At 41.3% G+C, this 144,179-nt stretch overlaps 2 protein-coding genes and 1 long non-coding RNA gene across 4 annotated transcripts in view; 1 reads left to right on the top strand and 2 right to left on the bottom strand.

Moving 5' to 3' along the window:
• Positions 1-45,396: 45,396 nt before the first annotated feature.
• On the bottom strand, positions 45,397-63,605 carry LOC131915251 (uncharacterized). Of its 2 annotated transcripts, none has more exons than XR_009380304.1 (5): positions 63,502-63,605; positions 52,553-52,686; positions 51,139-51,272; positions 46,730-46,851; positions 45,397-45,525 (listed from the first exon to the last, which is right to left on the bottom strand). It is a non-coding gene; the product is annotated as an uncharacterized LOC131915251 (long non-coding RNA). The 2 variants fall into 2 exon arrangements; XR_009380305.1 differs by lacking the exon at positions 63,502-63,605 and adding an exon at positions 54,730-54,826.
• Positions 63,606-63,611: 6 nt separating this feature from the next.
• Positions 63,612-134,389, top strand: Cep162 (centrosomal protein 162). The gene is made up of 27 exons (XM_059268329.1): positions 63,612-63,700; positions 64,888-65,004; positions 69,391-69,502; positions 72,246-72,392; positions 72,685-72,868; positions 74,684-74,751; positions 80,241-80,359; positions 81,989-82,019; positions 82,442-82,558; positions 86,738-86,929; positions 87,476-87,557; positions 93,738-94,020; positions 95,666-95,927; positions 102,372-102,502; positions 102,791-103,018; positions 103,672-103,812; positions 106,754-106,866; positions 108,811-108,916; positions 112,269-112,395; positions 113,505-113,668; positions 114,429-114,533; positions 117,890-118,102; positions 124,458-125,110; positions 126,625-126,766; positions 128,361-128,459; positions 132,600-132,734; positions 134,021-134,389. The coding sequence occupies exons 2-27, from the start codon at positions 64,948-64,950 to the stop codon at positions 134,228-134,230; spliced, it is 4,221 nt and encodes a 1,406-aa protein (XP_059124312.1). The 5' UTR covers positions 63,612-63,700; positions 64,888-64,947; the 3' UTR covers positions 134,231-134,389.
• An 8,677-nt stretch (positions 134,390-143,066) lies between these two features.
• The window catches only part of Mrap2 (melanocortin 2 receptor accessory protein 2), a 14,678-nt gene continuing 13,565 nt past the window's right edge, over positions 143,067-144,179 (bottom strand). The window contains exon 3 of the mRNA XM_059267048.1: positions 143,067-143,485. Within this exon, the coding sequence (XP_059123031.1) occupies positions 143,095-143,485 (391 nt within the window). The 3' untranslated portion in view covers positions 143,067-143,094. The remainder of the gene's footprint in view (positions 143,486-144,179) is intronic.

The following is a 144,179-nucleotide window of genomic DNA, read 5'->3' as shown; positions in this document are numbered from 1 at the left end:
GTATGTATGTTTCTACTCTTGTTTGGGGTATTATGTTTATATAGCTCATTAAGAATAATTAGAAAATATAGATTAATAGACATTTATAAAATCAAACTTCTTATAACAGTCAAACTTAGAGAATCATATTAGGTATGTTTCCAAGGTCATACACAGATATATTTAGATAGAAAGATGGTCTTCAAACACTTCAAAGACCTACAGAATATGGCATTTAATATGTTTAATAACCTAAGGCTTTTTATGACAGTGAGACATGTCTGCTCCTGACAGCACCAATTTACTTCAAAAGATGATGATGGGCATCAAAGAAACTCCATATGGCATTTGTTTTCTTTATGGCAGAAGCTAGCCATTTGGGCAAAGAAATGCCCTTGCCTCAATTGCTAACAGCATACTATCCAAACTGGACTAGCAGGATGAAAAAAAAGTGACTGCCAAACTTTGCCAAGACAAGGTAGGACAGTCCTCCAAAATTTCCTGCTTCTCAAAAATGTCTGTCAGATATACTAGGCCTATAGGCCAAATACAGATGCCCCAACATTACAGAAGAACTTTGGGTGACTGTCCAGGCAGCCAGATGTTCCTGTCGTTAGATAACATTTCACCCTTCTGGGGTCTTTGATGGAGTTAAAGACTAAATAATGAGAGTTAAAGTTTTCCTTAGTTATAATAAAAAGGTAAATTAGGTATAAAACTTTAGACTGATAAATACAAGATCGATAATATTTTCTCTAAATTTACCAAATAAAAATAGACTAGATGTTATAACTGTAATTCTTACTTCATAACTGCTTTTGTTGTATATAATTTTACTATGTTAAAGTTAAAACCTTCCTTTTTAATTAAACAAAAAGGGGGAAATGTGGAATATTCCTTTACACTGGGTGAATATGTCATTCTGATTGGTTCAATAAAGAAGCTGACTGGCCAATAGCTGGACAGATAGAGGTTAGGCAGGACTTGCAGACAAAAAAAGAGCATGAAAGAGAAGAAGAGAGCAGTCTCAGAATTGCGAGGAGATGCAGAGAGAAGGATATGAACTTGCCATACTGAGAAAAGGTACCAGGCCACGTGGCTGAATGCAAATGAGAGATATGGATTAATTTAAGTTATAAGAGCTAGTAAAACAAAAGTCTAAGCTATCAGCCAAGCATTTATAATTAATGATAAGTCTCAGTGTGGTTATTTGGGAACTAGGCGGTAGGACAGAAAAGTCTGCCTATAGGTTACATCATATATTCCCTACTACATGTGTTGATACTAACTCTATTAGAAAAAAATTGCTTTCTGTTATTGCTGTTCCCACTGGGTTCTGCCCAGTAAAATTCCGTGTGAATTTTGATACTGTGGTTTTCAGATTCTGGATGCTTTTAAAAATTAACTTTGAGTCTCTGTAGGCAGAGGCAGGTGCATCTCTGTGAGTTCAAGGCCAGCCTGGCCTAGAGAGTGAATTCCAGGACAGCCAGGACTACATGGAGAACCCTGTCTCAGGTGTGTGGGGGGGGGGGGGCGGGGGGGAGGATTAGCTTGACTCAAAACATCAGTGTATCATACCATGATTACTTTTTATGCTTTCTCCCTCACTGCATCCCTTGCTTCCTCGATCTCTCTCTCCTCCCCCTTGTTCCCTCCCTCCCTCCATCCCTTCTGTCTTTCCTTGTTCCCTCCCTCCCTTCCTTCTTCCCCTTTATCTATTGAACAGAAAACTATTTTGTTACCATACCACCAAGAAAACTCTTCCCTTAGGAGATGGGAATGGGGGGCGGGCTGGGGGGAAGGTGAGGGGGCGGGAGGGGGGAGAACAAGGGAATCCGTGGCTGACATGTAGAACTGAATTGTATTGCAAAATAAAAATTAAAAAAAAATATATGATATACAAAGATCCACCAGCCTGCACCAAAAAAAAAAAAAAAAAAAAAAAAAAAAAAAAAAACTGGTGGTGGTTAGTGTTCTATCACTTAAATCAGTCACTTGCTAGATTCTTCCATAGAATAATGACATTTTTACTCTTAATTTGGTTTAAAATTTGAGCATTAGTGGCTTCTATTCTAATTTGTGATTATGGCATCTATCTAATTCAAAATCAAATATTAAAATTAGCAAAAATATATTTCCATAAGATCATGAAACTTGTGAGTTTAAACTTTTCTCAAATATAATACAGAAATGAAGACAGGAAGAGAAAACCCTTAACACAATAACTATTAAAGTTATATTTTAAAAAAAAAAGAAAAGAAAAGAAAACTCTTCCCTCATGCTGCTGGACCATGAGGGAGCCATAAACAAGTCCCCAGTAAACGGCACACAGTGGGATATTTGCTAAGGAGACCCAAGTGCAGATGGCTCTGGAACATAAGCAGGAAAGGCGAGACCGGAGGGACGCTGTGAGGGACATCAGCACCACGGGCACTTGAAGCCATTGTTCCACAGCCAGTAAGTGGGGTGAATCATTTCCCATAGCATTTGTCTGCAACCAGACCAGTTTCTTTCCACAGCCGGCAGCTTACTGCTCTCCTGAGCTCATCTCCCTTATTTAAAGCACCTCTTTAAAAACGTTGCCCCTGAAGGATTGAGATCAGGGAACTGACAGCTCACAAAACAGCCTGCGGGCACACGGGCCCGAAGGAGCAGCCCCTAAGAGCAGAGGTTCTACTCTTAGCCCAAATACAACTTGCTGTAAACCGCGGCCTTCTGTGTGTTTGTACTACAGCCTTCTTCCATTACAAGACACTTTGAAGATCTCACCTTCTCCCATTACTTTGTCTTCTACATAAAATGCCCGCAGATGTGAGACTGTTAGAACGTGTGAGAACTGCAGCTGATAATTTATAAACCAATAGGGCTCAAACTGTTAGGATTCCATGTTGGTAAGCGGGCCTGTTGCTGCAGGAGCACCCCCTACTGGCTTTAAGGAGAAATGCTATGAACTGGGCACAAAAACTGACAAGTTTGGAAATACCAGTCGACCTTTACTGTCTAGTTAACAAGCCATTATTGGCCGATGTTCTGCCATAAAAGAGCAACGAGTTTGTGTATTCAAATGATCAAACTAAGTATCTTGATTTTGTCACTTTTCAAACTAACGCATTTAATAATTTGACACCTTCTAGAATGATTATGACCAAAGGATCTGAGATTGACTAAATTCTAAGGTCTTGGGGATTTTTCACTTTGATTTTTTTTTTGTTTTTTTTTTCTTCAGTTCTTCTTAAAACATGTCAAAGTTGACTGTGTAACAACTGAGTAAAAAGGAATGATGCAAAGAAAGATTTAGACATACCCTCTCCGTACATGGGAGGATTCAAAGGTGCAAAGACATCTAGAAGTACAAATATGACATAATCAGAAACAAATTGGGTTCCTTTATGAGCATCAGTGGATGCTAAGCTCTTACCTAAAGAAGGCAAGACTTGTCTTGCTTGATATGTCAAATATCAAACACAATGTAAAAGTATTGTAACTGAAACATCACAACACTAGCAAAGTGAAGTTGCCAGAAACAGACCAGGTGTTCCAAGGGAGACAGAATTGGGAAAGGCATCATGGAAGTTAATTGAAAGATGATTAAATGAGATGTTGAGAAAATCCAAGCAATGCCTTACTTAAGATCTATACAACAAAAGGTTATAGCTTGGGTAACAATCTAAGCAAAGGAAATCATAAAAGCAACGGGGGAAAGTGTGGGATGGGATTTTGGTCATTCTAGGGAAGGGAAGTGTTCCCAAACCAGACATAAAATAAGCCACATAGTTGGAAGAGGAAGGGGATTGGTGGGAGAGGCAGGGGGAACAGAGGAGGATGGGGAGGACCATATGGTGAAAATATATTAGAGACATGTATAAAAATGGTGTGACTAAACCCGTTATTACAGATAATTAACATATACCAATAGAAAATGTTTTAAAGATTTCTTTAAATGAGCCATAGCTTCAGGCAGCAAAAGGAATACATTATCTTACAATTCCATTTAACACGTCTGTGTTCCTCCCATTTATTTCTGACTTTTCAACTACCCTTAACACATACTTTGCCACTGTTACTCACTAGGCACCCTTTCCATTTTATAATTTTCTCTATTTTAAGGCAGGGAAATTGAGGCCCGTGGTGTTGGAGTTACTTGGCTCCTATCTGGAGAGAGAGTAGGTGAGGGGTAAAGGGTGTCTCAGCAGGAGAATGTGTTTCAAACTGATGGGGACAGGCACATTAACAACCAGGATGGTCTGTGAAGAAGACAGTTTCCACACCCTGTCAAAACTGGAGAGGAATCTGCTGAAGAAGCTGCTGCTTGCAATTTAATCCTCCAGTAATTGTTCCATAAAAAGACCCATGAGCCTTCACTGTGTGAAGGAAATGGTCTAGACACCAGCGGTCCAAGAATGTGCCCTTATGTGGACAGCCAACTTAGTTTACACACTCCTCCTGAGTCACAAAGGGGATCCAGAGTGCCAGTGGGCCAGGGCCAGGATGTGGGTGGTGAAACAAGGGCTCTTGGAGGGACTTTTCTGGCAGCCACCCCATCACACCAGCTGATGAGCAAATGCAGAATTTCTGAATGAAATTAGACAAGAAGATAAGTGGGCCATGTTCTTTCCAATAAGTGAAGGATGGGCATCCACCAAACTTCCACATTTCTCCAGACCGTCAAATTTCCAGGCAATCCTGAGTAACTACCAATGTTTCTCTGTGAGCTTCACATGGGGAAGACCTGTCTATACCAATTATACCTTGGGATTTTTGACTACACATGCACTACTGTGCTTTCCAAACTGCCTTTGTGATTAGACTGCACTTTCGAAGCTGCCGCTACATTCCACTTACGGTCAGATGGGAGCAGGGAAATGGAAAGAGGAAACAATCTACATGTTTCTCCTGGATTTGCAGGGTGTATTTTTCCCCTTAATGTATTACAAAGAAGCCTTAAATCCCACCTCTTTCACAAAGAACTTCATTGCTTAATGAAAACCAGTTGTCAAGTTTTCCACACCCAAAGCTGTTCAAACTCATTTCCCCTGATTATCTATTTGCCTAACACATGTACGTAAAGGAATGTGTTCTTTGCCTGTGAGTAACGTGTTTTTATATTAAGGCGTTCATATTACATAATATCCATTATTATTTTCATACTGCAACATAGATTTTGCAAATGAAAATATTTATATAAAAATCTCCCCACAATTTACTTTTCTGTAGCAATCATGCTGCCCATCATAGGCTTGGTAATATAAAGTTTGCCTCATCAGGACAAAGAATTGGATCAAAGGTGTTAACTTGGCAGCTTGCCTTTGGCTGGGACTGAAAGAGGAGAACCAGGCAGAGCTCTCTTTTGGACCCACTTCTTTCATCTTGCAGCCAATGCCCTCCATGTCCATCTTCTCCACATATTTCTCTCCTACCCCTTCATGGTATACATTACTAACATTCATCAGTATCAGCTTCTCCTTTATTTCCTAGAACACAAGGACTGCATCTCTCACGCATCCTACCTCCTGGAAATTAGGTGTGCCCATGTGACTTATTCTGAACAAGACAATATGAACAGAAGGAATGCAGAGCCAAGGAAGAGATAGCCCTACAGCTAAAGTGATTCTGAGCATAGATCTTATGCTGACCTCATTCTGCCTTCCAACAGTCAGAACATTGCCAATGGACTTCCCTTCCACCTAGAGTGAAAGAGAACTGTACACTGCCTCAGTTAGAGCTCAACCAGAGAGACGGGGCCACTAAGTATTACGAGAGATGATAGATAGATATATAAAAGACAGGTAGGTAGATAGATTGATAGATACATACATACATACATACATACATACATAAGTAGGTAGATAGATAGATAGATAGATAGATAGATAGATAGATAGATAGATAAGTAGGTAGATAGATGGATAGATAGATAGATAGATAGATAGATAGATAGAAGATACATACATACATACATAAGTAGGTAGATAGATAGACAGATAGATTAGATAGAAAGATGATAAATGATAGATTCATTGGTTCATATATATATGTATGTATGTAGAGAGATTCATCGATATATACAAGATATACATATGTATACATGTATTTGTTATAGTGACTCAGCCTTAAGCAACAATGGGAGATGATGAAGTTGTCTTTGAGGGACTGCTGTTTGCAATGTGATGCTGGATCTTGAAGAGCAAAGGATAGACAATCAGAAAAGGAAGACAGATAATGGTGAAAAGTAACAAGACTCACCGAACCACAAGAACAAGCTAGTCTTCCCAAACAAGACTGATGCCCAGGTCAGTTCCCGTTGCCTCTGTCCTTGATTACAAAGGTACTGTGGTAGGTAGAATCACAACCCCCAAAAATGCCCAGTCCCTGAGACCTGCGAATATGTTCCACATGTCATGAATGGGAGTTAGGACATCAGATGGAATTGGAAACAGTCAGGTTGGTTTCAAACATGAGAGTGATTTTTTATTTCCATGAAAGATAGAAACTGTCTCAACCTCATTATACATAAGAGGGAGCTCATGTGTTCAGCATGTGGGTCTGATTTAAGTAAATTTGTCCTCTTTGGATAGAAATCATATGTAGTCCCAGGCTGTGGCCTGAACCATTTGCTTGTATGAATTGGATTTTGCTGAAATCAGCTGACCATAAGATAGGAGTTTATCCCCATGTCCATAGATCCTGTGTAGACCAACTCCTTGAACATAGAAGAAGGTAGAAAAGTGAGGGTCAGAGCCACGAACGACAGGAAAGACCCTTCATCTATGGCTAACATTGGAGGCCAATGAAGGAAATCTTGAGCCAAAGAATGGGTATGCCTCTCCTGAAAGTGGCAAAGAAATGGACCCCCTTCTAAAGGTGAAGGGAAATTTGCAGACAGCTTGATTTATTTTCCCAGTGAGATACTTGTCAAACAGGGACTGCAGGGTGATGAAGCGCCTGAAGCTGCAGGATTCTCACCATGTTAGAATGGCAGAGGAAGCTGAAATAGGCACCTGCTGATGGGGCCAAGGTATCAGAGAAACTGAAGGAGGATCTGAGCTGAGGTGAAGCAGTTTCAGGCCGAACTTCTTCATCAAGACAATGGGATGGATCAGGAGAAAGACAATACACCACTGCTTCCCTGCCGGTCCCCTGTTCTAAGAACCTCCCTGTCACCCACACTGTATGAGGAAGGGGACTATGAAGCCTGCAGTTCAGCTGTACCAAGCTAACACGTTACAAAGCCATGACACAGGCTTCCAGCTCTGTGGAATTCACATCTGATCTTATTTTCTTCTTTCTTCTCAAGGAAATTAATGCCAAACTGACAGCTGTTGAAATTTCACTTAATATTAAAATGTCTGAGCGTGTTGAAAATATTTTTTCTTTAGGGTATGTGTATAAAATAATCCTCATAACTAGAGTTTTGAGAATATATATTGCTTTTACATACACATTTATTTGTGGCTTAGAAAGGGAATCTTTATTAAACTAACAATAAGCTCCTAACTGGAATACATACAGTTTCTCAAATGAGCAATTTATAAACATGTATGGTTTCCTGAAAATCGTCCCTATCATATTAAAAAAAAAAAATTTGCTCAAAGGATTGGAGTATCTATTGCAGTGTGAGAAAACGATTAACAATCTTAAGGTCAGGAAGTATGTTTCACTTACACCCTCTCCACTCTGGCGTTGGGCTTGAGAACAACATCTTATTCCTGTGCACGGCAGTTGCCTTCTCAGTGAAATGAAATGATCTTTTCAGCTACCTTCAATTCCATAGCAATCACCTGAATTATCTGTGGCTTTTGAAGCCAAAGGGAGTATATAAAAGCAATTGTTAGAAGAGGACTGTTGTTGTCAACCGGCCTCTTAAACTAACTGATAAAATTGGCTTGTACCCACAAGGAAAACAACCCTATGTATGGGTAGATCCATGGATGCCATCAAGACGGACTTTTTAACCTGCCTGAGAAGAATTCATAAGACTCAAAAAGATGTTGACACAGTCACTCTGATGGGCAGTTCTAGAGCTCTGAAAACACATGAAACAGAGCAGACCCCATCTTCCTGAAGAATACATTACCCTAGGAAGCAGAAAAGCAGTATCGAGGACCCATAAGAATGCCACAGTCCAAAGGAAAAAAAAGAAAAAAGAAGGAGCACTAACTCTGCTGTTTATCCTCAGTCAAGGGCTTTTGTCACGCACAGTCTCAGAGAACAAATTTTGGCTGTGAAATGTATTAAGAATTTAACGTATTGACCATGTGTTATCTGAAACAAAGAAGGAAAACTACTGTGGAAACATTAAAAAAAAAAAAAAGAGTTGACCACATTAAGAGTGAGACTCAAAAGACAAAAGGATAGTGACTGTCGTCCCTAACTCCCGGCCTAAACACAGTATCCCAAAAGTTCCCTTCACAAAAGTCCCAGATGGTTAACCCAGCCGAGGGAAAACAGCCAACTCGATTTCAAATGTGAGAGTGATTTTTTTTTTATTTATTTAAATGAAAGATAGAAACTGTCTCAACTTCATTATACCTAAGAGGGGAGCTCGAGTGTTCAGCATGTGGGTCTGGTTTGAGTAAACGTTTGTCTCTTTTGAATAGAAATCATATGTAACCCAGGCAGTGGCCTGGACCATTTGCTAATACTAATTGTTGTCGGTTGAAAGTGGAGTAGGGGATTGTTAAAGTCTTCCCTGGCAGAAACCCGATCTGTGGAAATGTACTTCACAGGAACAGTGATGAGGTCTGCAGCTGGCAGGAGAGTGTGACAGTGTGGCCACATGTGTCTCCATCTTCTCTTTGCCAATGGCAGAGAAACTCACATGAAACACACTGGAAGTGAGGTGCCCCAAATTCAGATTTTGACTTCCTCTGCCTCCCACCCCAACCCAGCCAGCCAGCTCACAACTTGACAACAGAAGCTGAAGTGCGTGTGTTCACAATTTCTAAGAACATGTTTTGTTTTGTTTTTTCAAAAATGATTTTTTAATAATGTGACTATTTTGAACTATGATTAATATAAGTACATTTAAGGTATAAAATTAGCAAGTTATAAAACCACCAAGTAAGGCCAGATGTATAAACTGACTTGATGTTTTAATTTAAAACACTGAGACCAAGTTGAAAGGCCCGTTATAATCCCAGCCAAATCATGGCAAATTCACATACATTGCCTACCTGTTATGCACATACCTGAATGTCATTGCCTCATATGTGATCAAAATAATTAGATTTTTTTTTTTTTAGGGAAAACTTAAGCTGGACAAGTGAACCTTTGATCTTAGGTTAATCGCGACAGTGTTTGAGAGCCCAGTTGTGTTTGGTAAGCTATAATATAAATTATCTTGTTTTTTAAATAGTTGTGGGGTGTGAAAATGGTAAGTTAGTGTGACTTTCTTTTCTGGTTTCTCATTTGCCCCCCACCATCAGCACTGTAGGAACTAGCATGTATTGTCACATCAGTCAGTTTTACTGAGCATTGCCACGGCTCATTTCAGGTTGTGAAGAAAGGTATCAGCAATATTCCTCTGTAAGAATCACCCTACAGTATCATATAATTATTCTTCCTGTGCCGTAGAAGCTAAAGACCGATGCAATACCTGCACTCTTGGTATGTTCATTAATCATTTATTTAATAAACATAAAGCCATGCATGATTCTTCCCTGTTGGCTAGAAGGAATCCTCCAAATACTTCAGTCTCACAAGCAACTGTTCACTATTACCCTTGTTCAGACACGGATGCCCAGAGCCCAGACAGCCTGAGCGAAGCTGGCCTTAACACCTGCTCTCTCTTCTTGACACCCAACCATGCAATACAGACAAAAGAAATAACAGTAGCACATCCTTGGGAAAGGTGTAAGAAAGCCTAGCCCATGAGGGAAGCATAAAATAGGTAGGAATCCAGGTGGCTTATCAGCTGTCTTTCAGATGTAAGTCACAAGTCTCCTACTGTCTTCACAACAGTAGACAGAGCCCCAGGGTTAGAAGGGTGGCTCAGCAGTTAGAGAGCATTGGCTGTTCTTACAGAGTACTCAGGTTCGATTCCGAGCACCCACATGATGGTTCACAATTACCTGTAACTCTAGTTCCAGGAATCTGACTTCCCCGGGCATCAGGCATATACACGGTGCACATATATACACGCAGGCAAACCACTCAGACACAGTAATTAAAATAAATCTCAAAATCACATTTAAATGCTATAAATTATTACCCCCAAAGACTAGTGTGTCTTTAGGTCATACCAGTATATTAAAATAGCCGAGGTTGACTTGTTACTAAGTTTGGCGTCATTGTAAACACTTTCTTGATTCAAAGACACTAAAACAGTGGTTTTCAACCTTCCTAATGCTGCAATCCTTTAATACAGTTCCTCATGTTGTGGTGACCCCCAACCATGAAATTATTACGTTGCTTTAAGTTTGTTACCATTATGAGTCATAATGTAAATATCTGTTATGCAGGATGTGTGATTTGCAACCCCCAAGGGGGTCATGACTCATAGATTGAGAAGCACGGCAGTAAAGGATCATTTGTACCAGCAATCAGCTACCTGAGAGTGTTGATGGACCTTGCTAACTGGCCATCCAAACTGTTTCCTTTTCTTCCTGCACAGCAGAAAGGCCACAGTTTTTAATCACTTGCAGTTTGGTGCAGCCACATGATGTTAAGGACTAAGTGACAGGAGCCCCTTCCAGTCCAGACCCATAAAAGCCCCCCCACCACCACTAATCCCATAGCAACACATTCCCTTTCCTGCACACACACGCACCCCAGCTTGATGACAGGATGTGACTCCCATCCAACAGGATGTGAAGGCAGACAGACAGAGCTGTAAAAAGGAGGAGTTGAGCACCCTAAACACTCCACCCCAGGGAGGCTGCCTGTAGGAATTCACGTGACTGTGAGCAAGTTTGCCTTCCCTTCTGCCGAGCAACTGAGCCCGTAGGGGACTGACTATCAGCTGTGGTACTAACACACAACCTAGCCTTGGTTCCACTCCTCTTATAAATCGAGTGGTGGGTGGGTAAGTAAGAGGACCGAAGGGAGGTTTTGAGTACTCTTCACACACTAGACCACACGCTCTTTCATATGACATATCATCTCAACCACTGCAGAGATAAGAGACAGAGATATCATTGCCCTCCTTCAGCATACAGGGAGACATCCATAAGGTTACCAGCCGCTAGACAGCAAGATTAATGTTCAAGTCTGACTGTGTCACCTGGGATGGGCCAGCTCACCAAGAACCCTCCTGTACTACCTGAACTATCCCACTTTCTGTTCCCTGGGTAGACATTTCCCTGAAGTGACAGCTTCTGGGATGGGCAATGTAGGATGCCAAGTGCTTTCACTGGAATGAGAAGTGGGCGGAGGATGTGTAACTGACCTCTGCATTTATAACTTGGAACACTTTTTTTCCCCCCAAGGAAAAATTATTATGCAGAGATGTTCCATCTTTCAAACTGTATGCAAAAGCACTTTGCAAACCATCATGACTATATAATAAGACTATAAGGAATTACTATTCTACAGTACATTAGCACTATAATTCCGACACATCGTAGATAAAATAGATAAAATAGCATTTTGTGAAGTAGTTTGAGAATTTTTTCCCTCAGTCTTTTTTTAATTTCTGTTTCTTTTTTTAATTTTATAATTAATTTAATTTTACATATCAGCCACGGATTCCCCTGTCCTCCCTCCTGCCAACCCCTTCTCCCCGCCCTCCCCCAAATCCACCCCCCATTCCCACCTCCTCCAGGACAAGGACTCCCCTGGGGATTCAGCTCAGCCAGGTATATTCAGTCCAGGCAGGTCCTGTCCCCTCCTCCCTCCTCCTAAGCTGAGCAAAGTGTCCCTGCATAGGCCCCAGGCTCCGAAAAGCCAGCTCATACACTAAGGACAGGTCCCGGTCCCACTGCCTGGGGGCCTCCCAAACAGTTCAAGCTGATCAGCTGTCTCACTTACCAGTTTGAGAATTTAACCACTGCTATGCTGTTACAAAGGAAAAAATACATTCCAGCAACCCAAACAACTGACTTGTCACAGACTTTTGGAACCCCATCCATTAATAAACCGAGAATGGCGTGGATAAAGAGGACACAGCATCACTGTCCTCATCGGTCATTATTTATTGAGGGCAGTGTATTGGGCGAGGGCTTCAGAGTTGCATGAAAAGAAGGTAAGTGTTAATGTAATTGCTGAGCGGCGATGGTTCTCACGCCCACTTGGGAAGGAGCCCGAACTGTTCCACAGCATCGCTCTCATCCTTTGCTGTCCTTCTGTCTTCGGTGCTTTCTCCTCCCACTTTCACTGATCCTTTGCTCTACGGTACGAGTCTCTTGTCGTCCCTCCTCTTGTCTATCATACACACTGACTCCGTCAGTAGTCACGGAACACACTCTCTGCGGGGGCTGACTTAACAGTCAGGGTTTGTGTCTAAGGGACCCTTCTCCCTGCTGTGGGCCACACCAGTACAAACCTTCAAGACTCTAAAATGGCCCTAGCCAATCTCATGACATTGGTCCCCCTGCCACCCAAAGAATAGACTGTAGCTGGTCAGCACTCACGCAGAAGCCACACATCATTCTCACGGCACCTTTTGCTCACAGAAAAATTCCTCGTTACATTTAGAACCCCTACAATGTCTGTGTCTAAAGCTAACCCTATCCAAAGCTCTGCTATGTACGTACCCAATTATTGAATTACGTGATCCTCTGTATACAACTCTATACACCTCCTTCCTTCTGCCTTTGTTAGCCTGCCTTCCTCAACAGTGCTCTTCAGGTAACCAGGATAAATCAACTTAGTGTATTTTTTTCAATATTTCCCTCAAAGATCATGTACTTGCAGAACATGTCTATATCACTTCAGCTATGGCTCTTTTGTGGGGATAGAAAGAAGCATGTTTTCAAAAGCCCTTTATGCATTAGGCACAGTGATGGGTACTTTTATGTAGAATCCTATTTCATTGACAATATCCCTACAAAGTGACTGACAATTTCCTAACTGTATACATATGGAAATCAAGAAGTTAAGGATGTTTTGTAGGTCAGGAAAATGCAAGGCCTGGATTTGACCTACTGTACTGAACAGCAAAAGCCATGTCTGTCTCCTGCACTATTTCTCTTACAGCAAGACTTGGAATGTGGTGTCCACACTTGTCAATGTGTCTATGATTCTGTCTATAGATACTTTCAGGTCAGAAGATGAATCTCAACCATCTTTGCATCATGGAGGATCTACTGTTATGCCTGGAATAGCAGGTGCTTAGTGTATTACTGATTTGGGCATGATCCTGAATGAGGGTGGTTATGTCAAAAATTCTCTATATTGTTGCCATACGCAAGTCACTCATCCATAAGCAGCCATGGATATGTCTGCAGATACATTCACAGAAAGAACCAGGCATGGGAATCTCTCCAGTCAATGCTCCATAGTGATTTGAATAAGAACAGCCCCCATAGGCCCATCTATTTGAATGCTTAATCACTGGGGATTGGTACAATTTGAGATAGATTAGGATTAAGACGTGTGGCCTTGTTGGAGGAAGTGTGTCACTGTGGGAGGGGGATGGCTTGAGGTTTCAAAAGCCCACACTAGGTTCCGTGTTACTCTCTCTGTCTGAAGATCAGGCTGTAGTTCTCAGCTACTGTTCCAGTGCCATGAGTGTCACCATAATGCTGGGTGACAAAACATTTCCTTAGGAGACATAACACACACGTCTAATCACCCCAAATAGGGATCCTACAACAGGCCAAAGTACAGATGCTACCCAAGTCCAACTTGGTAAACCAGTGGGTTTTATTGGATTACTTCCAGGTTTATGTGTGACGTGTTACTTACAGAAATGGCTCAAAGACAGCTGTATCACCAAAGCCCACCCCAGCATGGGTGACAGATCCCAAAAGCTGGAACCCTGGAGCACACTACACAGCCTTCAGGCAGCTCAACAGGGTGGTGAGTGTCCTTTTCTGGTGACCCAGTTGTTCTAAACCTCTTCCAGGCAGCTTGGCTGTTTTCTGCTTCTCCCAGGCAGATTGTCTGGTCTCAGAGTCTTCTTTGTAGTTCAGTTTTTCTGAGTCCCACCATGCACCACCATGATGATAATGAACTAATCCTCTGAAACTGTAAATAACCCCACAATTAAATTCTTTTTAAGAGTTACCTTCATCATGGTATCTCTTCACAGCAGTAGAACAGTGAATAAGATATTCTCTAAGGAAATGTTGAACTGAACAGAAAATTGAGTGATTGGCTCTTGGTATTTGCACCTGGCAAAGTCTGATAAGAATGCAATGGGGTGTCAGCAAGCCCTGAAATACTTTGTTTGTTTAGGTATTCAATGAATTATCTGCCATTTTTGTAGATTCAAGCATAAGACTGAGACACATACACAAGTGTTTCTTCTCAGCCAATAATAGTTTTTAATTCCATCTGGAACCCTATTCCAGTTAGAGAAAAAATATGCCTGTTTTTTTCTTTTCTTCTAAGACCTCAAAGCTTGTAAATCTGGGGTCTGTTGGGTAGTAATAAGAGAGATCCAAAAATTAAGGCCCTCAATAAAACTCAAGTCCTCTATTGGCCAAGACTTCAGATCGTAGAGACCATGTTGACCCTGATCTGTGGCCCAGGCACAAAATGCAGTTGCTATAAGTTCTGAACAAGCCTTGTTGTGATACAATTTAAGGATCAATAAGGTCCTGTAAATTACTATGACATTTTTAGTGATGCCATGTCAATGGACCTTCTACATTCTAACAGAAGCATGTTGTTGAAATGCTTAAAATGCCTTGGCACACTTTAAAAGTGCTTTCTATAAAGGAGACACAAAGTTAATAGTGCGTTTCAGTCAACACATCCTACATGATGCTTTCTTCCCCCTTCCTCAAAGCCACAGAATTAAACAAAGAAGGCCTACAGGAGCCCTCTAGACATTTCTCTGATGGTAAGAACATGTGGGTAGTGAGGAATGAAGTCAGTGTTACAATCTCTCCTCACACTCCCATGTGCACGTGGCCAGCATTGAGCTAGCCTTTATCGTCCAATTTCTTACTTAGAGAAGTTTTAGATATGAGCACTTCTCATGTCATTTCTGTGGTGTGCTAGCAGGGCGTGGTTTACTTCTCATTTCTGTACCCTAGTCTTTGTCTTGGTCTTTCCCCAGCCTGCTTCTTTCCCCACCGCCTTTCTTCATGCTCCGTTCAGAAACATTCACACCCACTGTGACTGCCCTCACTCCACCCACAGCACATTTTCAAGGCTGTTTTTCTGCCACACAGCAGTCTTCAGCCATCCAGCTTCTAATCGTAGGTGTACACTAGCTTGGAAATGCACACCCCACCCTTGGTTATCTTATCCATAACATGTATAAATATTACCTCATTCATACTTGCCCTGGCTCCAGAGATTAACTCTGAAGTGTCATGATAAATGTACAATTTAAAAAAAAAAATAATCATTTCCTCAAACTTGGTCGGTCTCATTTCAAACTTCATCCCTGTTGTGATGGGGCTACAAGAACTTGTCATCTTTTATACTGCTCCATTTCCAAAGACTGGAGCCAAATATGATGTCATATGTTCTGGTAGCTCGGCACTTATCTAAAGGAAAAAGCTTACCCAGGGCTCTTAATAATGTTTTTATTTGTTATAATAACACAGAGAGCATACGTTGGAAAACATATTTTTAAGGGAAGCCAGTGAGACAGACTTTAACCTTTAGCCATGAAAAGGGTTTTTTATAATATTTCAAAAATGAGACAAATTGTACTTGTCAGACAGAGTAAGCATTGATTGGCAGAGATTTTAGTCACTAGCTTTTAATGCTGGAAAAATGTGCTGGCCAGCGTAGCACTGTGCAGGGGTTACAGCAGGCATCAAGAAGTGAAATGTTGATTCCTACCCAACATACCTGAATAGTTAGTTTTTTAAAGGAAAATAAAAACATTAAGATTCTGCCATGTTCTAATTAGCACCCATTGTATAGTTAAGTCGCATGAGAAGGAGGTGATGTCATGGGAAACAGCAGATTTGCAGCGAGAGAACAGGACGTGGCCTTGGAGGGGAATGATCCTGAGAAAATATCTTCCTTGAAGATAATCGGTTCCACCTCCAACTCAAGGATCCACAAGTCACAAGTTGTGTGGAAGTACTTGTGGTAATATTTTATTTGTGCTGAAATGTGGTGATATTTTATTTGTATGTTAATAAATAAAGCATGCCTGGAGATCAAGAGGAAAAAGGCCAGCCATTTTTAAGTAAATATAGAAGTCAGGCAGTGGTAGCACACGCCCTTAATCCAATCACTTGGCAGTCAGGGTCTCTGTGTGTTCAAGGTCACACTGGGAACAGAACCAAGCGTGGTGACACACGCCTTTAATCCCAGTACCAACCATAGAGACCTGGAGGTCTGTACAGACAGGCAGTAACAAGGAAGTGAGGTAGCTGGGCTAAGAGTCAATGAGAGGGCAGAATGGCAAGGCAATAAAGGCACGGGTAGACAGGAAGTAACTCACCTTTTGGTAGCTGCAGAGCTGGAAAGGTAAGGTTGGTGGCGGCTATCACTATTTCCCTGATCTCTAAGGCTTTCACCCCTATATTTGGCTCCATGTTTTTCGTTTAATAAAACCATTTAGAAATTCATTTACAAGTAGTTAGAAAGCCTGAAAAACAATGCAAATATGTAGTATAGTTTGGCCAGTTGTACGCACACTATTCTTTCCCTTCGTATTGAAAATAGATTTTTTTTTTCCTAATACACTATATCCTGATTATAGTTTCCCTTCCCTCTACTCCCCCCACTTTCTCCCCATCTCCCCTCCCATCTGGATCCATTTCCTTTCTGTCTCTCATTAGAAAAAAAAAAAGACAGTCTTCTAAAAGATAACAACAAAACATAACAAAATAAAATGCAGTAAGGTAAAATAAAGACCATCACATCAAAGTTGGACAAGGCAAGCAAACAGAAGGAGAAGAAACCCCCTCATTCATACACTCAGGAGTCCCATGGAAACACTAAACTGAAAGCTATAGCATACACACAGAGGACCTGGTGCAGACCCCTGCCAGCCCTGTGCATGCTGCTTCAGTCGCTGTGAGTTCATATAAGCCTTGCTTAGTTGATTCAGAGAGCCTTGTTCTCCTGGTGTCCTCCATCCCCTCTGACTCTCACATTCTTTCTGCTTCCTCGTCTGTAAGCTCTGAGCTCTGAGGGGAAAGACTTGATGAAAACATCCATTTAAAACTGTCATGCTGCTTACTGTTTGCACATCCCATCCTCTCCTCCCTGACCAGCCTGTGCTGGAATTGTATCTACAAAATCACCCCTCCCACTCGTCTGCAAGTTTCTGAAACTCAATTCATTATTCCATCTCCGGTGTTTAGGACAGTCCTGGGCAGCAGGCCTGTGAATGATTTACTTGTTCAATGAGTATTTTGTTGGTCTCCAAGTTTTCCGTAATTCATGTCTGATTTCCTTTCTTCCCTGAAAGCCCAGGCTTATTGTCTTTGCCTTATTACTATCCTGTCTACACAACATAATGTTAATTTTTGACCTATGTCCCAGAGTTTCCTTCACTGTTATTTTTCCATGAAGTGTCCACCTTAGGCAAGACATAAGAATAAATACTATAAATAAAAAAGTTACCCACAGCAGAAACTTTCTCTTCATTCTTTGGAGTTAAACTTTAAATACCATGTACATTTTGATAGAAATCTACACTATAGCCAAATTTAACTTAATCAAAACAATATTCTCTAAAATACTTAATTAAATAACTGCTCCAGAAAAGGGCCAGATTCATCTTGCATAATCAAAGACCCAATATTATAATAACGTGCTCCAAGACCCAGCAATAACTTATATTGAGTTTTATTTTAATATATTAAAATTAAGGGGGAATCTGAACTCACAATTTAACTGCACCTTGTAAACCTCCCATGACCAACAAATTACTGCATTAAAAAGTCCAGAGGCCATCCTCATTGTGCCTGGACTTGATATTTGTCGGAGTAATCTGAATTTCATTTTTGCATTGCCTAGGGAAGTGTCTGTTTCGTACAGGAGCCAACAAATCCATTGTTGAGCATCATAACAATAATTTATGAGCTCCCAAGATGCTTCCTACTGTTCTGACAAAGTTGAGAATTTCTGAAGTATTTTCAATTAAGACATACCAAAGGCAGGATAGCTGGAGACCTTAGGAATAAGGAACAAACAGCATCTTCTGGAAGTTAATCCAAAAGCAGAGTCCAAAGCCAGGCCTAACTTTGGTATCAGAACAAATGTCTTGCTTCAAAATGAAAATCAGCTAAGGAGCATTCTGCTTTTGGAAGTAACCCAGTCTCAAAAAATAAGGAAAACACCTGACATTGACCTCTGGCATTCATATGCACAATCACACCCATGCACACACACATTAACATGCACACAAAGAGTCACATCGTGTCCAGAATAAGTATTGTAATCCTGAGAAAGGAATCAGAAAGATGAATATGACATGATGACATGTTGTTCAGAGGAAAACTCCTCTGTCCTTCAGTGTCTTGTGGAAAGAGCATCACCATTGGGCAAGATGGTGTAAAGCATGCTGGTATTAGATTCAAAATGACCTCTGGCTAGATCCTGACTGGATCATGTGTCAGCTGTGTGATCCTACAGAAGTCATTGAGCCTCTCTGATCTTCATAGACTCACCTGCAAAATAATTTAATATATTCACATAAATCCATCTAAGTAAGTACAATGCCTGCTCTGGAATAAAAGCTTGATGTTGGTGGCTATTATCATTATTATTAGACATTAGACTATTCACCACAGTCATTAAAATTATTTAATTCATACTCCTTCCTTTTTGCATTTACCAATTACTTAGAAATCACCTCTTATAAAAAAATATGTCTATTGAGAAAGAATATACAGATTAGTGATCAGAAGTATATGCTCTACCCCAAAGTTCTTATGCTTATCATAGTAAGGATCACCAAAATGCCAGAATCACTATTCATATATACAAATCTTCTGTTAATGGCATTAGTCAATTCCCTAAAACAAACCAACTGTGCTTATTTAACTACAAATGCCTCCTTAATGTTGGGTTCTTCCTTACAACCTTCCAGGGCTACCGCAGCAATCAGGAGGTAGAGTCAGAGAGATCAGGAGTTCAGGATCATCCTCAGCTATATAGTGAGTTCCAGGCCATCCTGGGTTAGATGAGACCCTGTCTCAAAACAAAAGAAAAGGGGGAGGGAAGAAGGAGAGGTAGAGAAAGAGAGAAAGAATGATTTCCCCTTCCAAGAGACTTCCTGCAATGCTGTTTGGCCTGTGCCAGGCAATGACTCTTCTCTTCCTAATTTTCTACTTCTCCTAGACTGTAACATAAGGGCTTCATTGGTGTTCCTTTTAAAAGAACTGTGTGACTATATTTTTCACTGATAAAGACAATAAAGAAGGTTTCAGGGTGGCTTATATGAAAATATTTTGTAACCTGAGAAGTGGTGTTGGGTGTGACTGAGAGCCTGCTGCAGGTCAAGCATTGTCCTCAGCATCCAGCAGTACAGGAAACAGAACCCTTAGCATCACTCTGATGGAGGAGGTAAATAACAACAATAATAAGACATTATTGTAATGTAATCTAAGAACTGCGAAGAACAATGAAGTTAGTTGAAGAGGATTTAGTGACGATGACATAGAAAGACCAATCAGCGTGATCCAATCATTTCAGCAGACATCTGAAGTAAGAGAATAAAAGAACTGAGCATACACACACACACACACACACACACACACACACACACACACACACATATGCAAGAACAAAGCAAAGTATCAGTGCCAAAGACCTAGGGTTGAAAGGCAGTGAGTCGGTGAGCCTAAACGTTAACTTAGGGAAAGCAGGAACAACATCCACCAATATCCTTGGGGAACAAGAACAACAACAAAACACTGTGTCTTGCATTTCATGACAGTGTGTGCTTATAGAAGATATCAGGAAAACAATAAAGACAGAGCTAAGAGCAAGGATGTAACTGAAGTTTGAGAGACCACCGTGGTTGGAAAAAAGACAACACACAAGGCAATGACATCTTTGATATTCCTCTTCGTCACATAAATGTTATCCCTACACCATAGACCAATGGATATTTCTCCTAAGGAGGTAAAACTTGGAATATCAGGCACACCATGCAAGTGGTCACAAGCATCCAAAATGGGGGCAAGAAAGACACTGAGGGAGGCAAAGGCTGATTGCCATAAAGAGAAAGGCAAGTTGTTGGTTGAGGTGCAGCACTATGACTGCTCCTGACTGTATGGTCATTTGTATGTGCACACATTACAAATGATAAATTATGGCATGTGATAGGGCTTGGGGTTTGTTGCATTCTTTTCCAAGGGAGTGCAGTTCTTGAGATCAGTCTTTAATGCTGTCCTGGTTGTGTGTTTCTCTATGTTCATCTGAGAAGGAATGGTGTTTCTTTCTCCCAAGTGGTGAACCACATAAACAATTTGAGTTAATTTTGAGAACTTCAAAAGCAATTATCCATTTTCCTTTTCTGTAACATACTATTTGAGTCTGAATGGCTTATAGAAAAGAGAGTGAGAAGCCCAAGCAGCCTGGAGTGGCACTGGCTATGGTGGGGGCCTCATGACAAATGGCTATGGTGGGACTGCATAGAAGATGTCATATGGCAATAAAGGAAGCCAAAGTCTGGGGCAGCTCAGTCTTGCTCTCTTTTACCAACTCTTTCCTCAGAGCTGGCCAGAGTCCCAGAAGAGCAGATTTAATCCCTTCAGTGACCTAATGACCTCTCATAAGCCCTACCTCCTTTTTTCTCTATTTATTCTCTATATTATTGTGTTCAGCAGTCATTTGCTAAACGTAGCTGAAAGTTTTCCTGTATCCTGCCTGATCTGCAGCCACTCGGACCCAAATAAACACACACAGGCTTATATTATTTTAAAACTATGGCCATTGCAGGCTTCTTGCTAGCTAGCTCTTATATCTTAAATTAACCCATTTCTACAAATCTATACTTTGCCATGTGACTTGTGGCTTACCAGTATCTTTACATCTTGCTTCTCGTAGCAGTGGCTGGCAGTGTCTCCTCTGCCTCTCCTTTCTCTTCCTGTCTATCTGTTTGGATTTCCTGCCTGCCTCGAAGCTGCCTTGCCATAGGCCAAATGGCCATATTTATCAACCAATTAGAGCATATATATTCACAACATACAGAAAGATATTCCCCCATCAGCTAAACTCATAGACGGAGATATATATATATATATATATATATGAAAAATACTCATTTACCTCTTAATAATTTCTTCTCTTTCCAAAGACCTATCTAGTGCCAAGTGTGAGTCCTTTGGTTCTGGAGCAGTAATACTATGTACAAAGCAAGAATGTAAAGACCACGTAAAGTTATCATAGATATTACTTACATGGTTGTATAAGGTATCTTCAGAGTTGTGCTAAGGTGTCTTTTTTTAAAAAAAAAAATATTCTTTGAGAATTTCACACAATGTATTTGATCACATCTACCCTTTACCCCCTTCCCTAAATCTTCCCAAGTCTACTGCCTACTCCCCAAAAAATTTATGTCCTTTTTTTTCCTTTGTGATAACCCACCAATTCCCGTTTGTGCTCCCATTTACTCCTGGGTATGTGGCCATCCACTGAAGCATGATCTACCTAACAGGGGCCACACCCTTCTGACTGTCTTTTCTCCAGAAACCATCAATTGTCAATGGTTCCTCAGGCATGGGGGACTTATGAGCTCCACACCTATCCATGTTAGAATATTAACTGGATTGATCTTCTGTAAGTCTTGTGTAAGCAAATACAGCTCTTGTGCATTTCTAATCACAGCAGCCCTGACATGTCCAGAAGACACTTTTCACTCTGGTCCTCCTCTACCTCTGGCTCTTAGAACAGTTTTGCCTCTTCTTCCACAGCGGCCCCTGAACCTTGTGTGGGGAGGTTCATGTTATAGTGTAGCTAAGCATTCCTCTGACACATTTTTTATACTTTGGTTGTACATTACCTACCATCCACAGCAAAAGAAACTTCTCTGATGAGAGCTGCACTAATCTGTGAGTGTAGAGACATGCATGTAGATGGCAGTTTGTTACTATGTCCAGTTAGCAAAATAAGAATAATAGGTTCATCCTTGGTAGGCCCACCTCTTAAAGATTCTACCCCATCATAATATCACCATATGGAGAAACAAGCTTCCCTGATGTGAACCCATGAAGGATGAACCACATCCAAATCATAGCAGAATCTATTTATGGATGATATGTGAATTATTTGAATTTTTCTCTAGAAATAGCTTTGAGTGTGTAGCATTATTGGTTAAGAAATAGCTGAAGGAGTCTACCATCCTAGGCACTTATTTTAAGTATACCCAGAATTCTATCTTGTTAATCTTTGGACATCAAAAGGAAATGACCACTTCCATAGTGATGTACAGCACCCTCTGCAGGCAAAAAGAATACAATTATCCATAAGAGAAACATCTTTAAAGGGAATTGGTGCATGAATTTCTTTATTGTTGTATTGTTTGCTGTCCTTTGACAGAAAACAATCATTTTTGATGAGAGAAAAACAGTGGCATGAAAGGAGCATTGTGCATCTCTTGATCATCTCTATTTTGGAGTCACAGACCCTACGAATTGTTCCTTTCCTCCACAATTAGCAGACACAAAAGTTTGAGGTCAGTTTCTGGGGTTTGTGGACCTTCGAGTCTCTGGATGCGCAGTCAAGCCAAGGTCAAGCATTTCTGCCCTAAAGGACTTCAGGCCTGACCAAGGCAAATTCATGGTCCTCTCTGACAGTGGCCAACATTTAACAGTCTTATACTTTTTTGGGACTCAACATGTAGTTAAAGGTACATAATGTTGCAAAGGAGAGAGTCAATTAATGATATGATTTCTCCTAAGAAAGACAACTGCAGGCAGAAACCACATAGTGTCCATGAATTTGAAAAAAAAATGAAATCTTATGAGAACCATTTGGCAACAGATACATTTGTATTTACAAAACAATATGAATAGACCTAATATACTGTATTTAATAAACATTTGCTCATTATAACTCCCACACTGATAGGAAATTCCATATCATAGGAATATTGTTATCTAAAGACAACTAGTGAAATTTTGTTACACAAGAACCAGGTGATGCTTTCAGCAATGGTCCTTGCTTATAGTTTAATCATATTCACCCAAGATCTGAAGAGATATAGTTAGGACTAGAGAAAAGAAAATTCTAAGAGTGTGGGGTATAACTTCCTGTGAAGCATTCTATTCTCATACACCCTGTGACCTTATAGAAATGGGAACCATGAAAATATTTTCTAGCTTGGGGGTTAATCTATAGTTCACTTTCTCCAATGTGTTCCACCAAAGACCAGATGGGATTCTAAAATGAACTAGGCTCTCACTACAAAGCACCCTTGTAGCCTGAGGCATGAAGAGGTATTACAAATATGTGTGCTATGTGGAAGTCCCAGCAGGATTTCCACAGAGAGCCTGTCTAAAGATGCATGTCCACTCTGGGAAGCACACCACTTTGAACTTCTCAGTTCACTCTGAGCACTGACCTTGCAGCATGGGCAAAAAGGCCAATTCAAACCATGTGTACAGAATAAGGTCAGGGCATACCCAGTACTCCCACCCCACTGCCTGGTCATGGTCCCTGCTTCAGACACTTCACAGTTCCTTGCTTGCGGGACATGCTCTCTAAATGCACTAACAGCATCATAGCAAAAGCACACATCTCACAACGAGGAAGCATGAGTAGTATGGGCATCATTTGTCCCTGGATTGAGTTGTGGCACTACCAGAACTCTACCAGAACATCTCCACTGCATGACTTTAGACAAATTACTGAGACTGGGCCTTCAGGGCCCTCACACATATAAAGGGATGCTTACACCTAACTTGTAGGATACTACAAATACTAAGTAAGATAGCAAAACATACAGGGAAGCAGTCTAGTGCCAACATCAAGCTCTGTCAGCCTCAGTTTCTTTGCCTGTTAAACGTCAACAATATTTTCCTAGTGAGATCTTCATGAGCATCCAGCGAAGGGCAGCAGGAAATATTGAGCAGAACATTGCAGTAAAGTGGAGGCTCAAAAACAGCAGCACAATTTCCCTTCTATTTTTTTCTACACACAGCGCACAGGAAAAACTATCTTTTTTCCTACTGTCTCGTGATCAAATTAAGAATGTTGAGTGTTCTTGGGCCAGTGAGTTGAATCAGTGAGTAAGGGCACATGCCACCAAAGTCCGACTACCTGAGCTCAGTCCCCAGAATCCACGTGGTTAAAGGGAGAGAACTGACTCCGGGAAGATGTTTTCTGACCTCTGCAGGCATGCTGTAGCATGGGGGAGCAGACGCACAAGCACAAAACGAGCAATCAAACAAACAAATAAATAAATGGAAAAGGAAACGTACAACAGAAATTTAGTGTTCTCAAAACTATCTTTTTACATGCCCTGAACATTTTTTTGCACAATATCTAAATTCTCTAAAAAGTGTTAGAATATGTTGAATACACACATTTTCTAGGACTACAAAGAAGAGGCAGAGTTATACAGATTCTGTGAAACCTAAAGAAAACACACAAGGAGAGTATCAGTTTGGGATTAATTATGTGTCATAGAAAAATTTCACAATCTTAGCCAATACATATCTGGGTACTTCTTCAAAATCTCATCTCAACTGGCGTTAAAAAAAAAAGTTTGGCCATCAAATGAAAGATTTATGTAATATTTTCATAATAGCCATTTTCATCCTGTAGCCAGGTTACCTTAAAGGAGGAGAAAACCCATTTGTGCAGCCTACCATGAAAATAATTCCAGGAGCAACTAGACCTCGGTATTTGGAGAACTCCACTCTCAATTCATTTCCTCTAATTCACTTGATTTCCCCAGCTCTCAATTGCCAGTGCATGTGTCTCAAAAAAGACTATTGTGCCACCAAACTTCCAAATTAGGTGCTGGACATGTGCCTTCCAGATGCCCGAGAGAAAAGTGGTTAGGATCGCAAGAAGATTTATGTTCACTTGACATGGGTTAATGTTTTGTCTGCATGGATGTATGCACACCACATGAGTGCGTAGTGTCCTCAGAAGCCAGAAGAGGGCACTGGATACCCTGGAACTGTAGTTACAGATGGTTGTAAGTGACCATGTGTCTGCTGGGAACTGAGTTGGATCCACTGCAGGACTAGTAATAAGTGCTCTTAACAGCTGAGCCATTTCTCCAGCCCCACTTGGTTTTTTGGGGTTTTTTTTGTTTTTTTTTTGTTTTTTTTTTTTTTGGTTTTTCGAGACAGGGTTTCTCTGTGTAGCTTTGCGCCTTTTCCTGGAACTCACTGGGTAGCCCAGGCTGGCCTTGAACTCACAGAGATCCACCTGGCTCTGCCTCCCGAGTGCTGGGATTAAAGGCGTGCGCCACCACCGCCCAGCCCCCACTTGGTTTTTAATAACCATCTATCCTTGTGCTAGTTTCATGGAGAAAACAGTAGGGTTTTTAGTGCTAACTAACTTCCGTCTACATGAGACTGCACATGTGCACACAGCCACTGAAAAGCAGAGTCGTCAATCTCTGTTGTTACATTCACTCTTGGGTTTGAGCACAGGGGAAGCATTGACAACGGCAGCTGCTGTGTCAGGTATCACATAAGGAACACGGGTGACAACTGATGACTTAAAGTCCATTGCAACCTGTTCTTGGTAGAAACAACGACATGGGGATATTACCAAGGGGCTCAATGCTGTCATGGTATCCATGTCAGGAGCAAACCAAGATGAATTTGTCCCAGTGAACACCAGGAAAATAAGGTAAGTTTCAGTGAACAAACCTTCAGACTCAGTTGCTAAAAGTCAGTATTTTTGAAGGGAGTAAAGGCTTTTCTCTAAGTCCTGTGTATACATGAGCCTACTAGTACTTCTTTACATGGAAAAAACTATTTCTTGCAAACAACTAAATAAACAAAAAGAACTGTGCAAACAGAATAGCCTTCATTACAATGTTTAAAATTACATTTACAGAAAGCAAACTACAGGAATGTAGCTTGAGTTTTCCTGTCTGGCCCATAGTCAGGACAAATCTCTCTCACCTGCCAGTCCCACAGCCACTCAGACCCGACCAAGTAAACACAGAGACTTATATTGCTTACAAACTGTATGGCCATGGCAGGCTTCTTGCTAACTGTTCTTACAGCTTAAATTAATCCATTTCTATACATCTATACCTTGCCACATGGCTCATGGCTTACCGGCATCTTCACATGCTGTTTGTCATCGTGGCGGCTGGCAGTGTCTCTCTGACTCAGCCTTCCACTTCCCAGCTTTATTCTCCTCCTTGTCCCGCCTATACTTCCTGCCTAGCCAATGGCCAATCAGTGTTTTATTTATTGACAAATCAGCAACACATTTGCCATACAGAACATCCCACAGCACAGGAACACATAGTCAGATTGATAGTATTATTATGTTGCTTTAAGAGAACTGGGTAAGAGTCCATCAAACTGGGAAGGTAATGCCTCAATATTTCATACAAAAAACAATGATCAAGGTTTCCCCTTTTAATATTAAATAGTAATTTATGCCTTCCTCTCTTACAATGGCAACATCTATTTATTCTGCACCATTAGGTGCCACTGAAAAGACCATTCAAAGCCCCTTTGTTACTTCTTGGTGACATTTTGGGGCCTTTGGAAACACAAGCAGCAGTCACTTCTCATTGTGCAATCGGTGATGATAATTTACTTTTTAGGATAGAGCATCCATCTTAGCAACTTTTCACACAACGTGCATGTGATGTTCACGTCAACATCAGGCAGAGCAAACACGGCTTATGAGCAGGGGCTAAGTAACAGATAAATCACGTCCTGCATTGCGGATGTAAAATGCTCCCTTTTTCATGTGCATTATTGGCTTTGTGCTGTCTCGCCACTGCCACGGCTTAGGCGTTTTTTTCTTTCCCTTTCTTTTTTAGTATGACTGCCAGCATTTTGATGTCATATGTTTTGCCTTACTGAGCCATTTGGACCACAGGTGTGCCACTGTGTTTTTGACGGAGTGTTGCTATTCCAGAGTGCTCCATCCAAAACACAGCCCTACATATGTAATCCAAGCCCAAAGATGAGTCAATCATTGCATTTGCTGTGGTACTCACGAGAACTTTGTACCAGCTTTACAACCCTACTAACATGTATCCTAGTAAAAGGACAAGCCTGAAATTTTAAAGACTTACTCTCATATGAATTTTTAAGGGAGAATTTCTTTGTGTGCATCCACTCTACTGGAGTTAAATTGTTGTCAGATTGCAAAAGCCTTTTTTTTTTTTTTTAACAAATAATCCCCCTTTCACATGCCTTTTAACACCCTTTAAATAGGAACATTCCAAAATGCCATTTAGTCTTCCAAGTCAGAACCAGGAACTTTAAAAGAATTCCCTAACAATGAAAATGCTGGTTAAGATTCTAGCAATCCTGACAAACACACAACAAATTTTAGGAATTGCATGCCAACGGCTTTAGTTTCTTACTGCATGAAGAAAATGCCCGCTTTGAAAAAGCTCACAACAAAGAGAATGGCCCGGTTTGGGAGGTTTAATCTGGGTATTATTTTCAAGGCACACTTTGGAGAGGGTCTTTGAGCTCCGCGAGCACTCCATCAGAATTGTAGACTTGCCTTCGCCGGTGTTTATTTCTTGAACTGATTGCGGTTACGAGATGATTAGTGGCAAAGATGCTTAAAGGGAGGAAGGGACCAGAAGGACAGGTGTCACAGTCTCTGCACGCTTGTTTAGCGCTTGCGCGGCCAGCTCCACAGTGGCACATTTGGCACGATGTGGGTGGCGGCCTGACTTCAAATACTCAGCTGCTCTGGCTCCCAGGGCACTGACAGACTGTCTCCTCCACTTCAGAATCCTCCGGTGATGAGTCTCCGACCCTTTAAACAGAAAAGCCTGACAACCATATGGTGATTTAAAGAGTGCTATCTAGCGACACGAGGGCTTTATGAAGCACATCCGTACGTCACTCCACTTCATGCGGTCAGGATTGTCTGCTGTTCTTGTGAGAAGCCACCTCCCAGTCTGTATCCTTTAACAAAAGCATAGGCCTTGACTAAATGGAAGGGGGAGGGGAGGATGTGGCTTGTAAAGCATCTATCCCAAACTTCTCAGAGGGGCAAAAAGATCATGTGTGTAAACGATTCATAATCTTAAAGCTTCTTCCCCCTAAAGCAATTACTTTTTATCTCAAAGATGTGGATGGCCTACCACTGCAAAGCCGTGACTTTTCTATTGTACCTTCAGTTGGTAGACAGCCATGTCATCAATTTTAACGTTTTGTTGAGAAGTTTTAATTACAAAGTTCTTACAATGTTTGGAGTGAGTCCATGAGTTCCATGCCTTCTGTTTTGGATTAGGGGTTCAAAAACTCAGTGCAAATAGATGACCTGGCCAGCAATACATGATGGTACTTCAAACAAAATCGTTGTCAGCCAGATAATGCCTCTGTATATGCAGGTGTTCATACAGCCAATATCAAACATCTCCCAGGACAGAATCATACATTTAACCAAGTCGTTTTCCTTTGGGGAAAATAATGAGAGTTTGGTGTAAAATCCTGGGTAATGTTTTCATACTAGAAGTTTCCCAATGTCATGAGGAGTTGTTACATTCCAAGAAGCAGAAAGGCAGAAGTAACTGCGCATTAGGCCCCTCCTCTTCGAGGCTGGCTTCAAGGCTCCCAAAATTGACTGTGTTACTAAGCAAGTACCAGGTTCCCCTCCCATGTGACATCACACAGGGAGGCTCCAGAGAACTGTCTGAAACAGGCTTGCTTCGGTCAAGGTATCTCTGACAAGCTTCTCTGACAGGGAAGCCAGGAAGTGTGTCTGCCTCTACCACTAGGCCCTGGCAGTGGCGCTCACAGGTTTGTTGGAGTTGAGGGAAAGGAGGTGCTCATTAATTCTGATGTTCACAGCACCCTCTGCTGCCACAGAACTGGGACTGTGCAGCAAAACCAGCGGTGCCCCGGGAACAGCCCAAAGAGGCCTAGATACGCACAAGTGGATCTGAGAGCATCACAGATGTGCTGAGATGTTGCCTGAGTCCATCTCTCCATCACTCCTGTATCCCCAGCATGCCTGCAGCCCTCTGCAGACTGCGGGGTTGCCTGGCCCAAGCACAACCCAGTCCCTCTCCTGGAACCTTCTCTCACACCTGCTACCATGCCTCTCAGCTTCTCCGCAGCAGATTAAAGAACTGGCATGCTGTTGGGGAAGGAGGGAAGCTAAAGGGTTCTGAAAGAAAATAGGAAAGACATTTAGCAGGGTTGACTTTACTCAGACCTAAGAAACCAATTAAAAACCTGCTTCGATTTTTACCACGTTGTAGTTTCACAACAAATGTACACATGAATGTTGTCACTGTTGGAGGAAATGGGTAAGAATTTGGAGTGATTTCCGAGTTAGCAAATGAATGTGACATGTAAGACAATCCCCATGTCTTAAACAGTGTAGCTGGAACACAGTATATTCTAGCGACTTCCAAAGCAACAAAGATGCCAGATGTCCCCTGTCTTGTATTTCAGTACCTGGGGCCCTTTTAATTTGTTTTCTTTTACAATGTGATGATGCTGGAGATGCATCCTGTTGTATAAGATCTGTCAAAAGCCACAGACAACAAGTGTCAGTACACTGCCCACTCTCACCTCACAGTTAGACTGTGCCTAGTACTGGCCAGGCAAAAATCTGGTATGCTGTTCTCAAAAACTCAAGCAGCCAAACAGGAATGGATTTTCTTTCTTAACTGGAAGGGGGAGGTGGGTGTCAGCCCATGGGTTTATTCCCATGGTTCTCTTCCATCTTAACTAAGGGAAAAGCTTGCAAGTCCGTTACTCCAGTATTATATTGGGAATTTTTAAACAAATAACCATTTTTATAACATAAAGTGTGTCCCAATTCACCCCAAGCCCATAAGAGAAATGAAAACTGCTTAGTACAGAGGACAAATGCTACTAGAGAGAGAATCTCTCTCAGTGTGGTGCTGAGAGTAAACACACATTCACATACTGTTTATTATACTTCGGGAATTAAAAAAGTTTCGTGTGGGGAAATTTTTTCTAGCTGTATTTAGAGAGTGATCTGAGATGTGGGAAAGTTGTCTATTGCTTATGTTATTTTTTTCACCCACTTTTGAATTCTTTGAGGCTCCATTTCCCCTGAGATCAGCGGATTGCCACCCACCTTGGCTCTTCCTGCCTCTGCCCCAACAGAATTTCTTTGTTGTTTTATCTAATCAGATTCAGAGGCCCTGCTAGGGTTGGCCCACTTGGACTTTGCAAGGAGGTTATATTTCTGATTTCCCAGGCTTCAGAAGAACTAAAAATAACTGACTGAAAATCTGAAAGGCAAAGCTGTTCTATCTGCCAGTATCATCAGGAGACGGAGTTGGGCTTAACCAACAGAGAGGCTCTCTCTGCTCTGTGCAAACTTGTAGCTCATATCAACCTGCGTGGCTATAGCTTCAGTGTGTTTCATGCTCATATGCAACATATTTTCCTTATGTTCATCCATTAAAATTATCCATATTAGGGGCTGGGGAGATGGTTCAACCATTGAGAGTTCTTGCTTTTCCAGACAACCAGAGTTCAGTTCCTACCATCCATGTCTGTGTCTCACAACCACCTGTAACTCCAGGAAATCTGACAATTCTCATCTGGCTCTCGAGTACCAGCACCCATGGTGATACACTTTTACACAAACATATAAATGTGCACATAAATACAAACAGATCTTTTTCAAAGTATCCATATTAGCACCTATGCTTCAATGACAATCTTAAATATAAAATTATTCATGGGTCATGTTGACCTTTCTCCTTGTTGAGTCCTTAGACTTGGTAGACAAGGTGTTCTCCATATATGAGCTAAGCCCCCAAACCCTCCAAAAAAAACAGTCTTAAATAACACCAATGGAATGAATGTCCTCTGTCTGAAGAATCATTATTGCCATCTAGAACCACATTCTATGTTTTAGTCTCGAGTTCATTCTTTGCCTATTTAATGTGGAACCTAGCAGAGAAACTTGAACAGTGTGTGCACCTAAGACTCATTATGAAGGATTTGCTAATCAACACGAGCAAGATTCATTTCACGAGCCTCTGACGGCCGGGACTTCCACCCCTGTGTTCTCTAAAGATGGATTATGCTCATGAAACATGGTGAGGGAACATCTGTCATACATGAAAGATAAAACATATCTGGCTTTTCTTTTTCATGTTTTATTTTTTTAGAGCCATAAAAATGAAAGAGACTAAGTCAGGGAGAAAAGTTAAAAAGGGGGTGGGGGTGGGGCTTGTACTGTTAACTCCACTAGGACATTAGAAGATATAGAATTTCAGTTCTGAACAAATATGTGAAACTAGAGATTATGAAAATAAATATTTAGCCATATTCATAGTTATACTTTTGTAAATGTTATGAGTTTCACACTGGATTAAAAGGCACAAACAAACATTGTTGGACCTGCTTTCTCTGTCATGTTGACTATAGTAATCCTGTCTTACAAAGCTAAGCAATAAAAAAGATGGTAGATACTCCAAGATAATATTAAATAGCATCATTATTAATAATAATTGAAAACATTGAAATGTTACATGGAAATTTTAATAAGTCATTGTAAATATGGCATTAATAACCCCCTGTAGGGAGTGAATGGAGTCCTCAGTGAATGTATATTGTTTGACATGAGCGTAACCATGTAAAGGACTCCAATGCCTCAGATCCATAGGAGTGGCTTAGAGAGATGGCAAAATATTCCTCTCATCCTCGGGAAAATGTTGACAGTGTGTGTAGAAAATGTCCATCATGCCCAGATGTCCATTGCCTGAAGATTACCCCCCCTACAGAGTTGGCTACTACTGAGATCAAGCTAAACCTCCCTCTTTGTTCAGTTGTGTATAATCCTGCTTCCTTGTTCATCTGTATGCAATAACCACACCTCCCTGTTCAACTGTCTACAATAACCACACTGAGCTTCGACAGCTTCCCCCGCCACACACACACACTTAGGCATAAATAGCCAACTGGCCACTGTATCCCCACATCTGCGCTGTCCCAATCAGTACTTTGGAATAATAAGAGCAACCTGAGTGGGAGAAGAATGAGTGAGACCGTTGTTGCACAGGAACAGAAATGAAATCTCCCACACTGAATCACAAAAGCTTTAGTAGAGATTCCTTACTTTCTGCATGGTTTTGTAAACGTTTTTCCAGTTCTGACCATCTTTTAAGCTGCGCTGGGACAAGGATGATATCTAAAACAGTCCCAACTGTCCTCCAAGACCCACCAGCACACAGTAAGTACTTGCAGAATACTCACCAATGATGAAAGAATGAATAGGTGAATAGACACAGTAGACATGGCCTCCTTCCCATGATATTTTTGGTGAGAAACATGAGATAGACCAATGTTTTCTGTGAACGTTGGCCACACTTCACTTTCCTCCTTGCCAATACAGCTTTCCAGTGTAAAATTTTGCAAGGGTTGAAACAGAACTCCAAAGCCTTTTTCCTGCAAACTGAATCCCTCTGTTACTGTATAGCCCATTCCAGGCAGAATTTTGTTTGAAATGAAGAAAGGCTGAATAGATTAGGGAGGAGCAGGAAATCCCTTTGAAGAAGAGCCTGAGGTACAAAAAGGCCACAAGCCACAAGCATTGACACTTGTTAAAAAACAAAAATGATCAATATCTCCAGTCTCTTTCCTGCTCCAGTAGCTTTCAAGTTTCTTTTCATTCCAAAAGCTTCTTTTGTTAAAAGAAAAAAATATTTTAAAGCATACAAATTTATCTCAAACCATGTTAGATGTTTAGGGTATCAAAAGCATGAATATTTTTGTAAACGTATTTTCATAGGTCTAGACTTGCTCACAGAATAGTGTATACATATATATATGCTAATATCAATATATTATTAATAATATATTGTTAGTTATAATAGATTTAATTTTATATAATATAAATTATATACTATTGCTAATAATACATTCATTGCTGATACATAGATAGCTAATATTTTATTTTATGTAGCTCAAGTCACTTTGAAGTAGAATCTTGCATGCATTGAATATTTTGAATACGTAATCTCCACAATAAATGGAAGAAAGATTTCCCCAGACATATTAAACAATGTCACACATTCAAAACCTCTTTCTTTTGCATGCTTGTATGCATCTCTTGTATAAAACATCTATTAACATATGCAGAAGTCTATCAGAGACAAGTGTGAACTAGGGTATCAGAGGAGGATGTTTTACTGATGAGCACATGGAAGGAATTTATGGGCTATACTGAATGGTGTTGTTAGTTGTTTTTTGCTCTTTTGGGGGACCCGTCACTCATGTCCCAAATAAATCACACATGGAGGCTTATTCTTAATTATAAATGCCTGGCCTTAGCTTGGCTTGTTTCTTGCCAGCTTTTCTTAAATTATCCCATCTACCTTTTGCCTCTGGGCTTTTCCCATTCTCTCACTTCTATAAATCTTACTTTTACTCCATGGCTAGCTATGTATCTGGATGGCTGGCCCCTGGAGACCTCCTCCTCCTCTGGCTACTTCTTTTTTTCTCCCATATTTCTCCTTCTATATATTCTCTCTGCCTGCCAGCCCCATCTATCCTTTCTCCTGCCTTGATATTGGCCATTCAGTTCTTTATTAGACTATCAGGTGTTTTAGACAGGCACAGTAACACAGCTTCACCGAGTTAAACAAATTCAACATAAACAAAAATAACACACCTTAAAATAATATTCTACAACAGAACAGAGCTATGTGGATCTGCTGGGTAGGTAGAGGATATTTTATACTTGGAATCTTAGACATTTTAGGAGGTGCTTACAGGCTAACTGGGAGCCAAGGGTGAGATCAGCAGGTATATTCTGGGTTTCTATGCCTGTTTCTCTTTAAAGTTTCTTTATTTGTATGCATTAGTTCTACATGTTGGTGGGGTACAGTTTGGGGTTTTGTGCATATATAAAGAAGTCTGCCTGTTTCAACAAAAGCACACTTATTTTCAAGTGTTTGATAATTCAGGGCTCCATGAAATGGGTCATTTGAAAACTTAATCGGCTGCTTAACAAAACTTTAGTACCTCTTCCTCCAGTTAAAATTGAGTTTCACAGGTTACACAAAATACTTTACAATGGATGACAGAAATTTCAGAGTAGTTTTGAGAGTGATTGCTAACTGACAGTGCTGAGGGGTTTCTTAAGCTAAGATGCTCAAATTCAGTTTTCCATCTACACCTACACACTGAACATCCCCAACTACTGCTCACATCCAGCAACTCAGTGGATGTAAAACTTGCTGGATTATGTGCTCAGTGGCTATACTATCCATCCATCCATCCATCCATCCATCCATCCATCCATCCATCTACCCATTTATCCAAACTATAAATCTTCACGTTTTCATCAATTTCTCTCTATACCCCAGCCTACAGGTCACCAAGACCAATATAGTTTCTTCTAGACAAGCTCATGAATTGACTTTTCCCTCTCTTTCTCAATACTCCATTCTTTTAAAACCTTGATACTTCTTGCTGGACCATCAAGGTTACCTCCAACATGGATTTCTTGTCATCATTCCCATCTTCCTAACCAAGTTCAATTCAAGTACAAGAATTCTTAAGCACAAATATATTTTAAAGGCTTCTATGTGGAAAATATTACCAAGACATATGAGGCCTTTCACATTCTACCCTTGGCCTTTTCAACTCCAATATGAACATCTATTGATCCATATAACATTTTTTTTTTTTTGGTTTTTCGAGACAGGGTTTCTCTGTGTAGCTTTGTGCCTTTCCTTGAACTCACTTGGTAGCCCAGGCTGGCCTCAAACTCACAGAGATCTGCCTGGCTCTGCCTCCCGAGTGCTAGGATTAAAGGCGTGTGCCCCCACTGCCCGGCCCATATAACTTTTTTAATTGAAAGAAATATTGTCAAAAGGATAGGAAAATAACTTGTGATGAGATATATTCTGAGTAGCTCAGAGAAATTTTGTTAAGGTTGAGAAATCAAACTGAAAAATAGGTGGTGAGGGCAAGGGGAACAGGAGGATTATCCAGGGAGAAAAAGAAAAACAGCATCAAGGAAAACCAGTCAAAAACAGAGTATGCAACCAAGCTGGGTGAAGACCCTATCGCTACCACCATAGAACAATGACCCTGAGCTACAGAGACAGCACTGCTGTGCTCTCCAGACACAGTCTGTGGCCTAGTGTCACCCACCCTGCCATTACTGTCACCAGAAAGTGCAAACCCTGTGATGCCATAAAGATTATTCCTCTTCAGTGTGTTTTTCTTCTTTTTTGCCCCATTAAACTAGCTATAGGTCCACCCCTTTCCTAGGGGTGGAGACTCGGGGTGTAGAAACAGGAGGGAGGCATTCCATCTTCATAGAGAAGCTGGTCATAGAAAGCAGACTCTGATGCTCAATGGTAATGCCATCACTGCTTCTACTACTCAAGCTATGCAACTGTCTCAAAAAAAATGCTCATTTTGCCCTCTTTAAATGGAAAGACAGGCTCTATTTGATAGTTAGGTGATGCCTACCCATCTGAGACCTAACGCCATCTCCTCTGTGGGAACACTGATTGGTACCTCTGAGCAGAGCTGGCAGCTCTTTTGGTTTTGGGCCATGGCACTCAAATGCAGCACTATTTACATCATTTGTCACATGTCATTCCATGTTCTTCCCTTATCTTCAACGATTTCCTCTTCTAGGGATTATATGTTTCATCTCTGTACCTTCTAAGATCAGCACAGTGCTTGGAGCTAAATATGCCATCCATTACATTTGGTGAGTAATTTTGGTGGCTGTCCTTAGGAAAATACCTTGGACTCTGTGGTCCAGAACCCTAAAAACACTGATCTTGATGCTCAGTAGTCAGGGCACATCTTCTTCTACCCAGTGACAGAGACTAATAGTTCATAAGGCAACTGCAAAATGGAGGTGCTCTTGGTGTGAAATTGACCCTCAGCCTCTTAAACAGCACTCCTCCACTTCATTCTCACTCCTGCATCCATTACAGTATGTTGTTGCAAAATATTTGATCACACTGTGTAAAGAATGTCACTGTGATTGGTTTAATAAAAAGCTAAATGGCCAATAGCTAGGCAAGAGGTATAGCAAGGACTTCTGGACAGAGAGAGCTCTGAGAAGAAGAAAGGCAGGGTTGCCAGCCAGACATGGAGGATGCAGAATGGGCAAAATGAAGATAGGGTAATGAGCACATGGAAGAATGTAAATTCAAAATTATGGATTAATTTAAGTTATAAGAGCTACTTAGGTCCTGAGTTTGATTCCTAGAAACCACATGGTAGCTCACAACCACCTGGTGTCCTCTTCTGGTGTGCAGGCATACATGTAGGCTGAGATTTCATAATTAATAAGTCTCTGTGATGTTTTGTGAGTTGGTGGCCCCCAAAAAATCCATTTACAAATGGCGTCCAATATGGGGGTTCAAATACCCCAAAATAGGGCCTGAGAAATCTAAGAAAAGCTCTGGACAAGGAGCTAGATGTGGATTTCTAGTCCTGCACTTGGGCCAGTGCTCAGCATACAGAGGCACCTCTACTGGCTGCTGCCTGGGGGCTGGAGCTAGCTGCCAGAGCCATGTGCTAAGCTGAGCCATGCTGGTGGATAACATAGCAGTTTAAGATTTATCTCACACAATCAGAGAAAGCTGTCGATGCTCAGTAAAGATAGATCCAGACAGGAAAAACTTCTAAACAGGTTAAAACTTTAAAAACTTTAAAACAGGTGTTTTAAAAATGTGCATAAGCTTTAAAAAAAAAAAGAAATTGGGTATTGGCAGTGATAGTAAAAGTAAATAGTTTATAAATAAGATAAAGTCTTTAAAGAAAGACTAAAATAATATAAAAAGGTTAAGCCACATGAAGATGGAAAATACACAGAGTCTGTGGTGGACTTTTCTGTTCTGCCAGCCAGTTTCCAAATAACCACACAAGGACTTAAGAATAATTATAACTGGTCAGCTGATAGCTTAGGCTTGTTTTTAGCTAGCTTTGATAACTTAAATTAATCCATTTCTATTCATCTATGTGCTGCCCCAAGGCTCATTTGCCTCATCTACATACTTCCCATCTTTCTCACTCTGCCTCTCATGGCATTCCTCCAACTCTGCCCTCCTTCTTCCCAGCATTTTCTCTCTACCCTGAAAATCTTTTATTAACAATGAGAGCAACACATCTTCACAGTATACAAAAGGATTATTCCACAGCATTTCCCCCTTTTTATCTATTAAAAAGGAAGGTTTTAACTTTAACATAGTAAAACTATATATAACAAAAACAGTTATCAAGTCAGAATTACAGTTACAATATCCAGTACATTTGGGTTTTGGGGTTTGTTTGTTTGGTTTTTTTTTTTTTGCAAAATTAGAGAAAATACTCTATTATCTATCTTATCTTTGTTAGTCTAAAGTTTTATACCTAATTTATCTTTTATCAAAACTAAGAAAAACTATAAGTTTAACTATTTAGTCTTTAACTCCATCAAAGACCCCACAAGGGTATAATGTTATCTAATGACAGGGTCATCCAGCTGCCTGGTCAGTCACCCAAAGTTCTTCTGTAATGTTGGGGGATCCATCTTCAGCCTAGAGGCCTAGAATATCTGACGGACTTTTCTGTGAAGCAGGAATTTTGAAGGACTTGTCTTGGCAAAGTTCAACAGTCACTTTCTTTTGTGTCCTGCTGGTCCAATTTGAACAGTATACTGAAAGCAATTGAGGCAAGGGCAATTTCTTTGCTGAAATGGCTAGAATTTTGCCACAAAGAAAGCAAACTCCATATAGAGATTTGTTGATGTCCACCATCTTCTTTTGAAGTGAATTGGTGCTATCAGGAGCAGACGTGTCTCATTGTCATGAAAAGCCTTAGGTTATATATTAAATGCCATATTGTGTAGGTCTTTGAAGTGTTTGAAGACCATATATCTATCAAAATGTATCTGTTTAACCTTGAAAACATACCTAATAAGACTACAAGTTTGATTATTATAGATGATTAACTACTAGCCTGTATTTTTAATTATATATTACATTTTTAAATGAGTTACATAAGCACAAAACCCCAAACAAGAGTAGAAACATATAGTGTAGAAAAAAATAACTATAAATTTGTATCAATAAACCAAAATCCATACCAATGTAAAATATTTTGAGATTCATAGTTGTTTTTTGGATTAAAGTAGATTCAATAATTGACCCCTTTTCCCATCATTTCTATATCATATCCCCCTTTTCCTTTAGAAATTTCCTTTAAATTTAACTCTTTTGTTTAGCTTTTTTTCTGACTATGACCCATAACAACTTGTAACCAACCCCCCAAAACAATGATAAACATCCATAATATATTGAATAACCAAAATCCATCTATACCCTATCCCTTGGGAATATAGGTGTCATTTTCTAGACTACTTCCTGTTGTCTATGGGTGCTGGTATATTTGGGGAAAACTTCAGAAAATCAGGATAATGGTTAAGTCTTGGCTGGAGTAGTTTGTGAGGCTAGACCATCTCAGCCAGCCCCTTTGAAGCTGTTCTGGATGCAACATTCTGAGGATACTGGAACAGAGCCATTTTGAGATGCTGGATCACCTGGGCCACCCATTTTCATTGCTGTCTGGTCCCCCGTTCTGAAAATACATAAACTTTAAAAGGTAACATACATGTCTGCATTATATAGACTGTGTCTTGTACACAAGTTAACCAAAGATGATTTTTTGTTCAATGTTTGAACAGGTAAAATATACATTATGGGTTTTATAGTTTTTCTAGGTTTATTTTTTTTTTATGTCTTTAGCCAGGGTTTTTTAATATTTTATTTTATAATTAATTTAATTTTACATATTAGCCACAGATTCCCCTGTCCTCCCTCCTCCCACCCCCCAGCCTTCCCCCCCAATCCACCCCTCATTCCCACCTCCTCCAGGGCAAGGTCTCCCCTGGGGAGTCGGCCCAGCCCAGTAAATTCAGTTGAGGCAGGTCCAGTCCCCTCCTCCCTATACCAAGGCTGAGCAAAGTGTCTCAGCATAAGCCCTAGGTTCCAAAATGCCAGCTCATGCACCAAGGACAGGTCCTGGTTCCACTGCATGGGGGCCTCCTAAACAGTTTGAGGAGGGATTATATTGAGACCATGATTGGAAAAAGCACAGGGACAAATAGCCAAACTAGTGGAAATACATGAATTGTGAACCAATAGCTGAGGAGCCCCCATGGAACTAGACCAGGCCCTCTGGATAAGTGAGACAGTTGATTAGCTTGAACTGTGTAGCCAGGGTTTTTAAGGGGTTTTCCCTGATCAAACCTGATCATCATCTTTAACCTTGAACAAATCCATAACATTTTGTTCTCTGTGGGAACAAAAGCATAACCTCTTCCCCAAGGCAGCATATGTTTTGACTTCCCTTTACAAGTCAAGACATTATATATATATATATATATATATATATATATATATATATATATATATATGTGTGTGTGTGTGTGTGTGTGTGTGTGTGTGTGTGTGTTGATTTAATTTAGCAGCCTTCATAATCCATTGTGTCTTAACAGCTGTTGCTCGTTCATCAGCAATCAAAAAATTCAAAGATAACACATACAGAATCCAGTCTCTGTGTATTTCTCATCTTTATGTGGCTTACTATGTTTTTTATTATTTTAGTCTTTTTTAAGGACTTTATTATTTTTAAACTATTTTTTTCTATGGCTGTCTATACTCTTTCTCTTTTCTCTCCGAAGCCATTGTATATTTTTAAATACACTGTAACCTGTTTAGAGACTGTTCCCATCTGGATCTGTCTTTACTGCATATCTGTAATCTTTTCTGTCTGCTTGAGCAAAACCTAGACCCCCCATGTGGATTAGTTCATGGCATACTGGTGGGGCTCATGCTGGTGGCTCAAGCCTACAGGCAGCAGCTGGGAGATGTATCTCTGTACTTCTGCCCACATGAGAGACTGTGGGACTAGGAAACTGTGTTTGGCTCTGTTTTTGTGTATCTCAAACCTTTTCTTAGGCTTTTTTAGGTTTTATGTGGATATACATGGCCTCATGCCACATTGGAATGTCATTTGTAAGCAGACTTTTTGGTCTCACCAGCCAATTCCCAAATAATCACACAGAGACTTAATGTTAATTATAAATGCTCAGCTGATAGCTTAGGCTTGTTTTTTAGCTAGCTCTCATAACTTAAATTAACCCATTTCTATTCATCTATGTGCTGCCCCAAGACTCGTTTACCTCATCTACATACTTCCCATCATGCTCACTCTGCATCTCATGGCATTCCTTCAACTCTGCCCTCCTTCTTCCCAGAATTCTCTCTGCCCTGAAAATCATGCCTAGCTATTGGGTAGTGAAACAATCTTGTGAAATGTTTTTCATCATTTCACAGATGGCACTTAAAGCAATTTCCAAACTACTCAAATCCTGTTAGTTACTATTCATGCATAGTAACATTTATATTGTTCTTCTGCCTGCTGTCTTTACCCATAATCACAGGAAATTAGGTGAAAATTTAAACTCTTTAAAACAACATTTCATATACCAGTACAACAACATGAGCATGTAATTATTTTCAGGATGTATATGGTTTTCAAGATTCTGAAGATAATATTCTATATGGTAAACACTGAAATTTTTATCAATAATAGAGACCCAATTCCCCAGTCTCATCCCTATCTCTGTAACAGAATACCACTGCAGCCTTCTCTCACCCCTCCCTTCACTTCCTGTGGATCCCACAGACCATCCTCTTCTACCTCCCTCCCAGGCCCCAACTCCAGCAGGCACCCCTGACTAACCCAAGGGCAGTTCTTCCTAGGGCAACAAGCAGACTGAAGACAGACCCATACCTCTCCTACTACTCCTGAAATCCAAATCTCCAAGCCTAATTGCCAGCTCTGTAGCTGGAAACCTGTTGTGTTCTCCATTTCCTCTTTGATCCCATCCCTAATGCACTTCAAAGATATTCTCCAACCTTCCCTCCCCAAACTCATCCCAGTCCCCAGCTTCCAACACCAGGAGGCATTCCCTATGAACACACCACCTGAACAGGCCAGAAAAACAGACAATACACAGCCATCACACTCTCCAAAAATCCAGAGAGGAAACAGAAACCCAGCATCAAAACACCCACCCAACAAAGACAAATCCAGAAATCAGCTCATAGAACTTTAATCATCCAAATCCAGATGCCAAGATGCCAGCATAAGAACACAATCAACATCCGCCAGGGCAATATGTCTCCACTAGAATCCAACTATCCTATCTCAGCAAGCACTTAGCCATCAGGACAATGCAAATCAAAACTACTTTGGGATTCCATCTGAAACCTGTCAGAATGGCTAAGGTCAATAACACAAATGACAGCTCATGCTGGAGGAGCTATTGAGCAATGGGAACATTCCTCCACTGTTGGTAGAAGTGCAAACTTGTACAGCTACTATGAAAATCAATATGGCAGTTCCCAGAAATTTGGGAATCAATTTACCCAAGACCTAGCTGTACCACTCTTGGGAATATACCCAAAGGATGCTCCATCCTACTACAAGGACACTTGCTCAACTGTGTTCATTGGGGCTTTATTCGTAATAGCTAGAAACTGGAAACAACCTAGATGCCTCGCAATAGAAGAATGGATTTAAAAATGTACATTTACACAGTGGAGCACTCCTCAGCTGTTAAAAAAAAATGGCATGATGAAATTTGCAGGCAAATGGATGGAACATGAAAAAAAAATCATCCTGAGTGAGGAAAGCCAGACCCAGAAAGATAAATATGGTGTGTGTTCACTTATAAGGGGATACTACTTGCTAAGTAAATGGTAACCAAGCTACAATGCATAGACCCAATGAGTTTAGGCAAAGAGGAAGTGTCTAGGGAGGATGCAGGGATCTCCCTGAGAGAGGGAAATAAAATAGATTTTATGGGCAGACTGGGGGTGGGGTCAGGACATGGGGGGAATCAGGTGAAAAGGGGAGATGAGGTGAAGGGAGAGAGTGCAGGGAAAGACAACTGGAATGGGGGCCATATGGGGATAGTGTGGAAACCTAGTGCTGTGGAAGCTTCCTGGAATCTATAAAGGTGAGTCCAATGAGGACTCTCAGTAGTGCGGGATACAGTCTCAACTGGACATCTCTTGTACCCAGGCAAGGCTTCTTGTGGTGAGACTAAGATGCATTCAATTGAGTTGTTGGCCAAGGAGGGTGGGATCCTGTGGAAATCCTAAAACAACACAGGCTGTTGCTGAGACAAAAGGTTTCCTCTTTGCAAACTGACAGTAGGGGCCCCATTGCCGAGGACGATGCCCACACAACTCATTGAACATGGAAAAGTTGGTGCTTACTTGGAGCACTTACTTACCTCACCCCTACATTCTAGTCTCTTCAGTGCAGGAAGGTACTCTGCAGGATACTGAAAGAGAAACGTAGACATCAAGCCAGCTACAATCTTTGATCTACAATCTGTCCTGCCTACAAAATTATGCTGGGCAATGATGGCACAGAATGTGTGAGAATAGCCAATGTGATTTGCTCTAAGGCCCACTCTGAGAAGGAACCCACACCTAATACTGCTTGAGTAACCAAGAAGTAAAGACTAGACAGCCCAGAGACCTAGGATAAAACCAAACACTACTGGTTTAAAAAAAAAAAAAAAAAAAAAAAAGTTCCCAGGAAGGAGGTGGTGGCACATGCCTTTAATCCCAGTACTCGGGAGGTAGAGCCAGGCGGATCTCTGTGAGTTTGAGGCCAGACTGGGCTACGGAGTGAGTTTCAGGAAAAAGCTCCAACGCTACACAGAGAAACTCGGTCTCAAAAAAACAAAAAACAAAAAAAAAAGTTAATAAAATGATTCCTAATGATATTCTGCTATACTCATAGGTCAGTGCCTTATCCAATCGTCATCAGAGAGGCTTCCCCTGGCAGCAAATGGGAATAATTACAAAGACCCACAGCCAGACATTATAGAGAGGTAGAGTCTAAAATCAGAGGTCTCCATCAAATCCCTCCCCTCAGAGCTCAGAGAATCCTGTTGAAGAGGAAGTGTAAAGATTATAAGAGTCAGAGAGGATGGAGGAAAACAGGAGAACAAGGCCCTCTGAATAAACTAAGCAAGGTGCATATGAGCTCACAGACTGAAGCAGGAGGCACAGGGCCTACATGGGTCTGCACCAGGTCCTCTGTGTATATATTACAGCTGTTATAGCTATTAGATTAGTATTTTTATGGGATTCCTGACTGTGAGAATGAGTGAGTCTCTGATTCTTTTGCCTTCTCTTGGGACTCTTTTCCTCCTGTTGGGTTGCTGTGTCCAACTTTGATATGATAGTTTTTGCTTCATCTTATTATAATTTACTTTATCATGTTTGGTTGTGATCTCTTAGAAGTCTGTTCTTTTCTAATGAGAGACAGAAAGGGAGTGGATCTAGAGGGAAGAGGAGATGGGGAGGGGGACTAGGAGGAGTAGAGGAAGAGAAACTATAATCCGGATATATTGTATGAGGAAAAAAATCTATTATTAATAAAAGGAAAAAAGAAATTTTACAATAACAGATGAAATGCTAAATATATTTTATGTTACTAATATCAACCAAGAGATACTAAACCAATATGCTCATTGGCCTTAGAGGCTAATTTTTTTGCCTTTAGAGTGTTTGGGTTTTGTATTTTGGAGACATAGTATTTCTGCATATCCCAGGCTGGCTTGGAACTTGCTGTGTGTTGTGGAATATTTTGATCACACTCTGACACTCCCAAGACTGACAATAAAGTTTACCTTGAATCAAGGGTAAAGCTAGCTACTAGTTAACCAGAATTAGCCAAGAGGTTTTGGAAGACTGAGGACATATAGAGAGACACAGAAAGTAATGGGGCTTATAAAGATTCAAGAGCCCTTTTTGGGTTGAGGAAAGAGAGAGAGGAGGTCACTGGTTGCTTCTCCACAGCTTCTCTAACCAATCATGGGACTGGACCTGCCTGATATCTGACCCCTGAGTTTTATTTAATAATAGAACAATATAAGTAATCGCTTAAGCTGTGTGGCTCAGAGTGGTCTCAAACCCATGATCCCAAGTGCTGGCAGATATGTTCCACTGTGCTCAGATCCATTTATTGTTCTTGGCACTAAAACTTCAGCAGTATGATTCTTCAACTAACAGGATTGTGAAGGTCGGTATCTCTTAGAAAGTTCTAGGCATCTAATAAATGGTGAACATGGCACTTACTCTCCCTATAGATTCCAAACTTGCTAAAATAAAATTGGACTGAAACAGCTGACATTGAGACAGAAATGATGCAACAGTTGAAAATGGAAAACTATGTGAACAATAATTATGCCTAAATTCAGGGGAATGTGATTGTTCTACTGTGCAGCCCATGTTATCTCTCTTTTACACACACACACACACACACACACACACACACACACACACACACACTTAACTATTTTCTTGTACAAATTACAGCTTTCATCAGTGTCCCCGGAAAGCACTGGCAGCAAGGTCTAGAAATTTATTACAGTGTTTTTGAAGGAGGTGTTCTGAGCACCTTTATATTGCATACGTTCTGAATAAGTTCTGTCCAAATGTGTCCTGCTAATGGAAGTACAGATAGTATTTCTATGAAACTATTAAAGTATATTGTTTACTTTAGTGCATGGGCCCCCTGACTTAGACCCAACACACTAAAATTAAAATACTCAAGTTTCCACTTTATGACCTAGATAAAGAAACACTGGGAAGAATTTTGTTACAGTCCTCAACTGATATCTTTACCATTCCCATCTTTGTATTTATTTCATTATAGTCTGTTATTACTTTAGATTCTTTCCACAACATGAAATCTTTATTACTAACATAACTTACTCTATCTTCATGTATCCTAAAATAGCTTTATAAATTACTTATAATTCCTTATTCTGAAGTTTCAAAATATAAAACTCTCACATTTATGATATATCCAAGGAGTAGGCATAAACCTGGGCAGCCCTATTGGTAACATCTCGGAAATGTTGTCATTCTCTTTATGAGAGAAGTTACATGGCTGGATGAATGGCTCAGCAGTTAAAACCGTGTACTGCTCCCACAGAGGACCTGAGTCCTGTTCCTAGAATCCATCATCAAGTACCTCCAGAGGATCCAATATCCTCTTCTGCACTGTGTGGGCACCTGCACACATCAACACACAATCACACACATGTACACACAATTTTAAAAATGAAACAAATATGTTTTAAATAAGTGTATTTAAGAGGAAATAAAATTAGAAAGTTTAATTTTTATTCATTTTTTCTCTAATGATTTATGCTTCCAAAAATAAATCTCAAGTAAGAATAATATATTGTTAACTAAGGGTTATCTATACACTGGTGATTTGTAGTCTAGTCTAAGTATCTTCATTGTTCAAGCTTCATAAAAGGTTCCTTGTTCAATAGAGATAGCTAAAAAGAAAAATGATAAAATACAAATAAATTAAATAAGGTTCCCCAGCTCAGAGAATCTTGATATACATCCCATGCATTTTTCCATGATATTCTACACACATACTTAACAAAATTTGAATTATAATTCTAAATTTAATATTTGAAATTCTGCCTCATTCTAAGATTTCATTTCATAAAGCCTGGGGAACTTTTTGAAAGAGAAAAATAGCCTTTCTTCTCTTGAAAAGTTGCCATCACTAAATAATGTAAGATGAACTCCGAGTACTATATGTCGGTGGTATTATCCAGGCTTTAAAAGGCTGTTGAGTTGAGCCAACACTATACAGTCCTCTAAAGTTCAAGAAGCTACTGTTCCTGGTAGCCTGCTCCTAATTGGCTTGCGTTCCGTTTCCTGAGAATTCCTGCCAACTTGCCCCCTCCCCGCATCATCTACCAGGCTGTGGCCTCTGCGGCAGGCAGTGCTGGGAGCTCTCAGACCCTCCGACGTAATCCTCCGTGACAGCCCACATCAACTGGTGGCTTGTCTGTCACTCCTGGTACCAAAACAAACCCACTAGATGTTTAGGTTCAAACAAAGCAGATTCATGATGGTGACACGTCCAAGCTCTATAAAATGAGGTCTGTGCCTTATAGTTAAACCACAGGAGAACACGCGGCTTTCCCTCTGATTCCACCATAGAGTTACACAAAGAAGTGAGTTTCAAACCAGGGTTCAAGTTGGTAATGTTAATTAATGATTGTGTTTCTTTTTTCTCTTTGTGCGGTAGTTTTGTTACAGATTTTTTAAATAGAAATTCTGTTTAAGGATAATAAAATAAAAAGGTCAAGATTCTGAAACGACTTCTAAATATCAAAATCTCAGTGTTTTTATTCTATTTTTTTTTTAAAGAAAAAAAGTCAAGTATTGACATCTCTCTTGCTTGAGGGGGAAAAAAGAGTGGAGCATAAATCTTGCATCTTTACCTAAAGTTTCCATAACTCAGATTCACAGCATACTGGTGGTATTATTCAGGACTTTAAAGGATGCTAATCTGAGCCAGAATTACACATTTTTCTGACATCCGGATACTATGTTCCTGGTAGACTGGCCCTCATTTGTTTCTGTTCCATTTCCTATGAGCTCTTGCCAACTTGCCCCTTACTCTGCCAAGCTGTCGCCCACCCTGCCAACCTTCCCTCACCCTGCCACCCCGCCCCTGACCTGTGAAATCCACCAGGTTGAAGGTCTACAGCAGACAGGAATGGGGGCTCTCGGGCCTTCCCACTTAATCCTCCATGTGCAAAACAGCTTTTCAGAACAGGTGCTTTGCCAAATTGTGCTTCCTGTAATGAGAGCGAAGAAATGAAGCTGATGAAGGAATTTGCCTTCCTTTGAGCTACATTCACTTATAAGAAAACCATGACACAAAGAACAGTCTTCAAAGACACAAGGACCGTAGCTTGAAGGCCATCAGCAACAGTTATCCTTACTTGACTCCAAGAAACTCTCTACAAGAGTAGTAGAAAATTAGTAAGTTTTTTTTTTAACTTATTACACATTCGTCAGAATTGAGGCCCAAAATTAAAGAATGTTGCCATCACTATAGTATTGCTCAGAGTAAAAGAATCGACTTTATTCCTATACTAATTTGATCCTGGAAATCGAGACCTTGTGGATTCAGAGAGCTGAGCAACTGCTGAGCAGGTAAAATAGATTCTATGATCCCTTCATCTCTCATTGTTCTACCTTAGAGACAGTCATCAGTGCTAACATTGGAATCAGGGAGAGTGATACTAGATCAAAGTGTCATGGGACCTACCTAGCAATAATGCAGCTCAGACTCTCAAAGATCAAGGTCTCCATCTACACACAATGATGGTTGGCAAGTAGTAGAGGACAGAGGGAGGAAGGGAAGGATTCATCCGTAATAAGACATTTGGTCAAGATGTAAGAATATTTTTAAAGTATCCATTTAAAGCTTAATCTGTCAAATAATAAAAATTAGACCAACGGACAATAAAGTCAACAGTTCAATAAAAATTCTTATACAAAACACTGGTGAGATAAGAAAATTAATAATGCCACCCTGAAAGAGTCTATGATCTGATAAGAAAAAGAAATGGAGAAGAACAGAAGTTAAATAGATATGTAAATAAAATAGGGGAGGGGAGAAATAATTTTTCTACCTGAGGTAGAAGCAATAAAGTGTTGTCTCCAACTTCAAGTGTCAGAAGGTTACTGGAGAGTGGTGTGAGTACAGAATGACTCCAAACTGAATGGTTCTCCTCACTGTTTAATCTGTGTAGATGTTCACGTGTGTATGAGTAAACTGTGGGTGCCATTCCTTGTGACCCGAGGCTCACCAGTTTAGCTAGACTGACTGGCCATTGAGCCCTGGAGATCCTTTTGTCTCCACCTCCCCAGGACTGGGATTATAAGCACATGCTACCGCACCTGGGTTTTTACATGAGTGCCGGGGGTTTGAACTCAGGTCCTTGTGCCTACACAGCAAGTACCTTAGGGACTGGGCTATCTCCATGGGCCTCTGAGCTACTCTCCAGCCCCCTCGGAGACTTTCCCAGTGTCTGGATTCCTCTAACAGTCAGTGGTGTTGCATGGCCATTGCTGCTCTCATCGTTCATGACTGTTGGATATGGAATATCGTGAGTGATGGATTATTCATTCATGACTGTTGGATATAGAATATTGTGAGTTTCCTTCCTTTGACTGTCACCCTGAGAACCATTCTGTTGCTCATTAAAACCTCCTGCTGTGCGCAAGGGAAGGATAGAGATGAAATTCATTTTGGAACTTGTTAGAAGCACTGATGAAAGGTTTGCTGGGATTGTGGAAACAAGTCTCTTTATATTTCCTTATTCTTTTAAATAAACCTTGTTTTCATCAGTGAGATTTATATGGTGGCTAGAGAACATATGTGTGCTTTGCCTTTCTGCTTAAAGCAGTTCCCCAAAAACTTCATGGAAAAAAATTCACATTTTCTCCCAATCCATACGAAATACTTATTTATACTTTTTCTGTTAAAATTGACTGCATAACTACAAACAAATACCTGAGCAAAATGGTTTCAACCCACTGAATATATCAATATTTGTGTGGGTAGAATCTGCTCTCATGTCTAAATAGCATGCTTTTAATGTCTATGCACACTAAAAATATCAAGCAAGTATGAGCCACACAGGTCTAAAACTATTTTATAAATACCCAAAGAATTAAGAACAGTTGTTACTATCAAGAAAAGGCCATGAATTAAAATGATGAGGTCTCCAGCCAGGATTTTTTTATTCTAGATCTTGCCAGGAGTTTACTGTACCCATCTGAGGCAAAGAGAGTGACTCCAGATATGAGCAGGCTGTCCCTAGGAGCAGGATGAAGGCTTCCCAGACCTGAGAATTGTGATCTTGGATAGCAAGCCCAGCAAGATAGAGCTGGCTGGAGGAAGAGGATGGAACTCGGGGCCGGGAGATAACCACATGGATGTTTGTGATGGCTAAGTTTTAATTGTTTAAGTAAATAGTCCATAAAAAAGAATTTCATCTCTTTAGTCAACAAACTTGTCCCTGAGTTGTTATTAAGGCTTTCTGAAACATAAAATTTCCTGGGATTCCAAGACACAAACATTAAAAAGTCTTTTATAGCCCTTGTTAGAAGAAAATAGTAATAGTGGTAGTTATCAAATCATTGATTCTACATACACTAAGGGGTGTGATTTTAAAAGAGTAACTTTATGTACAACATGTTATTAGGTACATGGTTTTGTTTAAAATTTCTATGTGTTTTAGGGCATTTAGAGCTTACAACAGTGTAGTGTAGATAGTATTCTTCCTGTTGAATCCATGAGGAGTTTGGAATAGCCTCAAATTTCAGTCTAAATATCTTATCTGGATCAAACATAATTTCTTTCAAACAGACCTCAGCCTTTCAGGGGCTCCTATGTCCACTGGTGGCTCCTTAAGATGGGCAGGGCCTAGCTAAGCAGAACCAGTGTTGCTGAGAAATACAAGCAGATCACTGGTAGTAAAAACAATCTTACAACTCCAGACAAAGGATCTGGTTGCCCAATATCCACTCATACTCCAAGCCACTCATTAGAGTTTGTTTTTTGTTGTTATTGTTGTTGTTGTTTTTAGATTTATTTATTATTTTATGTATACGAGTGTTTTGCCTGAATGTATGTAGATGTACTATGTGTGTCTATGGTACCCGAGGAGGCCAGAAGAGGGCATTAGTTCCATAGAACTAGAGCTATAGATAGGTAGTTGTAAACCACCATATGGGTGCTAGGAACTGGACCAGATCTCTGGAAGAACAAGTGTTCCTAATCACTGAGCCATCTCTCCAGGTCCTGTTCAGCAGGTTGTTTGTCTTTTAATGAATTAAATAGATATCAGCTAGTGTTTGCCATATTGATTATTTTTAAGTTTACAGTTGAATAGCAAGTACATTCACATAGCTATGCAACTGGTGTTCAGAAATCATTTGATGTTGCAAAGCTGAGAGTCTACATTCTTTAACAACTCTATACTCTTCCCATTCCAGTTCCCAGCAATCACCACTCTGTTCTGTGTCTACTACATGTACTTCATGAAAGTGGAATCACACAGTGGGCTGTATGTGACCTGCTCCATGTACCACAGTATCTTTGAACACAGTATCTTTTGAGGCACAACAGACTATACCAATAATTATCTCATAAGGTTTTAAATTATTGTATAACAAAGAGTAGCACCAATGGATGACCTTATGATTTAAAAAAACATAAGTGCAAATTATTTTAACTTGCATGGGCTTTCACAGTTCTAGTAACTTATCTAAAGCAAAAGAAAAAAGCCTCAAATCAATATATGTTGCCCACAACTCAACCAAAATACTTATCAATAAAGGATCTTTGGGGCTGGAGAGATGGCTCAGTGTTTAAGAGCACTGACTGCTCCTACAGAGGACCTGGGTTCAATTCCCAGCACCCACATGGCAGCTCACAACTGTCTGTAACTCCAGTTCTAGGGGATCCGACACCCTCACACAAACAAAACATCAATCCACATAAAATAAAATAAATAAAAATAAATTATTTTTAAAAAAGGGTCTTTAAATTATAATTTATTGTAAATAAGATAATACATTTTACAACATCAGTTTTTCCAGTGAAAAGTCTGAGACACATTTTACCACTTCTCATGAAGTACACTAAGAAATGTATTCAAAGATATTCCAGAGCATAACTTTACTTGCTTGTTTGCTTCTTATTTTCAAGAATATTTTTTGCCCGTTACAGAATTACGATACTAACTGAAATTATAAATTTATGTTTCCAATCCATTTCTTGAAAATGAAAGTAAGTACACTTGTCAAAAAAAAAAAACCCAGCTGATGTTCTTATAACCCACCAGATAACCCCATTTCCCTTAAAAAGTTGTCCTTATTTACAAATGGCATTGTGTTGTGATGTTTTCTTTTCAAGTGTTATAAAAAAAAATTACAGTTTTAGCTTTAGTTATTTCCCACAAAACTCCAGCTTTCAACTCTGCATTGTTCTTTCATGACCTCTGATGGTAAAAATGGAAAGTGACATTATAAACACTACCAACAAAAATACCTCAAATCCCACTCACCTCAGTAGAGTAAAACTGTATACCCCTTTTCATGTGCACATATCTTGACAAGGCGATATCCCTACTGATGTGAAAGTAACACTGGACAATTTCAAACTACTTTAAAGTATGGAAGAAGTCCTCCTAATTGAATCCTGTAAGTAACAGAAAGGACATTTTAGTAATACAGCAGCTTATAACCCACTATGGCTACAAGCTATAAAGTATAAATTAAAATATAGATATGTAGGATAAATAATCAGTGCCTATATCTATGTGTGCATAAATAACAATAATGAAGCATGATTATATATTAAGAATTGAATTATTTGTGCCTATACACTTCAACTTAGTAAGATTACTGTCAAAGCCTTGGTTTCTCTCCCCCCAAAAGCCTCCCCTTAATCAATTTACCTGGGTCTATAATCCCAGAGAATATAATCCCAGGAATAATGAAAAAACAGGAGTTAAATCAGAAAGGAAGAAAATACTGAGATAAGAATGCATTGTCAAATGATAACTTCTGTGGCCAAACTATGCCATTATTGATGTCTTCTGCAAAGGCTTAATGAAATGCCTGGGGCTGGGGAGAGTATCATTTCTTCTTCATGGACTGCCACCCACCATGGGTGAAAGTGGCCCTGGGACTTTGACTAATGCATAATTGTTTGTCAGTTGCATGTATGTAGTAGTTCAATGGACATTTTATGCTGAATTTGAAAAATTCCAGGGAAAGAAGCCTCCACTCTGGCCAGAGGTAAAGCATGTTCCAATTACACTGAAGGGCAGCTGGCCAAAGTTTGTGAGAACCAATTGTGAAAGTGATTGTTGTGTGTACCTGAGGGGACTTGTGATGGACAGAGTGACATTGGGGTAATAGGCCCTTTACACTTCTCTCATCCACCTTCTCTGCTCATTAAGTCTGATCTATCAGAGAGACTCCTGTAAGGGGTTCGTCAAACACAATCTCTGCAAGAGGTTTTGTGACATTAGCTAGCAGCCCTGCTGCTCTTGATGGTTCTAAGGCATTGCTGACACCATCATCTCTTTCTTCCATTAACTATTAGAATGTCTCTCACCTTTGGCCAGCACTCTGCTGATCTTCCATTGTCTGATAGAGAGACCCAAACAATCCTTGTCAGGTTATGGTTGCTGCAACTGCAACAGAGTCATCACCTGCCACAAAACCACTTCCCTTGCATGATGACGGGGCATTTGGGGGACCTACATTCTTCTTTTCCCAAGACAATGGCTGTACAGATATAGGATCCAAAGAGCTGTTCCAGTGAAAAAGTACATTTGTAAATTGTATACATCCCAATTATTGACTTAAGGCCACAGGGTGAACCAAAGACCCATTGTGACCTTCATGAGACATATTTGAACTTGGGCTTGAACTTGAATCTTACATAATCTCCATATGGTTCTCACTCACATCAAAAGCCATGGTGACTTTTCTTGTCCTCGTCATCAGTGTCAGCTCAGACTCCTTATCAGAGACCCCTTAAAAGATCTAACTTCCTTTCCTTGGTGTGATATCATCTTGGTAAATGGCAGTAGTGTGGCCTCCTTGTGGAAAGAAAGAGAGATCTTCTGATATTAGTCCTCACTCATAACTACTCATCTTTCCTTTAACTGATGTGGTCTGGGTCTGTAGAATCCAACAGATCTATAAACTAGGCACCAGCCTGGATTTTTCATTGTGATAATGTTAATCTCAAAATCTCAATCTCTCTCTCTCTCTCTCTCTCTCTCTCTCTCTCTCTCTCTCTCTCTCTCTCTCATGTAAAATTTTAAATGTAGAGAGTTAAAGGAAATACAGTACTGCCAAAATAATTTTCTGGTTTACTTTTAACCACAAAATGAATTTATATCAAAGAAGGAACTATATATTAGACATTTGAAAATAATTTTATCTTTAGTCTTCTATTGCTATATCAAACTACAAAAATTGGTAAATCCTTACACATAATAATCAAAGGATAGTTTTGGTTGCATTGAAGAGACCCATCTTTGCATGTGTGTGCTGGTTAGTTCTTGTCAACTTGACACGAACCTAGACACACCTGGGAAGAGAGAATCTCCACGGAGGGATTATCTTCATCAGGTTGGCCTATGGCCATACCTGTGAAACATTTTCTTAATTGCAGCAACCTACTGTGGGAGGTGTCATCTCTAGGTAGGCTGGCCTGGACTATACAATAAAGGTAGCTGGGTGAGCCAGAGGAAGCAAGCCCGCAAGCAATGTTTCTCTGTGGCCTCTGCTTTGGTTTCTGCCTCCAAGTTCCTGCTTAAGCTCTTATGCTAACTAACTTTCCGTGATGGACTGTGACATGGAAATGTCAGTTATATAGAACTTAGTTTCCCCAACTTGCTTTAGCTCATGGCATTTCTCACAGTAACAGAAATCAATCTAGAAAAATGTACTAATTAGGCAATCTCATATCCTCTTTCATGGAGTGCCTGTTCCTGCTTTTACTCCATCTTTGTATTTTATTTTTACTACTGAGCCTGGAGGGTTCTCTATATATTCTAATATTCAAATATTTTCTCTGAGTCTTTAGCTTATCTTTTCATCCTCTTATAAGGGCTTTCATAAAATAACACTTTTTTTTAACTTGATGAAGCCCAATTTATCAACTTTTTAATTTTCCATTTATATAATGAATATAAAACCACATAATTATCTTATTTAGAAGTGTAGTCAAATTGTTATGGTTACTGGCACCCCCAGTGGCCATTTACAGAATTATTGGAGAATTATTTTTAAAAGTTTCATAACTGAATCATCATCCATGTCGTCACAATATAATTGTAAACTGGCAGCCCTGCATGCCCTAGGGAAAGAGCATCTGCCTGTGTTTGAAAAACATTTAAATAATTACAAAGATGGCTGTACAATTTCTTAAAATTTTATTATGGATAATTATTTTTATTTTTCTTAGGGAAAATTATAGCATCAGCAAAACTTTGAACACCAGAGTTCATATGTAAAAGAATTAAGAAAAATTTTAATTAATCAAAAGCAATCAGGATATGGACAAATGAAGAAAAGTAAACAGTAACAATAAATAAATAAAAACAGTACTATAAGGTCTTTAAACTTAATTTTCTTGTGACTAGAATAACACAAAGCTTTCAGTGTCTTTCCTATTACCTTCCTAAGTAAAGGGAACCCACATCTTAAGAAGAGGTAAAGAAACAGGACTTTGTTAAAATTTACTATTTTATAACTAAATTTGCTGCTCCTTAACTCAATCCCAAGATGCCCTTGGTCTGCATCCCTCTGATGTTTCAGGTCTCAGTTGCAGCTGTGCTGTGGATGCTGACCACATTCTCACACTGTACAATGTCATCAGAAAATGAATTGAGGGCTTTTTGTGAGGTATAGTTCTTATCCCTGAGAGACTCAAATTGGAGCGAAACAAACACATATACGTATCAAAGTTCGCAGCAGTCCAGGAATCACTCACACAAAAAGCACATAGGAAATCTGTGACAATTATGAAAAACTATAAATGTAGGAATCTTTGATCTATCCAAAATGGTACTTACTGGCATTGCCTACTCACTTTTCCATTTCATAGAAATCTTAACTAGATGTATGCTTACCATGAGAGTTGGTATTATGCAGTATTTAAATTAGGCATCTTTCAGTCAGTATGTCAGAGCTGGAATCTTGGATATGCTTCTTTTTAACTGTGTGAACTTCAGAAATTTATTATTTAAATGTTAGCTTCTATAAGGTGTAGCTAATACTACTTACTTTAAATTGTAGTCAGGAAAATTGAGTTACATGAAAATGTATGCAGCCATGCCTAGGCACAAAGCTCTCAAAATATAACTAAAAAATAATAATAAAGTCTAACAATTAAACAGAGCATCAAAAACTTAGTGAGTGGTATACCATATAATTCAGTGTGGCAAACATTTGAACCTTATAAAAGTGTTTTTGGGGTCAGATCTTGGTTCAAAACAATGGCTATTCATTCTGTAGACACTGTAATATTCATTATACATCCTCTACATCAAAGCTGTAATGATTACCCCTACAGGACCATTAGTAGACTATTAGTCTAACAAAAGGACTAAATGCCACAACTGAGCATCAAATAATAGTGTCAGCTTTAGTGGGTGTAAGGGAGATGAGGCTGTATGAACAGGTCACACCAAATGCATCATATAAGTCTATGTTCATAGAAGTTTAATGTGCCGGGCGGTGGTGGCGCACGCCTTTAATCCCAGCACTCGGGAGGCAGAGGCAGGCGGATCTCTGTGAGTTCAAGGCCAGCCTGGGCTACCAAGTGAGTTCCAGGAAAGGCGCAAAGCTACACAGAGAAACCCTGTCTTGAAAAACCAAAAAAAAAAAGAAGAAGTTTAATGTAAGCTCAATAAGAAATCATTGAAGGATTCTGAATAATGAACTAATCTTATTTATGTTGTGAAACAATGACCTCTTACATTATATAGACAATGGTCTAGAGGAGGATACGTGAAGAAGTAGGAGGCTAGGAAAGTAGTTCAGGAAATAATGGGTCAAGACATCAGCACTTAAGATTTAGAGAAGGAAATAGAAGGGAGGCATGCTTTGAAGGAATACTGACATTATCAATTATGTATAGGGAAGAGAAAACTCCAAGATTTCTGTCAATAATTACCGGCTGCACCACACCATGCAATGGGAAGTATTGACAGAAGAAATAGGCATGGAAAGAGAATAAAAGCAAGGCTTCTGGGGCCGAGGGGACAGCTCGGTGTGTAAAATGCTTGTGGTGCAAGCACAAGGACCAGAGTTCAGATCCCCAGCACCATGTCAAGGCTAGGTGGAGGTGCAACCTGCCAGTGATCCCAGCACTCAAGAAGGCAGAGACGAGGAATCCTCAGAGCAAGCTGGAGAGCTAGACTAGTCAAACCAGTAAGCTCTGGGTTCAAGTGTGTGCTGGAGAGCATTTGCTATAATGATGCAAAGATGTGTTGCATTCTTTTATGTTGCATTTGTTTAACTCTGTGAAGCTGTGATACTGTGCCTGTCTAAAACACCTGATGGTCTATCTAATAAAGAGCTGAACAGCCAAAGCGAGGCAGGAGCCAGGATAGGTGGGCTGGCAGGCAGAGAGAATAAATAGAAGGAGAAATCAGGGAGGAGAGGGGGAAAAAGCAAGAGAAGGAGTGAGAGAAGGAGGAGGACACAAGGGGCTGGCCACAGCCACACAGCCACACAGCCACACAGCCAGCCCCAGAGTAAGAGGGAAAGTAAGATATATAGAAGTAAGAAAAGGAAAAATGCCAGAGGCCAAAGATGGATGGGATAGTTTAAAGTTAAGAAAAGCTGTCAGGAAACAAGCCAAGCTAAGCCTGGGCATCTATAATTAAGAATAAGCCTCCAGCAGGGAGGCCTAACTACCACCAGCCCCCACTGGACCTGTAACCTACAAGCCCCAATTTTGAGAAAATCAACAAGATAGACAAACCCTTATCCAAACTAACTAAAAGGCAGAGAGAGAGAGCATCCAAATTAACAAAATCAGAAATGAAAAGGGAGACATAACCACTGACAACGAGGAAATCCAGAGAATCATCAGGTCACACTTCAAAAACCTCTACTCCACAAAATTGGAAAAATCTAAAAGAAATGGACAATTTTCTGGATAAGTACCATATACCCAAATTAAATCAAGACCAGATAAACAATTTAAATAGACCTATAACTCCTATGGAAATAGAAGCAGTCATTAAACGTCTGCCAATCAGCTAGGTGGCAGTGGCACATGCCTTTAATCCCAGCACTCAAGAGGCACAGCCAGGTGGATCTCTGTGAGTTCGAGGCCAGACTGATCTACAGAGCGAGATCCACAACAGGCACCAAAACTACACAGAGAAACTCTGTCTTGAAAAACAAAACAAAACAAAAGACTCACAACCAAAAAAAGCCCAGGGCCAGATGATTTCAGTGAAGAATTCTACCAGAATTTCAAAGAAGAGCTAATACTAATACTTCTCAAATTGTTCCATATAGTAGAAACAGAAGAAATATTGTCAAACTCTTTCTATGAGGCTACAGTTACCCTGGTACTCAAACCACACAAAGATGCAACAAAGAAAGAGAATTACATACAAATCTCCATGATGAACATTGATGCAAAAATTCTCAATAAAATACTGGCAAACCAAATCCAAGAACAAATCAAAAAAAAAAATCACCCATCATGATCAAGTAGGCTTCATCCCAGAGATGCAGGGATGGTTCCACATACAAAAATCTCTCAATGTAATCCATTATATAAACAAACTGAAAGGAAAAAAAAAACCACATGATCTCATCAGATGCTGAAAAAGTCTTTGACAAAGTCCAACATCCCTTCATGATAAAGGTCCTGGAAAGATCAGGAATACAAGGAATACAAGGAAGACACCTAAATATAATAAAGGCAATTTATAGCAAGCCGACAGCCAACATCAAATTAAATGGAGGGAAATTCAAAGCAATTCCATTAAAATCAGGCACAAGACAAGGTTGTCTACTCTCCCCATATCTATTCAATATAGTACTTGAAATTCTAGCTAGAGCAATAAGACAATAAAAGGAGATCAAGAGGATACAAATTGGAAGGGAAGAAGTCAAACTTTCACTATTTGCAGATGATATTGTGGTGATATTTTATCTGTGTGCCGCAATGAAGCTTATCTGAGGATCAGAGGGAAAAGCCAGCCATTATAGTAAACATAGAAGTCAGGCAATGGTAGTACACACCTTTAATCCTAGCATTCAGTAGGCAGAGATCCATCCAGATCTCTGTGAGTTCAAGGCCACACTGGGAATAGAGCCAGGCATGATGGCACCCACCTTTAATTCCAATACTAGTTAACCATAAAGGTCTGGAGGTCTGTACAGACAGACAGGAAGTGACAGAGCTGGGCAGAAAGAGGAAGTGATGTAGCTGGGCAGAGAGAGAAGTGAGATGGTAGGGACAGAAAGGCATATAGGTGTGAGTATAAAGGAAGTAGATCTCTTTGGAGGCTGGGGAGTCAGTAAGATGAGGTTGGCTGTGGCTTGTCCTGTTCCTCTGATCTCTTGGTTTTCACCCCAATATCTAGCTCTGGGTTTTTTTTTTTTTATTAATAAGACGATTTAGCAATTTATCTTACATGATATGATAGTCTACATAAGTGACCCCAAAACTCCTACAACTGATAAACACCTTCAGTAATATGGCAGAATACAAGATTAACTTAAAAAAATCAGTAGCCCTCCTATACACAAATGGGAAACGGGCAGAGAAAGAAATTAGAGAAACATCACCCTTTACAATAGCCACAAATAATATAAAATACCTTGGTGAAACTAACCAAACAAGTGAAAGACTTGTATGACAAGAACTTTAAGTCCTTGAAGAAAGAAATTGAAGAGGATATCAGAAAACGGAAGAATCTCCTATGCTCATGGATAAGTAAAACCAACATAATAAAATGGCAGTCTTACCAAAAGCAATCTACAGATTCAATGTAATCCCCATCAAAATCCCAACACAATTCTTCACAGACCTCAAAAGAAGAATACTCAACTTCATATGGAAAAACAGAAAAGCTACGATATCTAAAACAATCCTTTACAATAAAGCAACTTCTGGAGGCATCACCATCCCTTACTTCAAGCTCTACTATAGAGCTATAGTAATAAAAAAAACAGCTTGGTATTGGCATTAAAAACTGACATGTGGACCAATGGAATCGAATGGAAGATCCTAACATTAATCCACACACCTATGAATACCTGATTTTGACAAAGAAGCCAAAAGTGGAAAAAAGAAAGCATCTTCAACAAATAGTGCTGGCATAACTAAATGTCAACATGTAGAAGACTGCAAATAGATCCATATCTATCACCATGCACAAAACTCAAATCCAAGTGGATCAAAGACCTCAACATAAATCCTGATACACTGAACCTGATAGAAGAGAAAGTGGGAAGTAGCCTTAAATGCATTAGCACAGAAGACCACGTCCCAAATATAACACCAGTATCACAAACACTGAAAGTAACAATTAATAAATGAGACCTCCTCAAAATGAGAAGCTTTTGTAAGACAAATAAGACAAAATGACAGCTTCCAGAATGGGAAAAGATCTTCACCAACCCCACATCTGACAGAGGGCTGATCTCCAAAATATATAAAGAATTCAAGAAACTAGACAGCAAAATACCAAACAATCCAATTAAAAAATGGGCTACAGATCTAAACAGAGAATTCTCAATAGAAGAATCTCAAATGGCCGAAAGACATTTAAGGAATTGCTCAACATCCTTAGGTATCAGGGAAATGCAAATCAAAATGACTCTGAGATACTATCTTACATCTGTCAGAATGGCTAAGATCAAAAACACTGATGACAACTCATTTTGGAGAGGATGTGGAACAAGGGGAACACTCCTCCACTGTTGGTGGGAGTGCAAACTTGTACAGCCACTTTGGAAATCAGAATGGCACTTTCTCAGAAAATTGAGAATCAATCTACCTCAAGACCCAATGATACCATTCTTGGGCATATACCCAAGGGATGCTCAAGTATATCACAAGGATACTTGCTCAACTATGTTCATAGCAGCATTATTTGTAATAGCCAGACCTGGAAGCAACCTAGATGCCCCTCAACAGAAGAATGGATAAATAAAATGTGGTACATATACACAATGGAATACTACTCAGCAGAGAAAAACAATGACATCATGAGGTTTGCAGGCAAATGGATGGAACTAGAAAATATCATGCTGAGTGAGGTAACCCAGACTCAGAAAGATGAACATGGTATATACTCACTCATAAGTGGATTCTAGAGGTAAAGCAAAGGATAATCAGACTACAAACCACAGCTCCAGAGAAGCAAGAAAACAAGGAGGACCCTAAGAGGCATGTGCGGATCACCTTGGGAAGGGAAAACAAAGGAGATCCCAATGAGAAAACAGGGGATAGGGGGCAGCAATAGAAGGTAGGGGGCGGGGGATGAGAACATGAGGGAATGGAATGGTCAAGCTGGGGGAGGGATGAGTGGGAGAGCAATATAAGAGATATCTTGATAGAGGGAGAAACTTGGTACTAGGGAAATACCCAGGATTCCACAAGGACAACCCCAGATTAGACTACTAGCAATAGTGGTGAGGGTGCCTGAACTGGCCTACCCTGGTAATCAGATTTGTGAATAACCTAACTGTCATCATAGAGCCTTCATCCAGTAACTGATGGAAGCAGATGCAGAGATCCACAACCAAGCACCAGGCCGAGCTCCAAGAGTCCAGTCGAAGAGAGGAAAGAGCAAGGGGAGGTCAAGATCATAATGAGGAAATCTACAAAGACAACTAAACCAAGCTCAAAGAAACTCACAAACTTTAGGCTGACAACTATGGAACTTTCATGGGACCGGACTAGACCTTCTGTATTCGGGATGTAGCTGAGTCTGTTTGAGGGGCCCCTGGCAGTGTGATCAGGATCTATCCCTGATGCATGAGCTGGCTTTCTGGATCCCATTACCTACAGCTGGACAACTTGCCCACCCCTCATAAAGCGGGGGTGGAGGGGTAGAGCTTAGTCCTGCCTCAAATGAATGTACCAAGCTTAGCTGTCCCCCCATGGGAGGACTTACCCTGTTAGAGGAAAAGATGGGGGAGGGGAAGGCAGGTGCGGGAAGAGGGATGAGAGGGGAATCTGTGGTTAGTATGTAAAATGAACAAAAAAAATAAGCCTCCATGTGTGATTTATTTGGGAGCTGGGTGGCAGACCCCCAAAAGACCCAAAAGAGTAAAAAACAACCAACAACATTTTGGCATTTCAACATGAGCCCATAAAAAGCTGACCTACAAGACACTCAATAATCAACCTCTGGCCTCCAAATGCATGCATACATAGGTTCTCCCATGCACATGTGAACATGAATACACACATGCAAAAAAGGAAGGCTTCCATTACATTAGAGATGTTTGTAGAATATCATGTGAATATATATGAATTGGGTAATTGATAGAACAATAGAGCTCAAAAGGAAATTTAGAACAAGATTTTGATATCAACTAAAGTTAAGTAGTAGAAAACTTTTTTCTTCAATCTAGCAACATTCTGTGATAAAATTAGGAATACCAACCAAGAATTGTTTTAGTAACTTGGTGTGGGTGGAAGGTAAACTGGAAAATCTAACAAAAGAGGGACAAGGTAGAAATAATTCCCCAGATTAGACAACAGGTAAATACAGAACAAGGTATTTTGAAAGTGGCATTTAGAGAGAGGATCGCACAGTGTGTTTTAATTCTCACCGACAACTAGAGTGAGACATGAAAATAACTAGTAAGGCTTAAGGTCAGGAACAATGGGTGACGCTCCAAGTCATATGTCGGAAGATGGATAGTAGCGTCACTGGAACAGATAAGGCAGGTCAGGATGGTGCAGACACAGACATGGCTTACAGATTTAGTGAGAAAGGGATGAAGAAATTACAGCCTCAGGAACTCGATCCTGAGAGACAGACAAGGACATCTTCTCATAATGGTTGTGTACTATCAGAGGACAGATCGATAAAGGAAGAAAGGAATGGGGTAGGCGAGACAACTATGCGTTTGTAATGGACTAAAGTTGTTCTTGTGACTTGGGGAGTGTCTTAGTTAGGGTTTGTATTGCTGTGAAGAGACACCATGGCCACAGCGACTCTAATAAAGGAAAACATTTCATTGGGGTGGCTTGCTTACAGTTTCAGAGGTTCAGTCCATTATCATCACGGCAGGGAGCATGGTGGTGTGCAGGCAGACAGGGTCCTGGAGAAGCAGCTGAGAATCACACATCTTGCAGGCAACAGGAAACAGACTGAGACACTGGGCAGTATCCTGTGCATAAGAAACCTCAAAATCTGTCTCCAAAATGACACACTTCCTCCAAGGCCATACCCACTCCAACAAAGCCACACCTTCTAATAGTGCCACTTCCTGTGAGATTATGGGGCTAATTACATTCAAACTACCACATTGGGAGTTTCAGCGATCCAAACCTCCAGGAAAGTCTCAGCAAAATGGTGAAGGGGGCTAATTTCAGAATCCCAGCAAGGCGCAGGTAGTAGAAGATGGTTTTCATATACAGCAGAAGCAGAATCTACTAGTACAAATAGTGAAATTACTAGTTGAATGCTCAGTTGATGGTAAAATTACTGTATGTTGAGCAAAACTGAAATTAGACCACAGATGGAAAAGTCCCCAAACCTTCTCTGTTTGTCCACACAAAGTGTCACTATAATTTTTTTCACTGAGGTCCTTTGGCAGTTGTCTGGGCCACTCGTCTGTTTTACAGTACAAATGTACACAGGGCAGGGACTGTGTTCACTCAATATGTACTAAAAACAGAACCATAAACTGAATTAAATTGACTTGTAAATTGTAAGAATTTAATAATGCACAGAAAGCTTCCAGCAAGTGCTCAGTAAATGGTAGCTTAAAACATTGCTAGTATAATTCTTGCCCTTGGTTACTGTACTTATTATATTTAGACAAAAAGGTGGAAATGTATGATATTTTGTTTGTGATCTGACAAAAGAGCTTGCCTGGAGATCAGAGGGCAGAGCTTTATTTGTCAGAACACAAACAAAATATCATACGACACAGGTTTCTATTATAATTTTTATCGGAATGTTTCTGGCTTGTAAACACTCGGATGGCAATATGTATTGTTGAGCGAAAAGTTCAGAATTTTTGGAAATTTTTAGAAATAGAAAGGAGGTACAGAATTGTGTGTACCAGAAGCAAGCCCCTCTACTGTTTGAAGATTTTACTTTGATTCCTGAATGGTCCTCTGAGATGCGGAACGTGTCTGCGTGTATATGTATTGAGAGAGCGAAAGAAGGGGAATGGGGAGAGGAAATGGGAGAAAGAGAGCGCAAAAACCCAAGCAAGTCACTGTAGAGGAGAGCTTTGAAAAGTAGGATACCAGAAAAACCAGAGCCGCTGTGCAAGTGCGGCTGGCTGTCTCGCCGGGAATCTTGGTATTGTGCATTTTCAAATGCTTGTCCACTAGGTGGCGGACCTCTCTTCTTCAAAAACTAGAATTATTTCTACCAGGTTTGTGTTTCTCTCACAACACCCACACGTGACTTGTTACGTGAAGGAAATCCAACCTCATAAATCGTTTTGGAAACGTTCAACCTAGAAAACAGGGTTCAAATGCAAGGAGTGAGAAGGACTGGAAAGAGGAGCAGCCCTTTGCGGAAGGAGAAGCACCGGGGGATTAAACTACAACTCCCAGGAAGCCCTGCGCTGGCTCCAGATCGTGTGCTTGCGCCCTGTTCCCGAGTCAGGCTTGCTGCACTCGGGTTTTTAGGGATCATAGGAAAAGCTGCTGCCGCCCCCACGTCCCTTACCGGCCGCAGCGTCCTGCGGAGCCTGGTGGTTCCATTCTCCACTTGCAAAGTCACTGGGAAACTGACAGCTTGTCGGAGGTCTCCCGTGTGTCACGTGACCTCACGTGACTCCCGGAGCCTGCCCGCCGGTGGAGGTCTGTTGCCCTGACAACAGCTGGCCTGCCGGGACTTTCCGGAAAGCGCGGGCTCCCGGTAGCAGGTAGGTCAGGCGCTGTCGCTGCATGCGACCCTGTTGATATTTCCAGGTTGTATCTCAGGCCGGGTCCTCAAACTTTTATTTGCGCGCTACTCCGCTCCTCTGACGGACTCCAAGTCGGATGCGTCTTTGCTTTGGGCCAGCCCCCCAAAACCTGCGCTTTCTGCAGCCTGGACACCACCAGACTTAGGGCCCTTTCGTGGGGTCCGCCTGTGACCAAGCTATTTGTGCAATGCCTTATCCAGACTCCTTGACCTCTCGGTCAAAAATGCAAATAAAAACATTAGTTATTGTCCTGCAGGTTGGAGGGGATATTATACGCTCGAGTCCTCCCACTCCTGTCCCTTAGAAAAGGCAACCAGGGTTTGTGCTGCCCCAGGGAGTTAATCCGAAAGCTAGGACAGATCTGAAGATGGCCTCGCCCAGGGGAAAGAGTTGAGCTTTGAGCTGCAACTAGGTTAGATCACACTCAAGATGTTCAGGGCATTGTTTCTGTTAGCCTGCCTTTGCTTCAAGAGAAAGTTCATAATGATTAGCGCATCTCATTAACTTTCAAGGGTATTTTGTACTTGTTTGGGGTGTTTTAAGACAAGTGTTTAGCACCGTGTAGCTCAGGCTAACCTGGAACTCATGCTGGAGCCCAGGCTGGCCTCCGTCTAGATAGCCTTCTGTCTCCTTATTGTAGGGATTTCAGGTATGCAGTACTAAATTCTTTATTGTATTGTCTTATAAATTCACTTTGTTTATGTCTGGCGACATCCCTGCTTGTAGGAAATCTGTTTTTGCAAGACCATTAATTTGAAAATAACTGACTAAATCAAGCAGCACAAACTGTACTGTGCTTTACAAGAAAAAAGTGCTCTCTCCACTTCCTGCTTTTTTTTTTAACGTTCTCTGTGAGGACCTGGCTTCTGAGAGGTATTAGCAGAGACAAATACGTATACAGTAGAAAATACCTTGGAGCCCACCTCTTAACAACTGGATGAAATGTAATTACGGACTTGAGTAGAAGGTTAAACTTCACAAGCTACTTTCTCAAGTCAGTTTGCTCCAGTGAATTCAGACACCACCAGCATATCATAATTGTGATTTTATCCTGTCTTGATGAGATTTTTCTGACATTTAAGTTGTATTGTTTTAATGATGATTTACTCAAGAGTTTTTTTGTTTTGTTTTGTTTTGTCATTTAGTGTTTCCAGTGCCTTAAGTACTTTTAGGATGCTTTCTTTGTGAAGTGAAAATTACTAACTATGGCTCACTATTCCAAAGAAGAACTTGATGAAGAATTTGAACAATTTATGAAGGAGGTAAGTTCAAGCTTTCTAAAGCTAGATTGTAAATTTGTCTCATAAGACCTATCCTTAAGGGCTTTCATTTGAAAACATAACCACTGTGGAGGCCTCAGCTTGACCACACAGCTGCCATGACAGACTTAGGGGCCCAGACACAGCTGCTGTGACAGGCTTACTGGCAGGCAACACCTGGAGTTAGGAAAAGCCATAAGCTGACACCACCCAAGGATGAGGAAGTACTTGACATCCCAAACATTCCAACTGCTAGATAAGGTTAGGTAAGATGGCCAGATGTCCCTGAGCCTAGCACACACCTTTTTCTTTTTGCTGAGATACCCCCAGACAAATGTCAGCCAGTCAGGGTCCTGAACCCTGGAAATCCCTTCACCCCAACCTCTACTATGATAAAAACCTTACCCCACCTGGGATCAGGGCTCTCTGCCCTCACCACTGTGTGGGACAGAGAGATGAAGCTTGGGCTCTTTGCTATTACATATGGGATTCAGTCTCTGTAGTGGTCTTTTGGGGGTCCCTGAGAGATCTGGACATAATACCACTCCATCAGCAAACACATTCCTTCAACTCCCACCTACAGAAGATACCCAGCAGCCCTTGGTTCCTTCTCATTTCAAATGCTGATACCTGTTAGCTCAACGCTATCATACCTAGTCTACCCCCGCAGTTCCCAATGAATATAGCATTCCTTCCATGGTACATGTGGTATACATACACGAGCACACATACAAGCACACACAAACACACACACAGAGAGAGACAGACGAGAGAGAGAGAGAGAGAGAGAGAGAGAGAGAGAGAGAGAGAGAGAGAGAGAGAACCATCATTTTAAGAGGCATGCTAACTCCCTTGATCATTTTGATAAATTGTTGAACAAACATTTTGCTCAAAGATACGATTCAATATCTGGTTTTAGGAGAGTGGTTAAACCCAATTTTTTAAAGTTAGTTGTCTTCAGTTGGCAGTTCACAAACCATACAACTCACCCATTTAAAATGTGTATGACAACCGTTTCAGAATTACATGGCCTTCACCGTTGCAGTTGTAGAACGCATTCGTCACTCCTGAGAAGAAACCCCTTATCCTGTAATTGTTACTCTCAACTCCTTGTCCTTCCCCCGGCTCAGGCAACCACTGATTGCTTTTTGTCCCCAAGTTCGGCTGTTACAGATATTCATAGGAATGGAATCATGCGGTATGTGTGGTCTTTGGAGTCTGGTGTCCTTTACTTAATGCAGTGTTTTCAAGGTTTATCTATGTTACCGTACGTCTTGGTCTCATTTCCTTTTAGTGAGTAGCTTGCCATTCTGTGGCTATACTGCATCTTGTTTATTAAGTTTTCAGTTGACAGACGTTTGAGATCCTTCTACTTGGGCTAGTCATGAATAGTGCTGCTATGAATAATCATGCAGCTTTGAGTGTGATGTATATGTCATATGCTGTTATTCCTCCTGACAGTGTATTCATTTATGAAGGTTCCAATTTCCATTATCTTTCCTAATGTCGATCCTAATGTCGATACTATCTGTGGGCCAGCTTTTTGGTTTTGTGGGATGATAATAACCTGAGAAGCCGTGTAGATGATTTTGAAGGGCAGAACACCCACAGTGTACTGGGAGAGTTGGTACTCATCATTTGTTTTTCTGATCTGTGCCGCAGCTCTCAATGGGCATGCTTCTGTCCCTGAATGTAGACAGAGAAACTGTGGGGCCAAGGGCAAGAAATGAAATGTTTCAATGTGGTGGCAATGTTTAAAGACAAACTGGAGAGTGATAGAGATACCAGAAATTCAGATGGAAATAAAGTGAGGTTTTTATGTTACACCTTCTCTTTTTCCTACCTGGAAGACAATGAATTCTTCTTAAGCATTTTAAAAATTGAAACTCCATCAAGTTGTTGAGATACCATTTTCTGTTTGGCAGGTGAAAACATGTCATTTGGGAAGCTTAGACAGTCACCCTGGTATCATCCTACTTGGACGGCTGCATGCAGTTGTGGGAAGTAGACAGTCCTCTGTGGAGTCCTTAGTTAATTTGGATCTCACTAGAGATCACTCTTTAACAGTTGCAACCAGGGCAGTGGTTTCCCTCTGGGTTTCAGTTTCTCATCAGTAATCTCTACAAGATTGCTTAAAGATAAGTGAGATAAACCAGGTGTGGATCAAGATTGCTTAAAGATAAGTGAGATAAACCAGGTGTGGATCCTGACACTGGGAAGGCATGTGATAAACATGATTTCTTCCTGTGGAGTTGGGGGTGGGGAGGGGGTTGTGGAATGAGAATGGAGAAGGATGAAGAACATAGTCTAGGAGAAATCTTACATTGAAGGAGTGGGCTCAGGAGCCCCTAACTGTTAACTAGCTGTGTGAGGCCACAAAACTGAAGAGGAACCCAGTAGAAGGATGCTCCTCAATTCATAGGTACAGCATCCCAGGAGGTATCAGTTCCCATAATGGGGTCAGTGGATGACTGGTCATATTTTTGTTTTGGCAAGCATTTAAAAAGCCTCCTGGTCCCTGAGGGAAAACGTTTTTGGATGAAGCCACATTTTATGGGACTGAGCAGTTAATCCAAGAATTGCTATGTAAAGGAAAAGCTAGGTAGAGTACAAGAGAGGTAGAGATGAAGAGCTCATCTTGTATCCCCTACCCCAAAGTAAAGCAGACTCTGGTATTCCTCCCTTAATTCCACAGCTGTGCCAGGTACTGTTGGCTAGATACTGGAGACCCGGTGCTGAGCAGGTTGATAATCGGAGGGAAGTGGGAGGAGAGGAAGTGGAGGAGGTGAAGCTAGTGAGTTGATGTGCGTGCGTTGCTAAGGAGCAAAGAAATGGAGAGGAGAGGTGACCCTGCTGCAGGTTCTCCTGAGAGCAGAGGAAAGAATGGACTCTCTGAAGTGGGGAGAAGGGCCTCACAGAAGGAGAGCTTAGAGGCGGGACAAGGAGAAGGGTGATGTTTAGTTCTATTTTCTCAGAAGAGGGAGGCTCCCTTATTGTCTGGAAGGGAGGGGGTGTTGGAGTTAGAAAAAGGGATTCAGAATTGTACTAAAAACAGAGCTAAGGAGTGGAAAGGGACAAATACATACATGTTGCTTGATATCTGGGACAAAATGTTTATTTCTGTGGTCACTACATCTCCACCCACTGAGATTCTAGAACTCTGTTTTAGAGTCATTGTAGTAAGTTTGTTAAATTGCTGCTTGTTCTTAGACCCTAGAAAAGGTCCAGAATATAGGATTTTACCCTAAGCAAATATGTTGATCATATTTTCTTTGTTGTTGTACCTGTCCTAGTTAGGGTTTCTTTTCTTTTCTTTTCTTTTCTTTTCTTTTCTTTTTTTTTTTGGATAAGTGAGGTCATTTTATTTACTTTTTCGTTTTTTTCTTTTTTATTGAAAATAGATTTTTTTTTTTTTGGTTTTTTGAGACAGGGTTTCTTTGTAGGTTTGGAGCCTGTCCTGGAACTCACTCTGTAGACCAGGCTGGCCTTGAACTCACAGAGATCCGCCTGGCTCTGCCTCCCGAGTGCTGGGATTAAAGGTGTGAGCCACCACCACCCGGCAAAAACAGATTCTTTCTCCATACAATGTATCTTGACTACAGTTTTCCTCCCTTTGCTCCTCCCAGTCCCTTTCCCATCCAGATTCACTCCCTTCCTGTCTCTCATTAGAAAAAAAAAAACAGGTTTCTAGGGGATAACAAAACATGACAAAATAAAATATAATAAGATGAAGCAAAAACTATCATGTCGGAGTTGAACATGGCAAACAATCAGAAGAAAAAAAGCTGCAAGAGCAGGCACAAGAATCAGAAACCCACTCTTTCTCACTCTTAGGAGTCCCATACAAATTTAGTTAGGTTTTCTATTGCTGTGAAGAGACACCATGAGCATGGCAACTCTTATGAAGGAAAACATTTCATTGGGACTGGCTTGCAGTTTCAGAGTTTTAGTCCATTATCATCGTGTCAGGAAGCATGTGCCACTCAGGCAGACACGATGCTGGAGAGGTAGCTGAGAGCAGGAAGAGAGAGTGACATGGGGCCTGGCTTGAGCATTTGAGACCTCAAAGCCCACCCCCACTGACACTTCTTCCAACAAGGCCACACCTAGTAGTGCCACTCCCTATAGGCCTCTGGGGGCCATTTTCATTCAAACCACCATGGAACCTTACTTGTTTAATTCTAGATAGGAAATCAGTAGTCGAAGACATATGTTCGATTTTGAAATTTGGCCACTTATGTCTGGAGATGGAATTTATACATTATTTCTTAGACTATTGTTCATGTGATAATTCAACTGTGAAAGAACTAAAGGAAAAACATGTACTTATAGCTGGGATTTTGTAATTTGAAATGTATTTTAAAATTTAACCTTTTGTATCTAATGCAGCTTTCAGATGATTCTTTTGAAAATTCAAACAAAACACCTAGACAACCTAAAAAAGAAATGAAGAAGAAAGATACAGTGCCTTGGTGGATAACCGAAGATGATTTTGATAATGGTAAAGCCTGCTAATTTTTCTTTGTTTTAAATTATATGACCACAAGAGGTCAGTCAAGACTTTTAATTCTGCAGTTACTGCATTATTAAACTGTAAAGAAAACTGAGGTTTGAGTTGATTTTCATATTATCCTACTTTGTTACACATTATGTAATTGAGAATGTCTTTTTACATTAATTTGCATTGAGATAATTTAAATTAAGGAGATTAGTCAAGTATATTTACATATTTACTTGCCTTGTATATGATATAAATAGACGTTAGGTAGTTTAATAATCTGCCACTATATTCATGTAACCACATAAACAAATAAGTAGAATTTGGAATCACAATTTACTAATAAGTACTGAAAAGCAATAATTTACTGCCTCAACAGTAACACATGCATTTGTCTTCTCTGACATGTGTTTATACTTTTCCCAGGATGATCCTAGTCACATTGTATGCATGCAATGTGACTTTAAGTATTGCTTACCTATATAATAGTTGTGCATCATATATAGTGCTGTCTATGACTTGAAGCGAGTCACACTGTATGACATAGACTTCTGCTTATGTTGCTGCCACAGTTGAAAGAATCATGACTACCACTATGTTCTCAGTACTGGTCGGTCAGGGTTAAACGCAATTATGTTGACTAGCAGTATTTCTGTTTCTCCTGTCTAGGGGAAGATTTTACCTATGGCTTTTATTGTTGTCATTGTGGGGGGCGGGGTTTGTTGTTGTTTTTCTTTCCATTTTCCCCCTACAAGATTGAGCCTGAATTCTCTCAAATGACAGTTGAGGTTCTACATCATCTGATGGTGGCCCTCCTCTCTACGCTATGTGATCTAGCCACACTCAGTTACTCTGTCTTCTAGAAACACCTTTGGATCCCAGCCTCTGTGCCTCACTTATTGCTTCCCTGTGTCATAGGCCTTCCTCTCAACCTCCTTGTCCAGGCCTGTCACTACTCTGCACAGTCCTGCAGTAGCCCTTCCAGCTCCCTGTTAGCACAAGTGTTTCCTCCAACATCACAGGGCGCCTCCACATTGTGTGGCACTCATGGACTTGGGAGCTTTGGATGGGATGGGAAGCGCTTCTTTTCCTGTGTTAGCATGTATTTCACAGTGCTCCTTAGTTGTTGTTGGTGATGATGATGGTAATGGTGTTGTTTGTTTGTTTGTTTTTAACACTGCAGTACATTAAAAGAATTTCTCAGTGAAAACTTCAAGGTAATTTTTCATGAATTCCTCAAACCACATAACAATTAAGTATGCCTACATTCTTTACAAAGAATTTTTTTTTCTAGAATCATTTTTCCCATTAGTATTCAAAAAAGCTGTAATAGGATAAAAGTACTTTGGAATTGTTGCCAAAGACTTGGGACTTAATTAGCATTGAAGCCTTTTTTCCAGAAGGTACCAAATCAGAGTAGAAATATGCAAATATCCCAGAAGGAAAGAATGGCTCCTAGAACAAAATACTTGCCTGTAGCAACTAAAATGATCAGTTGTTTTTAAGAAAGGTGTCAGTCCAAAGTAGGTGCAGTTAATAAAAGAAACAGGCAAAGCTAGGCGAAGCACACATCTTCAGATTTTGCTAGTACAGGAGAGCTCTGCTACACTCCACCCAGAGTGTATCCTGCCCCCGTTCCCAGTCACAAGCATTTAATGAGTTCAAAGTGCATTCCGTGTACCAGGCACTATTGCACTCACTAGATGGGAGTCCTGCCTCGGATTGAAGAAGCTTCTGAGAGACCTGTATACCCATCCTAAGGAGAGGGATATATTTATTACCAGTCTTGAGTAGCTACCAGTAAACGTTAAAACTGAGCAAATTCTCATAGAATGTTGGATTTTGATTTTTTTTTTCAGTTGTCTTAAGGCTAGAGGGTTCTGCCTAGTGAGTGAAACTAGTGTTCTCTTATTGGTCAGTAACTAAATTATCTGTGAGTTTCTGTTGTTGGTCAGGGTCACAGCTGTTGAGTCCAGCCAGAGTGAGGCATTACCACAGCAGCACCCCAGCTGTGGTTGGCACTCAGTCATCTGCGGTGTCTGTGGAGAGATCACGACTTTGTACAGCTGTGTGGAAGTTACTGTGCGATCTAGTAAGATTATTATTCACATCAAGCCAGAAAATAACTTGATTCTGGAGCCCAAGGTATTTTTGTCAGATTGATAGCTGAGGCTAACTATGACACAAATCAATCATGAAATACATGTAATATCACCATTATAACTTCATTTCAGAGAAATTGTGACATTCAAGAATGTTGTTAGAGACTGTGATAGCCTCACCTCTCCAAAAAAATATTACACATACCCTGGTGTGAGACTTTCCTAGTGTTTGTGAAATGATGACTTCAGCGATGTCCTGGTGTTTTCTTGAAATGATATTTACAAGGAACTTATTTAGCCCTCATAACTGTCCTTGAACCTACTCTCCCGTCTTGAGTTTGGTATGTTGGTTCACACTCTCCACAGTCTGTTTCATGCAGAAAACTGGGTAAAGGAATCTTATGCAAACTTTTAAAATGTTCTCTTTAAAACAAAGGGTACTGTAATCAAACAGAATTAGAGTTTTTCTTTTATAAATTCTAGGTCTAGTTGTTTTATTTTCATTTAGTATGACAGATTTGTAGCCATTGCGTACAAAATCAAGAAGACAGTTTCCTTGTGTTGGCATAGTGATCAGAACAGCTCCCTGAATACAGCCACCTGAGTATACATATGAATACCAACTCATCAAGTCTCGTTCCTAGGACTGCTTGGGACAAATGTGAGCTATTTGAAAACAAAGAAGACTTCTCAGCCTGTTATGGACTCAGAAGAGGAGTCTGCTGAAAAAGCTCAATTTCTTAAGAGCAGTGGGACCTCCATCTTAAGTGTTGACAGCCTAGAAGCCAATGGTGAGAAGGAGGATGTGAGTCGGGAAGTCATTGTCACTGTACTTCAGAGACTTTTGTAGCAGGGGGCTCAGCCATCCCGAAGCTTCCATCACAGATCGTACAGACAGATTATATGATCTCCCCAGAGAATCAGAATCACAGCTTAGAGACAGAGTCCACCCTACAGCCTTTTGTAGAGCTGCTTGATGGGGGCGGGGGAGGGGGTTCCTATACAACATCAGCAGAAGCATTGCTTAATTTTATCAAAGTCGTCCGTGTTAACAAAGTATGTTTGTCATTCATTTCTATGTAGAGTTAGTCGTTTCTGACCTCCATCATAGTACCCTGGGGCTGGGGTTGGACACATTAGAAGAACAAGAAGAGAAGGAGCAGTTCTTTGCCAGACTTGAAAAAGGCTTGACATCCTCTATTGATTATTCCAAATTAAATCAAGAACTGGATTCTGATGACTCCACACAATTCAGAGCTTTACACAGGTAAATACAATAAAAACATTAACTAATGTTTGTGCTTTTCTGTATTTCTATATGTGCATGAATTCTAGTAGATAAATAAATAACAGACAGAGCCCATCCTGTTTTTTAATGTGTGGAGGCCAGGGTTTGGTGCCAGGTATCTTCCTTAATTACTCTCACGGTTTCGGAAACCGTCTTTAGTGAACCTGGAGATGGCCAGTTCAGCTGGAATGGCTGGCCAGCAAGCTTCAGGGATCGCCTGTCTCCAGCTCCCCATTGCTGGGATTACAGGCACACGCACTGGGCGTGGCTTTTTATGTAGTTTCCAGGGACATGACCTCAGGTCATCTTGCTTTATCTTTTGAACTGTGTTCTATGTTGATTATAGTCAAGTTTTTCTAATGTATGGACATAGTATGTGGATGTATAGTTGAATCTCCATTCTTCCTTTAAATACATGGAATTGCATACCTAAGATACTATGGAAACTTATAGTACACTGCCAGGTCCTTGCTAGGAAAAACACTGGCTTTCTATGGACAAAGGAAAATAAAAGTCCGTATTATTATAAACTTGGATTTAAAAAAAAAAGAAGAAGAAGAAGAAGAAGAAGCCAAGACAAATTTGGTTTGTGTCTTACCTCTGTGCATGGTGAGTGTTGGTTATCGGAAACCTCCTTTATCTAGAGATCCTAGTTGACGGAGCTGGCCACTCTCTCTAGAGCACAGTAGACCATTGCCACTCTCCAGTCTTTGTAAGGCCCTTTAGTTTCCTTAGTTTAGCGCTCCATGTAGCTGTTTTTTCTCTCATAAATGAAAATCAGGTCATGGTCTTTCTGGGTTCTTAAGAGCACAGAAGTAGAACTGAAAGAGTTGGAGGATCATGGCATGTGGACGTGCACATGGTTGGGTAACCAGAGCCAAATCTCAGCAGATGAAGCAGCACCTGGACCAGCATGAGCTGTGACAAGCTTCCAGCATTGTAGGAAGTGACAGTTAACAAGTCTTCAGTCAGAAGCAGTGGACTTCATTTCTCACAACTGTACCAGTACCTGGTTTAAGGCTCTGTCCTGGTTACTTTCTAATGCTGTGATGGAAAACCATGACCAAGGCAGCTTATAAAAGGAAGAGTTTTCATGGCCTAAATGATTTCAGAGGGCTGGAGCCCGTGATGGTGGAGCAAAGGCGTGGCGGCAGGGACACCCCAAAGCTCGCTCCTAGATCCACAAGCACCAGGCAGGGAGAGCTAACTGGGAACGATGGGTTTGGGGAACCTGAAAGACCACCCTACTGACACATCTTTTCCAACAAGGCCACACCTTTTCTCATCCACCAACTGAGGAACAAGTGTTCACATATATGAACCTGTGGGGGGTCATTATAATCCAAACCACTGCAGGCCCCCTATTCAGCTTCCATCAAGAGTTAAATTGCTTATTGGCATATAAATGCTCATCTTATTTTGTGGAGTTTTATTGTTGTTTTGGCCTTCCTGTAAACTTTGCTTAATTCTCATAGCTCATAATTCCTAATCTCTAGTGAAGAGGTACCTGGTTCATGGGGTGATGTGTGTTCATATTAATTCACACATATGTAAAATTGTGTGTGTTTATATCTAAAAAAAAATGACATTTTCTTTTGATTATTTATGCAGCTACAAATTAGTTTTAGGCTTTAAGAATCTTTTGTTTTCAAAACATTTTCCTTCTATCACCCTAATTTTTAGCTTTGATAAAGCTTCAGTAGAACAATGGTACTTTATTTGAAACAAATAATGCAACATATATTTTATGGGTATATATTAACCTGTGATATTGCATGTTAAATGTTTTTCCAGTTATCACACTAACACAGAACCAGCTGAAGATGGACATGAGAATGAATCAGAACATGAGGGACTGCCAGGTAACTTCACTGAAAAGATAATACAGTGGATAGTACAGACATTGATAAGAACGGTACTGAAAAGGTAAACCGCACTGTCTCAGGAAGTGCTGTGAGCAGCAGTGTGTAGAGTGCCTGTGCTATTATCTCAGTAACTAAGAAATTAGTAAGAGGGAACCGCTGGCTCATATGAAGTTTGTTGCGAAGACAGTGGGGATCCAAAGGCAGCACAAAGACCTCCAGTGCGGTGCCAGTAAGTGGTACTTTTCCCTCCACTGGACTTTTTTCTAAAAGATAAAGTCTTGCTTTACATTGCTGGATGGTCCTGAAGTAACTCTGTAAAGTAGGCTAACCTTAAACTCACTGCATAGACCAGGCTATCCTTGATCTCGGAGGTCCTCTTGTCTTTGCCTCCCAAGTGCTAGTATTAAAGGTGTGTGGGGGTGTCTGCTTTTACATTTAAAGTGGTTTGCTTGGCTGGGCTGTGCTTTGCTTCTGACTAATATGGCTGCCTTTGATGTGTAACTGATGAGCATCTACTCTTTATAAATGGTGTTTACTGTTTTTATTGTTTTTGTTCTGCGTTCCCCTGGTTTACTTACAGAATTCTATTCTACTCCCTCTTTTGGCTTTTTAGTTAAACCTTTTTGTTGTATTTTTATTTTAAATGCTACAAACCATACATATTTTTATCTTATTTGAGGGTATTCAAGTAACATTCTACTTTATATGCATTTTAATAACATCAAATTCCCGCCCGCTCAGGTGCCCATTTTTAGGTATTTTTTGGTTCTACTTCTCTTAAAATACCAGCATATGTTGTTACTATTGTTGAAAATCTTTTAAGGAATGTCAGGTACATCCTCATAAAGATTTGTGTTGGTCCACTGCTCACTGTGGGGTCCTGTACTCTACTCCTGTGTATGTATTGCAGTTTCTACACATACTGTTTTCCTCAGCATGAAGAACCTTCTTTAAACCATCTAGTTTAAATGTTGTTATGAACAAAGTCTCTTAGCTTTTCTTGTTTGAAAATATGCTTTACCTTCATTATTAAAGAGTATTTTATATGAGGTATGGTGGATCACATCAAGGCTTGGGAAGCTGAATCAGGAGGATTGAGAATTTAAGACCAGTTTGGACTTTGTAGTGAGACCCTGTTGAAAGACAGAAATAACAGGACACTACTTTCTTGATGTAGGGTTTGGTTTTTGTTTTTGTTTTTGTTTTTTTGATAGAGTTGGATTTTGTTTTGAATTTTCTTCTGACCACATTTCTCCTGGAGTCACTCACAACTTTTTATAGTTACTCTGCCTGTACAGCCATCCCTAGGTATCTGCAGCTATTAGCTTTAGTCCTCTGCAGGCACTAGATGCCAGGTTCCTTTTACAATTGGCTTGTATTTACATATGGCCCACGCACATCCCTGTGTACCTTGTCATTTCTGGTTTACTTACTTTACACCTGTAAGTGCAGCGTGAACAAGTGTTACTCTGCAGTGTTTACAGAATGATGACAAAGAGGGAAAGATACACGTCTAGTGCAGACAAGGTTTGTTTCCAGATATTTTTACTCTACAGTTGGTTGAACCCGTGGATGTAGAACCTGTGGTTACACAGGCACGCTGTGCAGCCTGCCTGGTTTTGTTTCCAAGGCTTTCCCTTTGCTTGTATAGTTTAACGTTCACGTCGTGGCTGCTAGGCTGCCTTTCTCATTTGCATCCTGCTGGAAATGGTTCAGCATCTTCGCTCTGTCGTTGGTGGTTGTCACCATATAGTGCTGTGGCCGTCCCGGTGCCCCTGCCCTGTGCTCCTCGTCACAGGTGCTGCAGCAGTGAGCTCCAACCCTCAGGCCACCGAGAGCCTTTTAACGACTTTTCACCCAGGGCTCCAGCTCTTGCTGCTAAGCCCTTACATTCACTGATCCTTTCTTCAGTCACTTGATGTGCATCCATTTCTTTCTTTTTCCCTAAGAGCTCCTCTGGGTTTAAGTTTCTTCATTCTCCTTGTCATGTTTATTTTGATCAGGTCTCTACAATATTAATCCTCCTACAGATTACAGGATTTGTTCTAGTCTAGGTCCCTTGGCTGCTTGCTCTGGACGTGGGATCCTATTCTTTGCTTTCTTTTGTTGGTTGTTGTGGATTCTATGATATCTGGATTTCCTTTTCTTCTTTAAAAATGTCCATCCTGTTCTGGTAGACAGTCCGTTTGTGGCCCTTCTTGTTTCACTTAGGGGTGTCTAGAGTAGCCCCTGGGGGTATCACTTGTCTGCTCTACTATGGCATTCCCTCCTGAGGTTTCTTCTAATAGTCCACAGTGATCAGTGAGGGCCTTCCACTCACATAGGTTGGGGTTGAAAATTCTCTCCCTGCCATGTGTCACCTGCAGGAACTGTCCAAACCATAGTTTCCCAGCACTTGACACAACCTTCACATTAAGGCTTTAGTTTAGTAATGACCCAGAAGGACCCTCATCCCCAGGGACCCATGCAGATTTCTTCTGGAACTCTTTCTGCCTGTATACGCCCATGGCTCATCACTGCCCCACGACTTCTGCGTGTCTTGGCCTCTCAGAACTCTATTTCCTTAGCTCATTGAGACTCCCCCACCTTCCCCCATACTCCAAAAATGCATTCACCTTCAGTGGTTATGGAGCTCATGTCTCATTTGTTTATATTTCTTCAGGATTATTCGGTCTCTAAAAACAAGTACTTCCTATATTTTGTGCCGGAGTCCAGCTGCAGCAGGTCAGAGAACCTGGAGAGATGTGAAGTCAGTGGCTCCGCAAACACACAGGAGACCGAAGAGGCCAAAGTTAATTCTCCTCTCGTCTTTATTTTTCTCTTAACTCTTTTATACTATCTAAAACAAAAATCCCTACTCACAAAGGAAATCACCTCACAAACACAAGTTACATATTTTCCAAAAACAAATTAAAATCTTTACATAGGAAGAAATCACATTATGATCACAAGTTACATGTTTTTCTTAGAAACCACATGTAATTCAACATTTTTCTTTGTATTAATTTTCCCACTGTAACGTCTTCACCCCAAAACAATGATTCTTTTATTGTCGGTTAACAAAGTTCTAAGCAGGCCGAGTGTATTTCAGCCAGTTCCTTTGTGTTGGCAGGCAGCTGTCTGCGGTTTCGGGGTAGCAGATTTCTCTCCTATTTCTGCTCTACAAAACTTGACTCAAGTGGTCTAGCTAACCATCTATTTTTTTTATTTTTTTCTTTATACACAATAGAGTCATTTAATTTCCTTTCACAACTTTGTTTTTTCAAGGTGTACACCGACACCTGTGATTAATTCAGTAAGCTTCATGACCAAGGAACTCAGCCCTAACCCTGGGTCCAGGGCCATAATTGCCTTCTTTGATCATCAGCCCGGTTTTCCACATGGGTCTATACGACATGAAACTTACTTGTTTTCATTTCCATCCTCGGCAAGTCTCACATCTCTGTGCATTACTGCTCTATAAAAACCATCTCCATTATGATTTGCATGGAAATTGCCCAGTGCAGAGTGGGAATTTTCCTATGAAACAGTCACACTGTACTAGATACAGTAGGATTCTCTCACCCAGTAATCACACCATGCCAGATACAGTAAACATAAGACAGCAGCGAGCAGGAAGTATTCTGGAGACACACACACACACACACACACACACACACACACACACACACAGGCCTTGCCTCCCGGGAGTGTGTTCATCATAGCTGTGCTAAGCGGAATGATGTGCTAAGCTGTACTCCATAAATCCCGTTGCCGACTGCAGCTTCTCTGACATGGCCACTGCCAATTTTGTCTAATTGTTCACGGTGGATTTTAAATCCAGTTCCTTCTATTCTAGCAGACAGAGGAGGTTTTTCAGATTGCACCATACGCATAGTTTACAGGTAAATTTGCCAATAAAGGATAGAAATTTCTCCAAAAAGGAGTATTTAGACTGTAATTGTCTATGGTTTGCTTCATCTGAATTTTAAGAACATAGTCTTGTTTTGAAAATTATAATTTTGAAGTTAAGCGTAGGGAATATTTTGAATGTATAATATACTGTAGTGTATATAGCTCTCAGTGTCGCTGTGGTTGGTGAGGCTGGGGACTGACCCAGATGGTTCTCAGAGAATGACCACCTGTCTGGGTTGTTCCTTCGGCTTTATGTCAGTTTAATTCACTTGGATGTTTCTGAAATCTCTGACATGTTTTCCTCTCATCCCTGTGTCCCTTCTAGTGACATTTCCTTCTTATTTCACACTAACTCTGTTCATGACAGATACCTAGGAAGGAGGCTGGTCAGACATATGTTAGATTTTCCTATAATTTGTTCAGCTACTAAGTGAAGACATTAAAGTGTAGTTGGGATAATGTACATTAGCAATTTTCCCATTTAGAAGGAGGGGCTGACTACTTGCTTGGCATGTCCAAGTTCATTTCCACACTGCAAAGAGAAAAAAGAAAAAAAGTGATGTATGGCTTCATTAGCTTTAATGTAGACTAAGCAAAACTAGCTATAATACTGCCAATCAGTACTACTGCACATCATATTTGGCCTTTAGATCGTGCATGTTATGTATGAAATACTCCTTAAATACTGCTTAGCTCTCAGATCTCAGTGTCCCTTGAGATCAGTGCTGTTGTCGTCTCAATGGATGAGAAAAGTAAGGCCAGGGGTTTTGTGATGGACCATCATTCTGAAACTGAAAGTAGTGGGATAAGGAATTGAGTCTAGGCCTTCCGGTTCCAGGTCACACTCTCAAGCACTACTTTCACATACTATCTCTATACACCCACACTGTAACTCTTTGCATTCTGAAAAAGGATTCCTTTCCTTTAGCCCACTGATCTCAATCAGTTTCTTGATTTAAAAATAATAGCCAGGCTGTGGTGGTGCACACCTTTAATCCCAGCACTTGGAAGGCAGAGGCAGGCAGAGCTCCAAGGCCAGCCTGGTCTACAGAGTGAGTTCCAGGACAGTCTCCAAAGCTACACAGTGAAACCTTGTCTCGGAAAACCAAAATAATAATAATAATAATAATAATAATAATAATAATCAACTTAAAAATTGATGAAAGAGATGTTGACCATTGACCTCCTGCCCCACCTGGCCCATGAGTAGACTGATGAGATCAGTTAACTTGGAGATGCCTTTTTCTCACACTACAAAGACTCTAAGATATAGTCAGGAGCTTTACACCAAGAATTGTCCAGGAATGAAGAACAGAGGAGTCATACAGGGCCAGGATTTATGTAAGGGACATGTCAAAGTACAGAAAATAAATTAACCTAAGATAGCCTTCATTTTAAATTGAACTCATTCATTTAAAAAAGAAGAAGAAGAAGAAGAAAGAAAGAAAGAAAAAAAGATCCTGGGAGGTACCTTATTGCTAATACCTCAGTGGATTATATTTGGAGATACCTTCTTTATAAGCCAGTAGTCCTTCCTTGAAACTTAACTTTGACAGTATGATCCTTCTGTTTCTAATAATAATTTCCTTCAGAAACATACAGTGATGATTTTGAAGATGCTGAGGATGTTGATGCACCTTTGATTACTAAAGATGAAGAGACCCATCCCGAAGAAAACTCAGAGTCAGGAAAAGCGAATGTTCCCACACAGGTATATATCAGTTGTCCTTCAACAGTTCTGTGACTGCTTTTATCTCGGCACGTGACGACTTGAGGTACAGAGTTGTTCATGGCCTTGCTCATTGTTAACTTAAAGTCTCAGGGTGTCAGTATAACTTAAACAATCATAATAGTTGATGCTTTTAGACAGGATGACCTTTGCTGTATTAAAACTTAAGGTACGTTTTAGCAATTGAACACAGTTAAATGTTGATACTGCTTTTCAGTTGGTCTGTGAACTGGCATCGTTGTACGACTTGACCTTGTGTAAGCTGTAAATAGGCCTTCTCGGGATTGGTAAGAGTGGCAGTGTTAGTGTCTGGAACTCCTGTGCTTAAGATGAGGGGCCACACTGCTCTGCTCACACCCAGTCTGCTGTTCTCTAGGTCTGTCATCCCTCAGTTCTTACCAAGGTGTGTTTAGGGCTACCATTAAATATTACCTATGTACTATAATTTAATCACTTAAGCTATATAATAGTCGTTAATGGGATCATTGTTATTTATTATTTTGGTTTGATCTGGACAGTTTTTTGGGGGGACTGTTAGGACAAGATTTTTTTTTTTTTTTTTTTTTTTTTGGTTTTTTGAGACAGGGTTTCTCTGTGTAGCTTTGCGCCTTTCCTGGAACTCACTTGGTAGCCCAGGCTGGCCTCGAACTCACAGAGATCCACCTGGCTCTGCCTCCCGAGTGCTGGGATTAAAGGCGTGCACCACCACCGCCCGGCCAGGACAAGATGTTTTAAGCTTATATAAAACCATAGATTCTCTAAATAGAAACACTTGGAGGTTATACATAAATGGCTTTGGTTTTTTAATTTATATAATACATTTCCTCAGTATCACTCAGTCTGCAGGAAGCAAGGTGATTTTTAAATTAACAGCAAAATGAATGTGACCTCATGACATCTTTAGAAATAGATGATATTTATGTTTGAAATTTGGCAATCCCAACATTTTATGAAAAGTAATCAATAAGGGTCATGATATTACCATTTATCAAGAAGGTGTACTCTGCATAATAATGTGGAGCCCTCCCAGAGAGCTGAGTAAGAATCAAAATAATAAAAAAGTAAAGTTGTTACTGTAGGAGACCCTACACTCTGCCTAGCCAAGAAGGGAATCCAGGGCAATGCTACTTAAAAACCTTAGTATTGAAGAACTGCCTCCCTACTGCCATTTGGTAGCAGCCTGTCTGAAGTGATGTCCTTCAAACTGTAGAGGAAATGGGGAACTGGATGCATGTTTGGTAATTAATTTTTGAACAGTTAATTGATTGATAGTGTTATAATTGTAGGCTCCTGTGTAACATAGCCCTGTTACTTTGATATTAAAAAAAAAAAAAAAGACAGAATTTTTGAGCACAGTAGATGAGCTGATGACCTCTAGCTACTTTAGGCAAAGCGTCTTAAGGCCTAAAATAGTTTTGGTAATTGCCCAGGTTTAGAAGAGACAGGTAGACGTTCCTACATAGCTGTGGCTCAGACAAGTGTTGGTGAAGGAACCTAGAAAACATGGTTCCTGATCTTCTTGTAGCTCCTGCTTCAAAGAACTGTGGGCATTTCTGTGGTCATTCATATAATTTTGCTTCCACAATATGTAATTTTCTTCTTTTGACTTAGGAGGAAGAGAAAACCAGCATGCTGGCTAATGGTAAATATTAATTGGCAAGTAATTAGACTGTTTAAAAACCTCATCTAAATAATTTTGAATGAAATTCTTCATTTTGAATATCTCTCTAAGGAATTAAAATTCATAACTTTCTTGGTCATTTGTCCTTTATGCCTGTCTTGACCCCATCCTATTATGTTTGAAATATTTCCTTTTCTGTTTTTCTCGGGCCTTTTACTTTCTAAATAAATGTATAGATATATAGAATCACTTGTGTTTGTTTTGATGTTAGCCTATTATCTGGTACATACTATTAAAGTCATGCATGTGGAAACACATGATTATACACTAACAACATTTATATGTAAATATTCACTTTTGAGCATTGCATGTGCCTGATTGTATTGGACCAAAAGTCACACAAAGTCTCCCACACGCCCTACGCTTTGTTTATGTTCCTGCAGTTGTGCTGCTCGATTCTTTAGACTCTGTTGAGGATGTTGACCTTCCTGATCAAAAGAAAGCAAGCCCTAATGCAAAGACCCTCCCAGAAACGACTAGTGGGGAGCTAGCGGGAACAGGTAACGTATGTGAAAGTTTGATTCTTCTCTGACTATGGAATGCTCTGTGACTAACTGTCTTCATTTCTCGAAAAATTCACGAAATAACCATCTGGACATTAAAGGCATTCAATCTCATAGATTGAATATGCTGTCAATACAAGGGGAGTGTTCTAGGTGAGGATTAACTAGTTGTTGTGCCCTTCCATGGTTTTCTGTTCAGTTCACCATGTGTAGGAGAAATGAACATGTCTCAGATGTGCTTTACATAGTTCCCTCCTTAAGAAAAGACTGGGTCGTGCCCTTAAATTCTGAACTATTTTCCTTAAAGCTTGTAACAATTTTGTGATAATGCCCTTTCAGACTGTAAAGCACTAGAATCATTATTGCCAATTGGCTCTTCCATGAAATTAGGATTGTGCCAGACAGCATATTTTGTTTTGATGTAGAATATAATATATTCTTGATTTCTCACATGAGTAGTTGCAAATGGGAACTTTTTAACTGTCTTGCTTTGGGGGTTGGTCAAGTAAACTGAGACACTTCGATAAAAACAGTAGAGATCACAAACCTACTCTAAGCATCTTGTATTTACTTATACTAATTACTTTCTTATTGTAGAAAAGCTCATGTAATCCCAGCATTCAGTAGGCTGAGACAGGAGAATGGCAAATTAAAGGTCAACCTGGGCTATATAATGAGAGCCAATCTTGGAGGTGGCAATGTGGCTCAGCCAGTAAAGGTATTTGTTGCCAAGTCTGACTACCTGACTACCTGCGTTCAACCCCCAGGACCCACATGATAGGAAGGGGGCGGGGAGGGGGACCAACAGGTTGTCCTCAGACCTCACATGCACCATGGTATGTACAAGTAATACACATAAATAATGTTTTTTAATTTAAAAAAGACCAGGTCTCAAACAAATAGAAAAAAACAAAAAGTACTTAAAATTAAAAGTTAGGCATTTCATCAGGACATAGTTTTGATACACAAAATCTACCATGATGACATGTTTGCAGAGCATGTCTCTTGGTCTTACTACTATTGCCTTATGCAAGCATGTCGCCTCCATGCTAGCACAGTCTGTCTGTCTTCTCACGGTTTTTGGTAAGCAGTCATGAGCTCTTTTAAAAGATGAGGGTAGAACTATAGCTGTCCTGCTCCGAGTGTACTCTAGGTTTGTGTGTGGGAAACAGAGGAGTGTTAAAATGTGCAGGAAACAAGTGAAGAAGGCAAGAGTTATTACATGATTTCTGCAGAGTACTACAGAATTATGGAGGTAGCACACTTGATTGTTTAAATTGGCTTCTGTCACAATTTTAATTTTCAAAGCAGGATTTTAGCCAAACATCTGGGGATTTACGATTTTTTTTTCCTCAAACACTGATGTTATAAAACAATAGGAAAACCACTGCCATGGGCTATAAAGAAAGACTCAGAAACCACAAGTGTATTACTCAAAGTAGTAATATATTTGTTGTTCCTGTTTCAATGGTTTTGAATCTGCAATGATTCTTTTAGGCAGTCACTGGGAGTGCAGTGTGACTCTGTTATACAGATTTGTGTTCATGTTCCCAGCTTTGCTGCTTATGGGCTGTGACCTTGGACAACCAATGACTTTATCCTATTTCCTCCTCTTTAAAATGAAGCCTTGTAATGGTCAGCTACTGAGGATACAGCATAGTACATTGTTAAGATCATGGCTCAGTGAGATGGCTCAGAGGTAAAAAGTCCTGCTGTGCAAGCCTGAAAACCTGAGTCCAATCCTCAGAATCCATGTAAAGGTGGAAGAAGAGAACGGAGTCTACAAAGTGTGTGTTCAGTGCTGCTCTGCCACCCACTCAGTGTTCAGGTCATTCTGTAATCTATTCAGCAGCTCATTCAGTGACCTCCTATTTTTATAGAAAAAAGAAAGCACATTATACTTTTTCATTTTTCATAAAAATTATTTCCTTAATTGTCCCCCTGTGGGTGTGACTAGTGGGGGAGTAAGTAGGTTCACTTCTACATAAAAGACAGCAGAACAGACCTTTCCCTCAGATCATCTTCAAAATACCTTGCTCTTTAACTGTTGGAAACTCTGCTGTAATAGTACCCTCTACTTTTAGACTTTTTTCTGTTTAAGATGTTTGTTATTTTGTGTATGTGTTCCAAACGGTCTTGGTGACTGTGACCTGGAGCATTGAAAGCCTCACTGTAGGGCATTACTACACATGCCTCCATGACATTCATCTCCTCCTACATTTTGAAGCCCTCATCTAATTATTCTTTTATCAATAAAAACTCAGAAGTCAGATATCAGGGTACAAACCTGATTGATCAGAGAAGCAGTGTCGAAGCAACCAGTGACCTCCTCTCTCTTTCTCCTTCCTTAATCCAATAGCCAGAGAATCTTTATGAGCCCCTCCCTACTACATCCTGTGTCTCTCTATATGTCCTGGGTCCTCCAGAACCTCTATGGCTGATTTTGGTCAGCTAGTAGCTAGCTCTGCCCTTTGATTCAAGGTAAACTCTATTGTCAGTCTTGGGTAGTGCAATGAAAGTAGCCCACAACAACATTTAATGTGGAAAAAAAAAATCCCTTACGAGCTGTGTTCTGTACAGTTTCTACTGTGTATAGAACATGAGGTTCTATAAACTGTATAATTTATTTTATTATTTAAGCATTAATCATAAATGTCAAAAGAGGAGACTGGTTGCCCTATTTATATTTTTTCCCATTCTATGGCTTATTCTTTAATTTTGAAAAGTCCACTGTCAAAATTGTCAAATATTAAGAAACTATTCATCAAAGTATTAGGTCATTATTCCCATTAGTTTTTTGTCAGCTATTGAGAGGAAGGGTACGAGGGCAGGAAGAGTAAGAGGTGACATCAAGGTTTCTGGTTTGGGTGACTGAGTAAATGATGTTGTCGTTAGCTAAAAATAGAAAATTCCGGGAGCAGAACAAGTTTCAGTGAGGAATATAATGAGTTTAGTTGGAAGTGTATTGTCTCTTTTCAAGAGTTTGGTGTTCAGAAGAGTGATGACAGATGTAGATTTGGGACTACTGAAGCAGGCATACAGATAAGGTGAAGGGCTAGCTAAAACTAGCTGGGGGCTACAGATACAGCTTGGTTTGTAAGAATGCTTGCTTGGTACTCACAAGGCCCTGGGTTCAGCCGCCAGTGCTTTCTAAGACAAGCGTGATGGTGCATGCCTTTAATTCCAACCTTTGATCAGAAGTTCAAAGTCATCTTCAGCTGTATAGCAAGCTCGAGGCCAGCCTGGGCTACATGAGACCCTTTCTCCAGAAAGAAAGGGAAGAGTCTAGAGAGATGGCTCAGTGGGCAAAGGTACTTGCTAGGCAAGCCTGGTGAGCCAGTCTCTAGAAGCAACATAGGTAGACAGAACCAACTCCAGTGTTGTCCTTTAACCTCCACTGTGTAATTTGTATTTGTATATGTATACCATATATATCCAATAATAATAATATAATAATAATAATAATAACGTTTTAAAACAAAGGGAAGATGGAGGGGAGGAGAAAGGGAAGAATGAATTGGATTTTTTAAAAAGTCTTCAGAGGGCTTTAAAAGAGGACTAGATATAGACCACTCTTGGGCCATTGATAATAAGAATGGAGACGCACTGACTGGAGTGGTAGGAATTACAGGTAGAAGCAAAGGTGTAAAAGAAACAACGGCCAGGTAAAGGATAATGTCAGATGCTCAGAAAGGACACCTGACCAGGCTTGGCCATCAGGAAACAGCTCTGAGTCAGAGCAGCTTCGACAAGATACTGGAACACTCAGGGGTTTGCAGAGTTGGAGGAGCATGCTGGTATTAGAACAATCCCAGGCTGAGATTACCACACAGCAGCTCGAGAATGGGAGTGGTGAGGCAAGGAGAGGACCCTTGAGAGGAACGTGTCCACCTAGGAAGTGTGAGAACAGTTGTACTTAGGAAGTGTGAGAACAGTTGGACCGGCACAGGGAGGCTGGTTAAGGACAGTGAGAAGGCCGTGACAATTACATCATCAGGACCGTCTTCACTTGCTGTGACTTCATAATGATAGCCTACCCAGGTTTCTGCTCGACTCTGCTTTTCTAATATTGCCATTGTCCTGCAGCCCTGAGAGACTAAGGAATGACTTCAGTGCTTCATCTCTCTCCTGTGCACATCACCTTGTGATCCCTAGGAATCGCATTTATCTCAACAGGCGTTTCTTATGGCCAGAGCAGTGGGGACACTGAAGCCCTGCACCAGGCTTACAGTCATATAGCTCATTCTCTGGGGGATACAGACGAACCAAGAATTGAGGCTAGCACTATGGGAAATGTCAAGAACTCAGGAAAAGATCATCTTCAAGAACATGAAGAGTCTTCAAAGAACATTTCTACCACAGAATCTGGTAAAGCTGACAGCTTTAGCCGAAAGATGATGGGTGGATTATGAATGGACAGAATACCTCTACTGTTTGCCCTCTTTAAACAGTGTCCATTGAAGCATATTTTACTTTACCGTTTGCTGCGGTGATGGCTACCTAGTATTGGATATAAAGGGCATGATCAGATGAAACCTCACCTGGATTAACTCCAAAGTTAGAACTAAACACAGAATATAGCTCACCTTCTAATGAATGTGCCTTAACGAAATTAAGCAACAACCTTGGCATACATATATACATGTATTAATGCTTTTTAACGGAAAATAGTATTTGGAGACTTAAAAAAAATTCCATAGCAAGTGTATATGTGAGGTCTGGGTATAGATAATGGAGATGTATTTTATAAGTGCAAAGAAAGGGTTCCTGGTGCATTTTTGTGATACAAACTTCATTTATTGTGCATGCTATTTTGTTAACTAAATGAAGTAGAGAAAATTTTAATTTTTGTGGCACTCAATGTGTAAATTAGGCAATGTTTTAGTTTCTAATTTAACTTTTCTCCCCTATTAGATCTGCCCACAGTAGAGGAGCTGATGAAACCCATCAGGATAGACTCCTATGGGGTCAGTGGCTTTGACTTGCCACCCATCAGGTATGAGGTTTGCCAATGCCCTGTGCAGGATGGTTGCTCAGCTGAGTGGTGTTCACTGTTTCCCTTCTAGTGTTGTCACGGGGACCTTCAACCATCTGTTCTGTGGAACCGTTCCTAGTGGACGGTTAATCAAAAATACAGGCTTGCACGTGTCTGCCTGTGAGCCACTGATTTCTTTATGTCTATCCTCCATCCATCAAAATTCTCCCAGTACTGCAAGAAAAAGAGCTGCCGAGAAAGTTGGTGCCATTAATCAGATCTAATGTTTTCACTGAAAATATGATTTCCTCATCTTTCAATGGCACATGGATAATTGATTCACCATCGGGAAAATTAATTGTATTTTTATATGAATCATAGGAATCAGTTAGTTCTGACGTGGTCACCGGCTGGCCGTCATCTCACAGGACTAGCTCTGAGGTCATGAGAGAAATTGGCTTTGTGGAAATCCTCCAGCTCCAGTGTTTAGTGGCAGTGTGCGCAGGGTTCCATTGTTCATCAGCGCAGGATGACAATCACAGTAACCTGTTGCAGACAACTTTGCATTCATGTAGCATTTATAGTATCCTATCCTCTCCCTCACGTCCTTATAACATGTAGGACAGGCATCTTCAGACTCCTCCCTCAAAGATGACTCTGAATTAACTGGATCTAACTAGAGCCAAATGATGCTGATGCTGATGCTGGCACCTGACGTACTTTACATGACAATAGTGGACAAGAATGGCACATTCTCTATGTGCGTTAATTCAGCCCTCCAGCAGCTCTGACTGTAGCCCACTGTTTTCCTTAGTTCACAGACAAGAAAACTGAGGTTTAAGGTTAAAGTAATTGTCCAAGGTCAGATGTCTGTAATCAGAGAACACAGTTAGCCCATGTGCTTAGCCACTTGCATGGTTCAGTCTGTGATTCCATGAACTATTTTCATGAAATCATCCTGCCCCCATCTCATTTGCGTTTTCAGATACATTTTTGAGCCCCTACCTTTACCGTGTTCTCATTGGGTAAATCTGCTTGTGGTTTCTTGGCCTTGTTCCACACTTACTGTAGTTGAAGGGGAGATGACACAGTGAAGCTCACACTAAAATCGCCCACTCGAATGCTAGGTCTGGCACTCACACTGCTTTCTCCAATGCTAGTCGGCATCTGTGACGGGGACCCTGCACTCTCATTGATGTTTGAGGGGAGGTAAATGTTGCTAAAGGATTTTCTTATATATAAAATTATTTTAGCACTATGAATTCTAAAACATACATTTTTTACATTTGTTTAAAAGCTGAGAACAAACAGCTCTTGTAGAGTAGACCTGTTTTCAGTTATTCAAGGTATATGCCCATAAAGGGAATTGCTGGCTCACACAGAAATCTGTTTTTACTCTTTGTGATGAACGGAAACTATTTTTAACAGCAGCCATACTTTCTGACATTCCCACCAATAGTGCACAAGGATTCTAGTCGTGTCGTGTCCCCCGTCCCGTGTCATCATCATGTGTGTCCGTCACCCCACCCACCCACCCCCACCCCCGTTCCCCATCCCCTGTCACCACCAGTTGTTTTCTGGTAGCTATTGTAATGGAACTTTGAGGACAGGAACCTAGAGGCAGGAGCTAATGCAGAGACCATGGAGGGATGCTGCCTACATGGCTTGCTCAGGCTGCTTTCTTATAGAACCACCAGCCCAGACATGGTCCCACCCACAGTGGGCTGGGCCCTCCCCCGTGAGTCATTAACTAAGAAAATGCCCTGTAGACTTACCTGCAGCCCCATCTTAGGGAGGCATTTTCTCAGTTGAGGCTCCCTCCTCTCAGATGACGGTAGCTTGTGTCAAGTTGACGTAAATCTAGCCAGCAGACAGCTGTTGTGCTGAGGGAAGTAAGTCAGCCATGGAAAGACAAACACCAAGTGCTCCTGCACGTTTGAAGTACATGAAATGGAAAAATCATAGGACAAAAAGAAGAAAGGCGGGCGCTGCAGCAGGAGAATGGCAGTGGTGGGGGCGGGGTGGTCTTTGATCCTTCTAGAGTTTCAACTGCACAAATTCAACAGAGTATGGGGATAGATGCGGTAAAGTTTGTTCATCATTATGAACAGATTTTACCACTGAAACACACACTTACAGTCGCTAAAATGGTAAATTTTATGTCAAATACATATAACACAAGGAAAATAAATAAGCATAGCAAAAAAAAAAACTGAAGGAACGATAATTTCAGAAATGTCAGTAATGCACCATTAGAACATTTAAAGCCTTTAGTGAGCTGTAAGGTAAGTAACTTAACTGCTATAGCACATAGTCCTTGGAGTCCTCGTAGTGTACGATCACACAGTTATTTCTCACTCACTCATGAGTCAGTGAGGCTGGGTGGGCTCTGCTCTACGTAGGCATTTAGTGCCCAGTGCCTCAGTCACCAGCTGTAGCTCTGAGGCCATCGTGTTACCCAGCCAGTAAAGACATCGCATGTCACTTTGCTTGCATTCTGTCAGTCAGCACTAACACTCTTAGGAAACCAGTTGAAGGTAGGTGGAAATGTGATTTGCTTGTGTGCCTAGAAAGAAAAGCATATTAGTTTGGTAGTGTCTAATTAGTACCTCCTAATGACCAGATGGCCGATAGCTGTCATTTTTCTTTACACAAAGTCCTACTTGGAGCTCTCGCTATCTGAAAGGCATGACACCCTAGTGAAGCACAGCCCTCTCCAGTTTGGGTGTGAGTCTTTACCAGTCGATGAGTGAAAAGGTGGGTAATGTGCTTTCTTACCCCCAGCCGGCATCTAATAATGGAACTGGCTCCATTTAGAAATGGAAAGTCGGAGGCTGGAGAGATGGCTCAGCGGTTAAGAGCAGTGATTGTTCTTCCAGAGGTCCTGAGTTCAATTCCCAATAACCACATGGTGGCTCACAGCCATCTGTAATGAGATATGCTGTCCTCTTCTGGCCTGCAGACATACATACAGACAGAGCACTGTATACATAATAAATAAATCTTTAAAAAAAAAAAAGAAAAGAAAAGAAATGGAAAGTCTGCGGGAAACAGAGCGTCAGTGTAACCACTTAGAAAAGACCAAAAAGACCTTCTAAAAATCATAAATAATGGGATTGCCGGATCAGGTTGTTGTACTTTTCCAGAATTACATTCTGAATGTATTGCTCTGGATAGCCGCTGCTCCTATTCCTTGGAGGATTTATCTCAGGTTATCAACAAATGCCAAAGTGGTTTTGTGAGGAGGACATGCCCTGTTGGGTGACATGCTTTTTCTCAGTCTCCTTCCTGCCTCAGGTAGTTTTGGAACTCCCATTTTCTGGCTCTGGGGAGTTGTTCTGCTCTGCTTTGCTCTTGACCATGATTGGTGGCCTTCAGTGGCTTCTTGTCTGTCTTGCTCCAGTCAGCTCCATGTGCCAGTAACCAGATTCAAAGTTCTTTGCTAGATGAAATTTTAAATCTACTTGAGGTGTTTGGTTCTTGACCCTCTGGGAACAGTAACCCTGTGTGAAGAACACACAGGATCTATGGCCCTGTCAGAAACATTCAGCACTCTTTCAATTGAAAAGTCTAATGAAATTCCATTTCTCATCCCATCTTTCCGGAGTGAGTCCTTTGCTGATATGTATACATGACAAGTAAAACCAATAGATCTTAAATTTCTAAGTATTCCTTGTCAGTTCTGTCAGTTCTCTGGAAGAGCCCATCTGTCCTGAGTTCATCTGGTTTCTCATAAGATCTTACTGAAAGCAGCCAGTAATAGCCAGCACATAGTACCATTATTCCTCTTCAGCCATTTATTCCTCTTACTGCTCCGGGTGTGGCATGTGGTCCCCTCATAGGAAGTTAGAAGTGGTAGATGAGCAAGTGCCTTGCATTAAAATGCCTCTCTCTAGCCTCTGCCATCAGTTTCCTGGCACCTAAAGCCCATCCATTCTAGTGCCCACATCCTAATGGCAAGAATTAATAAATGTCTGAGAAATGCAGCTGAATTGGTACCCAGCAAGAACAGGAAACAGTTTGCATTGGCATCTAGACAAGGAAGGAGCTGATGTATTGCCCACTGACTCCAAGTACTTTAGAAGTTTCCAGCATTTACTGAGTAGCTTGTCTACATAGTATAAAAATGGTAGCCTCTTAAAATGTTCTTCAATCACAAATCATAATATATTCACATTTTTAGAGCCCTGTGGCTTACTGGTGGTTAACTAAATATAAGATATTCTCTGGAAATATAGTTCCCAAATTTAAAAAAAAAAAAAAGATGTAGCCAGATGTGGTGGCACACATCTTTAATCCCAGCACTAGGAGGCAGGGGCAGGCAGATCTCTGTGAGTTTGAGGCCAGCCTGGTCTACATAGCAAGTTCCAGGAGGACTGTACATAGAGAAATTCTGTCTTGGAAAAAAAACAACAACAACAAAAAAAAACGATCTATATCAGTGTTGGAGTGCATTATTTCAGGGCACCACGTGCATCCCTGATACCCATAAAATGCCAGAAGAGGGCACTGAATCCTCTGGAACTGGAGCTACAGGCAGATCTGAGTCACTCTGAGTGCTGGGAACTGAACCCAGGGTCTCTGCAAGAGCAGCAGTGCTCTTAACCACTGGGCCACCTCTCCAGCCCCCGTTTCTGACATTTGTAATACTTGTCTAATTTGTTTCAGTTCATCCAATGGTAAATGGTCTAACTTTAAAATCCTGGTGACTTTTATGCTTTTATTGTGAAATTTTCCTACGCTGTGGTTATTTCTATACTTTTTGGCACACTCTATGATTCCTTGCCATAAATTATAGTCCTTTAGAGTCTTACAGAGATATATAAAAAATTCCCCTACTTCAGATACATGTTGATATAAGCCAGGCAGTGGTGGCACAGCACTCTGGAGGCAGAGGCAGGTGTTATCTCTCTGAGTTCAGAGCCAGCCTGGTCTAGAGAGGGAGTTCCAGGACAGCCAGAGCTGTTGTATGGTATTCTGTTTGTGTTCTGACAAATAAAGCTTGCCTAGAGATTAGAGGGCAGAGCTAGCCACTAGTTAACCATAGAGGCCAGGCAGTGGTGGCACACACCTTTAATCCCAGCACTTGGAAGGAGGAAGCAGGAAGATCAGGAGTACAAGGCCACCCTGGGCTACAGGAGATTGAGCCAGTATAAAACAAAAACAGAGCCAGGTGGTGGTGGTGGTGCATATCTTTAATCCCAGCACTAGGGAGGTGTGGGAGCCCGTTCTCGGGTTCCTCGTGGCTTTACCCAGCAGGTCCTCATAGAGGATAATTAGACCACGGGCCTGAGTGCAGGTGTCTGAGATGGTCTGCACTTGCCTGTGCTGGGGGAGGAGGTCTTTTGCTCCACCCCTTGGCATCTCTATAAAAACCCTGGGGCAGAGACAGTCAGGGCCGTTGGAATAGGTTCCAGGCCCTCTCGAGGCTATCCTTTATTTTCTATCTGTTTATCTCCGCGATATTCTCCGCAATAAATCCTTCTATCTAATATTTCCTGCTGCTCACACTCAAGAAAACTCGGGGGAACTGTGGGGGTGGTTGGGTAAATGCCCCACAGGGAGGGTGGAAACAGGAATATAAGGTAGATGGAGACGGGATCTCAGGCCCTTTTGGTCTGAGGATTCAGAGAGGTATGAAGTGATTGTGGCTGCTCCTTTGCTTCTGTGATCTTTCAGCTTTATCCCGATATCTGACTCCTGGTTTTTATTAATAAGACTAATTAGGATCATGCTTCACAGGGCTGTTACACAGAGAAACCCTGTCTTGAAAAACAAAACAAACAAACAAAAAACCAAATACATGTTGATTTAATAAGAAGTTGTGGTAAAAGTTATTGTGCTGCATTAAAATTATCTGAAATGAGTCGGGCATAATGGCACATGCTTATAATCTCAGCACTCAGAGGTGGAGGCAGGAGAATCAGGAGTTACACATCCCCTTCTAAAATGTGAGTTAGAAGCCAGCCTGGGCTTCATGAGACCCTGACTGAAAAGAACAGAAAAAAGCATAAACAGTTACAGGATAACCTGCGAGAGTCCCAGACTAACTGGTATTGCGTTGTATTGTATGACGTGTCTAACACTGTAACTTCATTTGAAGTTACAGCTCCTATGTCTGTACAAATGTGGGTGGATAGCCATGGAACTTGAGGAATTATGCTGCATGCAGTTTATACTGTGCCCTCCCTTCGTCTGTAGCCTTAAGAAAGCAGCTGAGAGTAAAGAAGGGGACTCTGTGAGCTCTGTACCCCTTAAGAGGAACGCGAACACTGTGACTGAAGACCTCACTCACGTGAGCCCGTTTCCCCACGAACCCGGCGAGAGTGCGGCTTTACGCAGGACAGTGGGTGCCAGCGTGGGCAGTGGCTGCCCGGCAGCAACTGGTATGGAAGAGCGTTTGGACAAAATGTACCTTGAGATTGTGAGGAAAAAAACAACGGTTAACCCTTCACTATTACCTCAGCATGACAAAACGAACCAGGTAAGAAGTATATGCTTGAGTTCGTGGGGCTGATGACACCATCTGTGGGTGGCACTTATTACCAGAACAGCCAGTCTCCAAGTTCAAAGGGCCACCATAACATTCACTTGATTCTTCTCTTTTATTCTTCTCTCATACATTAAATCCCAACCACAGGTTTCCCTCCCTCCATTCTCCCAACACTCCCTCTACATTCTCTCTCTCCCCAGATTCACTTTTCTTTCATTACTCTTCAAAAAAAGAGCAGGCCTCCCAGGGATATAACAGACACAGCATAACAAGTTACAGTAAAACTAGGCACAAACCCTCATATCAAGGCTGGACAAGGTAACCCAGTAGGAGGAAAAGGGTCCCATAAGCAGACAAACGAGTCAGAGACACCCCCAAATCTCACTGTTAGGAGTCCTACAAAAACACCCAGCTACACAACTCTACTTATATGCAGAGGACCTAGTTCAGACCCATACAGGGTCCATGATTGTCTCTTCAGTCTCTGAGCCCCTATGAGCCCTGCTTAGTTGATTCTGTGGGCCGTGTCCTTGTGGTGTCCTTGACCCCTCTGGCCCCTGCACCCTCCCCTCCCTGTGCCCTCCGCAGGGTTCCCCTGGCTCAGCCTAGTGTTCAGCTCTGGGGTCTCTATCTGCTCCGTAGGTTGCTAGATGGCCCCCTGTCATAACAGTTGGACTAGGCACTGATCTCTGAGTACAGCAATATCCGTTTCTTTCTCTTTCCTTTGAGTAACTAGTTTAAGACTTGGATAGTTTCAGAAACTAGTCTCTGTGTCAGTGTGTTGCTCATGGCTCATCTTCCTCATAGTCTACACCACAGGAGAGTTGGCGTTTTATAGGATTGTGATTAGCAACTGTGACGAAAGGCACATTTCATTGTCCTTCTTTCTCTGTTTTTATCTTTCTGCTTTATAGTTCCCATGGTTCCAGTGTTCTATTTTTACCTTCTAATTTATATTTGCTATAAAGCATCTAGACAGTGTGCTGTATTTCTTTTTGTTACTGTGATAGAATACTCTAGAAAAAAAGTGACTTGGGGAAGAAAGGGTTTGTTGCCTCACAGTTGACGGTATAGCCCGCCGTGATGGGAAGGTCAAGGCAGCAGACATGGGAGATGAGAGCAATGAATCCCAGATGTAGCACAGTTCCTTTCCCCTTCTGTATAGTCCAGGGTCCCAGTTGGGGAAAGGAGAGCCTTCTCACCAGTCAGGAGAACCTCTCACCACAGGCTCCCAGGCCATTTCCCAACCAGACTCTGTCAGGCTGATGGTTCACTAGCCATCAGAGTATTGATATTTTCAATGTCCCTTAAATCCAAACAAAATTGAAATGACAATTTTGGTTGTCATTTCAAAATCGCTTCCTCCTTGATGTATTCATTATTCTAGTAACTACACACACCTTACTTTCCAGCAAGCTTATTTTGCTTTGCAGTACTTTGTCCTACTGCTAACTTTGAAGCTGGGCTTCACCCCACCGAAATTCTAATAAATTAGAGAACCTTGCTGTAGTGGTTTGCCCTTCACAATCCGCGATTATTTGCCAATCACAGTCTTGCCATGTGTTAAATTCTCACTAACAACAACAGTCGTTGAAGTTCATTCCCATACTAAAGAGTTTTTTCTTGTTGTATACAGACTTCCAGGACTCGGATCAGCGCTGGGGAAGAGGGACCTGTACGTGGCAAACAGGTTCTGTACAAGAAGGTCAGAAGTGCACCTCCTCTGCTTAAGAGAAAGCCACAGAGTGGACTGTATGTTTCCACTCGGAGCTCAGGCTACGGCAGACCCAGTTCACCGCTCCAGTTACTTTCTGCTCTTGAAAAGAAAACTTCGAAGGACAATACAAAAAGTAAAAACGTGAGGTCCGTTCCCACCTCAAGTCAGTTTAGGAGAAAAGGTGAGAATGCATTCTTTTCAAGATAAGAGTTTGATGCATATAGCATATTATTTCATTTTCTTTGTTTTGGTGGAGGAGAATATTAAAGAACTGGGTATTCCTTTTAGGGTAAGTGTAGTTTAGAGCCTTTGACCTAGGGGCGATGAAGACAGTGAAAAGTGGTTGATGAAAAGAGGTGTAAAGGTAGAACTGATCATATAAAAATCTGGTTGGGTCGCCGCAGTTTTAGGTCCAAGCAGCCGAAGGAATGGAGCTGCCCCTCCCTGGGGTGAGGAAAATTGAGGTAAATTTTTGGGCTGAAAGGAAGGAGAGATTCTGACTTGAAGATGACTGTTTTGATTTACACGTAGTGATAAGAAGGCAGTTAGATTGAAAGTCTGGCATTCAAGAGGAAGTATAGACTCAAGATACCATTTGAGAACTTACTAAGACCAGAAGAGGCATTTTTTTTGTTTTAAGCAGTGACACTTTCTGAGCATGAGGATGTTCTTGTTAGCTCTTTCTGTTGTTATGATACAAAACCATGACCAAAAGCAACTTGGGGAGGGAAGAATTTGTTCTAACTTACAGGCTACAGTCCCTCATTGTGGGAAGCCAAGGCAGAGGCTTGAAGCAAAAACCACTGAGGAACACACTGACTTGGTTGCCCTGGATTTCTCAGCTACCTTTCTTATACATCCCAGGTCTCCCGGCCTAGGGGTTGCACCACCCACAGTGGACCGACCTTTCTACTTCAATTAGCAGTCAAGAAAATGCCCCACAGACATGCCATCCACAGACCAATCTGCTAGAGGCAGTTCCTTAATTGAGGTTCCTTCTTTCCATATGACCCTTAAGTCTGTGTCTTTCGACACCTGAAGCTATGACAGGGTAACTGGAGGGTAAACACAAACAGCTCACCAACTAGCAGATCCAACAGGACAAAGGGGATCTGCAAAGCTGGTGGAGTGGGGCAGGGAACCCTGACAGAACCTTCCATCTAGGGACATTATATCTCCAGGGGGGTCTCTTCTGCCACTTGCTGCCCACAGGGGAAGAAACTGGACTCTTGAGAACTGCTCTTCAGTTATAGCCAGCTGGTGGTCCTCAGCAGTGTACGTCAGTTCCCTTGCAGCGCTGACTGAAAGGCAGATTGAATGGGAGTGTAAGGGAGGATGTGGATGGAATTAATGCTTCAAGTAATAGAACATTCTGGAGGGAAGTTCCTGTGAAAGATGGAAGATGGTGTAGCTGACTTGGGAAGAGGAGTTAAGAGATGCTTTGGGGGCCACCACAATAGCACTGTGGGTAAAGATGTTTGCCACTCGAGCCTAGCAACCTGAATTAATCCTAGAACCCACATGAAAGTGAAAGATAGAACCAACTCCTAAGGGTTGTCCTCTGGCCTCTACACCTCCACACACTTATACACATATTATACACACAATAACAATATTTTTAAATTAAAAATAGAAGAGGCTGGAGAGATGGTTCAGCCGTTAAGAGCACTGGCTGCTCTTCCAGAGGTCCTGAGTTCAGTTCTCATCACTGACATGGTAGCTCACAGCTTCTATAATGGAATCCAACGCTCCCTTCTAGTGTGCAGATATACATGTAGACAAAACACATACATAAAATACATAAATGAATAAGTCTTTTTTTAAAAATTTAAAAAAGAAAATTGTGGCTTTACTCTTAGTAACTATAGTGACTATATGTGTGCCGTTAAGAAAGATTGAATGGCAAGAAAAAGAACGGATGGTGTAGTAGATAGAAGGAAGCCAGGGCAGTGCCCTTGGCTTAGAAGAACTATAATGGTGCACAATAGGACTGCATTATCTAGGAACGTGGACAGTTCTGAGTTCTAGAAAAAGTGGGGGCACAGGAAGAGAGCACAGGCTTGCAGTTGGCTAGATGTGGAAGGGAGGAAATCTGGATGTTCCTTCTGTTGCTTCAGTCTTCTCAGAAATCAAACACCATGCCATTAGATAGCAGTGAAGAGGAAAGAAGGGAGGATGGGAAGTAGGCGTCCAAGAGATTACTAAGTTGGAGGTTAGAAGGTCATTGCATGATTGATGATGAGAACCGAGATCATGCCAGTATGAGTGAGCAGCTAAGAGGGAAGGAACATTAAGGAACCAAAGCCAAGGGGTTGCCAGGACCTGAGTATGTTGAAATCATTGCAAATGAAGACAGATCAACATAAATGATAAAAAATATATTTTTTTATGAGTAAAGTTAACTAATATTCTAAACTTGTTTTTCCATATTTCAAAACCTTACAGTATTTGTGACTATCAGAATCTAAACACATTATTCATTTTTATAATAAAACATGCAGTGATAGACCGTACCAGGCTTTTTCTTTTGAACCACCAACCAGTTCCCAAATCATGGCACAGAGATTTCTTATACTTATGAATGCTCGGCCCTAGCTTAGGCTCATTTCATGGTAGCTCTTAAAACTTAACTTTTTCTCTTCATCTACATTTTGCCTCAGGGCTTTTTACCTTTCTTTCTGTATGTCCTACTCTGTGTCTCCTGGCTGGCAGCTGCCTGGCTGGCCCCGGGCATCTCCCTCTCTTTCTCTCTTGTTCTCTTCTCCTGCTTCGCCCCCAAGCCTAGATTTCTCCTTCTATTTATTCTCTCCGCCTGCCAGCCCCACCTATCCCTCTCCTGCCTAGCTATTGGCCATTCATCTTTTTTTTTTTTTTTGGATCAATCACATCTTTACATAATTAAATAAATGCAGCAGAAACAAATGTAACACACCTTCACATAGTTAAAGTAATATTCCACAGTATAAACAAATGTAACACATCTTTGCCTGGTTAAAACACTATTCCACAACAATGGACCTTGTCTAGCTGTTCTTTCACTGAACTACTTTAATCTCTCTTTAGACTGTTAAGTATGGTTTTTGTATCTGTCTCTTTATTGATGCTATGCCCAGAGTGGCTTTAGTTTTACTCAGAGCTGTAATTCTTATGGAGTGATTGTAATGGGTTGGGTTCCTTGGGAAGCAAACTAGAGTAGAGAATGCAATTCAGATCAACATTGATTAGAATTAAAAAAAAAAATAAGCCCAGTTGCTTAACCAAATGAAAGTCTTTTCTCTTTGATGTCACAGTGAGTTCAGAGATAGGGAGTTGAGAGAGACAGCTGGAAAGGAACCAGATCCCTTCTTCCTTATTGCAAAATCCGTACAGTGTGGCTACTGTCTTTTTTGTAAGATTTATTTTTGAGAGAGAGTGTGTCTGTGTGGGGTTATGTGCATGTGAGTACAGGTACCCACCGAAGTCAGAGGTGTCAGATGCCCTGGAGTTGGAGTTACAGGTGATTGTGAGCCCCTTGGTGTGGGTTTAGGGAAGCAAACTTAGGTTCTCTGCAGGAAAAATGCATGCTCTTAACCACTGAAGCACTTCTGCAGTTCCCTCTGTCTCCATTCTTACAAAATGATGTCTGTCTCCATGTTCTGTCTGTGAACAACAGTAGAGCAGCCAAATCGTTAGCGTTTTCTTAGAATCTCTTCCCTGGAACACTTACCGAGGAGACTTTTGCTTCCAGCGTGTGACTAAAACGTGTAGCCGCCCCAGTTTGCATACAGTTTGGTGGGGACAGTTAAGTTGAGCTAAGCACATTGCTGCTTGTGACAGAATTAGGTGTCTGTTGGTGGGAAGTGGGGGTTAGTGGCTGGCAGACTTGCTATGTGGGGCTGCCTTTTTATTCCAGTTACCTTTTATTTAGCATTTCATGTTTATATTTTCATTTGTAAAGTAATACTGTTATGAAAAGAAAACTTGCTGATGAGTTAAAATTCTAAAGTAGGGGAAAATAAGAAAAAGGAAAGGTAACAAGGAATACTGTGCAGTGCTGAGTGCTTAAATGAGGGGAGAAGGTGAGTGAGTGGGTGGGTGGGTGGGTGGGTGGATGGGTGGGTAGGCGAGTTGGATGGATGGATGGATGGATGGATGGGTGGGTGGGTGGGTGGGTAGAGAGTAGAAGTAGATAAATGGACTAAATGTTTTCTAAGAGTAATACCAGAAAATGCCAGATGAAACGCATTAGTTTATATACTGACCTAAAAATCAGTTTGTAAGAAATGATGAGATCACACTTTGTAAGTTCTTTTTATTTTTTTAACTTATTTTATGTGTATGGGTATTTTTGCCTGTGTGTGTGTGTGTGTGTGTGTGTGTGTGTGTGTGTGTGTGTGTGTGTGTGTGTACCATTTGCATGCCTGGCACATGAGAGGCCCAGAAGGGGGCGTTGGACCTCCCAGAACTGGAGTTATAGACGTCTGTGTACCACCAGATGGGCACTAAGTATCAAACCCGGGTCGTCTGGAAGAACCTTCTCCCCAGCCCCTGGAAGTTCTTTTTAAATATATTAGATGTAGGTTACTTAAATCTCCAAGGAGATACACTTCATCCTTAAAAAATTACATGTTCTAAGAGATCCCCTTAAAAAAATAGATTTTGATAACCTCTGAGAGATTGCTAAAGCTATATTGTTGTTTCCTGGCTTTATTTTCAATTTTATGTATTGCCAAACACTTCCTTCCCTTCTAGGAAATATGAAGTAATATATTGTCCTTCCCCATGCCAGTCAACCAGTGGTTTTACTTTTTCAAGGTATATTTTCTCTCACAACCATGTCTCTCTCAGTTTGGAGATTTAGTTCTTGCTTCTGGTTATTAAGGGAACTTTGAATGTCTGTTACTTATTGTGGCTCCGCTGTGGAATTATTTTGGTTCATTTCTTTTTGATTGAATGTTGTTAATGCATTGTTTCTTCAAAGAGGGCTTCAGGGTTATAATTCTGCAGTGTTTTTCTGTTTGAATTTCATATTAAGAATTTTTCTTTCTTAGGTAAGGGGTTGGGGGAAATACCGGGTAGATGTCTTGCAGAAGACCTGGTTCTGTTGCCAGCACCCCACATGGTGGCTCCCAACTGTCTGGACCTTCTATACCAGAGGATTCAGTGCCCCCTTCTTGCCTCTGTTGGTACCAGACACAAGCATAGTGCAAAACAATGTACATTGCATACTCAGATATATGGACAAAAGATTCAGGAATAGAAATTCTGTTGTAAAAGGACTGGTAGGCTACACTTACACACAAAACCACCTGTTTTGGGCTGTGTGGTCCTAACAGTCATGTGCTGGCAGGACACACCTAGCCCTTGGTCATGGTATAACCTGCCAATGATTGGAAGGGATCATATGTTTATCTGCAATGATTAGATCTTTTTATGAATGCTTTAAGAAACTTCTTTAGAAAATACATGAAACACACTAAGTATGATGATGACTATAAGGAAAACCTTTGTATGCCTACAAAAAAGATAGAAATGAATCTTTCTATGAGGAACTCTTGAATTACTTCTTCTTTTAGCTTATCTGTGTTTTCCAAATATATGATATTTTTAATTTAAAAAATACATTTAAACCAATATTCAGGAAATCATTGTTAAAAAATAAAATAAAACTTGAAGTTACTTATTTACCTTTAAAGCATCTGGATAATGTTTATGGAATGTACAGAGCCTGTCACGTTTGAACGTGGGCTTTAAGATTTTACAGAAGCATCTCCCCTACAATGCTTATTGCTGACGGAATAGCATACTGGCCTCAGAATTTCTTCTCTCTTTAGAGAGTTTAGAAGTTACTGTAAAAGCAGAAAATTAGACCAAATATATATTAGTCACACTCTTTTCTAATGCTAGATGATGCTATTGAATTATAACAGTACTATTACCCTTTGAAGTCAGACTTAAGCTAACTGCTGTGGTATCCTCCATGATGTACATTGCTCCGTTGATGCTGTGATACCCTGTCTCACACTGAGTATCAAAAGAGTGCTCAAGACACACTGACTCAGAACTAATAGTCTTCATACTACCAGCTGCTCTTTCTGATTCATCATGTGGACATCCTTACTGTGACCCTCTTAAAGAAGAATTTGTTTAAAATTGGGAAAGTCTTGAAGTTACCCTGCTCCACAGTCCCTTCACATTTATTTATCCCCATCTGTAGATGTTGATTATGGTGGCTGCTGGGGTGCAGTAGGCGGCTGCTGGGGTGCAGTGGGCGGCTGCTGGGGTGCAGTGGGCGGCTGCTGGGGTGCAGTGGGGGGCTGCTGGAGTGCAGTGGGCGGCTGCTGGGGTGCAGCGGGGGGCTTCTGGGGTGCAGCGGGGGACCGCTGGGGCGCAGTGGGGGACCACTGAGGCACAGTGGGCGACCGCTGGGGCGCAGTGGGCGGCCGCTGGGGTGCAGTGGGGGGCCGCTGGGGTGCAGTGGGGGGCCGCTGGGGTGCAGTGTTGTGGTGTGGTGTCTCAGCCCATGTAATGATCTACATTTTACCTCCACGTTGCCGCTGACCTCATATTTATTGTCCATCATTGCTGAATGCACATTCAACCCTCCTTTTATGATGCTTTCTTCTGTTATCTATATAATATTTAGAAATATTATCTGGAACAAAACTCATCAAGCCTGCAGCTTTGAATAAATCATCCCCCCAAAGTGAAGGTAGCCTAGCTACTCCTAAGAGGCCTGAAGATGCCACAGCTGACTCCTCTATCCAGTTTCAGACTGTAGGTATTGAAGTTCATATTAATAATTTTCATATCTTAAAATCATTATAAAACTAGATTATAAATAAAGAATATACTCATTGCACACTGTAAGAAAATATGAAATTGAAGTTGATTAATGTGTACAAATAAAATAGGAGATTTCTTTCCCTTATTCACATTGCTCTTATTGGTTTCTTTGTAATAGAGCATTGTTAACCATGTTGTTCCCAGTCTCTGTGTTTCTGTTTTTGTGTTCTAGTCTTAACCATACAACTAGGGTAATGAAGTCATGCTTCTTTTTTAAAGGAACCTTCAGGATCCTCTGGTGGGAACAGAGAGAAAGAATTACTAATGTTGAAAAGAGCTCAGGATGCAGAGGAAAAATGGAGGGGTGCACAAGCCCTAATTGAGCAAATTAAAATTACATTCTCAGAAAAGGAGAAGGAGCTGGAGAACACGTTGGAAAATCTAAAGAGACAGCAGGAAGGGGAGCTCTTCAAACTGAACCAAGAAAATTACATTCTTCAGGCCAAGGTACCAAACATGTGTTCTGTGATTTTCCTTCTTTTTTTTTTTTTTTCTTTTTTTTTTTTTTTTGGTTTTTCGAGACAGAGTTTCTCCGTGTAGTTTTGGTGCCTGTCCTGGATCAGCCTCTATTCGAGGCTGGCCTCGAACTCACAGATATCCACCTGCCTGTGCCTCCCGAGTGCTGGGATTAAAGGTGTGCACCACTGCCGCCCAGCCTTATTTCTTAAGAAGACAAAAACAAAAAAAAACCAATTATGTTTCCTACTAAATTCCTTGGTATCCTGGAGCCTGGAGCTGTTCAACTTGATGTATGTGCCACATACAGTACAGACTTGGTTCTTGGTTCTCTCCAGAGTGAATTGAACCACAGAGAAGTCAAACTTGGCCCATTTTGATGATTTTCCTGGGTCAGCTGTTCTTTTAGACACAAATCGGTGAGTTCATCCTGACCTTCAGAGAAGTGAGAGTTTTAGCAAGAACTGCAGTAGAAGGTCTGGAACCAGAGTCACCGTGTTTGTGGGTTCTTCTCTCACCAGAAAGCCACCGTGCTGGCTTGACCGTGGTCACAGCACTTCCCAGACGGTCAGGGACGGAGGTTATCTGGGTCTGAGAATCTCTTTATCACTCTCACTTCTTTCTTCATCTCCATTTTCTTTAAGTTAAGTAGCTTTGAAGAAACAAGCAGAAAGCAGAGATGGCTGCAGCTTGGGGAAACCTCGGATCCCATCACCGGAGAAAAACTGAAACAAATCCAAAAAGAGATACAGGAACAAGAGACGCTTCTTCAAGGATATCAGCAGGTGGGGGGGTCCGTCAGCCTCTGACGACTTGGGTTTTGATCCTTTAACTATAGAAGTAAGGTATATTAAAATACTGCTGTGGTCATTTAACGTGCAGATATAGTGAGGTAATAATTTGACTAGTGTTCTTACCCCTCACCTTTTTTCCCCCTCTCCTCCTCCTTCCCTCCTGCCCCCTCTCCTCTACCCTGGAACTCACTGGTTAGCCCAGGTGGGCCTCAAGATTGTGACCCACTTCCCAAGTGCTGGGGAGTTGCCCAATTGGCCTGCACATTTCTTATTAGCCAGATTCAAGTAGCTAAGAACATCAGTTCTGGATTCAAATAAAAACCTCATTTTAAGTCTTAACTCTAACACCTGCTGTGGAGCCATGTGCAACCCTCTCACTCCTCTGTCTTTATGAGTAGGGATATAATAAGACAAGGGAATAGTGAAATTCAAAATAAAACAATACAAACCATCCTCCTAACCTGGCACACAGTAGCCAATCAGAAACTGTTGCATGCTATTTTAATAGCCATGTTCCAAGCTTGCATTCCCACCAGCAGTGGAGGAGAGTTCCCCTAGCTCCACATCCTCTCCAGCATAAGGTGTCTTCAGTGTTTTTGATCTTAGCCATTCTGACAGGCGTAAGGTGGTATCTCAGAGTTGTTTTGATTTGCATTTCCCTGATAATTAGGGATGTTGAGCAATTCCTTAAATGTCTTTCAGCCATTTGAGTTTCCTCTGTTGAGAATTCCCTATTTAGTTCTATAGCCCATTTCTTAATTGGACTTTTGGGAATTTTGATGTCTAATTTCTTGAGTTCCTTATATATTCTGGATATCAGTCCTCCTGTCGCTTTGCCTGGTTGACCGTATCCTTTGCTCTACAAAAGCTTCTCAGTTTCAAGAGGTCCCATTGATTGATTGTTTCTCTCAGTGTCTGTGCTACTGGTGTTATATTTAGGAAGTGATCTCCTATGCCAATGCATTCAAGACTACTTCCTACTTTCTCTTCTAGCAGGTTCAGAGTAGCTGGATTTATGTTGAGGTCCTTGATCCACTTGGACTTAAGTTTTGTGCACGGTGATAGATATGGATCTATTTGCAGCCTTCTACATGTTGATATCCAGTTGTGCCAGCACCATTTGTTGAAGATGCTTTCTTTTTTCCATTGTGCACTTTTGGCTTCTTTGTCAAAAATTATATGTTCATAGGTGTGCGGATTAATGTCAGGGTCTTCAATTCGATTCCATTGGTCCACGTGTCGGTTTTTATGCCAGTACCAAGCTGTTTTTATTACTGTAGCTCTATAGTAGGAACTCTGGGAGTCCAATTAGCGAGAAAGAGGAGGTTTATATGAGCGAGAATTGTTGAGACCAAGGTTGGATAAAGCACAGGGACAAATAGCCAAACGAATGGAAACACATGAACTATGAACCAATGGCTGAGGGGCCTCCAACTGGATCAGGCCCTCTGAATGGGTGAGACAGTTGATTGGCTTGATCTGTTTAGGAGGCATCCAGGCAGTGGGACCGGGTCCTGTGCTCATTGCATGAGTTGGCTGTTTGAAACCTGGGGCCTATGCAGGATCGCTTGGCTCGGCCTGGGAGGAGGGGACTGGACCTGCCTGGACTGAGTCTACCAGGTTGATCTCAGTCTGCAGGGAAGGCTTTGCCCTGGAGGAGGTGGGAATTGGGGGTGGGCTGGAGGGAAGATGAGGGAGGCAGGAGGCGGGAGAACAAGGGAATCCGTGGCTGATATGTAGAACTGAATTGTATTGCAAAATAAAAAAAAAAAGGGAAAAGAATAGCCATGTTCCTTAGAAATGAGCATATTTCCTTAGCTTTCTTCAAAGTTTATAACAGGTTTTGAGTAGTTTGCTGTTATTTTCAGCATATCAGTCTGCACTCACATGCTGATGCCCCAAGGATGAACATTTTTTCTTTAGTGTAAGCTCTGTTTGTTTATAGCAGCAGGGACTTCTGGTGTGTATAAGTCTGGACAGGTTTAAGATCTGGCATCCTCACACAGACACACATGCAAACAAAACACCCACGCACATAAAATAAAAATGGATAAATTATATTTTTAAAAAAGATGTAGCTTCCTTCTCTGCCTCCCTTCTTGTCAGATTCCTCCAGCTCCTTAAACTTCTCTTTGCAACTATAATCTGAGCTCGGCGCCATTCTTTACCGCCCAGAGAAGATTGGGAGACAGCATTTTCACACCGCTTGCTCGGGATAGTAGCAATAGCAATTGCTCTGGTAGGTGCTGCCCTCAGTTTAGTGAGAGCCGTTCAGATCCTTCATGCACTGTCTCATCTTGCCATACAGGGAGGGACTTTAAGATTTCACAGGCCCTAAGCATGTCAGCTGTCCCCTCAAATGACAATATACAAGTTCTGTGTGTGTTGACATGCCATCTGCCAGGCCCTAGTCCACACATGCTGAGATAATCCATAGTTTTTGTTACCACCTCAGAAGCTTTTAGTTTTCAGCAGATTCTCAATATAAAGTGAGGTCAGGAAGTCAGAGCACCTAATCACGGGTTCATTTGTTCCATATCGAATTACCCCACTGTTAGAAGCCAGGCCCCTGGAATTGTCCTCTACTCCTGATTCTTTTTCCTGCTGAGCTTTCTCTCCCTCTCCCACCACATAGGTGATAGGATGTGTGGACTCCTTCTCCACTCTGCCTTCTGCATTTACACTGACATCAGACTCTGCAGTTTGGGGGAATTTTGTAACTTTTTCAGGGACGCATTTTTAGCGATTTAGAAAGAGTTATGTCTAGGGAAGTTGACTTCTAAGATAATAAAAGATATGTGAAAAGGATTTTGTAAAATTAAAATTAAGGAAATTTTAAAGACCACCTAAGTGATTTATCTATTAGCATTCCATTTTATGTTATAAAGTACTGCTAACTTTTAACTAAAAATCATTTTTCTGTTTTTAAAAGGAAAATGAAAGATTGTATAATCAAGTAAAAGATCTCCAGGAACAAAATAAGAAAAACGAAGAGCGAATGTTTAAGGAAAATCAGAACTTATTTAGTGAGTTAGCCTCTTTAAAGTAAGTTCTCTTGAATATACTTAACTGTTTCTAAGCATATTGTTACCACATTAATGCTGTGGGTTTTTGTCTTAGAAATGGAAAATACTTTTACATGTATCTGTTTTCATTTGTATACTGATTTCCAGTCTTGTAACTGTTACAGTGCATATCCAGAGGATTTTTCTTTTTGTGATTGATAGCTAGTATATACTCCAGTATTCTCAATATATCCACATATGTGAGTTTGACATTTCAAGAAAGTGAAAATAGAACACTTGTCTTTGTCAGTAGATAACTATTCCCTAAACAATGATTTGATTAATTGATTAATAGTACAAAAATAAAATTAAAAGCCACACTGTCAGCTTGGCCTTAAGTTCTGTAGAAACAGAATAACTCTGGAAAGAGAAAATGAAATCATAGTTCTAAAAAAGAAAAAAAGAAACAAGGTGAAGAAGGAGAGGGAGAGGATACAAAGGGTATGGCCTTTGCTGGAACCTGGCTTCACACTGATGCCACCAGGGAGCTCTAGAGAATAGACCACACCACAGTTTGTGCCACTGGCTGGGATGTACCTGGGAGGGGACTCAGAATGTCTTCGGGGTCAAAGGCTGTGGTTTAGATGAAGTCACTTGTCCAGAGGGGGCGGAAAAACCCACCTATGAGTTGTTACTCTCCAGCACTCCCCACAGAGCGGTGGACACCAGAGCTTGCTTACTCAAGCCAGACCCTGGTCCATCACCCTACTGTTGGAAGAGCAGACCCCAAACCTACAAGCATGAACATACTAGAGCACTGCCTTCCACTAGGAATGACTTCAGTGCATCATTCCACATAAATGCCCAATCGTTCAGGACAGGGCCAGAAGTTTTGGTGACCATGACTGTCATCAATGCCAACCATATTTATAAACAGGCTCCCTTTTTTAGATGGCTTATAACATGAAAAGTGTAGCCATTAGCATATACTGACCTTCCATGTAAAATAGAACAGTATGCACCCTGTAGTAGACAGACGTGACAGCTACACTGATTGGTGAACAGAGGGAAGAAAGGAGAGAGAGAGAGAGAGAGAGAGAGAGAGAGAGAGAGAGAGAGAGAGAGAGAGAGTTTTAATGTCCGTTTTTCCTAGTCAGTGTGGCCCTCAAAGCCACATGCTGATCAGAGGCTTGAAAATACTTACATCTTCTTTCAAGATGCTTCTCATAAGGATTTCTGGCAAAGATCCTGTCTGAACTGGAGATGTAGCTCAGTTGATGAGGTCTGGGTTCAGTCCCCAGTACCACACACACTAGGTCTGGAGGGACGAAGAAGGCTTGGAAGTTCAAGGTCAGCCTCAGCCATATAGCAACTTAGAGACCAGTTTGGGCTCTGTGTCAGTTTTTAGCTAAATAAACATAACTTTAAAAATACTACATTTTTACTACCTGACTTCTAGAAAGAGCTACTCCAAAATCCCAAACTAAGTGAACTTCCATGATAAAATAATTAACTTAAATAATTATTTAAATAATTTATTTAGAACGTTAGGACTATATTATTTTATAGAAATTTCTTGACAAAAACATCTAAAATTTGAATCTGAGGTCTAGATATGTTTTTGGTTTTGTTGTTTATAAAGTTGGGATTTGTATTTGTCAGAAGAAAAGAGTCAGCAACAGTAAGACCAGGAGTACACAGAAAGCTCTAGAAAACTAGCTCCACTTCATTTTCTCTGAGAATTAGAAGCAAATGTTTTAAATTTCAATTAAACCAAAAGTCTTAGTATTTCTGTTCTTCTAACGTGAAAAGTATAAGCATTTCCCTCAAGTCTACTTCTTCTCTTTAACATGTCCATACTTTCATCTTTAGACTAATATTTTTTTCCTCTAGTGATACATATAGTGTGAGTTTATTAGAATATTTTGTATTAAAAGGAGTATCTTGTTTTTTAAAGTCTTTTCATTTTAATTTTCAAAATCAGAGAACAGATGCACAAGGATCGTTTCCTGTCTCAAGTAGTTGAAAATGCAGAACCCATCAAAACCCAGAGTTTTACAGACCTCCTAGCAGAATTACGGGTGGTGCAGGTAAGTTGAATAAGATTTAAACGATTGAGGTTTTTCCTCAGGCGTTTATCATAAAGGACCACAGCAGGGGCATTGCACTTGGGCCACATATAGACATTACTTCAAACAGATTCCCAGGGCTGAAAGATGGCCCAGCTGTTGGTAAAGAACATGTGACTGACTACCCTCTCAGAAAACCCAAGCTCAGTTCTCAGTACCCATTTCAGGCAGTTCACAACCACCTCTGACCACCAGTTCCAAGGGATCCAGTGTCTCTGCCATCCAAGGGCACCTTCACTCATGTACACACACACTTACATACATAGTTAAAAATAATAAAAATAAATCCTAAAAAAAATCAAATTCTTCATTGTAGTACGTACACTGTGCTAAAATAGGAAAACAGTATGGCAGTGACTGTTACCTTTAAAAGTAACTTTCCTCCTGTCTCCCAGAGTGTTCAGTGCACATCTAGACAGCAGACTGTATTACAAATATTTATATCGCAGATACCTAAGATAAAGGTGGGGACCAGTTGGTGGTCTTAGGTCCTGAACAAATGATCTTATTCATGAAGTCCTTTCCTATGCCTGTACCTTGAAGGGCACGGCCTATGTTTTCTTATAGCAGTTTCAGTGTTTCGGGTTTCATGTTGAGATCTTTGGTCCACTGAAGGTAAGTTTTTTGCAGGGTGATAGATAGCAGTCTATTCTCATTCTTCTACATGTGGACATCCAGTTTTCCCAGTACCGTTTGTTGAAGACACTTTCTTCAGTGTGTATTTTTGACATCTTTGTCAAATACAAGAAGGCTCTAGTTACTTGTTTTCATATTTGGATCTTTTCTTTTGTACCATTGGTCTACCTGTCTGTCTGACTTTGTACCGGTAACATGCTGTTTCTATCACCCTGAATCTGTATGTTATGAAATCTGCCTGTCTGACTTTGTACCAGTAACATGCTGTTTCTATCACCCTGAATCTGTATGTTCTGAAATCTGCAATGGTAATCCCTCTAGCGTGCTCTCTTTGCTCGGGATTGCTTTGGCTATCTGGGATCTTTTGTGGTTTCATATGAATTTTAGAACTTCTTTTCTATTTCTGTAAAGAATGAGATGGAGATTTTGATTGGGATTACATTACATCTGTAAATAGCTTTCGGTAAAATGGCCATTTTCACAATATTAATGCTACCAACTCATGAGCAAGGGCTGTTTTTCCGTTTTCTAGTGGCTATCTCTTTCTGTAAGGGTTAAAGTTTTCTTTGTGTACACAGTGACTCCCAAGGGAGGCAAAGTCCTATTTACCAGGTAGAACCCCCTCATACACCATACTGACACGAGGCTGTCTCTGTCTCTGTATCTGCGCAAACCTAGAGCAGATTCATTATCTATTTAAGCATTGATTGTGAGGCTGAATTCAGTAATACTTTAAATTCTGTATCGAAGTAGGCACCGCTAGACAGCATTTCTTTTTTTTATTAAATTGTTTTCATTTATTTTACATACCAACCACAGTTTCCCCCTCCCTCCTCTTTTCCTGTACCCTCTCTCCACCTCCCGTCTACCCCCTCCATCCACTCCTCCGTTCAGAAAGGGGCAGGCCTCCCATGGGAGTAAACAAAGCATAGACAGCATTTCTAAGTCAAAAATAATTAAATGACGGTATTTGCAGAAAGACACATAGATTTTGAAAACTTGAAGCTCATTTCCTTGAAAAGACATCCATGGATCACGTAGATTAAACAATGAAATGAGTCTGAGATGTCCATAAAATCCAAAATGACATGCTTTATGAACACATTTATTTTCTTTTATCAGACTTAACTTTAAATCATAATATAGTATAATACAGGATTTGTGAGAATTTGTAGTTTTTTACTGTGAGACATTCTTTGGCAATTTTAAGTCCAATGTATTTGTGTATGTGTATGTGTATTTGTGTATGTATGTATGTATGCATGTATACACAGAGAGAGAGAGTGTGTGCATACCATGTGCTTATACCATAAAGTAAGCAGAAACTATAAACCAATTTCATAGAAAGTGAGAAGAATCAGTACACAGATCAGCGCTGTATAAAAACAGAGGTTCAGGTTTGTGTGGGCATAGAAGGGATTACGAGGAATCTCTTCCCCAGCTACAGACTGAACTCTGAAGGGTAGGTATGAATTGTGCAAACCAAAGGAGTGGACATAACTGAAGTATTGACAGTTGTATGGAGTACAGGATACTTGAGGGTTCATTTAGCTTTTATTTTAATTTTTAAATCATTCTTATTTTATGTGCATGAGTGTTTTGCCTGCATGTATGTCTATGTATCACACACATGTCTGGTGCCTATGGAAGCCAGAAGAGGGCATCAGATCCCCTGGAACTGGAGTTACAGATGGTTGTGAGCCACCATTTGGGTGCTGGGAATCAAACCTGGGTCCTCTGGAAGAGCAGCAAGTGCTCTCAACCACTGAGCCATCTCTTCAGCCCCTTAACCTTTATTTTAATGTCCAAATTTTTTATGTAATTATGATACAAGAGTTATCAAAATAAGCCAGGCATAGTGGCACGAAACTTTAATCTCAGCACCCAGGAGGCAGAGGCAGGTAGATAGATCCCTGTGAGTTGGAAACCAGCCTGATCTACCTAGTGAGTTCTAGACCAGCCAGGGTTACATAGTGAGAATCCTCCTAAAAAAACAAACAAACAAACAAACAAACAAAAAGCCCTGCTTTTAGGTATCTAGGCAGTAAGTCAGGTAATGATGAGTGCTAGTGAGGGAAAGTTTGCATTTTCAGAGAAAGTGGTCAGGCAAGGTCTTCCTGGGGCTCCTTTGAGTAGTCCTGACAGGAAGGAGCAAGCTACCTACCTGGCAGAGGGATACCTGGCAGACCCTTTGGATAGGAGTACTCTGGGTGTCGGGGGTGTTCAGAGAACAGCAAAGAGGCTTCTGTGGCTAGAGTGAACAGATTTATAGTAGTGTGCTCAGGCATCGTCATGCCTGGGTTCTGTGACACTCAAAGTCACAGTAAGTACAGGATTGACCCTAAGAGACTGGAGGGGTGTGGCTAATCCCGCTAACTGCTGTGAGAACAGGCATAGAGGCGGAGAGGGAGAAGGCTTAGATGTAAGGTTATGGCAGCGGTCCAGACAAGGGGCTTCAGGAAGAACACATTAGGATGATAGAGCAGGGCTCTGCAGTGTGATGCGGAGAAGACAGGAACCAGAGCTAGAGACTGCAGGAAGTCAATGGTTTGTGGGTAGAGCACCCTCTGTCCCTTTGAGATAAAATGTGACCTGATGGAATGAGAGGAGAGACTCGCCCATGACTTGTTTATTGTGTTTGGAAGTAACCTACTTTTGTATTCCACCAAATGTCAAGAAAGAGAAAAACCATCTGATGGAAGACATCAAAAGACTGAAGCAAGACAAACAAGCTCTGGAAGTGGACTTGGAAAAAGTGAAGAAAGAGAGGGACCAGGCCAAAGACCAGATTGCTTATGCCACAGGTGAGCACAGCTGAGACGTCTCTGTTCTCGGATGGATCCAATCGTGAATTCAAGTAATAGAAACTGAATGGTATCATTAAAATACCCTGACGATAACTTGAAATCTTTGATACTAGTGATAAAATGATGTATACTTCTTATTTTTAACTATAATAATTGCAACATCAAGGGGGAATCAGGCATTAACTGAATCCATAGCTTTGTGTTGAGTTGTTTAGAGGCCTGTAGTTTTAGCCTGGCCGAGAGCTTCCTGAGGGCAGGGCTGAAGCCTGCTCTGAAGGATTTGCCACGTGAACGCATAACTCGGCATTATTTTATAGGGATGAAAAGAAACATGGCATGGCACCCACCAGGAAAAAATTGGGGAGAAAGATAAGAATGAAAGGAATTTAATATGGGGCAGGGGGTACAAACAAACACCAAGAGTTTTGGAGAATGGCACTGGAGCCAACCCAGTGAGATTCAGAAGTAAAGGGCTAGAGGGAGGCTCGGGGGCACACTCTCAGCACATCGCTGGGCAGGTGCTCGGGGCGGCAGAACACAGGCTGGGAAGGTCAGAGGAGTGCTGTTTGTCAGAGTCATCTTCTCTCTACAGTCAGCTTCAGTGTAAAAAAAGCTGTACAAAGAACCCATTCTCACTGCTTATAACAACACCATGTTCCCTTTCCTTATCTCTAAAGTAGAAGAGTGAATGTTATTTTTAAAAACTATTTTAAATGTTCAAAAATGTTTTTCATATAAATTTGTTGTATTAACTAAGCCACTTGTAAATGTATGCCATTTTTATTTAACTATAAACATTCCTTATTTTTATTATTCCTTCAATCTATTTCTTTTTCCCCTGAAAGCAACTTATTTTCATATGTCAGTGGGAAACAATCACACATTTCTAGACAGCCATAGAAGATTTGGATTATGAACACAATCTCTTGTCTCCATTACTAAAGGACTGAACTAGACACTGATGTGTAGATCATTTGTGCATGCCTCTCGCGTCTTCATAATGCTTTCATTAGATAGACATCGGTTTTTTTATTTAATATTGGAATTTTGTTATTTCCATATTTTGAAAAATTACTGTCAGGTTATTGAGTTATTTTATTGTGTAGGTGAAAAATTATATGAAATAAAAATCTTAGAAGAAACACATAAACAAGAAGTCAGTCGTCTGCAGAAGCGGTTACAGTGGTACGCTGAGAATCAGGAGCTTCTAGATAAAGATGCAGCTCGTCTCCGAGAGGCCAATGAGGAAGCTGAGAAGCTGAAACTGGAGGTACTTTTGTACATGAGCCTCTAGCTGTGGTGCCACTCCCGTGTGGCTTTGTCACTGGTCCCTTACTGTTGGTTTTGTCTCCTGAACTGGAGATGAGTCCAGGGACTTGCACCTACTCTGCCGTGGTCCTGCACGCCTCGCTCCAAACCCCGTATTCTTAAAGTCTGAACTTATAGCTAGTTTGGGTTTTGGTTTGAGTTTAGATGATTAGTCTTTTTAGATAGACTGTAGATAAACACCAGCTACTTATCACAGCCTGTAGGGACCACATGGCCTGACCAGTAGGGGCCTGACTCAGCACCTCCTCTGTGACACTCCGTGCGTTGACTCCCTCCGGCCACACCCGCAGCTCCTCCAGACTCATCCCACTTGCTGCCTTGTCCGTGATTTTTCATTCTCTCCTCCTCATCAAAGAAGTTTCTACTCTTAGAACTTCCTCCCCACCCCGACCCTGCTTTTCCTTTCACTCCATTCTGTCTTGCTGATAGCACCTGTCTCTCTGCAAAGTGATTTTCTTTACTTGTTGATTTACTTGCCTTATCAACCATCTGCCTTGACAAGTGCAAGGATCCAGATTCTCTTGTTTGCTGGCCTCTTCTGCCCCCAGTGCTGCACCTTGGAGACACTTGGAACAAAGGGATAGCTCGATCAGTGTCTGTTAGAGAGTTCATGAGTTAACATCATGTATCCCCCACCTTTGATGCTCTCCTGTTGTTGGAAATACACTTCGTGCCTCACCGCATCCTCCCTTTGTGGACAGATTGAAAAACTGAAAACTGAGTCTGGGAGCCCAACTATTCAGCAGAGGTTACGCTCGAAGGAAAGAGCTCTGGATGCCAAAAGAATTCAGGATCTGGAGCGGCAGGTAAGTGTATGAAAGAGGAATTTTTATTGAAGCACTTTTAATATATACAGACTGAATTATTGAGGAAATCCTTAAAGTGCCCACAATAAAGTGTGTAACAGATTGCATAACCCAGGCTAATGCTCACATCTGCACAACATTAGGCTAATGCTCTCAGTCAGAAGACGGAGACCTATTGATGAGAGATCCTTGCCTCTCAGCTCTAGGAAACTCTAGGAAGATGGAAGCAGACACTTAGGACATTGGGTATTGAGTTTTACTCCTTCTTGGGAGGCTGAGGCAGTAGGATCACCTGAACCCAGGAATTCAGGGCAATCTTAGAAACATAGCAAAATGCTTTCGCTTCTTTTAGATTAGCCCATATCCTGACAAAAATAGGTGGAAAGGGAGTACAGGAAGAAAGAGCCTAGAATCTGGAATATGTGCTTAACACTCGGGAAATGTTACAAAACAAACACAGTACACAAAGAACGTTCAGTTTCCCGGCCCATTGGCCATCAGCCTGAACCTTGCTCCCGACCGGGCATCACAAGTATTCATCTCAAGGTCGCTGTAGCAAGAAGACTTTATTACACTCTTCCTGTGGAACTTCTTAAGATGAAGAATCTTTTATTGAAGTAGCTTTGGAGGAATACAGACAATTTCCTTTTATTTTGAGAGCACCCTATGTAGCATTTATATTCGTAACTAAATATTAAAGTATGATGTTTCTAGCCTTTGATGAGGAAACAGGACTTGTGTAATCACCTCCTGCTACTTAAACAGACGGCTATTATTTCATCACAAATCCAAGACTGTGAGGTCATCACGGAGCTGAGTGGTTTTAGCAGGAAGGAAACTAAGTAAAAATTGAACTTCGTTACTTTCGCAGGACCTTTTCTGGTATTAAGAGGTATGTCTTAGTAATTTGGTTTGAGAGCCAAGAGAAGACCAGGACAAAAGTGTCTTGAAGAGTGAGAGATATTTTAAAGTGAGTGTAGTGTGAGATTGTGCTCGGATTGTCTTTGGGGCATAGAGTTTCCATTGCCCTGTATAGAAACAGCTGTCCAGAACTGGGAGAAGATGGAGACAAAGGAATAAGTCCATTAGATGATCTCCTAAAGAGAGACCATGTCCAACTGGATGTGTAGGAGTAAGGAAATGGATGGTTAGCATGTGTATGAGACTTCCAACGGTGGGGCTAGGGCGCCGGCTGGGTCATTAAAGTGTTTGCTGTGTGAGCATGAAGAGATGAGTTCAATCCTTAGGTCCTCCAGAGACAGCCGGGCACGGTAGCATACGGCTGTCATCCCAGCAGTGGAGGGAGCAGAAACAGAGGAGCCCTGGGGTGTACTGGGCATCGAGCCAGCAAGCCCAGTCCACAAGCCCTGACACCAGGGAAAACTCCTATAAAAACCTGTCTCCTAAGACGACTCCTGAGGAACAGCACTCCAGGCTGACAGGCTTATGTCTGCCAGTGCAGGTGCATACCCACACTGTCTCCCCACCTCTCCCATCCCTGCATGGGGCTCCATGTTGGCCAGAAACGCACTGTTTAAAAGTCACACTCTTTGATTAAACATTTGTCGATTATCCATCTTAGGGTATATCTTTGAAAATATTCTTTGATAATATTTTCATTTAGGCTACTACATGTACATATCTGATATGCTTACTTATTCTGTCTCCTTGAGCTCTTTTGTAAAGAGTTTATGCCCGAACATCTGCTTTCTAGCCAGAGTATATCACAGTATAGTTAGAATCATTTCAATCTATGTTCTGAAGTAGATCAGTTGTAAGTAAAATGTATTTTCTAAATAGAAGATAAGTAAGAATTAGGCTAATTGGATGTACTTTATAAGAAAAATTTACATTATATCTATTCATACTTTTAATGGACTATATCATAGTTTAACTGTCATGATATGACATTTTTAATATTAAAATAAATATATTAATTTAAAATACTTTAATCTAGTTCTCTTTTTAATACTTGTGGCATGTATATCTGCCCTAATTACTAATTCACTCAGATAACTAGGTCGTTAATATTAGAGGAAACAGATCTGAATGTTGTCCTGGTGAAATACATTTCTAATATGTGACTGGATAGATCTCAGTTGATACATACCATGAGTGTAGGCTGTTTAAAGAAACAGTAATGCTTACTGCTGACTTTGCAGATGGTATGTCCTAAAATTTCTACTATGAGTTGTGTTGTCTGCTAATAGGATTTTGAGCTCCAGCAATTAGGAAAGTTAGTCTTTTTTTTAGACCAATTCATACTAAAAGTCAGCATTTATCAATATTCACTATATGCTGGTACTCTGCAAAGGCTTATCAAGAGGAAAGTGAGTTGATCCTCCTTGTGTGAATCCTGAGAGTTAATATTGTTGCTGTCTTTGTTTTACCCATAAAGCAAGAAATTTGGATTGAGGGGACCAAGGTCCTCTTGTGAGGAACATAGTAATCAGACATGACCCTAACCATTGTGCTGCATTGTGTCTCAGATATGTAGTATTGCATGCTCATGGGCTAGGGAAGTGTTCAAACAGAGACTGTTGGGTTTAATGCATAGTTTACAGAATGTCATGGCCATAATACCATTTTAAAGCAGGTACAGGCACCTGTGATACCAAGCTGCTGTTTCCATGCACTGGGGCACAGCACTTACAGAAAAGTCTTAAATATGTCTTTGGTTTTTAGATTGAGTGAAGTAGTCTTTTATGAAGACTTTAAGAAGGTCATTTTAGGGGAGAGAAAGATATCTCTTTAGTTCAGAGCACTCACTGCTCTTGCACAGGACACAGGTTTGATTCCCAGCACCCATGTGGCAGCTTACCACAGTCTGTAACTCTAGTCCCAAGAGGATTCAATGCCATCTTCTGACCCCGTAGACAATGCATGTACATGATGCTCAGACAAAACACCCATACATGTATTTTTTTTTCTTTTAAAGGGTAATATTAAGTCTCCTTGGCAGGAAGGGCTGACATCCTAGACAGGCAGGTGCTTAGGAAGTTCTGTGTCTGCGGTAGTACGTCGCCTGCTCTGTGCAGATCAGTACTAGGAACACCGTCACATGAAGTGGTCAGCGGGCAGAACAAGAGCCCTGTACTCCAGACAGGCTACTACCAATAGAACGGAAAGGCTGAATGAAGGTGTGCTTTCAGTGACTGTAAGATCTCTGTAAGTGGAACAGGTTCATTAGATGTTAGAAGGTGATCTTTTGAAATGACTGCACTCCTGTGCCTTTGACTCAGCACGGAGGATGTAACATCCTCGACGTGAACGGTGTAGCATAATCTAAGCTTAGATATTAAACTGCTTCCTCATGCATATTTGTCAACTTACATATGTTTAACATGTTTTCATAGGTTAAAGAAATGGAAGGAATTCTGAAGAGAAGGTACCCCAACTCTTTACCTGCTTTGATACTGGCTGCCTCGGCCGCTGGTGATTCAGTAGACAGAAATACAGTGGAGTTTATGGAAAGAAGGATAAAAAAGTTAGAAGCTGACCTGGAGGGCAAAGACGAAGAAGCCAAGAAAAGCCTCCGCACCATGGAACAGCAGTTTCAGAAGATGAAGGTAAGTGCAGGGTAGCAGAGATGGAGCAGGGGAGCAGGTCGTTCCCAGCCCCCACTTTAACCAACAGCTCCGAACATCCTTGCCCACCAGTGTGATTCCACAGAATAGAAATCTAGGTCCATCGTGTCTTTCTGAGCTCTGTCAGCAACTCCTTTCTATTACAGACAGAATAATCAAGCATAAGATATCTTTTAATTAATTGTTTTATTTATTTTACATCCAGGCCACAGTTTTCCTTCTCCTTCTAGTCCCTCCCTGCCTCCCCCAAATCCTCCAAATCCACTCCTCGAGTTCTCTTTAGGAAGGGGCAGGTCTCCCATGAGTATCAACAAAACATGGCATATCTAGTTGCAGTAAGACTAAGCACCTTCCCTTGTATTAAGGGTGAGCAAGGTGACCCAGTCTGAGGAGTAGAGTCCCAAAAGCCAGTGAAAGAGTAGGAGACTACTCCTGTTCCCACTGTTAGGAGTCCCACAAGAGGACCAAGCTACACAACTGTAACATATATGCAGAATGCCTAGGTCAGTCCCATGCAGGCTCCCATTGGTTCAGTCTCTGTGAGCCGCTGTGAGCCCAGGTTAGTTGATTCTATGAGTTTTCTTGTGGTGTCCTTGACCCCTCTGCCTCCTACAATTCTTTCTCCCCCTCTTCTTCAGGATTCCCTGAACTCCACATAATGTTTGGCTGTGGGTCTGCATCTATTTCCATCAGTTGCTGGATGAAGCCTCTCTGATGACAATTGGGCTGGGCACCAATCTGGTCACAGGACATGGCTAGTTCAGGCTGCGTGCGTATCTGCTATTGCTTTGAGTCTTAGCTGAGGTCATCCTTGTAGATTCCTAGGAGATTCCTTTGCCTTAGGTTTTAATCTGACCCTGAAATGCCCACCACTTTCCAGTATCTTTCAGTACTCTCTCCCTCTGTCCCCTCCCCGCAACCTGATCACTCATGTTCCCATCCCCACCCTCTCTCAGTCCACTCACAAAATCTCTTCCATTTCCCATCCCCAGGGAGATTCAGGCATCACCCCATGAACCCTCCTTGTTACCTTGTTTCTCTGGGTCTATGGATTGTAGCCTGGTTATCCTTTATTTTACAGTTAATATCCACTTATGAGTGAGTACATGCCATGTTTGTTTTTCTCTGTCTGGCTTACCTCACTCAGGGTGACTTTTTTCTAGTTCCAAACAGCTGAGTAATACTCCATTGTATTAATGTACCAACATTTTCTTTATCCATTCCTTGGTTGAGAGACATCTAGGTTGTTTCCAGGTTCTGGCTATTACAAATAAAGTTGCCATGGATAGTTGAGCAAGTGTCCTTGTAATATGACTGAGCATCCTTTGGGTATATGCCCAAGAGTAATATAGCTGGTTTTTAATGGTAGATTGATTCCCAGTTTTCTGAGAAACTGCCACACTGATTTCCAAAGTGGCGGTACAAGTTTGCACTCTCACCAGCAATGGAGGAGTGTTCCCCTTGCTCCACATCCTCTCCAGCATGAGCTGTAGCTTTGATCTTAGCCATTCTGACAGGTATAAGATGGGATCTTGGAGTCATTTTGATTTGCATTTCCCTGATGGCTAAGGGTGTTGAACATCTTAAGTGTTTATCGGCCATTTGATATTCTTCTGTTGAGAATTCTCTGTTTAGATCTGTACTCCATTTTTAAATTGGATTACTTGGTTTGTTGATGTCTGGTTTCTTGAGTTCTTTATAAATTTTGGAAATCAGCCCTCTGTCAGATATGGGGTTGGTGAAGATCTTTTCCCCTCTGTAGGCTGCCATTTTGTCCTATTTACAGTATCCTTTGCCTTACAGAAACTTTTCAATTTCATGAGGTCCCATTTCTTGTCAATCTTAGTGCCTGTGCTATTAGTGTTCTGTTCAGGAAGTGGTCTCCTGTGCCACTGTGTAAAAGGCTGTTACCCACTTTCTCTTCTATTAGGTTTAGTGTATCTGGATTTATGTTGAGGTCTTTGATTCACTTGGACTTGAGTTTTGTGCAGGGTGATAGATATGGGTCTATTTGCATTCTTCTACATGCTGACATCCAGTTAGACTAGCACCATTTGTTGAAGATGCTTTTTTTTTCCATTGTATAATTTTGGCTTCTTTGTCAAAAATCAGGTGTCCATGGGTGTGTGGCTTTACATCTAGGTCTTCAATTCAATTCCATTAATCCACCTGTCTGTTTTTATGGCAATACCATGTGGTTTTTATTACTATAGCTCTGTAGTAGAGCTTGAAGTCAGGGATGGTGATACCTCCAGAAGTTCTTTTATTGTACAGGATTGTTTTAGCTATCCTGGGGTTTTTGTTTTTACATATGAAATTGAGTATTGTTCTTTCAAAGTCTGTAAAGAATTGTGTTGAGATTTTTACTGGGGATTGCATTGAATCTGTAGGTTGATTTTGGTAAGATAGCCATTTTTATTATGTTAATCCTACTGATCCATGAGCATGGGAGATCTTTCCATTTTCTGATATATTCGTCAATATCTTTCTTCAAAGACTTAAAGTTCTGCACAAGATATCCTTATGCACCCCTGTCAGTATTAGAGTCAGAGGAAAATAAGTCAGGAAAAATAGATTAAAACACCTCTGCTGTATGTTCAGAAGCAAAGGAGAGAAGACACTTCCATTGTCGAAATGTTTCCACTGAAATTCATCTAGTTTGGTGTGGGTAAAGAGATGAGGCAGAGGCACCCACCTCAGAGGTGGGATGGGTCACTGAAGAGCATCCTTCCCCGGAAATTTAATTCCTAGATTTTCCATTCTTCTGTGGCACAGAAGTAAATCAAAACCTAAGTGCCAAAACAGACCAGGAATGAAACAGGTCATGGTGTATCCGCTATGCTGTTCTTCTGCAGCCCAGCTCGGCTAAGGCAGGTTTTCTCCAAGTACTGTGTTGTGAAAGTGGTGCACCCCAGGGCTGTGGGGTCCCGTCTTTAAAGGCTTTTAGTGCTGCTTTGCAAGCCTGTTGCATCCGGCTCTAACTAGTTCCTTCTTGATTTTTGTGAGTGTTCACTCCAGCTCCCTCAGGCTCCTCTTGCCCCAGCTGCACATCTCATGCACATACCACCACCATCCCTCGTTAAGTGGTAGTTCCGGGGATAGACTCAGAGCTTTGTATGTACTAGTCGGGTGCCCTTCCCACTGAGCTACAGCCCAGCCCCATGCACATCCATGTTTGTTGATACTCCTTGAACAATTTCTGTGTGATCACATCAAATACCCAGACTAGATACTTAATAACTATTTTAATCAATTAGCCACTAATTAAAATACTAGGAGGATCAAGTGTCATCTTACCATATGTACCTAGATACATACCTACTACCACACAAACATTCAACTAAATGATTATAATTATTGTTAACAGTTCACTGAACAAATCAGGACTCTAAAGTATGAACTCTAACCTACCTACCTACCTACACGAATTTTCCTCCTCTTGCAATTCCCTACCCCGACTCCACTCCTGCCCTTCTTCCTTTCATTTCATTTCTGATTTCCAGTAGACACTGACATTCAACATACCCCGCTTCTGCTCCTGGGTAGCTCTGTATCTGCTTACCCCATGTTTACTCAGTCTTCAAGACCAAATGTAAATGTGACAACTCCATGCAGTCTCCGCACCTTCCTCCGGTCTCCCGGTAGTCAGCACGCCTCCGCCACTGTACTGGGTAGCTTTACTGCAAGTGTCATAAGACACGGCAACTGTGTATTGCTTTCCTCCCCAAGACCATTATCTGTTGGAAATCACAGCTGAAGGTCATTGGAACTAAGCACAGTGCCTAGTATAAAGTTGTAGCTCAGTAAATACTCATAAATGAGCAAACATTGGTACCTGACTCCAAATAGAATAAACTGTTTATTCTTTATATTTCACGTTCCACTAAAGGTGCAGTATAAAAATTCTAAGCTGTTGCACTCCCTGTTTTGAAAAGGTATTGTTCTCAGGAGGTAGAAGCAAGAAGATGGATCACAGGTTCAAGGCCAGCATGACTCTCTCTCAAAAAACAAAACAAATGGAAAACATACTTGTAGCTAGAGTTTTCCTGCCTGGCCCACAGTCAGGACAAATCTCTCACCTGCCAGTCCCACAGCTGCTCAGACCCGACCAAGTAAACACAGAGACTTATATTGCTTACAAACTGTATGGCCGTGGCAGGCTTCTTGCTAACTCTACTTACAGCTTAAATTAATCCATTACCATTAATCTATACCTTGCCACATGGCTCGTGGCTTACTGGCATCTTCACATGCTGTTTGTCATCGTGGCGGCTGGCGGTGTCTCTCTGACTCAGCCTTCCACTTCCCAGCTTTATTCTCCTCCTTGTCCCGCCTACACTTCCTGCCTAGCCAATGGCCAATCAGTGTTTTATTTATTGACTAATCAGCAACACACTTGACAAACAGACCATCCCACAGCACTTCCCCCATTTTTTTTTTTTTCAAAAAGGAAGGTTTTAACCTTAACAAAGTAAAATTACATATAATTTGGGAATTTGGGCGTAGCTTCTCTTACTACTTCCTGCTGGAGGGGGGCGCTGCATCTTATGGGGACACAAAGAAAATTTTAGAATTATGGAATAGTCCGTGAGGCTGTATCGTCTGAGCCAGTTGCCTTGAAACCATTCTGGATGTTGAATCATCTGGGCCATGGTATCATTGGAGACCTTTCAGGGGGTCTTGGCTGGTCAAACCTGATGTATCTTAATCTGGAACAAATCCATAGCCTCTGGCTTTCTGTGGAAACAAAAGAGTCTCCTTTCCAAAGTAACATATCCTTACATCCAAATTTTGAAGTCAAGGTATCTTTAAAATATACATTTTGGCATAACTCAACCGCTTTTACAATCAAATGTTTTTCTGCAGTTAAAAATCCCAAAGACAACACAATCCAGATTCTCTGTGTAATATTCATCTTCACGTGGCTTATTTTTTATATTAATTTTACTGTCTCTTTAAAGACTTTATTTTTTAAAACTGTATTTGTTTCTATAACAGTATATATCACCTTTTTTGTCTCTTTTAAGCCTACGTATATTTTACACACATTGTAAACTATTACATCTGAATCTGTCTTATTGTGAAGCTATTGCTTTAAACTGCAGCAGCTGTGGCTGCTGGCTCCGCCCACCTCAGCTTCCCAACATGGGGGTGGTTTACCACGAGCTCTGGGAGCTATCATGGGTCTATGCTTTTATCCAAGCAGCGTGTAGCCCAGAAACCTCTTTTTTTGTTTTGTACCTGCAAAGGCTAAATCCACCACACAACTTAATGTGCCACTTGCAGAGGCCTCATTCCCGCCATACGGCAGGTCAAGCACGCACGCCAGGAACCCACAAGTAGCTCAAACCAGCAGCTGCCACTCATTTGAGAGAGACAATTAGGAAGCTGTTTTTAGCTCCGTTTTAGAATCTTTTTTCTTAGTTTTTAGGTGGAAACTCTTGCCCCATGTTGGGCGCCAAATTTAGATGTAACCAACCGTCTTATTAAATAAGAAACACAGAGCTGATTCAGAGAAGAAAGCCAAGAGGTCAGAACTAAGAGCCTTACCCTTCCTGCTTCAGGGATCCTGCTTCAGCCAAGAGAGCTCTTCGAAAAAGGAGCCCTGTTCAGCAGGGCAGGCCTGAGTTGTTTGTAGCACTGGCTTTAAGCAAGTAGCTCAAGGTTAGTCCGGCCTGAGACCAAGCCGACCTGGGCCCGGGCTAGGGAGCCGGCCGCCCTGGCAGGAAACCGGACCTGCCGGCCACCCTGGCAGGAAACTGGACCTGCCGCCAAGCCAAGTTAAGCGGTTTTTAATGGATTCTCGTCACGTTGGGCGCCACATACTATTTCTTAGACACTTCAGTGCCTCCAGTTGCTTTACATGTTTATACTCTGGGTATGACAGCTTGCATAGAGCAGCAGCATCACAGGCTAACATTAATTGAATTAGTTAACAGCATAAAGTATCAATACTACTGCTTTAGTAAGCCTCAACTACTTTTTTCTTTTTGAGACAGGGCCTCGGGTATCTCAGGCTGGCCTTGAGCTCACTGTAGCCCCAACAGATCTTAAACTCCTGACCCTCCTACCTCCACCTTTTCAAGTTCCAGGGTTGCAGGCCAGTGCCACTATACACTGAGGGCTGCATAGGCACATGTGTTATCTAATATATATGAATCAATTTTTAAATGATATAGTTACACCCTTCAGAGAATAAGCCTTCAGTACATCTGATTTTCAAAGAAAGTTGAAGACATAAGACTATGTGAGTGTCTGGACAGAGGACACTCGTGGACTTTCTGTAAATAATGACGTGTTTAACGGGGCTTTGATAGGACCTGAATTCTTTCCTCAGATCCAGTACGAACAGCGGCTGGAGGAGCAGGAGCAGCTGCTTGCCCACAGACTGAAGGAAGCACCACAGAACCAGTGCAACAGCTCATCCAGGCTTAAGGCCCTTGAGACAGAACTTGGGGAGGTCAAGGAAGCCCATCAGGTCACCGTAAGAAAGCTGGAAGCAGAAATCGATGTGCTTAAGCATCAAAATGCCGAGTTAGAACACAAGAAGACTGGCAAGGAGGACCAGGACCTCCAGTCCATAGAATTCCAGGTGGAGCAGGCGCATGCGAAAGCAAAGCTGGCAAGACTCAACCAAGAGCTGGCCGCCAAAGGGAGAGAGATCCAAGACCTTTCGAAAACTGTGGAGAGGCTCCAGAAGGAGCGGAGGATGATGCTGTCCAGGCAGAGCCCCAGGAGCAGGGAGGAAACGTCCGCCAAAAGGCCGAAGAAAGAAGTTCTGCACCCACATAGAGGGAATGCAAATTCCTTCCCTGGAACCCTAGATGACAAACTGTACCACCCACACACCTTTACTGACTCTGATGTTTCGGAGGTTTTACAAGAAAACTACAGATTGAAAACAGAACTAGAGGGATTGGTCCTAGAGAGAGATAAGCTGAAGATGGACTCGGAAGCAGCAGTATACCAATTTGAAAACTCCATGAGAAGGTGAGAGGTTAAACTGTTCCTCAGTACATGGGAACACGGCTTTTTTAATTATAAGGCATATTTTCTCTATAGTGACTTTGAAACACATTCATAACAACATTTTAAGAAACTGTAGTTGATTGGTTGCTAGAATGCTGGCCTAGCATACTTAGAACCCTGAGTTTGATCCCCCACCACCACAGAAACAGGGTGTTCAGTGCACCCATGTCCTCCTAACATACAACACTTGGTAGAAGCTGGAGAATCAGAAGTCCAAAGTCATTCTTGACTACGTAGCAAGTTAGAGGCCAGCTTGGGATACATGCGACTTGCCTTAAAAAATAATATTTATTATATTGTGTGTATGTAGTGGTAGTAGTATGTGCAGATAGAGGGTTTTCAGTGTAGGTCTCTACCTGATGAAACACCAGATTCTGATGAACTGAAACCTTCATGCCAATCCAAGCCATGTCTTTGGGGTGGCGGGCAAGTTGCTGCTTCACTCATAAACTAGTTCTTCCCCCGCAGGCTCCCATGCCTGTCCATCATTGCTAGCTATTAATTCCAACTGCCAGTTAATTTTATCTCCTTTACTGCCTGAGTTCGTTGTCTATAGGATACTGCCTATAAATGTCCCCACCTGTACCACCCTCCTTTCTGTACTAAAAAGTACATCATACTTTCCCACCCCATCTTCATTTCTTTCTCTCCCAGTCATCTTGCTTTTAAAATATATATATTCTTGAAATGCTGTCATAGTCATCTGGTCACTGTGTCCTTCAATAACTCCCCATTTCCTTAAATATCAACACTAAATTTCTCTGCTTGGCATTTCAAATCCCATAGGCACTCTCATAGTGTCTCTGTGCCTAACTTGCCCTGTTTCTTTGTGCCTCTTGCTCCGTTGTTTGAAGTTCTGCTTCTTCCATAGAACGCTTCTTGGCACATCTTAGAAAATCGTCTGCTCCCACCCACAACTCCTACAGAAGCGTTAGTTATCACCACCCTTGTAGCTCCCAAAGAACAGAGAGAAGGTTGCACTGCCCTTGCATGCCCATGCCTACAACTACCTGGGTTCGCTCGGCAGGATGAGCATGGCAGTCGCACCCACAATGCTTATTTTATTGATTGATTGATTGACAGCAACGTTAGCACCTAAGTCAACATGGCCGCACCATATTGAAACCGGTTTCTCCAGTGCTGGAGAATATAGCTTCAGATGGAGGAGACTGGAAGGCTCAAACTTTGAACTCCATTTGTGCTTAACTTGATCTCAAGCTAGACTGTTTATAGATTTGCACCCTTGGTGTGACCTCTGTGTGTCACTTTTCTAAACCCATAACTCTTACAAAATGTAGAAAATGCTAGCCTGTGAGTGATTGGAGGAGCTCAGAACATGCTGCTGAACACACCTCACTTGCAGCCAGTAGTAATCCCCTGTACTGCCTTCTTTTCCAGGCCTTGAGTACGGTTTGGGCTTCCTGAGTTAGAGGTGTGAGAGCCACTCTACATGTTATCTTGTGTTTGCTCCATAGGGTCAAGGACGACACTGCCGCACACATTGCATCCCTCAAAGAGTCTCATCAGAGGGAAATAGAGAAACTCCTTTGCCAGAATGCAGTAGAAAACTCCTCTTCCAAAGTAGCTGAACTGACTCGAAAAATCACAACTCAAGAGGTAGCTGGTCCTTCTTAGACGTTAATAGTGTGTTTTTAAGACTACTGCTAGAACATGACTTAATTTGGAAATGTTTTAACTTTGTTTTTTCAGGTTGATGATACAAATGGAAAATAACTATTGACTTAATTTTTATACATATAGTGGAGATACCATTACTATATTTTTAATATTTTACCTTAAAGTTACGCCTTATAAACTGTCCCTACATTTCTCAGCTCTTCCTCTCCAGAGGCTGTCACAGTTAGCTGAGGTATATGTCTAGCTGAGTGGGACCTTATCACTTGAACTTGCATATTGACCTTCCTCCCTCCACCCCAAGTCCCAAATGACAAGTGGCTGTCCTCACACATTCTTCCTCTTGTCACCTTTCATCATGGAACAAATAACAGCTCCCAGACACTGAGGCACTAGTGATAAAGAAATGAACAGAGACATACAGCTCCAGCCCATGGGAAGCACAGCCTTCCAACAGCTGTGGTGGGGAATGCTGACAACCCATCAGCGTCTCCTTCTTGGCTAACAGGTACATCATCTACTCAGACTGTCTGAAAAGAGCTGCCCTGTGGCCGTTTTCTGTACTACTAGGATGAAAACAGAACTTTTTAAAAAAAAAACAGGAAACATAAGCAGGAGTGAATGAGGCTGAGTGTTTATTTCGCTCCTCATCCTTCCTGGAGGTTTTTATTTTCCTAAGACAAGCTTAAGGGGAGGCTTCAAGAAGTTACTGCCATCTCTCCCACCTGTAACCACTTCCCACCATTATAATTACAAACAAATCCTTCATTGGGGAAATTTAAACAGGGACAGGTTATTGAGTATTTTTAAGTCATTGTAAATTCTCAGATGTAAAAATGTTGTTACACCTTCTGAGAAATGCCCTATTACAAGTGCGTGTTGAAGCACTCGGGGGATGAAATGTGAGGAAGTCGGGACAGTTCTTATAATGCAGTAAGAAGTATTTTAAATGCTTTTCTAAAGTATTCTTCAAAGTATCACCCAATGTAGCCCCGCAGATCCTGGCCAGGTGTCAGAGGCAGCTGCCATTGCACCCAAATGATTTGCAGGGATAGTCTGGGACAGTGAGAGCAGTGTTGTTCTGATACCACAGTAACACAGATAACGTGTTTTCCTGAGATGATAAATGTAGTAGAATTCCATGGAAGTCAGTTGCTGCCTGTCATTAGAACAGTGAAGGTGTAGTGTCACAGAGTAGAGAGCTAGGCATTCCACACGTTCTTAGAATGTCTGATGGAAAGCTGTTCATGGATTCCAATCCTTTGTCTAAAATTATGATCTGACATTTTTAGTTCAGAGATTATGACTATTATCTTTATTTAATAATCTAACATCCTTCCTAATCACCAAGTATGAAGATAATACTATCCACTTCCAAACTCACACTTGACTGAGGTTTGCTTCTAAAGGATTGCTTCAGTCCTGAGCTGGCTTATATTAACTACACAGTATTCAAGGGGGAGCCTTATGAACCAAATTCTTCTCCCAACTCTGCTCAGCTTCCAAGATCAGACAAGGCCGTGCGCATTCCGGGATGTGTGGCAGTAAACTAACCCTACTTGTCCTATTTCCCTAGGTACTTATAAAACATTTCCAAGGTCAAGTTAATGAGCTGCAGGGTAAACAAGAATCCCTTGCACTTTCTCAAGTTCGAGAAGAAATCCTACAGAAACAGGTAAGAAATAACCAAAATATTGGACTAAATAAGGTTTTTTTAGGGATTTCAATTATGTTAATATATATATATTATATAATATAATATATATATATATATAGATTTTTTTCAAACAAATGCAGACACTAACATAACCTAGAAGTCTGTCAGTGTAGAAAAATCATTAGTAACTTAGTCTGCTTTCTAAAAGTAATCAGTCTAGATATGAAAACCCAAGTCTGTTTTAATGTGACTTATACAATCAACCTTCATGCATCTTTAACTAGGAAGTCTTGTAGCTTAACTTGTTTATAGTAGAGGCTTCCCAAGCATAACTGCTAAAGAGGCAGCCCCCTCAAAATCCAGAGTTCCTTCCCAAAATGACTGAAGACCTGTTACGACACAGTTGGTGAGAATGATATTTCTGGAGACATAGTTTCAAGTCACTGTGGAATGTAGGTGGACTCCAGCTGGACCTATAGATGCATTCACAGCTATTCCTGGGTGGGACTTTGGCAGCACCAACCAAGCAACAAAGACAGAGAAGCCAATGGCCCCTAATGGACCCAAAGCCAGCAGAGAGAGGTGACAATGCTTGGTGATCTATCCCCAGTCCCCTTTATAAAGCAGCCACTTATAAAATAATCACTCAGAGGCTTATATTAATTACAAACTGTGTGGCCTATGGCTTCAGCTTCTTGATAGCTAGCTCTTTCATCTTAAATTAACCCATTTCAATAAATCTATATGTTGCCACATGGCTGTGGGATTACTGGTCTGCTTTTGGCCATGGCATTACTGGTCTGCTGACATCTTGTTGCTCCTTCAGCAGTGGCTGGTGTCTCCCCTGACTCCGCCCTTCTTCTCTCTGTATCTCTGCTTAGATTTCCTACCTGGCTGTAAGCTTTCTTGCCATAGGCCAAAACAGCTTTATTTATTATCTTTAAATCAGAAACTAAAGAGAAACCAAAGGGTCATTGCATGGTGATATAGCAGACTGATTTACCAGAAGACACAACAGTTGTAAAGGTGTAGGTACTCAGCACAGTACCGCTGAAGTCCATAAAGCTAAAGGGACAGACTCCAATGCTGACAAGTCATGTAGTCAGGAGACCAGCAAGAAAACATGAACTGAAACACTATGGGGCAAAGTCATTTCATGTAGCAACAGAAAGAACATTCTCCAAGGTAAGTCATGCATTAGGCCACAAGTCAAGTCTCAGTATTTTCAAAAATTATAATCTTATTATATAGCCGTAGACCACAGAAAACTACATGTCAACAAAAAAGAACAACAAAAATACGCAAAATGTGGAAAATGAGCAACCTTCTCTCAGATGACACATTGTAAAGTGGAGAGGTTAAAGAGAAATCAAAGACTCGCTCTGGAAACATGACATGAAAGGACAACATGAAATTCTGCAGCCGCAGCAAGAGCACTGAGAGCTTGTCTAGGGTAAATGTACACGTCAGAGAGAAAGCGTGCAGAACCAAGACGAAAGATTCCTGAAGTGCTTTCTTGACAAAACACAAAACTGACAAACCTTTCATTAGACTTGCCAAGGGAAAAAAAAAAACAAAGACCAAAAGGGAGAGATTTTACTGATCTGACCCAGTTCTAAAGGACCATAAGGAAGTGGCTATGCATAATTATATGAAAACTGGTAGGCCCAAAAGCAATGGATAAGATCCCACACACAAACACACCAAAAGCGAGTCAAGGAGTGTGGAATGTAAGAAGAACAACAAAGAGTAATACAGGCGGAGCAGTAATTTAGTCTGCTACCTAAACCCGAGAACCCAGTGACCCAGGTTTCTACAAAGGGTTTATTTTGAAAATTCTTCCAGTTCCTTTTCAAATAATCCAAGAAACTGAAATGAAGAGAACTCTGCCAACCTTGTTGTGAAGCCATTACTGTGATTTCAAACCAAATGACAAAATATGGGAACTGCAGGCCTGTATCTGCACTGAGTGTAGATGCAGAAATTGTCAAGAAAATGCTCGCAACTGAATTCAAGAGCACATCACAGTGCTCATACACGGTGATCACAGTGCTCAGACACCACAGTGCTCATACATGGTGATCACAGTGCTCAGACACTGCAGTGCTCAGACACAGTGATCAGCTGAAGCTCCGGCCAGAGATGCAAGAATGGTTAGGATTGATACGAAACAGTAAACATGGTAAAACACCCCATAGGATGAAAGTTTTTCCCTTAAAGTCTGGAACAACAACAAAAAGATAGCCACTGTCACCGCTCTTACTTAGTAATATAATCTTAGCAAAAGAAACGGAAGGCATCCAGCTTGAAAAGGAAGAGGTAGATGATCTATATTTGCAAACGATGTGGCATTGTGTGTTGAAAGCCCTGCATTCTCCATTTTAAAAAAAAAACTGTTAAGTGATTTTAAACAAATTCAGAAAAATTGCAGGACCCAAAAATCAGCATACAGGGACTAGAGGGATGGCTCTGCACTTAAGAGCACTGGCTGCTCTTCCAGATCTAAGTTCAAATCCCAGCACCCACATGGTGGCTCACAACCATTTGTGACTCCACATTCAGTGACAGGATCTGGACAAAACACCCACTTACTGTATTAAAATAACTTAACTATTAAGATAACTGAGGCTTCTGTTGATACTATTTTATACCTACTGAGCATGGATTTAATATTCACTATATTATGTTATACTAATATTAGATGTTAGAAATTAGAAGCTGTTAAATCAGCTGTAGCCCCACTGCCCCAAAAGATATTTTGCTACACCTTTTTCTGTTCACACAGGGGTGCAAACAGTGTGGAGGTGCAGTCCTTTGTGTGCATGGTTTTTAAAGGTTTAAAAGTCTTGTTTCACCTGAGAATATATTGGAATAGATTCTTCTGTCAGTGTATAGCTCCATTAGCTGTTTCTTACACCATTTATTTAACAAGATTGACAATAGTGGGAACAAGTATATATGATTTGGTCTGAATGGACAATGCTAAGTACATGGATTGGTTTATTTGATTCTAATCATAACCAAGGAATGGGTACTGTTTTTCCCATTATAAAGGTCAAATTTATACCAAGAAAATGAAATAACTTTACCATTGTTACCAGCCAGCATACAGGAAAATATGCTAGCATTGGACCCATCAGTAGTAGAAAAATCTAGGTTCTAGAAATCCTAAGGATAAAGTAGTCAGGAAAGTCCAGCTCTTGTGGCCCTTACATTTTGTGGAATCACACAGTAAACAAGTGTAATAAGCTGAGGCTGGTATCTAGAAAGTTCTTAGCACTAACTCACTGAGGTTTGTCCGTTAAGAGTTCTCCTTGAAGACTCAAGCCCGTGGCATCTGCCTTAGGAATCCTGCCACCCACCTCTTGGTCCTCCCCACCCTACAGATCCTTGGCTGTGTTAGAATTCTCATTGACTTGTTGGCTCCAAAAGACCGGGAATGCACTGCAGGTGTTGCACAAGACTGCAATGACTTAGAATGACAGAATCATTTTCCAGCCATGAAGTTTATGAGGAGCTGATGATGTAGCCCAGAGGTACACTGTACATTGTATACATGAAAACTGACTCATTCTTCAGGACTCACTCGCAAAAATAAGTTTCCAGAAATTGAAATGTTTGACCATCCATTCTGTATATGATCCCAGCACTCGGGAGGCAGAGCCAGGCGGATCTCTGTGAGTTCAAGGCCAGCCAGGTCTACAGAGGGAGATCCAGGACAGGCACCAAAACTATACAGAGAAACCTTGTCTCGGGGAAAAAAAGAAAAGTCGTGTAGGGACCATCAGAGACTTACAAATAAAAACTGAGTTGTTCCTATGCACTGACCACTGCAGTGCTGCATGACTGAGCTGGACTCTTAATCTTAAAAACAGTCACTAACACCTGGAAGCCGAAGAAAGCGCCCAGCCCACTTGGAACCCGTTAACAGTCATGGAGAAGGTGGTCCAGACATCTGGAACCAATCAGAATGTGGGTCAGCTCAGCTAGAATGACACTTTACTTCTTGGACGTGAGAGTGGCAGCTATTAATTTCTAGATGGATCCAAGGTGCCACTTGAGAAATTTTATACAAATATTCTTGATTTTCAAGATTATCTCTTTGAGAATAATGGTTTCCTTGTGATTGTGACTTTTCCATTCCTACTTCAATTGCAGATAACAAAACTCTTGGAAGAATTGAAAGAAGCCAAAGAAAACCACACACCAGAGATGAAACACTTCATGGGCTTAGAGAGGAAGATCAAGCAGATGGAGATGAGGCATAAGCAGAGGGAGCAGGAACTCCAGCAGGTAAAAAAGGCAGGGGTGTGTGCAGCCAGCAGGTCAAAAAGGCAGGGGTGTGTGCAGCCAGCAGGTCAAAAAGGCAGGGGTGTGTGCAGCCTGCAGGTTAAAAAGCAGGGGTGTGTGCAGCCAGCAGGTCAAAAAGGCAGGGGTGTGTGCAGCCAGCAGGTTAAAAAGCAGGGGTGTGTGCGTTATTGTAGCGCTTTACTAAGCACCTTCCCTTGCTGTGACTTTCACATCTCTACCAAACGCTTCATGTGTTCCCATTATCGCTTATTTGTATGTTTTATATATATGGATATTTTTTCTGCGTGTGTGTCTGCACCCCAGAAAAGACATCAGACCCCATGGGACTACAGTTCTAGATGATTGTGAGCCGCCATGTGGGTGCTGGGAATTGAACTCGGGACCTCTTGAAGAGCAGACACTCTTCTTAACCACTGAGTCACCTCTCAAGCAACCCCACCCCCTTCATTGTCTTTTTAATTCCTTAAAAGTATAGCTTTGCAGAAAAAGTAAGACTTACAGTCTCAAATACTTTAATATTGATTTGCCTTATATTTTGAGAGAGAAAACTTATGTCCTTAAGCACTGATGGGTACCTAATAAGTTTGACATTTATTACCCTGGGAACAGTATTTCATATTCCAACCATTTCACATGTTTATAGAATTTTTATTGGAAGATGGTCATTGCTGTATTCTGTACCTAGCACAGGGACAGGCTTACTGCATTTACAGACAGAGAATGTGATGTTTTCGGACTGGCCTTGATGCCGATGCTCAACTTTCCCCTACAGCGAGCGGTTAGTCAACTCCAGCTGCCACGGCTGAAGTCTCCTGGATTAGATGTTGTACAGCCTGGCTGATTTGTTTTCGAATGAGGCTGCCTTCCTGGCTTGCAAGCTGCATTCTTAAATGACCTTTACTTGAGGCAAGAAAGCCCTTCGATGTGTGTCTCCTCTTATGAGGACACCAATCCTATCAGCTCAGGGCCCCATCAGTACGACCTAATTTAACCTTATTTCCTCAATCCAGATACAGCCACACCAAGGATTAGAGCTACAACATGTGGTTTTGGGGGGTGATGGGACATTCAGTCCATAAAAGATAGTGAGAAATTTACATAAACCTTCAAAGACAAAAAAAAAAAATTAACCTTTACGGTTGAGCTGAGTTTCCCCCAAGAAGCCCTGGGTATACCTTCAGTATACCTGTCCCGTTCTTTAAAACTCTCAAATGTTCCTCATTTCCACTACTAATTGGAGTAATAATGTGAAATTTTCGTGTTTTCAGATAATACAGCAAACACGGCAAGTAGTGGAGAGTGAGCAAAACAGGGAGGTCGAGAAATGGAAGAGGCTGGCGCAGCTGAAGAATCGGGAGCTGGACAAGTTCCGCACGGAACTAGACTCCATGCTGGATGTTCTGCGGGAGCTGCACCGGCAGGGCGTGGTTGTGCCCGTCACCGCTCTTGGGGATGAAGTAAACACGGCCGAGTTTTAGTCGCAGCTCAGATCCGAGTGACCTCATGGGAAGACAGATGAAAAGGCGCCACTGTCTGAACAGCTTTTGAAAAATAAGGCTCTGCTAGACAGGCGTGTGTGACGGCAAAGGTAGCAATGCTAGTCAGAATAAACTGCCCTGAACTAACAAGGAAAAGAACATTTGTCAGTCATGGTGTGGTTTACTGAAAACGGTTAACTAATCACATTGGAGATGACTTATGAGCAGGTTCCATAATGTCGGAAGACCACAACTAGCAAGGTTTACTGCCGAAGGGCTCGCTCCCAGGCTATCGCGGAAGGAGAGAGATGCTTGTCCTCAGCCACATTTTATAGATTAAATGTGTACTTTTCATTATCCGTAGGACAGGAAAGCGGCTCTTTCTCATGAAATGGGTAAAGGAATGTGAGCTGCATGCGGGGGACAGTCTCATCAACTGCCAGCTGAGCTATAGAGAGCTCAGTAATTTAAATGACAGTTGTAACTTCTGTACAGGCAAACAGCAAGTTCTCTTGGGTTTTTTGGACCTGATATAAATTGACAACTAATGGCACAGTTTGATGTACCCATTACTAGGCCAGGTCTAGTAAATGACAGTCCTAATTTCTGGCAGCTCTAAAATTATAAATAATATAAGAAGTTTTACCTTTTCTGTTGAAAAAGAAATACTGTGTACATTAGAAAAAAATAAAAATAGCTGTAGCTTATCTTACAATCCCATTGTTTTAAAGCAGATCAGAAACGTGTGAGATGATGGTAAATCAAAGCTGCAGACAGTTTGCCTTCAAGGGTCTGTCCCAGTCTGTCCTACAGCCCCTTGCTGGAGAGCATGCTATTCATGAAGACACACTTGGTGTCTGTCCTTGGTGCTCCTAGTAGCCCTGGGGAGCATAAGAGCTGCATAGTAAATTTTAATTTTTAGTCACAAGAAACTGTGAGCTAAATCTTTAGGATATATTTTACATTAATAACACATTTCGATTTGGACTACATTCCAGCTGCATGTGCCAGTAAATGCAATTCTGAGGTAATACTTGCAAAGTAGAACATTTCATAAGGGACAGGTGAGTGAGTCTAGTGACGTCATGAGCAAAGGCTGTGAAGTGTGAGTGTGTGTGTGTAGCACCTGTAAAATACAAGTGTAATTACTGTCTTAATGCCAACATTCTGTAGTGTGCTTTTTTCTGAGAGGGGAGTAAAAAAGCATATCATTTTCAATTTTTTCTTGTACAACATTTCAAAGTTATAATACAAATAATTTATTTTATTATTTAGGTGTTGTGTGTTTATCAGTATACATGCCTATGAATATACAGCTTCCCACCCCACCCTGTCCTTTTGACTGATTCTATATATGAGCCATTCAAAGTACAAAGCTGGTTCTAAAACACAAGGAAAACTTGCAGAAAAGGTTGGTGTTGACTAGTAAGCCAAGTCCAGATACATTATTTCTGTCTGTACATGGATGCCCCTTATGGCCATTTTGCCTTGAGGAATGGGGCTTGGCATATCCTGGAGCTGTTGCAATCCTACTGGTCCATCCAATCTGAGCATGCTTGTCTCGTAAGGTGGGCTGCTGCCGTGGTCTAGAGAATGCACAGGAGAGGGGGGCATGCTTAACACACAGTGGCTCTTCATGAAGTGATGGTGTTCAGAGGGCCCTGTTTACTACTACATGGTCCCGAAGAGTCTTGTTGAGCTTCGTCTTGGAAACAGAGGTGGAGGCATCCTGGCTTTATTGGTGCGAATGTGTTTAGAGGCTAAGATGGCTTAGAGTGAGAGAGTAGTGAAGAGCATAGAACCCGATTTTTAGTAGCAGCAGGATGGAGGCTATGACCCTACAGTTTGGGGGCTTCAATGAGAGCTTTTCTTTCTGATAGTGCTGGTGTTTTAGTTTTCAGACAGGATCTCATCTAGTTCAGTGCTGGGATTTGAATCCAGGGCTTTGTGCATGCCGACAAGCACTCTGAGCTACACATCCCCAGCCTGATGACCTCTATTCAGAAGTAGGCAATAGCAGCTTTTCACCACAAGAGAGAATTAAGCTTGCATTGACTCAAACATTAATGGCCTATCCTAAGGCAGGTGCCAAGCAAGATAATGCTGGTTTACCTTGAGGCAGAAGGCCACCAACCCTGGTTGCTTCTATACCTGTAAGTGGACTTAAGTCCCAATAAGCTCCCAAAGGTGAGATATGAACTGTAACCCACAAGGAGGTGTGGGTTTTCTAATTTATACAAGTAGAGTCCAAGGGATTAATGGAAAAATGCATATGAAGGAACATTAAGTTGGATCAGACCAAACATACTGATACGCATCCACAAAAGCAGAGATTCTGAATAAAGAACTCATCAGACTAGGGATGTAGCTCCATCAACAGAGTGCTTATCTAGCATGCACAAAGACCTGGGTTCAAATCCCAGCACTGAAATAGATGAGATCCTGTCTCAAGACTAAAATTTGCATTTCAAGAAGTTAGAAAGGGCTTCTAACAGTTTGTTTGGCTGAAACATGGATCAAAAACAGCTGATAGCAAATTGGAGATGTTTAGGGATAGAATGTTAGCATGTAATTGTCACTTATGTATTAATATGCTACAAGGGTTGTGGGAGGCCAGCTCCCACCTCTGGAAGGGTTCTTATGAGAGAGGGATAAGAAAATATTACCTAGAAAGAGACCTGGGAGACAAGAAGACAGACAGAAACACAGGATAGCTTCAGGAGGGCCTGGATCACTACCCAATGGCCTCAAAGTGTAGTGGTATTTGCTCCACCCATGACCGAAAGAAGAAAGGCAGAGGCAGAGAAATGTGAGCCTGCTGCTGAAGGAGCAACAAGATGTCAGCAGATGGGTAACACCACAGTCATGTGGTAACAGAGATTTATAGAAATGGGTTGATTTACCATGAAAGAGCTAGCTGGCAAGTGGCTAAAGCCATAGGCCATACAGTTTGTAAGTAATATAAGCCCTTGGGTCCGAGCAGCTGCGGGTGAGAGAGATTTGTCTGGACCATTGGGGACAAGGCGGGGACCCGGAAACTTCTGGCTACATTGAAGGTTTATTCAAAAGGCTTTTTACAACATGCCAAAGGGAGAGGCAAGAGACCTCCCCCTTGCAAGATCAAAGCACACCATACAGCCAAGTGTAGACCCTTCCAAACACCTGGTAAACACACCCGTGGTCAAATCACCCATTATGCAGCCCTGCTGGATAAAGCAAGCTCAGATTCTCAGACCCTGAGTAAACTCTCACTAGGAAACCTCTGTGGGTCTCCACAAAGAGTCCAGGAGACCACTCTGCCAGCCTACGTGTTTAGGTGGATTTTCTATTTAAGTTTTTGTAGCAGCTTCTTGCAAGACATTTTTTCCATCCTGATGACTGATGGGCCCATTTGGATTAACTCCAAAGGAAGGGACAGTGCACATCTTTGCTCTTTACCAGAAAACCTCCTTTCAATAGTAGTCTTATAATCTATATAAGATATATATAACATATAATATAGTCTATTTATAATCTCCTTGGCGTTCAGAAAGTCGTCTCCATTCAGGGCCTGAGAATCAATTTAGATCTTGTTCTTCTGACCATAAGCAATGTCAGCAGGGTGTGTTGGAAAAGTATGTACGAATGTGTAAGAACAGCGATGCTTTTCCAGGAGGAAAGAGCCTTAATGGGCCTCAGCAAAGCCTTGTTGCCTCCACCTTCCTTCCTTCTGTCTGGTATCTTCTATTTTAAGAAGTGGCATTGTGATCCTTTTCTGTCCTTTGGCATCACAAATTATAAGAGGAGGCAATTATAGTCAGTAACCCATCACTTGCAAAATTGGTGTGTTACTAGGGGCATGAGATAGGGCCCTGGCACTGATTAGATGCTTGACTAGGTCCATCCTGGATGACTTTCAAGCCTCCTAATTTCTAACTCGCTTCCTAATAGTTTCATGACTCTTACAGGAAAACCCGCTGCAAAAGTACCACAGAAATAAGTGGCTTCACGGCAATGACTACTCTGCTATAGTGTTTTATAAAACTAAGTTTACTAAGAAGTTTTTTTTTAAACAGCATCTTGCCATGTGATCCAGGGTGGCTTTGAACTCCTGGCATTCCTCCTGTCTCAGCCTCCTACGTGCTGGAATTATAGGCATGCCATTCTGGATTTAAAAATCAAAATGCTCTGAGTTTCTCAAACCATTATTTGAGATTCTATTTAGGACAAAATTCTGGGAGTGCTTTTCTAATTATAAAGCAGCCTTTAAAATCATGATGCTTTTCTAAGGATTAATGGGTGATGCAAATAAATAGGATTCTCATAATATCACTAGACATAGTGAGAGTGGAAAGGAAGAAAAAACAAAATAGAAGCATTCATACATGCCCTCAGCATGACATTGCTGACGGGAGAAATCCTCAGCCAGGTGAGGGTTACCTGGCATCACTGAGTGAGAGAAGGCCGACTCGCTCATGCAGTGATGCTAACGTCATCAGCTGGTTCTAGTCAGTATAAAGAGTCTAAGCCACACAAAAGGCAGCAGCTATACATCACTGAGAAAGACATGACCAAAATTCCAGACAGCAGCAGGCCGGTAAGTGCAGGGGCACACCAGTGACTGCTCCCAAAGGAGGGCCAGAACACGGCTGGGCATACAGTAGCTCGAGGAAGGATCCGATTCCTCCAAGAGTATGGTAATGAGGGGATGTCCCTGAGACACAGCCACATGTCATCATCACGAGCCATTTAGAGTTTGGGTCCTTTGGCAAGTCATTAACCCATTTGTCCTGAAAGTGAAGCACCATAAACAAAGACAGAAAAGCCAGAGAGGTGGAACAATGAGCTAAACAGTCCCAAATATGTTAAGTGCCCCTAACATTATGCAGATAATTGTCTGAATAAGCTAACGTGGACAAGAGAGATCTTGCAAGGTAAAATTATTCATGAAGAAACAGGCTGATAAATACTCAGCTAAGGCCACATTCTCCCATCCAACGACAAAAGACCATTCCAAAAGAGGTGTAGGCTCAGAATATAAGTTACAGTCTACTGTGCGCCATCATGAATGTGCCCCATCTCATCTCATCTTGGAAGCTCAGCATCAGGCTAGGTTAGTTCTTAGGTGAGAGGATATAAAGTCACAAGCTACACTGAAACCTAGTGGAATTCTCATCTCCCTTGAGTTTTGAAATGTATTGGGACCTGTGACCCATGAACAGGAATTTTATAATCTGTATCTTAGACTTTTCACACCAAGGAACCAAAAATTATTTTCAGTTCTACAGGTCTATAGATGGAGATGGCTTTTTACCCTGGAGGTGGTTAAAATAATGACAATATGCAGCTTGGAGTTGATACTGTCATGGACTGAAACTCTGGCATTTTGCAATAACTATATTTTACATGGAGGATGAACTGGGCCAAAGAAAACGGAAAGGGTTCCTGGCTCTCAACATGACCATATCCTCATCTCTGGAAACTGGTCCGATGTTACTCTTCATGAGGAAAGTGACTTTAGCAGATGAGATCAAGAAGGGAAGACTTGGAGTGGGTTATCCTCCACAATCCAATGGAAGTAAACCAGACTCCTCGTAAGAGGAGAGCAGGGCAGAGGCGGAGATAGTGAAAGCTATCACAGTACCACGAGATCATGACCCAAAGCTATCACAGTACCACGAGATCATGACCCGAAGCTATCACAGTACCACGAGATCATGACCCGAAGATTGAGCCCCCTGTAGAAACTGATGAAGGCAAGATGGTGGATCCTTCCCGAGCCTCCTACGTTAGTCACTTTCCTTTGGTGTGCAAAATACCTGAAAGAAGTGAAGGAAACGTGTATCTGGGTCATGGTTTTGGAGACCTCAATCCATGGTCATTTGGTTCTGTCCTTTCCAGGTGAAGGAGGCTGCTCACCTCACGGTGGCCAGGAAACAGAAGGGCCAGCAACAAGACCCAGTTTTCCGAAGTATACTAACAACTAGGTTCTCTAAGTTTCTGTCACCTCTATCAGTCCATTAAACTAGGAACCCATTTGTCTATTAATGAGCTCATAAGCCTCATGATCCAATCTCCTCCCAGAACCCCACCTCTGGTCATTGCTGTGCTGGGGACCAAGTGCTCAACATCTGAGCCCTGAGAGGACATTCCAAGTCCAAACTACAACTTTTCTAGATGAAACACAGCACTGTTAATACTTTGTTTTTAGTTGTCTGGGGCTGGTTTTAGCCTTGTATACTATAATTAAAAAAAAGTTTGTGTTGCCTTAAGCCACTGTCTGTCCAAAATTATTATAAAAGCAGTGGAAAATTAACTCAGAAACCAACATCTATGTGAGTCACCTGCAGTCTGCTGGGCTGAAATGGAAGTTCTTGGTCTTGCTCAGAAATTTTGCTTCTGTGGAAGCATCCATGAGGCTGAGAGCGCCTAGCCTGCTAACTTGTAAGAGGTTATAAAGTCTTAGGCTTTTCAAGGTTCTTAACATTTTGTACTTAAAATTATGATGCACTCAGGAACATCCCTCCTATTTAGTCCTCTAAGTCCTCTTCTGGCTAATCAACCTCATAATATGATCTCAAATACCTTTCAACCATTATTAAGAAGTAGCTCATAATTTATATTTGATATAAATTACTACTCATGCAAGTTAATAAGGTCAATCTTATTGTGTTGCATAAAAATAAACATGAAGGTAGCATGTATCTATTTGTAAGGATTCATTAAAATGGCTTTAATTATATTATACTAAATAGTCCTTGATCTACTACTTTATGTTGGTCTCTTAAAGAATTGAACTTTGGGGTGTTGGTGGTGGTGGTGGTGTACACCTTTAATCCCAGCACTGTGGGAGTCAGGGGCAGGCGGATCTCTGTGAGTTCAAGGCCAGCCTAGTCTACAGAGTGAGATCCAGGACAGGCACCAAAGCTACACAGAGGGGGAAAAAAAAAGAATTGAACTTCGCTTCAAAGACATTTTCAGAAAGGAATTTCCTTGGATGGAGTCATTCCCAAACCAAGCTCCTGTGTAGCTGAGTCTACCTACACTCTCAGAAATCAAGAGACATTGCAGACATGGGATAGCTTTTAGAGACATGAAAACCTGCCTGTGTTAAAATCAAACCAGAGAAAATTCCTGTGCAATAAATGCATTTATTTTGCAACTTAAGCAAGACTAATGACAAATCACAAAGACAATGCTACCCAGAGACGAGCAGCTGGCCATGCATACAACTCACCGTGTGCAAGACTGAGTTGTTTCTGACGCCAGCAAAGTAGGGTTGGTTCCTTTGTGAAACAAACAACATGTTGCTCTTGTTAACATCACCCCATCCTGAACATGTTACTGTGGTACACACAACCCACTGACTATCTCAGCTCCAAGCCAGGCAGTCAACATCTACACACCCGCCAAAGCAGACAGACAGCATGGCAAACAGTATCTTGTTCTGAAGCCAAAGAGTTCAGCAGTGTGACCACAGGGATGCTCAGAAAGGACCCAATCAGCCAGATGACAGTCTGCCCTACCATTTTTGGAGAGCTCAAATGCTTGTGAAATGCTTTAGGCTGGCACTCACCAGGGTCAGAGCTGTGCCAGGTTTAAAGCACAGATGGAGTTCCTCAGATAAACTGCCTCAGTGCGTCTCAGCAGAAGCACTGTCACAGTGTGTGACTCTCCTGGACTCCTGCTAAAGGCTCCCCTAACTAACACATGACCTGTGGTGGTATTGTGTTCCCCAAAATATTGTGCACCCTAATAAACTTATCTGGGGTCAGAGACAGAACAGCCACTAGATACAAAGGCTGGAAAATGGTGGCACTCACACCTTTAATCCTAGCATTCCAGAGGCAGAAATCCATCTGAGATCTCTGTGAGTTCAAGGCCACATTGGAAACAGCCAGGCATGGTGACTCACGCCTTTAATCCCAGGGATTGATGGCAGAAAGAGAAAGATATATGAGGCGTGAGGACCAGAAACTGGAAGCTTTTAGCTGGTTAAGCTTCAGGCTTTCGAGCAGCAGTTCAGCTGAGAGCCACTGGGATGAGGACGCAGAAGCTTCCAGTCTGAGGAAACAGGATCAGCTGAGCAGTTGGCCAGGTGAGGTTAGCTGTGGCTTGTTCTGTCTCTCTGATCTTCCAGTTCACCCCAATACCTGACTCAGGTTTGATTTTATTAATAAGAACTTTTAAGATTCCTGCTACAATGACCTAGTGCAGGACTGACTGGAGGGAGGGTACCAAGACCTGGAGAGCCTGCAATCAGAGCCAGGATGCCATGTTCTATTTTCTACTGCTTCTATATACATTAGCTCGTCTTGGATGCTAAGTCTGTAAGTCACAAAATACTTGAGCTGGGATGGGTCGTCTACTCCAGATATGCCGCCTTACCTTTAAAGCCATGCAGTCCAGAGAGGTAAAGCAGCTGTTATAGGCAATGAATGGTGGGAAATGGGCTAGATCAGAATGCAGTGACCAAACCCTCACCCAGGGGAGCTCAACTGTATATGTAGCCAATTTTTTCAATAAGGAAGCTTTAATACTGTAAGTGTGTTTTTAATCCAAAAAGGGAAAGAAACAAAACTCACCACCTCCCCCCTCCAAAAAAAGACAACAAAATGGTGCCTTCCTTCTCCAAACTCTACACCTCTATCACTAAGTCCTAGCCCTAGCCTAGATCTTAAACTTTCAACATCATCCTCTCTCTCTCTCTCTCTCTCTCTCTCTCTCTCTCTCTCTCTCTCTCTCTCTTTCTCTCTCTCTCTCTCCACACACGCACGCACGCACGCACGCACGCACGCACACACACACACACACACGAGGAGAGGGGGAGGTTTCTGGCTATACAGAGACAGAATACATCCTCAGAAGGTGCCCACAAGTATTTCTCAGTCCAGGTCTATACGTGAAGTCTGGGAAACTGGCTTATTTTCTAGAAGAACAGGTGGTTCCGAAATCAGAAGATCATCCTCCCCAAAGGAGTTCTGGTCCGTGTTCACGAAGTTGGGGATGTCAAACTTCATAAACCTGCTCAGCTCCTCCTCAGGCCTCCCACTGCTTCTGATGGCTTCCTGGAGTTGGACATCACTGTCAATGGCTGTTGTTTGGTGGCAGACTTTGACCCTGTCCAAGTGTTCCACTTCATTGATATAACAGTGGAAGAGAGACCTGGACTCCTCGTTACCCTGACGAGAGAACACCTTATCTGACTCCATTGGTTTCCCAAAGTCTGACACAAAGCTGTTCATTCTGAATCTCTTCTCTGACGACTCTGCATTGCTACAAAGACAAGAAAGAGAGGTCACAAACCTGCAGCTCACTCACCTACAGGCTCATGGTGTCCTGCATGGAGGGCAGGCCAGGAGATTCCCAGGAAGCACCTACTGGGTGTCCCTTAAGGTTATGCAGACCAGCACTAGCAGAGAGATGCATCACTTCTAAACATAGGACTCCAAGACAAAAACCTCTGGATGAAAGCTGCTGGATTTTCCTGAGGGCAGATAGGGTACAGGACCCCCCAGCATCCCGTAAGCACTTCAGGGATCTCCAGGTATTCTTAGATCTCCTGAATTGATATCAATTTTTAATCTTTATGCTTTTGTATATGTGGTGTTTATGTGTACATATGTGTTTATGTGTGAATATGTGTATAGGCGCATGTGGAGACATGAAGTCGATATCCAGTGTTAATTGTTTCTACACCTTAGTTTGTTTTGTTTTTACTTTTATGAAGCAGGGTCTCTCACTGAACCTGTAGCTCACTGATTCAGCTTAGGCTGGCTAGCCAGCAAGAACCAGGGAATCCCCCTGCTTCCGCCTTCCCAGTACTGGGATTACAGTCACACAGCACACACTGGTTTTTATGTGGGCTTTGGGGATCCAAAGTCAGGTCCTCATTCTTACGTGGCTATTACTTTAGCAACTAGGCCATCTCCCAGCCTTACATCAAAGTCAATTTAGGTACTCCTAAAGA

The sequence above is a fragment of the Peromyscus eremicus genome, chromosome 7, assembly GCF_949786415.1.
Source record: "Peromyscus eremicus chromosome 7, PerEre_H2_v1, whole genome shotgun sequence".
NCBI classification, from domain to species: Eukaryota; Metazoa; Chordata; class Mammalia; order Rodentia; family Cricetidae; genus Peromyscus; species Peromyscus eremicus.
The sequence above is the reverse complement of the archived record's forward strand: the minus strand, read 5'-3'. Positions and strand labels throughout refer to the sequence as shown.

Bases quoted from the DNA above. Each gene is read 5' to 3' on its own strand.
- Cep162 (XM_059268329.1), top strand. From the start codon at position 64,948: ATGGCTCACTATTCCAAAGAAGAACTTGATGAAGAATTTGAACAATTT. The intron at 82,559-86,737 runs GTAACGTATGTG...TTATCTCAACAG, and splicing joins TGGGGAGCTAGCGGGAACAG to GCGTTTCTTATGGCCAGAGC. The intron at 126,767-128,360 runs GTAGCTGGTCCT...CTATTTCCCTAG, and splicing joins GAAAAATCACAACTCAAGAG to GTACTTATAAAACATTTCCA.